Here is a 142,274-nt window from a genome sequence, read left to right as displayed (position 1 = left end):
AGTAAAACATGTGTTGTACTCTTTTTTCTTCACAAAGGTTTTATCCCACTAGGCGTTCCTGGTAAAGTTTCTAATAAGGTAGCTAGCAATACGTATTATTTAAAAATGTAATTTTTTTCTTCACTAAGACTTTTTCCCACGAGATTTTTTCTTAGTAAGGTTTTAATGAGGTACATTATCTATTGATAAACATCTAAGGAGAAATTTTGTAAATAATAATGATTGAGGTTATCCATCACTCCTAAAGAGATAATACCAAAAGATATAACTTCCAACTCAAGATCTCAAACACTTTAGCGTACAATCTTTGGGATGCACATTTCCCATATTAACTGAAGATGATAGCCCACCCTAACACACAATATTGACAATAAATATTATATTCTATGCACCTTCTATCATGGTTAGTAACCTATACTCCCATATCAAAAAAACATCTTATTGTGTGCAAGAATCAAATATTATATTTTCTTGTGGACTCTAATATTTTCATACCAAAGAAGATGCTACTTTTACTATAAATATATAATGTGCATAATTTAATAGAAGAATTCGATTCATCTTGTTCTAATTTTCTTCATTGTCTTTAATATATCTTCTCTATTTTATAACACTTCCCCAATTTATTTTAGTAAACGAACATTTAAATTGTATAAACGATAAGTCGATAATATCAGATTACAAGAAACCTTCACTCATTCCTCCAACATTGGTTGCCCCATTTATTCTTTAATCATAAAAGTACTTTTTAAATGAAATCAAAGGGCAACATAAACAAGAAAGCAAAGGATTAGCAAATAAACTGTGGAGATATGCATCATGGTGCTTAGAACATAGGTCTTAATCGACCACCATTGCCAGTACCTCTAACACGTTCAGTATCACTTGCAATATGGGCAAAACCACCTCTGGCAACTTTGCTTCGCAAGCAAGCACGGAGCTTATGCTTTCTAAGTTCATCCTTTCTAGAGGGTTGATGCAATGCGCCATAATCCATTTGTCTTGCAGCTCCAACATTGCTAAGTAGCACTAGACTCATTACCATTAAAAGCAAAATAATGGTTTTTCTTGCACTAATCTCCATCTCTCTGTCTTTGTCTCTCTCTTTCTCGCCTTGCTTCTTTGGGTTGCAAATTGAGGATTTTATAAGAGATAAGTAGGGTTAAAAATAGAATATTTTTGTTTTAAATTCTAATGGTGGGAATTAAATGGAAAAGAACAACAGTTTTCTTTTAAACTGGAATTCACTAGAATAATCACTTCTGGTGGTAAACTTCCAATTATAATTAGTGAGAATTGGAAATCAAATTAGCATTTCATTAACAATTATTGAAACAGAGAAAGAAGAAAGAAAAAAAAAGTCCAGTTGGCATTCACCTTCATTAGATCAAAGCAATAAGATTTGAGAAAAAAATACAAGAATGCTTTGATTATGTGGAATTAATCATGAGTCCAATTCTTTATTAAGTGATTCTTGAAAACCATGAATCACATAGAATTATACATTTTGCATAATCTCCACTCATCAAGGGTATTTTTAGAAGACCACATGTATCTACAATAGCCTTGGCCAAACCCTTTACCTCAATAGCATATTCTATTTGATTTTATACCTTATCTAAAATATAGAAGAATACATTATCTCAATCATAATTGGAGTTTAAGAAGTCAATATTATTCAAACACTTTTAAGGCTTTCAAAAGTCTACATTAACTCAACAACTAAAGCACACTCAAAGTTGTACCTCATCTCATACACACGAGAGACAACCATTGTAGAACCCTACTTTATTCAAACACTTTGGAGTAGGCATATGATTATCTTAAATGGAGTTTTATTGTTGATTCTCTTTGGGACATTGGAATTCCAAGTGAGCTTTTTGGGATTATTATGAATTGTGCAATATCTTCTAGGCTAAGTATCTTATAGCTTTGGAGAGTTTCGGAGCTACTGGAAAATAGCAATGCGATCCTCCAACCCAATGCATGGGGAGAGAAGGAAAATCAATTTCATCTCTACATTATTATTTTTCTTCTTTTTATTGAATTTTGATAAAATTTAACAAAATGTTATGGAGTAAGACTAACATGTACCCAATGATCTTTCATACTATATCCATGATAAATATTAGACTTACTTCTTGAAGAATTACATTGAAAATCTTTATTGTTCTCTTGTTTATTTATATCATAATGATGACAACTATTTTGTATTTTGCTTTGTCCACGCCATTGGTCATAGCCACAATGATAATTCTATTTTTTTTAAGCTTATTATGAATTGTTGTATGTACTTAAGGGCTGTTGGACATGAATCCGTGATTTCAAATCTAAGAATATACCCGATGGTGTAAAAATCCTGATTCATGAAATTTCTTTTTACATTAAAAACGTGAATCAGAGATTTAGGGTAAGGGTGAAATCCAAGATTAAAATTCATTTGTACATTCACAAAAATCACGTTGATCAAATAGTTTTTTAGGATGAATCCACATATTTCATTCCACAACCAAACATCTAATTTTAAATTATAACTCCATAATTGAATCTATTGATTGAACTTGGGAATGGAGTAAAATCAGGAAGACAAATTTCATGATTTTTCATTAATAGTTCATTATTTTACTCAGCTACAAAGAGATGTTTTTTATTGTAACAATACATCTAAAACGTGACAAGTAAAGAAAACAAAATTCCCATAAGCCTTCATCAATAATATTTCCTCCACATAATTTTAATTGAAAATTAATTTTTAATAGTTTTAAAACCTTGTAACTTCAGGTGCACCCGTTTAGACAAGTTTTAAATAGAATTACTATCTTTTAATGATCATACTTAAATATCCATCTCTTAACATTTTATAGAGATGATTGCAAAAAAAAAAATCATGACCTTCACCTTATTTTGGTTGAATTCTTTTTTTTTTTTTTTTTATAATTGTATTTGCAAGACCATTAGCCTTAATGTAGATTTCAGTATTAAGAATCCATGTTAAGAAATTCTTTGTTGATCAAGGGCCGCAAATTCAAACTTTGTAAAATTTGACATGGTACAAGTTAATATAAATAAGTGTAAAAATTAAAATAAATTTCATGTAACGCTAAGTAACATATACATGTCTATGAATAATATATATAATTATAATAATGTTCTAATATTAAAAATGTAAAGTGTATAACTTCTCTATAATTAATAAAACAATGCTCTATTCTACTATCCAACAACATTTGTGGTGTAAAACTAACAACCACTGTATACAATAAAGAAAATCATCATGTTATGGTTGGTTAATAATAAACCACAATTGTCAATTCAATCTGAAGTGTTGCACAACTACTACTATAAATACTATAATATCATAATTTTATATGATTGTATTTATAAGTAATATAGATTTCATACTAATAAAATATTGAAATGAAATTATTATGCTAGTACAAATCTAATAGTAGAAAATTAATATATGATAAAACAAAGCATGATATATAAATATTATATCAAAATATACACATATATAACTAATCTTTATCATGACACTTAACGTAATTATCAAAACACGTGTTTAGAAACAGAAGAAATAAAAAAAATTAAGAAAGAATAATAGCAAACCTTACTTGCTATAGAAAAAACTAAGAATTGAAATCTTGTATCATAAGTTTTAATTTAATTTATTGAAAAAACTATATCTAATGAATTATCTAGTATCACATCGAAAATTCTTATATTTTCATCCAACCACAAAAATGAAATTTCTAAACACATTATCAATAAAATTTTAAATAAAAAAATAATAATTACCAATAAACTAACTAATTTGAAAAAACAGGCTCAAATATTATATTAATAAAACTTAATGACCTAATATTTCATCATTTATTTGACTCTAAGATTCAATAGATCACATCATAATTACGATGCACTTACATTGTAAGATGGACAAGACAAACTCTATTATTTATATAAAGCAAGCATAAGAAAGTCGATCTTCTTTTCCACCTTGGAATAGAAAGCAAAATGGTGTATAGTTTGTCGTCTTTCTTCCCAAAATGCAATTACTTTGATTAATGTCGTGCTGATAACATGTAAAAGACAAAGAAGAAAATTAACACAAGATGAATCGAACTCTTCTATTGAATTGTGTACATTACATATTTATAATAGAAGTAACATCTTTTCTGATATTAAAATATTAAAGTATAAAAGAAAATACTCTTATAAAATATTTCCATTGAAGAGGAAGAAAAAAACTTCTAGATGGAAACCACTAGAATATTTGTTTTTCATTTGCCCCTTGTGTCTAGGTGAGGATGGTGTACTACCCCTTAAATGGGCAAATGTGGACAAATCAAATCCAGTATCTATTACGAATCAGTCCATTTGGTTAAAATGAACAACCGAACAAATTGAGAATATACAAGGAAACAAAGCCCACCCACGTACACAGAAGAAAAGCCCAATTACTCATCTCCATTGAAAGCTATACTCTCTAATGGAACTTTAACCCATTAGAAACACTTGTCTTGTTAGGAAACTTCCTCTTCAAATTTTTTCTTAGAAACAGTTCTCTTGTAATAATTTTATTTTTTTCAGCATTCCTCTTATCACTTCTTTATTGCTTTTATGGAGGAGGGTACAACCTTATTTGGTGGAGCAACCAGATCAATTTAAGTGTGTCATGGTTTTATATCATTCTAAGAAACCTAAACGTCTTTTAGGTGAGCAGTCAAAGTTCTTGATAGAGTTTCATCAAATAAAAACAATCCTATAGAGATTATAGAATCACCTTGTGTATGGAAAACTGCTGTTTTACTTGCAATGTTACATACATTAATAGATCGGTTTTCTTCTAATTTGAGGGAAGAAAGCAAGAATTTCCCGAGCAAGTTATCTTGTTATTGAAATCCATCTGATCAAAATTTCTTTTCTTGGTTGGAAAAATTTGTCGAGGTTGATATCAAATATCATTTGGATCAGTTATTTAAGAGGGTATGTATGTGTCTAGAGTTCTTCAGTCCTCTCAATTGGTCTGTAAACAAGATGGGTTGTTTTAGGGATCTTCTTATGGTCTCTTTGATCTTATTATTATCATGCAGATATGAAGTCTCTAAAGCTGAACTCTCTAAAGAAATCCTCAAGAAGTTGAAGAAGATTAACAGGGATGGGCCATTCGTCGGAGTGTTGGTCCCGAGCACTCCTTTGTTGCAGCCCCTTATTCAGTCATCAAGCTATGAATCTGTGGATGAACCTTATGACCATGTTGATTATGCAGGTGAAAATTAAACTTCTTTTTGTTCAGTTCAGAAATCCTACAAATTCTTTGATTTTCAATGGATTCTAAGCAATATCGAAGACAAATCCATTAGGAGCACAGTCTAACATTTTGTTAATTTGTGTGATTTCTCAAGGGAGGAGATTCCATGTAGGTGAAATTAATGATTACAGTTCAATACTGGCTGTAACTGGGAAGGGCATGGTTAGTAGTTTATATGTTAATATGAACTATTACCTAATCTGGGTTCTTAGTATTTCTTAAATTTACTCAGTACTGCTTGTATGCAATTTCCTCACAACAGATGAATGCAGCAACTACTACCCAGGTGATGTGCACCTTATTTCCAATGAAAGGTATTGTTCACTTTGGATTTGCTGGGAATACAGATAAGGCTCAGAATGTGGGGAACATAGTAATTCCTCAGCATTGGGCACACACAGGAATATGGAATTGGCAGGTAGGAAAGCTCATTAAGTTACAAAATCCAATTAGTCTCAGTGGTCATTTGTTTAATTTCCTTCCAATACTCTTCTTCTTGTTACTAATTTCTGTACAGAGATATGGAGATGGTCCAGAAGATCCACTCTCTCTGGAAGAAGATGGAGACTTTACCAGGGACTATGGATACTTGAATTTTGGAGATTTTACAAACAAAACCAACGATGATGATTCAGCAGATAATTTCCTGAATAATATTTGGTATCAAGCAGAAGAGATTTTCCATTCTGCTGAGGGCTCTTATTCAAGGAGTAAAATTTTCTGGGTTCCTGTTTCTCAAGCTATATTTGAATTTGCCACAAAACTGGAGGCAAGTAAAACCATCAACCTAATCAAATACCTTTGATGCTAATCCAGTAGTCTATCGTATCTTGAACTCATCAGAGATGTTCTTGGTGTTCATCAGGAAATGGAACTGGAGGGATGCATAGATGAGTCAACATGTTTAAAAGAAACTCCAAGAGTAGTGAGAGTGAAGAGAGGGAGTAGTGCAAATATGCATCTTGACAATGCTGCTTACAAGGACTTCCTGAATTCAAAATTTCAAGTAAGCATTGTGGATATGGAAAGTGCAGCCATTGCTTTAATCAGTCATCAGCAGCAGATCCCTTTCTTAATTATGAGAGCTCTATACGATCAAGAAAAAACTTTTACTCCTCTTCATGTCCAGAATCTCATTGAGGTTCTGTTACGTCTTGTCAAGTATGTGCACAAGGATCTTCCTGATGCTACTGTTAGCTCTATGTGAAGCTCAACGCTTTATTGAATGGTTTCAGTATTAATATTGTCTGTTAGCTTATAATTATATGAATAAGTATTATGAAAATGGAATTTTAGCTCATTGGGCTATAAAAAAAACAACCGGAATTTCATGCCATGGTCAAGTTTGGATGTGATTCGTTTTCAATATTGTTGTTAATTATATATTGATGAAGTCATGGTAGTCACAGTGACACCTCCCTCTTTCCATAAGTGTGATCTTCATATAAAAATCCACCGGTTATGAAGAAAAAAAAGTCCTAATCTAAAGAAAAGTTAACTAAAAAATAAATATACTAGAGTGTTTTACATGTTGCACACTAGAATGGGGTGAAACTCTAGGTACTTTACGAGAGTGTTCTAAATTATATGGCACTTATTTGCTAAATTATAAGTTGCACACTGCAAGATTTTGTGTGTGTGAGAGAGAGAGAGAAGGTAGGGGTGGTGGTCACCGGTAGGGGGAGGGGTGGGACAGTTTTTAGCAGCGGTGATAGGTAGCTTCCGGCGAAGTGTAGGTAGAAGATGATCTCCCTTCACCACCTAAGAGTTGGGTATGGAAGGGTACTAATTGGGAAGTAGTTATGTCATTTTACTCTACTAAGGGCACTATGGCCATTTTTCCATGTGACTTAACAAAATCTAGGGTGTAAGTCTAACAATGTACAATTTGTAATTTAGCAAGTGAATGCCACGTAATTTAAGTCACTATAATGAGGTACTCCCAGAGTTCTAGCCCATTATAGTGTGCAATATGTAAAAGACTCAAAATATTCTTACCAAAAGTAAAATAATGTGTTATATACGTGACCCAAATTTTTGTATAGTCAACATTGAGGTGGCCTACACCAACATATTTTGATGGATAACCTAAATGACCTCTTTGTATGAAATATTTGAAGAGAGTATAGGGCTAAAATATGTGAAGGGAGTAAAGGGCTTGGGCTAAAGGTGAAAATTTTGAGATTGAACCATTAAAACCAAAACGAATTGGCCCATTATAGCCCATGTAACAAGATCCTAGACTCATAATTTTTAATTTCAAACAACGTATAGTGATTTGATTATGAGTTGACAATTAATGGTGTCAAAACCAATCCAACCAAAATCCAAACTGCACTAAACCGAAACCGAACCAAAGTCCCTATTTTGCAAATGATCCATGTTAGGGCTTGGTGGTTTCAACCTAAAGCCATTAAGACCAAACCGAACCATTGACACTGCTAGCTTGGGCCTAGCCAACTGTTCAACCCATTTACCCAATTAAATTCTATGAGTCAGTAATTAGTATTCTTTTATGAAGTCATTGTAAGGTTTGGGATTTTTGAGATTCGGGTGAGAGTTTTTAGAGTGCTGTTTTGACAGTTGGTTGAGACTTGAGAAATTTACTTCTCTTTCTTCTTCTTCTTCTTGGTTTTTCTCTTGGAGGAGAGGAGATCAAATAATTTTTATATATTAGGGATGAGATTATTCTATAATGTACTATGAGACATAATCAAACCTACGACCTCTTCACTTAAAGGTGTTGATATTACCAACCGAACAACCCTGTAATGGTAGATTGTACTGTTCTTCCTCTGTCTGTGTTCCTTCCATTATTCTTTTCTTTCAATGTTGATCTAATTGTATTTAACACAATGGCATTTCTCAGCTTATAAACATCTTTTGAAACTGGACTGCTCACCAACCCTTGACCATCCCAATTCCGAAATGATAACTATAGCCCTGCCCATGGTAGAGTCCACCCCAGCCGGGTCCCATGTTTTGATGGGGCTGGTGGAAGCAAGCTAAACAGATCTAAGGAGTTAAAAGTGGAGAATGGAATGCAGGTGCAGGGCTTCTGAAGTTGTGAAGAAGTGGGGAGAGAGAGCCGTAAAGGGTGCTTAGATTATGGCCTTTTTTCTTTTTCTTTTGGTTAATTGATTATTGGCCTATTACCACACACAGAGACCTAAAACTCCACTCTCTCCCACGCTGTCTGTCTTGTTAATGTCAATACAAAGAAGAACAAGGCGAAGGTGTTGTCATCATTGGCCTTTCTTTCCTTCTTTCTATCTACACAGAGATAAAGAGGGAGAGAGAAGGACATATAGTCTTTGAATCATGAATGAGGATATGTTTCTGGGTTGGGGCCCTTCTGTGAGCCTGGAGACTCTGGAATCTGGATTACCATCTCCTTTCCTAGATTCTCTTTCTGCAGTAAAGTCCCCTTTGCTGCAATCAATCAAAGAAGGAAAAAGAAAAAGTCCCTTTTGTTCTTGTCGTCTCTTCTACATTGAACACTGGGTTTTTTTTTTTTTTTTTTTTTTTACTGTGTTCTCACCTACCCAACTTCTTGTTTCTGGGTATTTTAACTGCCTCTTTGAGATCTAAAACCCAAAAACCCTTAAATGATTGCTCTCCACTTAATAGCTTTCATTGAGAACTATAGTTGTCGTTCTCAAATTCTTGCTTAAAATAAAAACCCCAAATTTCTTCACAAACCCTGGAATCCCGGAAGGAATGTTAAGCTTCCACTTTCAAGCTTGCTTACTGGGTCTCTTTCCTTTCATTTTTTTCTTTTCTTTCTTGTAATTTGAATTAAACAAAGAAGAAGACTTAGATAAATTATTCTGGGCTAGGTGTCAAAGAGTGCTGCACTACTCAGTTTTCAATCTTCAACATTTGCTTCAAAAGCAGTCATATTATTAAAGATTGCATTAACAGCAGTTCCACTTCGATTTCCCCGAAAAGGGTTTTCACTGGGATTTGATATCAAATTCCAGACCATGTGGAAACACTCTTGTGCTTGAATCAAAGATTATAGGAACTAATGCTGAATTATTGTACAATTAACTCCTGTACAGAGTGTTTAGACCAATAAAAACCGAATCAAGTTAGTTTCCACTCTCAGATTCAGATTCAATACAGAGCATCCACCCAAGTAATAAGAAATGAAATCAGAGAAAGGCTTTTCCTGACACAGAGAACTGATACAAAAAGGAAGAATTGAGAAAGCTGAAAAAAAACCTCTCTCTTTTTCCATCCATATCTTGTGTACAGTGTAGTGGTTTTTTGTAACCTTTAGACAGTAAACTTTGGTTGTCTTCAGGTAGGACCAATTTCCATTTCCAAGTAAAGTGTCTATCTCTCTTTAATTCAACCCCATGTGAAGTTTGTGAATCAAACCCAAATGGGTCTGTTTGTTTTCTTCTTTTTCTCTGTAAAATGCTAATCTAATAATGGCTATAGTCCTTCAACTTTATAGTTTAATCCATTGTTTATGAGTAATTCAACATAAAATTTATAGGGCTGGTTGCAGTTGCACTCTTTTCCTAGGTGACCCACATCCACATGCATCTATAGTGTATTATTTATTTCCTACTTCCTCTGTTTTTGAATTTTTAATTCTTCTGCTGACTTGGAGAAGTAGGGTTTAATGATTAATATCTTTAAAATAAAAAAGTAAATTATAATTAGATCCCTTGGGCAACTACACATATCTACTTTCAAATTTCTGACAATGTTGTTGACCTATCTTGTGGTTCTTATATAAGTGAATGTCAGTTAAAAAAAAAATAGAAGAATCATTTTATCATTTAGGATGATTAAAATTCTATAACAAGTCTCATCTAATTACTATTTGAGCAATTAATGATAATGAATTAGTAAATTAAGATATAAATCTTTATAATTTGAGGTGAAGGTAAATATTTTTTCAATAAACAGTAACTAGGATAAGAATGCATAAGAGAAACTACCTCAAGACTTTATTTGTATAAAACTTCTAGGATGGAATTTGTCTTGTCGACACATAAATAGACTAATAAAATTCTAATTGGTCAATCTCGAATTCAATCCAAGTCAACTTTTGACAATTTATTCTTTGTTTGGCCACATTTCATGAAAATTTGAACTTCACATTGGATTTTAACCAGAGAAAGGAAGGGTTCTCTTCCCACCCCAAAACTGAAAAAGAGAACACACAAGGTAACTTCAAATTGGGATTTCGAAGTAGCTTGAAATACAAGTTGTAATAATTGACTTATGGGCCAAGATGACCCCATTGAGATCAGAGGAATTGCTTGGGATCTTCACTAGAACAGAGAAAAGATTGGTTTGTTGGTATTGCTGAAGTTGCCATTGCCTTAGATTATGTCAAACAATTTGTCGTTTTTCTTTGATTTCTTCCCTTATTCAGATTATACCCACTCTTATAGATTGTTCTGTGCAGAGTTGTGTCTTCCATCGTTGTCCCTGTTTCAATGGTTATCTGCAATTTCAGAACCTGATTGCTCCTGTCTTGTTACAAAATGCGAGGACCATTTCAAACAATGAAATAAACAGTTCCACACTGAACACTTCTTATCCAGTCTTTTCATCCAATTTCCATTTTTAACCCTCTTCTTATTCACTGTTTGAACCAGGATCTTGGCTTCACCAAGTTGAAAACTGGCCAAAACTGTGACACAGTAAATTTACTCTCAACTCAAGGCAAATAGAAACCCAGTTGGGGTTTTCAGTATTTTTTTTCTTTCTACCGTGGCAACTGTCATTGCGTTACTGTGTGGTTTCTGAATACCCCACTACCATTTGCGTGGGCCGTGGGCAACTGGGTATATGAGTACACAGCTCAGGGGGTTTCTAAAGCTCTCTTCTCTGGAGTTCTCTCCGTCCATGAATTTGAGAGCAAATTAGTTGCAGGTTGAGGGAGGAAATAGAGGAGATGGACGAGGAGTTGGCACAGAACTCTCCCAAGACAAACCAGCTATGTTCAGTTTCAACAATGAGACAGGGTGGTTTGAGAACGATGCCCTTTATCATTTGTGAGTTCGTCAACTCTGCTATAATTTTTCCAATTTCGGAGAAGGATACTTGTTTTTCCCCTTTTATTCTGAGAATAATGTAACTACTACTAAGGGGTTTCTTAATTCCTTCACATTTCTCTCTTGTTATTTTAATTCTACAGTGAATGAATCGTTTGAGAAGGTTGCAAGCTATGGGCTTATGCCCAATATGATCTTCTACTTGATGAAAGATTATCACTTGGATGCCGCCACTGGAACTACCATTCTCTTGCTCTGGTCTGCTACCTCCAATGGCCTTGCTGTGGTGGGAGCTTTCCTCTCAGATTCTTGCTTTGGTCGCTTTCGTGTCATCGCTTTGGGTTCCTTATCTGCCCTACTTGTAAGTTGAATCAAGGTTTCACTTGGTCCCCTCTTCCCAAAACCCTTGGACTGCTTAGTTTGTTTCTTTTCAGAAAAAAGATGATTTTAACACTAGTTTGGTCCTGGCAGGGGATGATTATGCTATGGTTAACAGCCATGGTTCCAGAAACGAAGCCCTCTTCCTTCTGCAACCCAGCGGCCGGAAAATGCAAATCAGCCACGGCAGCCCAACTGGGTTTCCTATTTTCCTCTTTCGGTCTCATGTCAATCGGTGCTGGTTGCATTAGGCCATGCTCCATTGCATTTGGAGCAGATCAGTTAATCAAGAAAGGCGATCCAAACAATGAAGGCCTCTTACAGAGCTTCTTCAACTGGTTTTATGCTTCCACTGGTGTTTCTACCATTCTTGCACTCACGGTGGTTGTATACATTCAGGACAACATGGGTTGGAGAGTGGGTTTTGCAGTTCCTACAGTTCTCATGTTCATAGCGTCTCTTCTCTTCTTAGTGGGTTCTCCTCTGTACATCAAAGTGAAGGCCAGTAAGAGCTTGTTCACTGGATTCTTTCAAGTACCCGTAGTTGCCTTCAAGAACAGAAATGTTTCTTACCCTGCTAACAACTCTCATGAATGCTACCATAAGGCCCCAGGTTCAGAGCTCGTCGAACCGACCAAGAACCTAAGGTATGGTGGTACCAGTGTCCCTACTCTCTTACCCATTTTCACATCTCTTACCCATTTTCACAAGCAACTGGCAAGCATAAACGTGTAGTCATTCTCATATGTTAAAATCAAATAGGATTTGCTTTGATCTTTTCCAGTTCCATGATTTACTGCACCTGTTTAATCACCGTCACTATCAGTCAATCACTACTGTCAAAGTTTTATGATTCATAGGGATCGGTAAAAAGCAAAACTCAGTTCAGGTATGCTGACTTCAGCGTGTCTTATGATGATGGCTTCAAGCATAGGCTAGGCCCCGTATGAGCCCCTAGCTCTTGTAGCTAATTTCAATCATGCATTTAATTTCTTTTGACCCCAAGAAAAAGTCGATTCTTTCCCCTTTTTCCTCAATTCATGTTAGAAGTGGAACCCATCTAGCAATGGGTTTTTACCCTTCAACCAAAAATCTTTTGTATGGTAAAAGTTTTTTGTTGCAACAATCTAACCCAAAGAACTCCTTGATGTTACTTCATCTGCAGGGGATAAAAAAATTGATCTTTTCTCACAATTTGCTATTCTGTCTCACCTTCTGATCGTCTTATTATTGATGAAATTTTCTCTATAGGTTCTTAAACAAAGCTTGCATCATTGAGAATCAAGGAACAGATGTAAAACCAGAGACTTCAATGTCAAATCCAAAGAAGCTCTGCACAGTGGATCAAGTAGAAGCCCTGAAATCACTATTGAGGGTTATGCCTATATGGTCTAGTTGTATAATGGTTCAGGTCATCATAAACCAAGCTTCTTTCACAGCAATTCAAGCAAGCACCATGAACAGACACATCACATCTCACTTCCAAATTCCTGCTGGTTCATTTTCAGTGTTCATGGTACTCTCCTTGACTATATGGGTAGTCATGTATGATCGTTTAATCGTTCCTCTAATGGCAAAACACATGGGAAAACCTTATGGACTTAGCCAAAAACAACGTATGGGGATTGGAATAGTGGTCTCTATTGCATCCATGGCAGTCTCAGCAGGAGTTGAAAGGGCTAGAAGGAGAACTGCTATCAGAGAAGGGTTAGCAGATAATCCATACAGTATGGTTTCCATGTCAGCTATGTGGTTGGTGCCACAAATGTGTTTGAATGGCTTTGCTGAGGCAATAACTGCTGTGGCACAAATAGAATTCTATTACTCCCATTTCTCTAAGAACTTAGCTAGCATGGCAATGGCTCTTTTCACACTGGGTATGGCTGCAGGTAACTTGATAGGGAGTTTTATAGTGAAGATTGTGGATGGAGCTACAAAGGGAGAAGGCAATGAGAGTTGGGTTTCAAGTAACCCTAACAAGGGTCACTATGACTATTATTACTGGCTTCTTGCAATTGTTAGTGCAGTTGATATGGTTTATTTTCTTGTATGTTGTTGGGCTTATGAGTCTAAGAAAGAGGAGGAAACCAAGCTTGAAGGTGGAGCTTCAGCATCTATGGCAGCCTAAGCCAGAGTACTACACATCCATCATCAGTTTGATTTATTTGGCAAAAGGCTCTATGGATGCTTCACTTTAAACCTTTGGATCTTACCAGTCTACAAATTTTCAACACCCATTAAACTTGATGTATGGTACAGATTGGTGGGTATTTCATAGAAACTCCCTCATTAAAGCCAGCTTCTATATATTTTTCTTTGTTTATATGAAACCATGTTGCTGTATACCTGTGTTAGATTGTATCTTTTGCTTCTTTTGTTGGGAAAATCTTGCTGTAACCCAAGTCAGTGAAAAAAAAATGTGTGGAAGTGGTTAATTTCAACCAGAAACCAGCACCTACCTCTCTGTCTCTCTGTCTGATTGTATGGGCATACTGCTACCAGCAAGGGCAAAGCCATATCTTTTTTTTGGGAGAAACAGAAGAAACTCATAAAACCAGCAGAAATAGTGGAAATGGTATAACCTCCAATTTGTAATATTCTGATAGGCTTTCTAAGCATATATTTTATGAACAAGGCAGCTTTGCAGTTGGAGAGCCTCAGTAATGGGCTTTAAAAAAATTGTCTTGGTTGTGTAGGAGCCGTAGGTGAAAGGTGTTACTGCAGGTTGTTGAGAAATTTGAGTTGGACATGGAAGTTAAAACTAGAAAACAAACAGTTCCCCTGCAGGGTAGGGAACATTAAGTTTCCATGATTTAAAAGGATATAAAGAACATTAAATTTCCATCATCCATCCATGGCAGACAGATATAAGCTTCAAACCAAGATACAGGGGCTAGTAATGGCTGCTGTTTTGAAAAATTGAAGAGAATTAAAGAACATTTAAGTTTCTATATATAACTAGTTTTCCTTAACATAATGAAACTTGAATAAATATTCGAATCTAGAATTGTTATAAATAATATTAATTATGGATGTCATCACCATAAAGAGATCATACTAAAAGATGCAATTTCTAAAAGAAGATCTCAGCCATCTTAATGTGCAATCTTGGTGATCTGCATTCCCATATTAACCGAAGATTTTAGCAATCTAACATTCCATATCAAGATCATCTCATTATATACAAGCATTCCAAAAGCACATCCACTTCCTTGGTCTTGAGCTTTGTGTGCTGTACTCCATTTTCATATAGTCCAATCTTTATTTAATTTTCTCTTCACTTCACTTGCTTTATCAAGTGTTTGAAGAGCTTACCATTGTTACTAGTGAACTCTCTAGATACTCATGGCATGAATTAGACTTACTCTGATTATGTTTTGCTTGTTTTGTGTTCCACGCATTTAGTAGCTTTCATGTATATGAATCAACTTTAAGGCCCTTTTTGATACCAATTATCATTCTCAATTATGATAATTTTTTTTATAAATTTTAAATTGTTTGGCATCTATTATCAGTTTTGTTTTTATTTAAAATAATAGAAAAGCCTCCAAAATCCATAATAGACTTTTTGCCTATTATGGATTATGGTGAGAATTTCATTCTTTTCATTTATGCAAAAGTATACTTAAAATTTCATAGTTAAGATGAGAATAAAATAGTCAATACATATTCTTATATATATACATATATTATCTTTTCTCTTTTTTCAGTTGCTCACTATCATTTTTTAACAATTTTTTATTTTGACATACTAAACTTATTTTTCATTCCATAATTTATTTTTGACAAAATTCACCAAACTATTTTTCATTCTTGACCAATAATGATTACTGTATTTATTTCTTTTAAATAGGCATAATAGAGAATGAAAATTGATACCCAAAGAGCCTTAGACTGAAGCAAGGACAGATCTGTGTGTCTTTCACATTAATAGAACATAATAAATTCCGCCCACTTTCTCTTGATGACGATCAAGGGAAGTTAATTTATCAATTGAAGCAATGTTATCTTGGTCACGGGAGCTAGGTAGTATCATTTTTAACATTTTACCGTTACACCATATCTTCTCTTTTCTCTCAAGTTCAAAGGTCACTTAATAGGATATCAGCTTTCTTAGGCTCTTTTTTGGGTAATTTTCTTATGGACCCCCTAAGGTTTGGTCTATGTCATTTTTAGTTCAAAAAAATTGAGACTTTGCATATGTCTCCCATGTGCTATAGAAAAAGTCAATTTGAGGACAAATTATCGTTTCTATGACCAATTTGCCATTATTCTTTTTTTGGGGGCAAATTTCATTTGGACCCCCTGAGGTTTGGTTTAGGTCATTTTTAGTCCAAAAGAATTGAGACTCTGCATTTGCTTTCGCTATACTATAGAAAATGTCAATTTAAGGACAAATTATCACTTTTATGACCAATTTGCCCTTATTCTTTTTTTAATTTAAATTTGTTACATATACGTCCTATCTGCAATGAAACTTGTGACTTCACTTTTAGTCCAAAAATAAAGTTTAAATTATAGAAAATTCTTAAAATTCAAATTAATTTTAAAATATGACCAAAATACCTTTATATGTTGAAATCATTCAAGTACCCCTTAGCTTAAACCCTATTTTTGAACTAAAAGGGGAGTCACAAGTTTAATGGCAAGTAGGATGTATATGTAAAAAAATTAAATTAAAAAAAGGGCAAATTGGTGATAAAGTGATAATTTATCCTTAAATTGACATTTTCTATAGTACAGGGAAGTCAAATGCAAAGTTTCAATTTTTTTTGACTAAAAATGACACAAACCAAACATTAGGGGTCCAAATGAAATTTGCCCCCAAAAAATAGAATAAGGGCAAATTGGTCATAGAAACGATAAATTTGTCCTTAAATTGACTTTTTCTATAGCACTGGGGAGGCATATGCAAAATCTCAATTTTTTTTTTCTAAAAATGATATAGACCAAACCTCAGGGGTTCCATATGAAAATTACCCGCTCTTTTTTTTTTAGTTTTTATTATCAATTCTCATTCTCTATTATGCCTATTTAAAAGAAATAAGTATAAGAAGTCATTATTGGTCAAGAATGAAAAATGGTTTGGTAAATTTTATCAAAAATAAATTATGAGAATAAAAAATAAGTTTGGTATCAAAATAAAAGTTCATTAGAAAAATAATAGTAAGCAAGTAAGACAAAAAGTGAAAAAGTGAAAAATTAAGATTTTTATAAAAAAATATGTATTGAATATTTATTCCCTCATTTTAACTATAAAATTTTAAGTAAATATGCGCATAAATGAAGATAATGAAATTCTCACCATAATCATAATAGGCAAAAAGTCTATTATGGATTTTGGAGATTTTCCTATTATTTTAAATAAAAATAAATCTAAACAATTTACATAATTGAAAATATTAATTAATAAAATAAAATATTAAATAAAAAGCCTTAGCCTGGTCGATTTGGGTGGACAAGGCACCAACCCTATGGCTACAATTTGTGATGTTCGATGTCATTGCTTGTATTGATTCTGTTTGTGAATAAATTTTCTTTGTACCATAAAGGTAAATGTGTAAATTCCACCGACTAATAATGAGTGAGGTAGGTACAAGTGGTTACATTTATTTCATCATGTAATCAATGTAACATGTACATGTCACTACTCGTGACCCAAACTTTAATGTTTATTAAAATCATCAAATTTATTTTTAAATTCTCTAGAATACATAATTTAATGTTTTCTTACCATTGCAATAATGCTTTCTCCCCTGGAGAACCGGTTGAGATTTTGGAAGATTCTACCATCTCCCTCCCAAATAATCAGATGCTTTTACCAGTGCCTTCCATGGCTGAACAGAATCCAATTGTTAATCAATTGCATATGATCTCCCAGATGAAGAGGGTCCTTCAAATGTGATCACTAGAGGACAACCCATCATTATTGAGTGACTATTATGGGACCAAAACTGTTTATTGAGGAAATCACTGAAAATGATAGTCCCCAACTTGTTTTACAGCCTCAAAATAATAGAAAAATAGATGCTTCCCCTAATCAAGTAATTGTTATGCTAAAGAGACTTCGACTTGAAGATGACAATGATTTTTACCATTTCGGGGTTTTAAGGGACTAGGCCTTAATGCCATGGCATGTCAAGCTAGTGGGAGATCAGCTAAGTTTCTTTTGGACGGCTAGGGTGAGGGGGCCGCGGCCGGCTGGGCCGGGTGGGGACGTGGGTCCCCGTCTGCTCGCCCCGCCCTTCCTGGTCTGGGGGGGCTTTGGTGCCCTTGGCTTGCCGTGCCTCTTCTTCTTCTTCTAAGCTCCCGGCTGTGTTGTCCGGGTGGGCCCCCGTTCTGCTCTTCTTCCGTGGTGCCTTGCTGTTCGCCGTTTGGGTGGGTTGACGAGCACATAGGGGTTATCCATCTTATGTTGTTGCAAGGGTGAGGCAAGCTACCCTAAATCAGCCTCCTCAAGTACCATGAAGCTACTAGCTTAAAACTGTCATGGGCTTGGTCCACCCCTGATTCAACAAAACCTGCAAAAAGTTTGTAGGAAAGGGAGACCCAACATCATTTTCTCATGGAAACTAAATAAAAATTTGTTGAAATAAGTAGATTGTCAAGACAGCTTCATTTCAATGATTTTGTTTCTTTGTAAATCTAATTGGACTTTCTGGAGGTATTGGTATATTCTAGAATGTTAATATCTCATTCACTATATTCTCTTCTTCTTCTCATATTGTTGATTTACTTATCAAAGTAAACTCTTCTAATGCAGAGTTTAGAACAAATTTAGTGTATGGACATTCTCAAGTTGAGCATAGGGATCGAATTTGGTATGAATTGTCTCATTTGAGATTATTGGTGAGTTCCCCTTGGCTTATCTTTGGTGATTTTGATGAAATTTTGTGTAATGAGGATAAGCTTGGTGGACACCCCCCCCCCCCCCAAACCTCAACCCTAAATAGATGCTTTTAGGGGGGCCATAGAATCTTGCAATCTTTTTTAGGTGAAACACACTAGTCCCAAATTTTCCTGGTCCAATAAGAGACAAGGTCAAGCCCTAGTTAAGGAGTGTTTAAATAGAGCTTTTGTAAATGTCGAGTTCCTTGATTTATTTGGGAGTATCCAGAGTCATAGATGGGTTATGGTGGGCTCTAATCACACCCCACTTGAGATTACTTTGTATCCTGCCAATAAAAGACAAATGAGGTTTCATTATGAGATTAAATGGAAAGATCATCTGGACCTCTCCATCAAATCACCTGAGGTTGGAATGCCCCAAGTCTTGGCTCTTTTTCTTACTAGCTTCAATAGAAAATCAAAAAACTATACCAAATCCATTAGGACCTGGAGTAAGGCAATTTTCCAAAATGCTTTTATTGAAATTGCAAATCTAATCCATTTACTGGAAGTTTGTCAAAATAAGCCCCCTTTTGACTCCTCTACCAAGGAAAATTTGGAACTTAAGTAGGAAATTGAAAAACAACTTCTAGCAAAAAAAAAGTTTTGGTCTCAACGATCTAGGGTTCTTTGACTTTCAGAAGGGGATAGAAACACCAAGTTCTTTAATGCTTCCACCACCCAAAAGAGATAATAAAATTCCATTCCCAAAATTAAGGATAGTTTTGGGAGATGGTTAACTGAGGAGTCCCAAATTCACTCTGAAATCTTCTCTCATTTCACTTCCATCTTCTCTTCCTCATCTCCCACCCCTTCTTAGGAGTTTCTCTCTAGCACCTCACCATGCATTACAACGTTAGATTATTCTACTCTCTACTCTTCCTTTTCTTTTGAGGAAATCAAGAATCCAAATTAAAGGCACCAAGGCCCCTGGTTTTGATGGTCTCCCTACTCGATTCTAACCAAAAATATTGGGAGATTATTGGCCCTGATCTAGTACATGGTGTGCAACACTTTTTCAATGGGAGGAGACATACTTAAGTGTTTTAATAAAACCATTATTTCTCTCATTCCCAAAAGAGGTCATCCCCAGGATGTTTCCCATTTTTGTTGTATCAATCTATGCATCACTCCCTATAAAGTCATTGCAAAATGTTTAGCTAATCGTCTCAAACTCATTTTGGGATCCCTCATTAGCTAGATGCAAAGTGCTTTTGTACCAGGTAGAGCTATTTATGATAATATTTATCTAGCCCATGAATACCTTTACTTTATGAAAAAACTAAATCAAATTTAGGGTTTGGCTCTCACACTTGACCTGTGCAAGGCTTATGTCAAATTAGAGTGGTCATTCGTTGAACATATTTTGAAGCACTTGGGGTTTGCTGACCAGTGGGTCATGCAGTGTATTACCGCTGTGACTTACTAGACCAAGATCAATAGAGTCCTTTCTAGGAAGTTAGTTCCTAATAGAGGAATTCAACAAGGTTGTCCCTTGAGTCCTTACATCTTTATCCTTTGTATAGAGATTTTCTCCCAACGTATCACATCCAATAGAGGTATTCCTAGATTGTCTAACTTTAAGATTTTCCAAAGGGGCCCTGTGATTAACCATCTTCTCTTTACTAATGATTGCATGTTATTTTTCCCCAGCCTATATTCCTAATACGGTGCAAATTAACACCCTCCTTCAGAACTTTGACTTGGTTTCAGGATTGCATATTAATCCGGATAAGTCAGTTGTTTTATTTAGTATCAGAACCCCTAATCAGGTTAGAAGTGACATTATCCACTTTAGATTTAAAAGAGATCCAATCACGTGGGGTTAACCTTGGCCTCCCATCTTCCATTGGAAGGTCCAAGGTTCAAACTTCCTCTTTTATCCTTGAGAGGCTAGGCCTCTAAGTTATCTGATTGGAAAGGAAAAATGTTAACTCCAATCGGTAAGGAAGTATTGATTAAAGTTGTGGCATTTGCACTCACAGTCTATGCTATGTCATGTTTCCTTATTCCTAATGAACCAGGCCATGAATCAGAAAATTCGCCAATTTTGGTGGAAGGATGATCGAGGGAAAGGTATATGTTGGGTTAAATGGGAGACTTTGTGTAGGGGCAAGAGAAGGCGGTTTAGGATTCCAAGATGTTCATTGTTTTAATTAAGCTTTGTTGGCCAAGCAAAGTTGAAGGCTATTGACAAATCCTAATTCATTATGGGCTTATGTTATGTATGCCAAATATAACAAGGACACACCTTTCCTTGATTGTTGAGCTCCATCTTGCAGCTCTTGGGGATGGAGGAGTGTACTTAATTATTAGCAAGGATATACTATGCCAGGGTTTGATTATACAAGTGAGAATAGGTCTTCAATTAATATTTATCAAGACCCTTGGCTACCATCACTACCTTTCAAAGGTATCTATAGCCCCCCTCTTAACCATAGTCCTATTTGGGTAAAGGATTTTATTAATTGGCAGGATTTACAATTGGATGTCCCTCTTCTCTCCTATTGAAGTGGATGTCATATGTATCATTCCCATGCTTAGTGCTATTTCCTTGGATAGTTGAACTATAATGATTTACTGTTAAACCTACATATTATCAATGTTTGGCTTTGCAGATGCTCGAGGTAATATTGTTTCATCATCATCCTCATCTGTATTTTGGAAACAAATTTGGGATATCCCTACTATTCCAAAAATTATATATTTTCTTTGAAGACCATCTCATGAGGCAATTGCTACTTCTAATTCTCTCTTTAATAGACACATTGCTTTAGCACCTCTATACTTAATTTGTGGTTTTGTGGTAAGAAAACCATTAGCCATGCTTTATTCTTTTGCCCTCGTGCAAAAATGTGTTGAGAACTTTCTCCCCTACGTATTAATATGTCTATATTTCGAGGGATTGACATTCATGACTGAATGGAGTTTATTTAGACGAAATTCAATGGCTATGGCGATATGAATAGGTTGAATCAAATTTGGAGTTTTATGGCTTTGTGCATCTAGAATTCTCAAAACTCCTCCATGTTTTGTGGTCTTGATGTCTCAGTTAGATCTACTATGTCTTGCTTTTCTTACATTTGTGTTAATATTCAAAATTCCTTGACTGAGTCATACTTTATAGGGGATTTGGCTATGTATTCTATTGCTAGACAAACTGAGGAGGTTGATTGCTTTTAAGTGTTTGTGGACGGTGCCTGGGAGATCCACTCCAACAAGGGAGGTAGGAGCTATATTTTATGGGATTCTTGGGGCTTCTTTTTGGTTGCTCAATGCAAGGATTGTTTAGGTCGGTTGGCTTCAGCAATGGAATTGCTTGGATGGCTTACTTCTTAGAAAATCGTTGAGGGTGGAGATGATCCAAGTCAATTCAGATTGTACACCCGCAATTTTTTCTTTGCGGGGACTTCTCTTCATCATTAGATTGAATTTGCCTTAGTTTAGTATCAGATATTTTGATGATTTCTTCATATTTCGGTTGGGTGTTTATTAATTATATACCTAGGTTTTCAAACGTTTTTGTAGATTTTCTTGCTAATGGAGCACGTTGTCTCTCTTTGTCTAGGTCTTGGAGGAATGTTCCACCATTGTTCATGATTGATACTTCCTTGTTGTCTAGGTCTCCTGCCTTTAACTCTTTTATATAATCAAGCTTTTTAGATTTTGACCAAAAAAAAAAATATAAGTTTAGGCGTGATAATAAGAATCAAAACCTTCTATCATAGGGTTAGAAGACTATGCTCAACTTATACTTTTATATTACACATTTAAGAGGGAAAATCCACCTTTTGATTATTGACAATGTGCCTCTTTTAGTGAAGGATGTAAGGAGAACATAGTCCCAAGGATTGTACGGTATTATATCTTTTTTCTTGTGGCTTTTTGCATTTTTGGAACATAAACAATTCAAAACATGAATGTATAATCTAATTTGTTCTTTGTTCCCCCCCCCCCCCCCCCCACAATTTTTCAAAGGAACTTGCACTTTGGCACAGATTTGAATCCACTTTGAGAAACATGATGCAAAAGAAACTGTATCGCAGGGTGGCTCAATTGGAAAGACCAAGACCCCTTGTGAAAAAGTCGTGGGTTTGATAGTTATTGATGGTATACATACTATCCCCACCCCCAATATATAAAAAGCGCCTAGTATGAAAAGAAAAAAAATTTATCTTGAAAAAGTAAAGGAGCATTCCTGTCCTTTTTATATCAAAGTTAGGGGTGTTAATTTGTAGTTCAAACTATTTAAACCGCATTACATCGGCCCGTTATAGCCCGAACCGGTCCGAACCGAACCTTAATGGGCTGTGTTTGGGGTGAGGATAGCGCGGCTTGCACAAACCCGAAACCGAATCGCAACCCGTTATAGCCCGTTTTACAACTCCATTTTGTAATTTTACATTAAATAATATTTAAATCACTATATTACTACTTGGTAGTTAGTCTAGACAATTAAAAAAAACCTAAGCATGAATTTAAAGATCAAATAATCATTCTACTACTTAAATATCTAGTTTTCTTAATTTCTATAGGATGAGTGAATTTTTTTAACGGAAATTGACCAATAGCAACTTGGCTTTCCATAAACTTTTGACTTTTGTTGTAGGATGTTCAATTATTTTTTCTTATTCTTTTTCTTGTACACCATTAACCATTAGGTCCATTAGTCAACCTGAATCTAAACCGTTAGCTCAAACCGTTAATTAGTCCGAACTCAAACCGCATCAAACCGAAACCGGTCCAAAACCGTTATTTTGCTAATGGGCCATATTTGGGCTAAATGTTTTTCAGTCCGAAACCAACCCAAACCGCACCGTTGACACCCCTAATCAAAGTATAACCTCTTATTTTAAAACCTTAAAAACTCAAAGCATCTTCGCTATTTCGTTCGTTCATCTTTGTGTTATAAAAACATTTTTCTCGCATAACCGTACATGATTTCAACATTCAAAACAAAAATGCCCATAAACCACTTCTTATCTAAAAAGTAAAAACAAAGAATCAAAACAAAAACGTTAATTTACCAAAAAAAAAAAAAAAAACAAAAACGTTAATTTACAAGCCCTAACCACCACTAACATTACCAAACAACCCTTAACTACCAAAACAATACCATACAACATACAACCCCTAGCTACCAGCTTCCTTCTAGGGCTTTCAAGCCGGACGCAAGACGAATATTAAATCCAGCTAAGGAAATGGGTTTATAAAACAGTTTATAGAATTTAGGAAGAAATATCTCACGGACCGATTTTATTAATTCCCTTCTTTGTAGGGATTGTCTCTCGGTGGTGAGAAAGCTTTTCAGGCCATCGCTGCTCTGCAACTGTTGAAGTAGAGCTGTTACTGTAGAGGTGATTTGCTTCTCCGGCGAGTTCCGATCTTAATCAAATCCACTGCTTAGAGAGAATGGCACCGATCGCTGTTGGTGATGTTATCCCCGACGGAACCCTGGCCTTCTTCGATGAAAATGATCAGCTGCAGAAGGTCTCGGTTCACTCTCTCGCTGCTGGTAAAAAAATCATCCTCTTCGGAGTTCCCGGCGCCTTCACCCCTACTTGCAGGTAATTTCTCTCTTTCTCTGTGCTCATTAACAATCTTTGTTTGTTTCGACAACCTAACTACCCTGATATAGTGGGTAGTTTTAGTATTTTACCATTCATTAAATTAGATGGCTGGAATATCGTCTCGATCATCTGATAATCTTCCTCTCCCTGAGTTTGAAACTCAGAACGCGAGGAGGTTCTTGCCTATTGAGTTTAGCGTAGAGATTTCGGAGGGAGTGTTAGTTGATTAACCAAACTGGTTTACTTATCAGTATTCATTTCCGGACCTATATGGTGAAGCTAATTTCCAACCGATTAGAATTTTTTTTCTTTTCTTTTGTTTGATTTCTTTCCTCTACATATATGTAGGAAGTGGGTTTGGTCTATTTAAAAATTAAAACTAATGAATATAAGAATTCATTTTTGGTCAACAATGAAAAATGGTTGGGTGGTCCTGAATAAGTTATGGAATGAAAAATAAGTTTAGTATATCAAAATAAAGAATTGATAAAAAAAAAATTGTATTAAAAATTGGGAGCAAGATCATTAGGGTTTGGGCGTAAAAAAATGGACATAAAAATAAGGTTTTCATAAAAAAGAATGCATGTTTACTATTATACTCTCGATTTGTATTTGGATTTTAATTGGCTCGACAGAAATGAATTTTTGACCTAGAATCTATGATAAACAAAAAGTATATTATATATTTTGGTGGGGGGTTTACTATTCTTTTAAACAAAAATAGGATTTAAAATGGATACAAATGCATCAAACAAAAGAAAAATGTAGAAAATGAAAATGAGAATTAATAACAAAAAAGCCCTTAGATCCATTGTTTTATACTGGTCTAACTTTAATGTGTGAACTGTATACTCTGTGTTACAGCATGAAGCATGTGCCAGGCTTCATTGAGAAAGCTGAAGAGCTCAAGGCAAAGGGCGTCGCTGAAATTCTGCTTATTAGTGGTAATTCTTCTCTTTCCTCTTACACTTATGCTCATTTTCGGTATTTTAGAGCTTAATACATCTGTTTTTAACTTGGTTACTATTCCCACACTGCTTATGCTTTCGTACAGAAACTCAATTCAACCTAATCAGTAGATATACCTCTTTCATTTTGATAGTTCATGCACAAGTTAGTTAAGTTAGTTAGTTAGTTTTTTTTTTTTTGGGGGGGGGGGGGGGGGTGTTGTGGAATTTGTATCTCCGCAGGGATCCCTTGTCGTAATTGACAGATTCTAATTTGAACTTCTTTGATCGAGCCTTTTAAGTAGTCTTATAGTATGCTGAGCCAGTCTGACGTTTATGTCTTTTCTGGTGAAGGCCAACTTTCTCCATATGAAATGTCTTAGGGCCTAAATGCATCGGGATTGCTCTCTTTTGACATTGGCCATCCTCATATAGGTGATGGGTATTGTTTAGAATTTCGAGTTTCTCAAAATGACTGGTTGCGAGTCCCAAATAGTTTGAAGGTCCTAAATTGTTGTTTTTTGGTAGAAGGGACAGTTTGGTCATTTTTCTTTGAAATAGTGTTTTTTTCCCTATAATTATTTATAGCATCTTAAAAGGTTTGAGAGGGGGTAGAGAAACAGTTAGGTTGTAAGTTGTAACTATATTCATCTAGTTTCTCATGGTGAAGCACCATTTCTGCTTGGCCGTGGACATATCTTTCTGGTGAACAACGTAAAATCTCGTCTTGTTGGTGTGTTTTTGCTCTGTTTTTCTAACAAGGTCAAGCCTTCTACGTAACAGCATATCATATATTATTAGCACCCCCAAGATGAACATGATGGAGCCCTGATATATCATGTACTACTCTTCACGCTTTGCAGTTTCTCCCAATTGTAACCCTATTGCACTAGACGATAACAGTTGGTCCATCATGTTCATCTTCGGTGATACACATCATTTGTTCCACATTGATGCTTGAAAGCCATGCAAATTAATTACAAAACCGGAAGCAACATCTTATCGTTCCCTTGAATCCCATTGTAGGATGGGAGCTGCATAATGAACGTTATGAGTATTGATTGGCTGATCTTTATTTGATTTATAATTGCAGTGAATGACTCTTTTGTGATGAAGGAATGGGCAAAGACATACCCAGAGAACAAACATGTGAAGTTCCTTGCTGATGGTTCTGCAGACTACACTAAAGCCTTGGGGCTTGAGCTTGATCTTTCAGACAAAGGACTTGGACTTCGATCTCGCAGGTTCGCACTCTTGGTTGACGACCTCAAGGTGAAAGTAGCTAATGTTGAATCTGGTGGGGAGTTCACAGTCTCCAGTGCAGAAGAAATTCTCAAGGCTCTGTGACTATCTCCTGCCCGTTCTCGCCTTTAAATACCCTCTTGCCGCTACTAGTCTTCCTACCCTGGTTACATCTTAGGAAAATAATTGAACCGTAACTTGCTTGTTTTACCATTTTGAGTTGAATGTGGAGAACTGTATGGCTAGAGCAATAATAGTGTCTTAGAGATGCTATGGTTGTTTTCATATGTGTAAGTACCCAGGTGTATCTCTGGACAGAATCTTATGGCTTGAGCCCTTGCAATGAAATCGTTTGAGGATGCTGTGGTTAATTTCATGTATGAAGTTATCTTTGGTTGCTGTTTAATTTTGAGGTCCAGGAGGGTTACATGGAGCAACTGAATAGGCATTTCTTCTTCATATTTCATTAATGTGTGGTCCAGGGTTTCAAGGATTGGGGACTTGGGGTGGTCCCTTGTGGTCACATTTCCCCATCGTTTTGACAGGTTGATACAGAGCTAATTTTCCTGGGAATATTCTTCATATAGTCTTGTTTTAGCCTTTTAGGGTTTGTTCGGCCCGATCGATATCTATTACTGACTTTTCTGAACAGCATCTGTTACTGAAACTGGAGCCACTAGTCGCGGATGTTCTCTAAAATAAATTTAAAGTTGTTAACCCATTTTGTCACTGGAATCGGACAGAAAATTTCTCATATCAATTCTGAGTTTATAGTGATAGAAAGCCTTATAATTAAGAGTATTTTTACATGAGTCCTCTCCATTTCAATTATAATTTCAGCGCACCCCCTTCAAAATTAAAATCTTACAAAGCCTTTTTCCACATTTAAAGTTTTCTTTTGTTTTAAATTTACTTTTATAATTCTACTCACTTAATAAATTTATTTGAAATCTTAAATAATAATTGTAAGAATTTTTTTATGTGAGTCTCCTTGATTTCCATTATAAACGTGGCGCACCCCTTCCAAAATCAAAATTTTACTAGGCACTTTCACACTTCAAACTATTAGTGAAGGTATGCAATAAACTGATTAAAGTCAAATTAATTTGTTTATATGCTTACATTGGTTATAGAGTGATACAATGGTCATACAAGAGTTTTTTTTAATTTGAAAGAAAATTTCGGTCATATAATTTGGGGTAATATGGTGATATCAAAATATTGTTTAACATTTTAAAATGAATATTAAAAATAATATTATGATTTTATATAAATTTGTTATGTGTGGGTGAACAAGTAAAATCATATCACGATTAAAAGAAAACAGATGGTGTGAAGAAGGTGTTAACCCCGCCTCGTCTGCCGATACGTATCCATATTTGACCCAACCGAAACCGTTTAATCATACACAAACAAACGTGCGCGCTTAAAACCACCTACCATGATATCGTACTTTAACCTGGTGTTTCAAATTCGGATGCGGTTTGTATCAAATTATCCCCGTTTCAAATTCGAAGTTTGTATCAAAATCGTGAATGGTATGGTATGGTTTCGGTTTCAAACGGTGTACCGTCGGTATATACCATATGCTGTACAAATTACCGAATACCGTTTTGAAGGTTAGTCTTTTGTAATTTTATTTTAAAGTTTAAAGCCTACTAAGTTATTACAGTAAGCATATGACAAGACACCGGGTTACTTCTCTTTATCCAGCCCTTTGCCCCTTTGTATGCCTTCTACATCAAGCACAACAGGAAGGAGCTAGCTCCAAGGAATTCGAATTCCAGAAGTGAATCTGGGTTGGTTGAACAACTTCACGGATTTGATTGAAGCTTACTATGGTCATTCTATCTTGACCCATCTAAACTCTAAAGGTTGCTCATCAAGTTACTGATTAAGATCAAGCATGAAAGCACAAAAAACAACACGATAATACAGACGCATCCATCGACCAAATCAAGTTCCCAACAAGCTGCCTAAGCAACACAATTTACTCCGTTGCAAGTTGTTTGCAACCATGCTCTTCCAAAGATTGTTTATATGATATATAAGTTTCTTTCCAAATTTATATTTATTCTTTAATTACAAAACAGAAAGCACAAGCCTTGAATCCCTTGATGTCAAACATGGAACGTAAGCAACTGATCATTATCTCCCGTCGAATGGATCAAATGATTAATTTGTTGAATCACAAAAAGAAAAAATGAGACTTGATGTCATGGAACATCAGCACATGACCACTTCTCGTAGGATGGATCTTTGTTTAATGACAAAAAGAATGAGTTTCCTACGGTAACAAAACGTAACCGTATACCGAACCATGCCGTTTTTAATACCGATTTCATAGCGTTTTTATATCGTATCGTTTTCTAAAATACGGTTTCATACCGTACCATATAAATTCGGTACGATGTGGTTTCGGAATGAGGTTTTCAAATTCAATACCGTATCATTATCGAATTACCGGTACCGTACCGAATCGACACCCTTAAAACTGTGAAGTCTGGATTGGGAGCTTTGTAACAGAACTGAAGTATAAATTGAACAGTTTTGAGTTTCGTGCTTATAATGAAAGACATTACTAAAAACATGAAAATTAGTGTGGACAGGCGTAACATTTCAGAGAAGATGCTACAGTGATTTGTGATTTTGAGGTCAACCCCCAAAATCAGAGCCTCGTTCTGAAACCTGGAATGGCGTTAACTTGAGAGAACCAAAGCTTACCCAAAGCAATCACCTCTGCATTCTTCTTTCTCCTAAATTCTACTGTGGTCGACGAGAGCTTTCCTCTGTGTGCGACTACCTTAGCTTCAATCTCCACTTCTTCCTGCAATTATAAATTACTGGGTATCCAAATTTAAACAAGCCAACTGGGAATTGGGAAAGAAAGCTTAATGGGCAATTGAAATGGAAGAGGAGAAACCTCGATCTTTACAGTTGCGAAGTACGAAACGTCGAGATTGACAGACACTTGAAAATCGCCTGTGTAAATTGTTATAGCCGTCGCCCCAACTACATCAATCAAGGAAGCTATCGCCCCCACATGACAATTTCCTGTTCTATCCTGTAGATTGTGAAATTCCCACCATCAAATCAGCAAGAAATCACACAACGGTTCTGACTCTGACCCAGAAGCCTAAAAAACGAAAGGGAAAAATTAAGAGATTAGGTCACTGGGAGAGAAACGAAGACAATTACAGCGAATTCTCTGGGAAGGATACATCTGCAGAGCATCGAACCCTTTTGAGCTGTAACGATCTGGAGAGAACTAAGCATCAGGTACGGGATACGAAAGGCTTCTGTTTTGATGTTTTCTATCAATTTCTTCGCTTGTTCCAAGTAGATCGGTTCGTTCCCCATCGTCCCACTCCTCCTTATGCTTTCTGGTCTCTACACACCCATGTGTTAGGGTTTAGAAAACAACCAATTTTATTAGATCTAAGAAGAATTTATACTCAAGATTACAATCCACGCATAAGAGTCAACTAATCAATAACTGTCCTAACTGGCATGCTTACCTGGCAATTCCATAACACCCTGGCTTCCGTCGTCTTCTACGGATTAATGATTCATAAAACCCAACCCATCTGATGATTCCATAACCTCTATCTATTTTATCTTTTGCCACCTGTTTCTGCTGCACACATTTCGGTTAAGGTGCAACTGTGCAACGAAGGTACATTAGGAAGCATGAATGGCCATCTCGCTCCATGGTATATATGATCCTTCAGGCAGAAACGGGATGTGATGAGTGGTCATGACTCGCAATTCCATTGCGTGAGGGGTGCTCGCCCCAAGCCTGGTTACGACACAGGGGCACCCTAAAGTCACCAATCTGATCCCTATAAAAGAAAAAAAAGAAAAAAAAAATGGTATATTTTAGACTAAATTGCAATGGCATCTCAAAATGGAGGACTTAAAACACTGATATTTTACCTTATGTTTAAAAAACATGGAGACCTCAAAATTAAATTTTTATTAAATATATTTGTCCAATTTGTCCTTGAAAACTTTTCAGATACTATTTATTATAGGAATATTTTTTGAAAATAAATAGTAACTTAATTGTTTTCAGTGATAAATTTAACAAATATATCCAAACGAAAATTTAATTTTAGGGTTTTTGAACTTTTTAAACATAAAGTGAGGTGTCCGTGCTTTAAGGCCTCCATTTTGGAGCACCATTAAAATTTGCTCTATATCTTATACGCATATTTTTGAGGTAGGCAGGCAACGAGTTATCTTTTTTTTTTTTTTTTTTTTGGTTGCCCACCCCAGGTTCCAAGGCTTTGCCTTGACTAATCCGGTGTTCGACCCTGGGTCGCACACCTGGCTGGCTGTGGTGGGTGAGTTACCCAGCGGGGATTTTTTACATCCACAAGGTTTCAATACCGGAACCTTGCTTAAGCGGACCAAGTTGCTTACCACTTGGACCAACCCCCGTTGATGAACGTGCTATCTTTAAAACACGAGAGGAAGCAATTTCAATTGATAAAAAAAAATTATCCGTATATAGCATGTACTCTATTTTGAAGCTTAAAAGAACATGTATATCTCCACCCCACGAAAGCATGTCTAACTGCTCCATTTCCATGCTTCTCATGCTAACTTTAAGTTGGAACCAAATTAAAACCAAGCCAATCTTAACCGAGACAAAACTTAAATCAAACAACCCTTTCTTTAATGATTTTTTTACACCACATTCACTATTATTGGTTGAAACTAGTAATTACCTACTATTAAGTTGTAAATTACATGTCACCCACTTGAAAAATTATAAATTATTACATTTAAGTTTTACTATTAAATGACAAGTAAAATTACCTAAATACTTTTACCTTTATTTAAGTCATTTAAAATTTAAAATGTCCAAATGCCCTTTGGGTAGTAAAATTATTCAAATGCCCTTAGACGGTGATGGTGACGGTGAAGGTATTCTCGATTCATCCATCTTCTTCCCATCCCTCGCTGAAACTGCCCACCATCTCAAAAACCACAAAACCCCTCCCCTTGCCCGAGACAACTGCCCCCACCTCCAGCTTCTCCTTGCATTATTCACCCACTGGAAATCTGATGAAAATGGTGACTCCATAAAAATAAAACTAAAATACAAGAAGAATCAAGTTGCGCCACTTGAAATTTTGAGAGATTTTGATGAATATATTCTTACTCGGCAAATTTGTCACCCTTGATCAGATCAGGTATGGGTTGATCCCTATGATCCGATTCCTGAACATGAGCCACCTTCTTGAAAAACAACTTGACATGAAATTTTTCAGTCTTGCATCACATTATTCGGGTTTTCCAGCTCTGGCAAACTTGATCTCTTCTTCTTGCTGGCCAGCACATTTGGGGAATGATTCAACTAATGCGTCACAATGTATAATCCCATAGACATTGACATTTCTATAAACCCTAACACCACATAAAGTAGCACATAATCTCCCTTCAGAGCCTTCGGTTTCACTTGGCGAGCTTCATTTGATTCCACTGCCATTGCAAATGATTTCACATTTGGGGTCTTCCATGTCATGAGTGATCAGTACAGAAAACCCCAATTGTTCTACCATATGCCCCACCCTTACTCAAATTTTAAATTTGGAAATGCTTTAAGGTGGTGGTCAGAGAAGAAGGATTGCAGTGGAGAGAGAGAAAGAAATCGCTAACAATGGTTGTCTCCAGTAGGGGGAGGGGGTCTAGTGGTTTCCGGTGAGGGATAGGAAGAAGATGGGTGAAGGGATAATACATTCACCCATTTAAGGGTATTTGGATAATTTGAATTTTGAATTTAAAAGTATTTAAATAATATGGATAATGGCATTTAGGTAATTTACTTACCACTTAACTGCAAAACTTAACCTTGGGTAGCATATAATTTTTTAAGTAGGTGTCACCATGGTATCGCCGACACGAGGCGAAATATCGAGGTGTCACTTGGGGGCGACACGACACCCCTAGGGACACCGACTCAACATTTTATCGGCGATATATTGCCGATTCGACGGTCGACTTTTTCGAAGCATCGGGCGAAGATGACCTGTTGCACGTCGGAATCTGCCGGTGCTTGGCATCAGTGTCGGTGCTGGTGGAGGAGCAGGACTACGCAGGAGCAAGAGGAGGTCACGTCGTCGGTGATCGGGTCTTCCACCAACTGATATGTTTTCGTCAAGAATGGCGCCAGAACCGATCGCTGCAACATCTTCTACAATTCCGGATCGAAGAAAAAAATGAAAAAAAACCAAGATAAAAACCCTAACCTGCAGATTATTTTTTAAAACATAAATGAATTGGATCCATCGGCTTGAACGAAGCACTATCTCAAAACCCATTTCAAGATTTTTGGTCTTCTTCGCCTCCGAGCAACGACGATCAGATTACATGACGGTCACCTCTAGCTCTTAATTTCAATGACTTCCCCTGTCTACAACCATTCTGGATATTCACAACTGTTCCGTTCACAAAATTCGCAAAGAAAACAAACTCCAACAATAACCCCCTCTCTCTCTCTCTCTCTCTCTCTCTCTCTCTCTCTCCAAGAAGCCACCCATATTCTTGCCCTTCTTGTTAAATCCTCTCAAATCACTGACACCTACTCTGCCATAAGGTTTGTTGGTTCTACCCAAGGTACAATACATATCGATCACCAATTTGTTTGCTTACCTGCAGCAAATGCGAAGACGCAGAGGAGTAAGAAGAAGACATTAATGGCGAGAAGTCCCATGCTCTAATTCTAGAAGAAGCAGGAACAGAGGATGAGAAAGAAAGAGAAGAAGCAAATCCGGTGTTTGTTTCCCATAATCAACAGCCAAATGTCGACCAACTTCTGGCGACATGTTGCCCGAGTCGTCAGGGTCCGACACGGCGACACAGTTGACATGTCGAACCTTGGGTGTCACATAATTCTTAGCATAATAGTGGACGGTCACTAGTTTCACTCCAATAATAGTAAGTACCGTGTAAAAAACTCTTTTAATGTATTAGTTTTGGTTTCCTTAAACACAAATTGAACCAAAAAAACCAAATCGAACCAGCCATCGATGCCTTTATCTGAAAGCTTCAAGATCAAAAGTCATTTGGTTGACTGGTACCAGAAGTCTTTGTTTTACTGGAGTTTTAATTGGGAGGCATTATAAGGGAAATTTTCAATGTCACCCCATGAATTACCCCTAATATAAATGTCTATGCCACTCCGTGAGTAATTCAATTTGTCAATCAAATTCCCTATTACTAACATAATTTCTCTCAATTATTTTTATTTATCTATTTTTAATATTTTATCAATATTCTAAGAGAAGAATATGGCAAAGAAGAGTAAAAAAAATATATATTGTACAAGAATAGAAAATCATGAGGATGTAAGAATGAAAGAATAGAAGTGTTAAATTTATCATAAATGAAACAAATTCAACTATGCTTTACTTCCATGTTAAATTTATCATAAATATTTATATAATAACAAGTTTAATAATTAACGTGGTTTGATATTCATTGTTAAGCCTACATTCACATCAAGAAAAATCAAGAAAAACCCAAATAGAGATATATTACTAAAACCAAGAAAATTAGTGGGCAAAGAATTTAAAAAAATTTTTTTGTTTTTTTTTTTTTTGGGCCCACCCCCAAATAAAAGTTTGTTTTGGAAACCTGGAATGGGGTTAGCTTGACAGACCCATAGCTTACCCAAAGCAATCACCTCTGCATCCTTCTTTCTCCTAAATTCGACTGTGGTCGACGAGAGCTTTCCTCTGTATGCCACCACCTTAGCTTCAATCTCCACTTCTTCCTGCAATTATTAATAACTGCCTATCCAAATTTTATACAACCCAACTGGGAATTGGGAAAGAAAGCTAAATGGGCAATTGAAATGGAAGAAGAGAAACCTCGATCTTTACAGTTGCGAAGTACGAAACGTCGAGATTGACAGACACTTGAAAACCGCCTGTGTAAATTTTTACAGCTAGAGCTCCAATTGAATCAATCACGGAAGCTATTGCTCCCACATGACAATTCCCTGTTCTATCCTGTAGATTGTGAAATTCCCACCATCAATGGAATACACAGGGACACAGGGACAGAAAGGAAGACAAATTACCGCTAATACTCTGGGAAGGACGCATCTGCAGAGCACCGAACCCTTTTGGGCTGTAACGATCTGGAGAGCACAAAGCATCAGGTACCGGATACCAATGGCTTCTGTTTTGTTGTTTTCTATCAATTTCTTCATTTGTTCCAAGTAGATCGCTTCGTTCCCCATCGTCCCCCACTCCTCCTTATGATTTCTGGTCTCTACACACCCACGGCTTCCGTCGTCTTCTACGGATCAATGAGAAGTAAAAATTTTGTTTTATAAAGCAGAGCGAGGGTGAAACCTTGGGACCTCTCTCTCTATTTTAACTGTCGCCACTTGTTTCGGCTGAATACATTTCAGTTATTAAGGTGCAACGAAGGTGCAGGAGCAAGCATCAATGGCCATCTCGATCGCTACATGTTCTATGTCTTTTTTTTGTTTCATTTTTTTTTTTTGGGTTACATTCACTGTTATTGAGTTAAAACTAGTGATCATCTACTTGAAAAATTCTATATTTAAGTTTTACTATTAAATGACAAGTAAATTACTTAAATACCCTTATTTTTATTTAAGCTATTTAAATTATCCAAATGCTATTTGAACAGAAAAATTACCTAAATACTCTTAGGTGGTGAACGTATTCTCTCTTCTTCCATCTTCTTCCCATCTCTCACCGAAAACCGCCACCATCGGCAAAAACCACCAAACCCTTCTCCCTGCATGAGACAACCATCCCCACCTCCAGCTTCACCCACCAGAAATATGGTGAAAATAACAACCCCATAAAAGCTAAAACTAAAATACAGGAAGAATCAAATTGGGCCACTTTAAATTTTGAGAGATTTTGATGAATATATTCTTCCGTGGCAAATTTGTCGCCCTTGATCGAATCAAGTGTGGGCTGATCCCTATGATCCAATTCCTGAACATGAGTAAATCGTGGTGCGCGCAAGCTGGCCTGGATGAACCTCAGTTCAAAAAAAAAAAAAAAAATTCCTCAACATGAGCCACTTTCCAAAAAAAGACTTGACTTGAAAATTTTCAGTCTTGCATCACATTATTTGGGTTTTCTAGCTCCTACAAACTTGATGTCTTCATCTTGTTGGGCAGCACATTTGGGGAATGCTTCAACTAATGTGTCACAATGTATAAGCCCATAGAAACTGACATTTCTATAAACCCTAACACCACATAAACTAGCACATAATCTCCTTTCAGAGCCTTCGGTTCGGTTTCACTTGGCGAGCTTCATTCGATTCCACCGCCAATGCAAATGATTTCACCTTTGGGGTCTCCCATGTCATGAGTGATCAGTACAGAAAACCCTAATTGTTCTACCATATCGTCCCACCCTTACTCAAACTTTAAATCTGGAAACGCTTTAAGGTGGTGGTCAAAGAAGAAGGGCTGCAGTGGAGAGAGAGAGAGAGAGAGATTGCCAACGGTGGTTATCTCCAACAGGGGTAGGGGGTCTAGTGGTTTCTGGTGAGAGATAAGAAGAAGATGGGTGAAGAGAGAACACATTCACCCACTAAGGGTATTTGGATAACTTTCTTGCCCAGAAGACATTTGAATAATTTGAATTTCAAATTTAAAATCACTCAAATAAGGATAAGGTCTCCATCTGAAAGCTTCAAGACCAGAAGTTTTAAATCCCTTACATAGTCAGCAATTCGTTTTCTACCCTTTCTCTCAAACATATGAGAGATTATTTGTGATAATACTGGTAAATCCCTACTCAAAAGCACTTCTCTGAGATAACCCTCCTTCTGCTTGAATTTTCACTGGGTAGTAAATTGGTTTTAGTCCATGCAGAGGAGCTTGATCAATGTTAATGGGGCCAAGTGGTCTGTGACACTAAATAGCTTCTTCATCATTGCAAGATTGAATAATTGCAGAATGCGGAGCAATTCTCTTGTATGACCTTAAAAGTTTCTCATTTTCTGTCGTGAGATAGGTTCATGAAATGCAAGGATTAAAGCTTTCAATAACTGAAACCTTCTAAAAAATTCCTCCCACAGCATTCCGGCTGTGGCCTATTCTGTTCTGAACTACATTTTGTCATTTTCGACTGGGGATGGATGGGAGGCATTATAACAAAAATTTTTAATGCCACCCCTGAGTTATTCAATTTGTCAATTAAATTCTTTATTACCGATACCATTACTCTCAATTAGTCTTATTTATTTATTTATTTTGTAACATTTTCTTAATATTCTAAGAGAAGAGATGGTAAAGGAGAGTGAAAAATAATAATATTGTGTAAGAATGGAAATCATGATGATGTAAGAATGGAAGAACAGAAGTGTTGTAGATGGTAGAGGAAGACGAAGACGAGTCGAACGTAGAGTTCTGAACTGCATTTGCTCATTTTCTATTGGGGGTGAGAGGCATTGGAACAACATTCCACAAAACAAGAGAAGAAAATGAAGGTCTAAAAAAACCTTAAAGTTTCTTAAAAAAAAAAATGAAGCTTAAAGTCTTTAGAATCTAAAGAATAAAGAAACTGACTGCTCTGTTTGAAGTTAAAATTTTCTGTTGAAATCAAAGCGCCTTCTTCCCCTTTTGAAGTTAATTTCTGGTTTGAAATCAAAGCTTTGTTCGGTGAACTTGAACACCTGGAATGGCAGGAATTTGAGACATCCATTGCTTACCCAAAGCAACTACCATCCCATCCTTCTTCCTCCTAAACTCCACTGTTGTCAATGAAAGCTTTCCTCTGTGTGCTGCGACCTTAGCTTCAATCTCCACCTCCTCCTGCAGTGTTTTCATAGAGATTTATTCAACTAATTCACTGTAAAATGGGTCTCAATCAAAATTCTAACACAGCCAACCCAGAAAATCACAACTGGGAACCGCTATTCTGAGCAATTCAAATTGAAAACCATATAAGACTGAGAATGGTGATTATAAGAACAAACTTTTGGGAATTGAATCAAAAGAAGAAACCTCGATCTTAATCGTTGAGAAGTAAGAAATACTGAAATCAACAGAAACTTTGAGGTAGCCTGTGTAAACCGCTATAGCCGTAGCACCAACTGCATCGATTATGGCTGCTATGGCTCCCACATGACAATTCCCTGCTTTATCCTGCAGATTTTGAAAAACCCACCCAAAAGAAAGAATCCAATTTCAGGTAAGCCACAGAGAGAGAGAAGAAGACGACGATAAGAGAACACCCAGAAAAGATTAAGGGTTAGATGAGTTGAGAATTACAGCTAATTGTTTGTGAAGAGAGTGATTGAAAAGTATCGAACCCTTCTCAGCCTGTACGATTTGGATACCCTGGAGAGAAATATACTGGATATCTTGGTTGAAGCGTCTCCGCCCAAGCTGTTCTAACCATTTCTTCGCTTCTTCCATGTAGATCGATTCGTTTTCCATCGTCTCTGTGTCGCTCACTGATTCTTCCTTCGATGATTCGATCTCTTCGTAAAGAATCACTTTCCAGACGACGACATCTCTATATGTTATATAATGCGAGATCCATGCCCTTTTGGGGACAAAGAACGATCAAATCAACATCTGCTAAGAAGGTCTCTTTTGAAAATCCGTCAAATTTTCAACCAGGTGGACTTTCCGCCAAAGCCAAAGACTTATATTTTCTGGGGTCGTGAAGACTATATTTTTGAACCAAAAACACAAGAAGAGAAGACTACGTTCATAACTGCGTGTGAAACTCGTGGGTGAGTTGCAATTGATAATATGCAGCTTCAGCAAAGCAATCTCCACCGTTTCGATGCCAAATTTTTGGTCGAGATTTGAGCTTTGTTATTACGTAAGTTCAGCAAAGCAATCTTGACCGTTCAATGCTGAAATTTTGGTCCAGATCAAATCTCGACCGTTGTTGCTTCTAAAAAAACTCGATCGAAACAAACAGTCAATATTTGATCTCGACTGAAATTTTGACATCGAACTATCGAGATACCTCATGTCCTGCTCATTCACAGAGCAAGGTCCTAGGTTAGCTAAGTACATCGTGCTCGTAATCTTGTCAAATTCTATTCCTCAGTTTCATGATCTCATTGTGACTAGAGCCACAACAAAATAGAGTTGGATTGAGCTTTTTAATAAGGGTGTCACCGTGTCAATTAAATCATGCTAGCCCAGATCAGCCCAAACCTACCCTGAGCCCGATAGGATCCTAGTCTATTTTTTTAATCCGTAGGACAGGTTTGGATTACAAAATTACTAGCCTTGACAAGGTTGGGTAGAATTGGATTTAGCCCTCAGGCCAACCCAGCCCAACCCTACATTTTTTTTTGGTAACAGTAAACTTTATTAAAAGGAAAAGCCACGCTTACAACCTAAAGAAAGCATATCAAAACACATAAAAGACAATATATGAGTGGGTGGAGTTTGAACGTATAACACAACCTCTTGAGTGATCGCGCCCTCTTTTGCCAAAGCATCCGCCACGAAATTTGCTTCCCGAGGAATATGAGTGAAAGTAGCACACGCAAAAGAATTTGCCAGCTGTCTGATGTCTGAAATGATGGGGTATAGTTTCCAAGGTACTTCACATGGGCTTTTATGAATAATAGTGATTAAGGCCTGATTGTCACATTCCAGCGATATGCGAGACAACTTAAATTCAAGGGCTCATATTAATGCCTGACACAATGCTAGTGCTTCAAGTGTGAGGATATCGTGAGTAGTTGTTCCATAGCCAAAAGCATAGATCATTTTGCCCTGTTGATTTCTAGCAATGCCTCCATAACCTGCAAGTCCCTTCTCTTGTAAGAAAGATCCTTCAGTGTTAATCTTTGTGAATTTGTTGTCAGGGGGATCCATTTGATGAGACCATAGGTTTCAGCTGACGCCTGCTTGCTGGAGTGAGCCTGTAAATAGAATTGCAAACCCTTCCAGACTTGGAATTTGAGTTGTGTAGGAAGAACAGCTGTAGTAGAACCTATAAGGTTTGTATATGATTTCCATATGAGCCATAGGGAAGTGAGAATGTTGAATAATTTTTCCGTGTCATCCCTTTTTTGGGCGAGAGAGATACACTGCTGGACCCCCTCTACGATGGAATCTACACTTAGTAAAGCTCCCACTTGCAGACCATTCCAGATTTCTATCACATGCCGACATTTTAGGAAGATATGATCAGCAGAAAACGATTGTTCCCCACAGAATAAGCATGAAGACGGGACTGAACAGCCACGAGCTATTAGAAGATCAGCCGTTGGGAGTTTGTTATGTAACAACTTCCATAGAAAATGTATCGCTCGAGGCGACAGTGGTAATTGCCATAGGGATCTCCATTGAACATTTGACCGTTGTCTATGATCAGATGACGAATCACAAGCCAACCTATAGGCCGATTTCACAGTGAACTGTCCTGAGGCTGTGCTGGGCCAAATAATGCGATCTACCAGTTCCAAGTGAGGAATTGGAATGGCAAGAATTTTTCCACCATATGACTAGGCCACCATTTATATAAAAGGTCTCGATTCCAAGAGTGATTTTGTGGGTTGATCAACTGAGCAACTTTGTGAGGACCTGTCCAAGCAAAAGGGAAACATCCCTTGTCCGGGAGAGCATTCGGGATCCATTTGTCTGTCCAAAGATGAATGAGTTTACCATTGCCTACTTGCATAAATATACCCTTATGAAGAAGATCGTGGCCTAGTAGAATCGATTTCCAGCCCCAAGAATCAAAAGCTTTAGGTTCCACTTCCATAAAAGATTTGTTTTTGCAGTACTTTTGTAACATCAGTCTTCCCCACCAAGATGATGGAGACTGAAGAAGTTCCCATGCCTTCGGAGACAGAAGAGCGAGGTTGAATGCATGAAGATTGCGGATATTTAATCCACCTTCAGATTTAAGAGAACATATGGTTTTCCAGTCCAAAGTATGAAAATGCTTCCGGTTACCAGAAGACCAAAAAAATGATCTCATAGCACGTTCAGTATCCATAAGAGTTGAAGCCGACAATTTAAAGCAAGACATCAAGTGAGATGGCATGGCAGTCAAAGCAGACTGAAGAAGAACTGTTTTACCTGGGGATGAGAGAAGTTTGGCTTTCCATCCTTTGAGGCGGTTAGTGACTCTTTCAATAAGTGTTTGGCAATGATTCTTCTTCATCTTTCCAGCAAAGAGAGGGATTCCCAAATATATATCCATTTTCGATGTGGGAATAATATGAAAATGAGAAGTTAGAGTTCTCTTGATGCTTGCAGGGGTACTCTTGCTGTAGTGAGCTCTTGTTTTGTGAATATTTAATTCTTGACCCGATAATGAGCAATAATGTTGAATAATGTGAGCAAACATCTGCGCTTCAGAATTTTGTGCTTGGCCAAATAGAATCAGATCATCAGCAAAAGTCAGGTGGGATATTTTCTCGCCACCTTGAGATAGAGCAATGCCTTTTAGTTTTTGCTGGTTTACAGCAATTTCAAGATGAGACGTTAATAGCTCAGCACATAAAATGAACATATATGGCAATAAAGGGTCCCCCTGGCAAAGACCTCGCGTTGGAGTGACACTTCCTGCAATAGTACCATTCACCAAGATGGAGTATTTCACAATACGCACACAGAACATAATCCATTCAATCCATTGTTTTGGGAAACCATATGCTTGGAGAGCTTTTTGTAAGAAACCCCATTCCAATTTGTCATATGCCTTGCTCATATCCAGTTTCACCGCCATAAGCCCAACCCTACATACCCAACGCTAATTTAACCAAATTGAAATGATATATAAATTAAGTTTGAATAATAATTTAATAAAGTTTTAACAATTTATCTCAATAGATTAGCTCAATTCACACAATCATACTTCATAATTAAGAGTTCAATAATTCAAATTTCCTTCATGCCACTCGTGCATTTTTTTTTTCCAAGTTAAAAAGTCAAGGCAGATTAATTTGGATAAAATAGGGCTCACCCAACCCTATTAGGGTAAATCAAGGGGGTTGGGCCTAGAAGAACCCTTGACAAAGGAGGGTTGGGGTTTGAGGTTCTTAAACCTTGGTAGGGTTGTGTAGAGTTTGGGTTAGGGAATTTAGGTCTCTAAGGTAGGTTTGGGTTTGGACTAACTTGACCCAACCTAGCCCGTTCACACCCCTACCTTTTAAACCTCTAACCTTAATCCTAATATCCTAGCTTGACCCCTGATCTTAACTTTTATGCTATAGTCTAACCTAAGATCAATCAAAAGCACAATGAAATTATTTAAATAATTTAGAAAATTTGAAACATACCAATACAACATTAAAATAATAGCGGGACTTTACATATTGACTAATTTCATATCATATTGTGGGTTTTTTTTTTAAGGTGTGTGGTTAAAAAGAATATTCATTAAAGGAAAATATTGTGAAATACTTTAAACCTTGTAACCTTTTTTTTCTTTTTTCTTTTTTTTGGTATGGTAATAAATGTATTTCAAGTAAAGCTCATTTTAGGTAAACAAATTTAGTTTTATGTGACATCAAAGCGAAGACTTGTGATCATCAGGTATGGCCGCATCAAATACGGTAATAAAGGTATTTCAAGTAAATATGGTAATAAAGGTATTTCAAATAGCAAAGACTTGTGATCATCAGGTACGGTCGCATCAAATATGGTAATAAATTTAGTTTTATGTCACATCAAATAGCGAAGACATGTGACCATTTTGGGTAAACAAACTTAGTTTTATGTCACATCAAATAGCGAAGAAGCACTACGCCTCACTACTTTCTAGGATCAATAACAGACTTCAACACTGGATGGCTAACTACCTCTCCTACGTGGGAAAAAAAGGTCATCATCCAATCCACTTTAGCAGCCATGCCCACTCATTTTATGTCATGCTTCTAGCTCCTTGCCTCAATTTCAATCACCCTTAACAAGCTCTCTCGGGATTTCTTCTGGTCAAAAGGTACTCAAGGGCGTGTACACACCATTTCTTGGGATTCCATTTGTTGCCGACTAGAGAAGGTGGCCTCAACCTCAAAAAAAGTGTTGCATTTAATCTCGCTCTTCTGACTCGGAAGGCATGGGAACAAGTTAACCCCTCTACATCGATTGGCGAAGATTGATGAAACACAAGTATTTCAAGAATGGCTCCTTCCTAGACGCTCCCTCCCCCCACATCTGCTTCGTGGGGCTAGAAATCGCTGAGTACATCTGCCAAGTACCTTCCACCTAGTCATGAAGGTGCTGGAAAGTACTTCCATATTCTTCTCTAAGGAAGAGAGACAAGAAAACTCTGGATTGTTACCTCTGTTGAAACCAGATGATGATTGATTTTGTGCAATGTGAGGCATACGAGGCACAATAGGTGGATTGGCAGGACTAGCTAAATTGGCATTTTGAAAATTAGAGGCTTGAGGGAACTGGACATTTTGATTATGAGAAAATTGGGCACTTTGTTTTTGAGGGGCACCAAAGTGATTTTGTGTGGAATAATTGCTTAATCCATTTTGGTTTTGTCCTTGAGACCATGAAAAGTTAGGATGATTCTTCCACCCAGGATTGTACGTGTTATTGTACGGGTTTGAAAACATCGCACTGACATTTTCATATTGGCCTCCAGAATAGCTAGGACATTCCTCAATTACATGTGTAGGAGACTGACACCATGCACACATAGCAATAGATTTGTCAATAAAATGTGCTTGACTAGGTGGTGGTGCAGCTTTTACTACCAAATTCTCTAACTTTTTCAAAAGATTATCTATTTGTGCTTCCTTATGAACTTAGCTATCAACAAAATATCCCCTACTAGTCCTTTCAGATTCTTAAGTTGACTCCCATTCTCTAGTTCTATCTGCTAGATCTAAAAGAAATTCCCAAGCTTTGGAATCATTAGTGAACGATGTAAATCCTGTGGGGCATATAGATTTCAAAAGTTGCTTTGTTTGGTAATCGATACCCTCATATATTATTTGGCATAAATGCCATAATTCTATACCATGGTGAGGGCATTCTTGGAGAAGGCTTTGGAACCTCTCCATTACCTTAGCAAAGGACTCATTCGGTTTTTGACGTAATTGAAGAATATCATTTCTTATTTTATTCATCTTGGAAAAAGAAAAGAATTTCTTCAAGAATAGGACAGTGAATTGTTCCCATGTGATAATGTTATCCCTAGGTAAGCTATAAAGCCACTTTATGGCTTGGTCCTTTAATGCAAATGTAATGAACCGTAGTCTTACGGCATCATCAGTAAGTTGTTGTACCTTCATAAGGACACTAACCTCCTCAAACTCCCTAAGGAACAAATATGCATCTTGATCATATAACCCATAAAATTGGGGTAACATAGATAGATAATGAGATTTGAGCTCAAAATTATTACCCCTCACTTCAGGTAAACGTATACAGGAAGGTTGTGCAGATCGAGTTGGATAAAATCTATCCCTAAGACTCTTAGGTGGAGGTGGTGGAGGTAGACCTTCCATGGTCAAGTTAGACACTCGGACAATTCTATTTGTAGAATCACAAGTCCAGACACACATGCACTAACCACGTAATGCAATTAATTACTCTTATGAAAGAATGAGATTTTTTTTTAAATAAAAATAAAAATAAATTAACTAAAGAATAAAAGAAAAGAAAATAACAAAAACGAAAGGAAAGTAGTGAATTTCCCACCACAAAGATTGAAACAATGATTCCAAAGCTGTAAGCTTGTCGTATAGCTGAGTGTTGTATATGTTTGACAGCAAGGGAATCCGTATAGTCTTCGGATCCACCTACAATCGAATCCTGGGGATTCTGCAGTAGACTGGAGACTACTATACGTTTTTGTTTCTACTCAAATTAAGAGTAATATCTTTGATTTTTTTTTAAATTTTTTTAAAAACACTTCGATTTACCTAAGAATGAAAAAAACAAAATGGACCAATACCTCCCCGGTAACAGCGCCAAAAACTTGTTTGTGAAATTTAAAAGTAACCGCAAGCGCACGGTATTGTGTAGCTAACGGGTCGATCTCAGGGAGATATGACACTTAGAATTGAACTTTTTAATAGTAATGCGAGAGTGAAATGATTCAATTTTTGTTAACTAATTAACTAAACTAATGATCCTAATCTATACTTCTAATGCTATCGAATTGAAACGAAAATAAATTAAACACAATCAATGCATAAATAAAAGACAGGAAAAAATGCAAACAATAAAAATAAAAGGAAAAAGGAAGTGATCCGAGTATCAGCTTTGGATCGAGGGAAGGGGAGTATAATAATAATGACTTTGACCGTGGACCCTTTGCCGTAGTTTACAGTCCACCGATCGAGGGAATGGATATTAAAGAAAAAAAACAGTGCAGAAAGTAAATAACAAAGCAATAAAAGGAAAATGAAGCCTTAACTAAAGAGAGGCACAACTGTAGGCATCTCTGATCAAGGATTCAGGGGATTGGAGAACAATAAGTAAATGCTGAAAGTAAATTGCAAAAAGTAAATAACAGAAAGTAAAAAGGAAGCCTTAACCAAAGAGAGGCACGACTGTAGGCATCTCTAATCAAGGATCCAGGGGATGGGAGAACAATAAGTAAATGCTGAAAGTAAATCCTAAATTAAGAATATAGAGAGGTAGATAGAAGCGGGAATGGAGGGAGGAGAGAAGATTAATAAATAATGTTACTTACTTGGGAATTGAACAAACGATTCGAATCTCAACCAACCCTAACAACCAGATCTAGATCAAGAATGATCTAAATCTGCAATTGCTAGACCCAGAGAAAAACGAATCTAAAAAATTGAAACTTGAAACTTGAACTTGAATTGCATTACATAAAAAAATTAAACCTAAACATTTAATCTAGAAATTTAAATCTCACAAATGCAAGCAAAGAAAACTAAAGAAAGCCTAAATAAACTGAAAAGAGAAGAAAGAATGCTTCTACTAAGCTTTAGAACATCCTCTCCTTTGATGGATTATGCTCTCCATTTATAGAGTTTACATGAGATATGAAGCACGGCTAAATTTGAATAAAACTCAGGGTTTCTATCTGACTCAGCCAATTAGGGTTTTGACGTACTAATCGCGCCAACTTAGAGAGATCAGATGCATAATTCCACCGTTGGATTTGAGGTTTAAGTAATCGTGAAGCTCTCCTCCAAAAATCAGCACGATCGGACATCTGATGACCGTTCGATGAAGGGTTTGATCGAAACTATAGAGGCAATAAAAAACGGGATTTTTCCTCTTTTTCTTTCTGAATATAATTCTTTTTCCTCTTTTTCTTTCTTTAATTAAATCCAAGATAGGAAATAAGATATTGAGGTATGCAAGGACTCTTTTCCATTTGGACTCTCTCAATAATATCTCTATAGATTTGATTTAAAATCTCAGCCGTAGATCAAATTTGTCTTATTTATCTCTTCAATATTTTGGAGTTGGCCAATAATCACACATCTCTAGCCCATCATGCTCTAGATCATGTCCATTTTCGCATTTGAGAATTTGAATGGATTTCTAGACGTGTAAAATAGCTTGTTTCAAGCCCAAAAGTCCAAATATTTGCTTAAATCTTGAAAAGTCTTAAAATCTGCAAAAACAACATAAAACCCAAGGTAACTCCACTCTAAGTATATAAAATGCATGCTTTATGCCCTAAGATTTCACACATAAATGTGTTCATCGGCGAGCTTCATTCGATTCCACCGCCATTGCAAATGATTTCACCTTTGGGGTCTTCCATGTCATGAGTGATCAGTATAGAAAACTTTAATTGTTCTATCATATCGTCCCACCCTTACTCAAACTTTAAATCTGGAAACATTTAAAGTGGTGGTCAAAGAAGAAGGGTTGCAGTGGAGAGAGAGATATTGGCAACGGTGGTTGTCTCCAACAGGGGGAGGGAGTCTAGTGGTTTTCAGTGAGGGATAGGAAGAAGATGGGTGAAGAGAGAACACATTCACCCACCTAAGGGCATTTGAGTAATTTTCCTGTCCAAAAGACATTTGAATAATTTGAATTTCAAATTTAAAATCACTCAAATAAGGATAAGGTCTCCATCTGAAAGCTTCAAGACCAGAAGTTTTAAATCCCTTACATAGTCAGCAATTCGTTTTCTACCCTTTCTCTCAAACATATGAGAGATTATTTGTGATAATACTGGTAAATCCCTAATCGAAAGCACTTCTCTGAGATAACCCTCCTTCTGCTTGAATTTTCACTGGGTAGTAAATTGGTTTTAGTCCATGCAGAGGAGCTTGATCAATGTTAATGGGGCCAAGTGGTCTGTGACACTAAATAGCTTCTTCATCATTGCAAGATTGAATAATTGCAGAATGCGGAGCAATTCTCTTGTATGACCTTAAAAGTTTCTCATTTTCTATCGTGAGATAGGTTCATGAAATGCAAGGATTAAAGCTTTCAATAACTGAAACCTTCTACAAAATTCCTCCCACAGCATTCCGGCTGTGGCCTATTCTGTTCTGAACTACATTTTGTCATTTTCGACTGGGGATGGATGGGAGGCATTATAACAAAAATTTTCAATGCCACCCCATGAGTTTTTCTTAATGTAAATGCCACCCCGTGAGTTATTCAATTTGTCAATCAAATTCTTTATTACCAATACCATTACTCTCAATTAGTCTTATTTATTTATTTATTTTGTAACATTTTCTCAATATTCTAAGTGAAGAAGATGGTAAAGGAGAGTGAAAAATAATAATATTTTGTAAGAATGGAAATCATGAAGATGTAAGAATGGAAGAACAGAAGTGTTGTAGATGGTAGAGGAAGACGAAGATGAGTCGAACGTAGAGTTCTGAACTGCATTTTCTCATTTTCTATTGGGGTGATAGGCATTAGAACAACATTCCACAAAACAAGAGAAGAAAATGAAGGTCTAAAAAAACCTTAAAGTTTCTTAAAAAAAAAAAAAATGAAGCTTAAAGTCTTTAGAATCTAAAGAATAAAGAAACTGACTGCTCTGTTTGAAGTTAAAATTTTCTGTTGAAATCAAAGCGCCTTCTTCCCCTTTTGAAGTTAATTTCTGGTTTGAAATCAAAGCTTTGTTCGGTGAACTTGAACACCTGGAATGGCAGGAATTTGAGACATCCATTGCTTACCCAAAGCAACTACCATCCCATCCTTCTTCCTCCTAAACTCCACTGTTGTCAATGAAAGCTTTCCTCTGTGTGCTGCGACCTTAGCTTCAATCTCCACCTCCTCCTGCAGTGTTTGCATAGAGATTTATTCAAATAATTCACTGTGAAATGGGTCTCAATCAAAATTCTAACACAGCCAACCCAGAAAATCACAACTGGGAATCGCTATTCTGAGCAATTCAAATTGAAGACCATATAAGACACCATATAAGACAGTAAGAATGGTGATTATAAGAACAAACTTTTGGGAATTGAATCAAAAGAAGAAACCTCGATCTTAATCGTTGAGAAGTAAGAAATACTGAAATCAACAGAAACTTTGAGGTAGCCTGTGTAAACCGCTATGGCCGTGGCACCAACTGCATCGATTATGGCTGCTATGGCTCCCACATGGCAATTCCCTGCTTTATCCTGCAGATTTTGAAAAACCCACCCAAAAGAAAGAATCCAATTTCAGGTAAGACACAGAGAGAGAAGAAGACGACGATAAGAGAAAACCCAGAAAAGATTAAGGGTTAGATGAGTTGAGAATTACAGCTAATTGTTTGTGAAGAGAGTGATTGAAAAGTATCGAACCCTTCTCAGCCTGTACGATTTGGATACCCTGGAGAGAAATATACTGGATATCTTGGTTGAAGCGTCTCCGCCCAAGCTGTTCTAACCATTTCTTCGCTTCTTCCATGTAGATCGATTCGTTTTCCATCGTCTCTGTGTCGCTCACTGATTCTTCCTTCGATGATTCGATCTCTTCGTAAAGAATCACTTTCCAGACGACGACATCTCTATATGTTATATAATGCGAGATCCATGCCCTTTTGGGGACAAAGAAAGATCAAATCAACATCTGCTAAGAATGTCTCTTTTGAAAATCCGTCAAATTTTCAAGCAGGTGAACTTTCCGCCAAAGCCAAAGACTTAGACTTATTTTCTGGGGTCAGTGAAGACTATATTTTTTAACCAAAAACACAAGAAGAGAAGACTACGTTCATAACTGCGTGTGAAACTCGTGGGTGAGTTGCAATTTGATAATATGCAGCTTCAGCAAAGCAATCTCCACCGTTTCGATGCCAAGTTTTTGGTCGAGGTTTGAGCCTTTTTTTTTTAATTTAAGCAAAGCAATCTTGACCGTTCAATGCTGAAATTTCAGTCCAGATCAAATCTCGACCGTTGTTGCTTCTAAAAAAACTCGATCGAAACGAACAGTCAAAATTTGATCTTGACTGAAATTTTGACATTGAACTATCGAGACCTAGCATACTTAACCAAATCAGTTTAAGACAAGATAACAAGTTGCTAAGAAGAGAATCATAGGAATGTAAATACAAGGATCAAAATGAGAGCATAGCGTAGGTAGAAATGGAAGGGGCTTATGCATTAGCAAGGAATGAGCACATGAAGTGGTGGTTGCAAAATTGTAGCACCAACTTCATGCTTTCAATAGTAATTAAGAGAAGGGATTAGAGTAGAATAGAGAGTAAGAGAGAGAAATCATACCTTAGAGATGATCTTGGGGGTAGGAGGCAATGATTGGCAATGATGGATGCAATATTCCTTCACTACTACCAAGAGAACGTCTTGGGAAGCGCTCCCATCATTCTCAGGAGTCCAAATGAGTAGAATAAAAGGTTTAAGTCACGAGGTTAACTTAAGTAGAGAAGAGAATATCCAAAAAGCATCAAATTCTCAAATTTGGGAATCCTTTGGTCAACTAGCCAAGTCTACCAAGCTAATACAGCAAGCTTGATCTAGGGAATTGAAAGGCTAGAACAACTCAAACTCAAGTGGGTTTTCTCCTACAAGTCAATCAACAAGCCTAGATTAGAGTATTACCTTTGAATTGAGTCCGAAAGCGCATTAGGTACTTCAACTAGACTTCCCCTCTTGTAGGTGCAGCTTCTCACCGAACACTGACAGTGCATCCAAGTAAGGGGCACCATCGTCAATGTCCATGGGCTCGAAACCAAACACCAAGTCTTCAACTAAGAGGGCCCAATTCTCTCCTTCCTCCACTCCGGGTCTTCGGACCTACAACATCAAGGATTTCGAGTCAGGGTCAAGGTTAGGATAGGCCTGGATTTTACACCGGCGGTAAGTTAACCAAGTCCCAGACATAATTGACTTTCATCGACTCCAACTCTTCCTCTATCGCTTTCAACCATTCCTTTGAGCTTGTCCCCGCAAGAGCTTCTTGTGCGCTCTTCGGTTCATGCTCATCAACTGGAGTCATCTCACAGTCGGTCTCTTCAAGAGCTACCATGTAGGCTTCATCCTCTATTTTGAAACATCGACGAGGAACTAGCTCGTGCCCACTACGACGCAAGTGCATGTTAGATTGCTCACCTTCTGAGGTGGCTATCACATTTGAATTCCCACTCCCACTAGGATCTTCTGGATGAACCCTAGGTTCATTATCTAGAGTCTGAATCCTAGGAGTGACAAGATCACTATCTTGTATCTCAAAGAATTCCCATGATTCATTGTTAACTCCTGAAAGAGGTGGAAAATCATTCTCCAAGAATGTTGAATCCCTAGACTCAAGTTTCGTTCTCCTCTCACTCTCATCTAGCCCAATGAAGTCATGGCCCTTCGAGAGTTTAGAATATCTTACAAAGGTACACTTTCTTCCTCTGGGTCCAAGCTTCCCATATTGGTGAGACGTAGAGTGAATATACAGTTTATGGTTATGGTTTTCTTCAGAATTGTTCTCAAATACAACTCTAAAACCATGTCTTATAAGAAAAATAACAGAAACAAGATTTCTCCTAATATCTGGAGCATACAACATGTCATGGAGTAACAACGTCCGGCCACCTTGCAAAACTAATTTGCACGTGCCAATGCCATGAACCTCCACACTTGAGTTATTCCCCATCGTTATTCTTTTGCTTCCTCTTGGAACACGACTATATTCCAAGAAACTCGAGTGTTCCCTTGTTATGTGTTCTATCGCACCTATGTCAACAATCCACGATGGATTTAGTTCAGCAAACATAGTAGAACTTATTACATAACAAGATGAGGTATCACACACAATACATACCTTCTGCTTAGTGCAATCATGAGCAAAATGACCAGGCTTTCGGCAGTCAAAGCAAATCAAAAGTGATTTCTTCTCGCTAGCATTGGTCCCCCTTGAACGCTTGGGGCCACTCTTGTTTTTATTCCCACCTTTGTTACTTTGCCTGAACCGTTGAGGTTGAGCTTTTTCTTTCTTGCACTTAAAACCTGCACCTCTACTAATGCTAGCTTCAACGGCAAGTACTTCAGTGTGAGGGGCATCAACCAACATCCGATCCTCCTCCAACTCAAGATGCTTGGTAGCTTGATCAAAAGTCTTGACATCATCAGCATGCATCAAGAAGATCTTCATATGCTCCCAAGTCTTAGGCAATGACTTGATGACTATAGAGACTTGCTCCTCATCAGTCTTTTGGGGCCCACATGCGCTCAACTCACTTATCATGTTGAACATGATGGTTATATGCTGCCTCATGGTGTGACCCTGGTGCATCTTGTAACCATCAAAAGTGAGTCCGAGCTAGCGGCCTCTTGTGGTGGAAGTTCCTCCATATTTGAACTTCAAAGCCTCCCACAAAGACTTTGCAGTCCTATGCTTCTCAAACCGAAGCATCAGATCATCCCTCATGGAGCTTAGGATAGTAACCCTAGTTACCCGGTCTTTCCTCTTCTAAGCATTGTAAAGCTCAAGGTAGCTGTGATGCTGTGCAGAGGTACCTTCCTCAAGTGGGGACATGATCTGATTTATAGTTTTCAGCATGTCCTGCTCTTCCTGGAGATACTGCACCTTTTGGTGCTAGAGGTCATAATTCCTCTAATTCAATTTATCTCCTTTCGTGAGGTCAACAACTATGCTCTTGGTAGTAGCCATTAAACTAGAGACAATATATACAAGGATGAGTTCAACTATTCTAGCATAAAACACAACACAATTACAATAATTCACACTAGCATAGTCAACCTATGGGATAAGCATTTAAACCAAAAGAAATGCTAACAAACATTCAATCAAATTCTCATGCAAACCCACATAGACTTATATACTAGTTTCATTATGTGCTAGAAACATGATAAATGACCCATAATCAAAACCGTTTTACTAAAATAAAACACACCAATCATGTTTATGCTATGAGGTGGTTCACACAGAACGCTTCTACCTCAGTAGCTCCCACTAGGCCCCATTAGGCCCTAATGCCTAAACATCACTTAGAGTGTAGAGCTTCTAGTGTCCAGTAAGTTAGAAACACATTCTGAACTGGACAAACTCTCAGACGGATTTTGAGACGGATCTCCGTCTAACAATCCATCTAAGATAGATTCTGAGATGGCTCGTTGTCTGGGAGTTTGTCTAAGACGGCTCGTCGTCTGGGAGTCCGTCTGCCTAGACGGACTTCTTTTCCCTTTGAACGAATTTCAGTTCCACAAAACAAAAGAACAAAAGAACAAAAAAAAAATTCTCCAAAAAATTCATCCAAAAATATGCAAGAAAAAAAAATTCAATAAACATTGAACAAAAACATTCATCATGGATCATCAATTCATGCAATTTATGCAATTTTTACATAAGGGAAAAATACAAGATCCTCCCACTTGGATCTGAACAAAATATTAGGGTTTCTTAAAACCCTCTCAATTCTCCCATGGGTTTCCATCAAACCTTGGATTCTCCACGGGTTTCTATAAACCCTTGATCCCTCCCTTGGATCCATTCAAGAAAGCACAAACAATTGGGAGGAACCAAGAATCGTGGGAACCGTGGCTCTGATACCAATGTTGGTAAAACTCTACATTTCTATCCGATAATAGAAGGGGAAAGATCCTTACCTGGATTCGCTTTCCAAAAATAGAATTATCACAACGGAAGTTAATTTGGATCCACGTCCTCGTTCCTCCACGAACTCTTCACCGGTTTGATTTCACAATCACGAGGAAAGGGAACAAATTTCACACCCAAATGCCATGTGGATAGATGGTATAAGATTGAGATCCAAAGCAAGGAGAAGAAGATCCTCGAACAATTTCTCCTTCCTGCGTTTCTTAGAGAGAGGGAACCGCCTTTCAGGAAATCTCATGTACGAATAATGTGATCACTCAAGTGATACGGTGGTTACTAAAATATATAACCCTATATTTTGTAACCGCCCTAAAGCTGAGTTTCCAATTTTTCCCTTGGGCATATAAGTATATTAATAATTAATAAATTCCAACACATTATTTTAAGTTTTACCAAACTAACAAACCCTTTCTTTTCATTTAATGATATAATTTTAAGTTTTACGGTTTCATCGTTTCAGTTTCACTTTCAATCTTTCACTATTCATTTTAACAAATTAGAGTCAAGGGTTTTCACTTTCACTTTCACTTTCCCTGTTTCGCTGCTTTCGCATTTTACCTTCTCTCCTATTCCCTCTCGGCAATGGCGACAGCATCAAGCTAATGCCATCATTGGATCTACTTGGAGTCTTCTTCCTCTCTCTTTTGTAGTTTTGTGTGTGAGAAACTAGGACTTGGAATTGAGGAAAAATAAAAATAAATTTTAATATTGATTTTTAATTTAGTCAAAACCATTAACCCCAACCTAATCCAATCCGTTAGTCCAAACCTCTAGTCAACCCGAACCCAAACGCACAAAACCGAAACCGCACCGAAATCATTATCTTTTAAATGGGTTGTGTTTGGGCTGGGGGATTTTCAGCCCGAAACCACTCCAAACCGCACCGTTGACACCCCTAGTCAGATGTCGCAGCGACGCCAAGATTTTCTAGTACGAATTATCAAATAAATCGGTGGGAGAAAAATACAGTGGGACTTAGTGGGCAAGGGGAAAAAAGTAGGCGAATCAAAGATTTCTTTTGAAGAAATTGCAATAATTAATCAATTTTTGGTAGAGAAATAAAATAGTAAGATGAACAATCAAACTTAGGTTACTAACTCCTCTAATAGGAAAGCGGTTTTTCTATTTTATAATTTTTTATGAATATAGATGATACTATTGTTAGGTTTGACCCACTGGATCTAGCCACATGAGGTGGCATTTATTGGGTGAAGAGTCTACTTTTCTCTAAAGGTAAAGTGAAAAAGAGAAGAAAATTGTCATGTGAATAAGCACTGTCAAAAATTGAAAGAGATTTGTTGAGTACTTTTCTAGGAGAGAGAAAAGTGTTTTAAAAGTGATTTTTCAACTTTTACTTGTTTTGAGAGAGAATATTGATTCTACCAAAAAAAAAAAAAAAAAAAAGAGAGAAAATATTGATTGGAAACTGTTAGGGGTAATCTGGTATTTGTACTGCTTTAGTCATGAACCGAACCGGTTGGGTTCATTTGGTTCACAGCCTATTGTTTATTAAGAAGGCTGGGTTGGTTCAAGGGGTATTGTGCAAATCGATTTTCATTTTGAGATTTTTCTCTTTGTTCTACGGGTTCTTCTTGGAGCTCTCTTGAAGCTTCGTTCATGGCCGTCGTGTTCGATTGCTTGTAGCTCTGATTATCCTTGGTGCTTGAAGGAGGTGACATAGGGCTTTTGATCGCTGGAGTGTGGCGAGCACTCGATGGTACTTTGGAGACCTATGGTTGCTTGTATCAGGTGTATTCGTATTCTCTTCTTTCTTCTTCTAAATCTGTAAACTCCCAAAGACTTAGTGAATTGGATTCATACCTGAATCCCGGAGAGTAGGCATATGCCGAACTCCGTAATCATGTCTTCTTCTTCTCTGATGTGTGAATACCCTTGTATGTTCGGTCCACAAGATTTTAGGGCATGAGATTTGATAATACAATCACAGATTGGTATTAGAGCCATCTCATTCATGTTCGCTGCTTCATTTAGGTATTGTTGAATCATTTAAATCCTAAATTTGAAGGTTGCTTATACGGTTTAAGGTTGTCTCAGGTTACAATCTTAATTTCTTTAAAATTCTTTCGCTGCTTATACCTCTGATATATGAATAACAATTCGGTTCTTATAGTCTCTATTCAATTCGGTCATAATTGTTAATCTTATGAAATTGTTTTCATTTCATATGTTATCAATGTGTTATGATTATGATTCGGTTCTATAAAACCTCTGTTAAAAGTGTTTCATATAATTGTGGTATACTCTGTTAATGTTTTTGTAACCTGTTGGGTGACAATCTGAGTATAGGTAGGTAATTCTGATATGATTAGGGTTTAATTAATCTCATTTATTTTTGCCTCTCTGATTATACTATCTGCTGTCTAAATTTTCTTGTTAATATTGATCTAATACTTGGTATGTATTGATCTGTGGTGTTAACATCTGATTATTAGGCTGCTGTAACTTGTATAAATTGAGCTTATGTTTTTTGTGATTAATTAATATTGATTATTTAACTCTTTGTTAGAATAATCTTTTATTTTTCAGAATTGGTTAATCAGTATTGTGAATAGTATTCTTGTAAAATGATTAGTGTCTTGTACCGGGTTCAAAGTGGAGCCAAGTAAGGGTTTCTGTCTACCAGGGGAGGATACTCCTCCCAGTGTGGTTAGTGTTATTACCACAGGCTCTAGTAAAGCTGTAGGACTAGGGGGGAACCCTAGCTACCTAAGTTTGGATACTCCTATGGGGGGTTCCAGGGTAGATATTGAGAAGTTTAATGGCACAGGGGACTTTGGGATTTGGAAGAGGAAGGTTCGAGCTTTAATGGCTCAGCAAAAGCTCCTAAGATCAATAGATGACCCAGATGCTTTCTTTGAAAGTATTGATCCAGTCTTGAGGACTGAAGTGATGGAGAATGCAATTGGTTGCATGCTCTGGAAAATCACTGATGGGGTTATCAGGTGTCTTGATGATGATAACAATACTCCTATTGAAGTTTGGAATAAGCTTGAACAGATCTATCAGAAAAAGAATCTAGGTAACAAAATTTATTTGAAGGAGAGGTTGTATGGGTTTAAGATGGACCCTACAATCACCCTTGACAAGAACCTAGATATATTTAAGAAGCTGATTCAAGACTTAGCTAACACAGGGGAGAAGACTAAATTGGAAAATCAGGACTTGTCTATTATCTTATTGAATTCACTTCATAATGATTATCTTGTTGTTAAGAACTCAATCAAGTATGCATGTCAAAACATTTCCCTAGAACAACTGATTGATGCCTTAAAGAATAGGGAGTCTGAATTATTGGCTTCTGGTAAGACTAAGGGCAGTGGGGAAAACCTGTTTGTTAAGGGCAAGGGCTCTTACAAACAAGGGAGACCCAAAAGGAAGGAAAAAGTAATTGAAAATCATGAGACTAACAATAAGAATAATAATGGGAACAACAAGTCTGATACAAACCTCAAGAGATGCTTCTTTTGCAAGAAAGTAGGACACTTTAAGAAAAATTGCTTTGCATATAAAAGAAAAATGAAGGAATTGGAGACTTCCCATTCGATATGCCTGGACCAAGAATGGTCAAGCCAATGTCTATGAAGACATCAGTGAGGTGCTTACCATTTCTGAGGTTAGTAGGCAAGAAGGATGGATTTTAGATTCAGGTTGTACTTATCACATGTGTCCACACATACACTGGTTTACACACTTGTCTGAGTTGAATAATGCCAAAGTTATGATGGGAAATGATGATTTATGTGACGTAGTTGGTATTGGTTCTATTGAATTGATGATGCTGATTTGTGGGGACCTGCTTCAGTCTTGTCTTATGGTAGAAACTCTTATTTCTTATCCCTTGTTGATGACTACTCTAGGAAAGTGTGGATCTTCTTATTGAAGACCAAGGATGAAACTTTTGAAAAGTTCAAGTATTGGGTGCTTTGGTAGAAAACTTGAGTGAAAAGAAAGTTAAAACATTAAGGACTGACAATGGATTAGAATTGGTTAATGAAATGTTTAATGGATTTTGTAATGACAAAGGGATTCAAAGGCATAGGACTGTTAAATACACCCCTCAGCAAAATGGCATTGTTGAAAGAATGAATAGGACAATTTTAAACAAGACTAGATGTATGCTCATTAGTTCGGGGGGTACCTAAGGGTTTGGGGGTGAAGTGCTTTACAGTCTTGTTCACCTAATCAATAGGAGTCCCTCTTTACCTTAGGGTTTAAAACCCACGAGGAAATGTGGTGGGGTAAACCTCCCGTCTTGGTTACCTTAAGGTATTTGGGTGTGAATCCTTTGCTCACCGGAGCATTGGTAAGTTAGAACCCGGGGAGTAAAAAGAGCATCTTTCTAGGGTATCTGACGGGGTGAAAGGATATAAGCTATGGGATAGGACTGTGCAGGTGTGAAGACCTTTGTTAGTAGGGATGTTCTCTTTAGGGAGAGTGTGTTCCCTTGTCTTTCCATTGACAATACCAATTTGAATCCACTTGATCAAAGAATGACGGACTTCACTCAATTTGATTTAGGGCGGTGATGTTTTCTTAAGTCTGCTCGGACTCTTGATTCTAGTATACCTAAGGGACCCTTGACTTCCCCTCAACCTAGTTCGGTAATAAAGAATCGAGGTTGTAGTTTCGAGATTGAGAGTGGGCCATTGCCTTCTCCCGAGACTTCCAGGAGGGGTGGAAGAAGTTCTGATCGAGTAGTTACCAATTGGCTAGGGATAGAGTTAGGAGAGTGGTTAGGCCACCTAGAAGGTATGTAGCCAACTTTGCACATAAGACTGATATTTCTGTCTCTAATATTGGGTTAGATGAACCTAGTTCCTATGAAGAAGCTTTGGGTTCCAAAGATAAAGATTTATGGGTTCAAGCCATTAATGATGAATTAGATTCATTAAATAAGAACCAGGTTTTGGGAACTAGTTCGAAGCCCAAGGATCAAAGGTTATTACCTTGTAAGTGGATATTTAAAATCAAGGATGATGGAATTGATAATTCCAAAGGATATAAGGCCAGACTTGTTGCAAAAGGTTTTGTTCAAAGAGAAGGGGTGGATTATGATGAAATTTTCTCTCCGGTTGCCAAGTATAAGACTATAAGGTTGTTGTTGTCCCTTGTTGCTGAGAACAAAATGACTATAGAGCAATTGGACGTGAAAACTGCCTTTCTTCATGGCAATTTAGAAGAAAGGATATATATGCAACTACCTTTAGGCATCTCGGCGGCTGGAGAGGAATCACAAGCTTGTTTGTTGAAGAAATCTCTCTATGGACTTAAACAGGCTCCTAGGCAATGGAACAAACGTTTTGACTCATTTGTGTTAAGTGTAGGGTTTAAAAAAAGTGTTTATGACAGTTGCCTATATTTTCTCATTTCAGATTCTATTGTGTTGTATCTTATACTTTACGTTGATGATATATTGATTGCTTGTGTTGATTCTAGTCTTATTCGAGATGTTAAGAACAAGCTGAAATCTGAATTTGAGATGAACGATCTTGGGACAGCCAAGAAAATTTTAGGGATTGAGATTTATAGGGATAAGGGGGAGGATACTATGTTCATTGGTCAGAGGTTATATTTATTGAAAGTGCTTGAGAAGTTTAACATGCTTAATTGTAAACATGTAAATGTTCCTTTAGCTGCACATTTTAAACTTTCGAATGATCATTGTCCTAAGAATAACTTTGAAAAAAGTGAAATGTCAAAGATCCCTTATTCTAGTCTTTTAGGTTCTCTTATGTATCTCATGATATGTACTAGACCTGATATTGCTCATGCTGTTATTGTACTGAGTAGGTTTATGTCTAATCCTGGTAAAGAACATTGGCTTGCTCTCAAGTGGCTCTTAAGGTATTTGAGAGGTACTGTTTATAAAGGTTTAGTGTTCAAGTCCACACCTGGTGATCTTATTCTTGAAGGATATACTGACTCAGATTATGCCAGTAATGTAGATAACAGGAAATCATTATCTTCCTATTTATTTCTGTTATCTGGTAATTGCATCAATTGGAAGGTGCAACAACAGCCTATAGTTGCTTTGTCCACTACAGAGGCTGAGCTTGTTGCTGCATCTGAATGTGTTAAAGAGAGTATATGGTTGAATGGTTTGTTATGTGAACTTGGTATTTTGAAGATTAAACCTGTTGTCTTTATTGATAACCAGAGTGCTATCTTTTTATATAAGAATCATGTTTATCATGACAGAACCAAACATATAGACATTAAATACTTCTTTCTCAGGGAAAAAATAACTGATGGTTCACTTTTAGTTGAAAAGGTAAGTACTGAGCATAATCCTGCAGACTATGGTACTAAGTCATTGCCTCTTTCTAAATTTCTACATTGTCTTGATTTGTTGGGAATTGGTGATGTTGTCTTTTAGTACATATTTTATGTAGTTTTGAGTTGTATATTACTTGTTTTTGGATTGTGGTGTGTGTCTTGTTGTTATTTGATTGATTATCAGGTTTTGCATTCGTTGCAGTTTTAGGGGAGATGCTGCCCTAATTTTTATAACTCTTTCTCTGTTTATCTCAGTTATAAGATATTTGCCTGGTGTGTGCATGTGTGCTCTTCATAGTTATATGAGTGAGTTATGAGTTATGAGTTATGTTTAGGGTTTTCTCTACCTGGTGCAGTCTGTTGCATGGTGTATCTGCATTGAGTCATTAGTGTTGCATGGTTAGTGTGTGTCTAGGTATTTTGCATATTTTATTTGCTTTGTACTGTGGTTTTCTTTTGTCTTGTGTGTGCAGGTATACTTGGATGATGACGGTCGCATCCAGCTCACTATAGTCATTTTGGGTGTCTGATTAAGGGGAGATTGTTAGGGGTAATCTGGTATTTGTACTGCTTTAGTCATGAACCGAACCAGTTGGGTTCATTTGGTTCACAGCCTATTGTTTATTAAGAAGGCTGGGTTGGTTCAGGGGGTATTGTGCAAATCGATTTTCATTTTGAGATTTTTCTCTCTGTTCTACGGGATCTTCTTGGAGCTCCCTTGAAGCTTCGTTCATGGCCGTCATGTTCGATTGCTTGTAGCTCTGATTATCCTTGGTGCTTGAAGGAGGTGACATAGGGCTTTTGATCGCTGGAGTGTGGCGAGCACTCGATGGTACTTTGGAGACCTATGGTTGCTTGTATCAGGTGTATTCGTATTCTCTTCTTTCTTCTTCTAAATCTGTAAACTCCCAAAGACTTAGTGAATTGGATTCATACCTGAATCCCGGAGAGTAGGTATATGCCGAACTCCGTAATCATGTCTTCTTCTTCTCTGACGTGTGAATACCCTTGTATGTTTGGTCCACAAGATTTTAGGGCATGAGACTTGATAATACGATCACAGAAACCATTTGAATAAATGTTTTGAACTTTTTGAAAAAGAAATGAGTAGAAAAATATTTCAGCAACCACTCTTCTTTGTTGTTTATTTTGGAGGTTCTCTTTTTTGCAATCTCTCATGCTCATGTTGTCTTTAGCGTAAAGATAAAATCTAAGTTTTTTAGTATTTTATTTTGAACTTTCAAGAAGTGAGAAATAATCACTTTGGTTATAATCTTGTTGGTTTCTTCAAGTGTTTTGTTATCTTTTTTATGGTTAATGGGTTTCGAATCCATCAAAGTTAATCATTCTCTCAACTGAATCTGTAATAACAATAAGTAGGGTCGAATCCACAATAATTGGTGAAAATTAATTTCTTGATAAAAATTGGTGGTTTTGAATTGAGTAATTAAATAATAAAACAAACAACAGATGCAGTAATTAACAAGAAAATTAGAATAACAAAAAGTTTCGATCAAGATTTAATTTCAGTATTGAATCTCTCAATTGATCATTGATTTAAAGACAAAAACTTTAATTTTTGGTAAATTGATTATGGTTATTGAGGATCATTTTTTTAAAAACTAATATTTCCCTACTTCCTTGATAACCTTTGAATCTGTCCTTTAAGTTATTACCCTAATCAATAAATATAACTTTCCGATTTGTCTTTTGAATTATGCCTATTAATTGCTTCAAATATTAAATACTGAATCTCTGACCAATAAATCCGAAAAAAAACCTTGTTTATTTAAACTAGGACATACATCATCATAACAAACTCTCTAGGACATTGATTACCCATTCAAGGATGTTATTTGTCACTTAAATTAAAACAGTTAATAATAACTATTCAAATTCATTAACTATTGAGTTAATCATCAAACAATAGGCCTCTTATCTAAGTATTAATCCAATAACATAATGAACATAAAAAAAAAATGTATAAATACTTGAGAATCAAATATAACTAATTACCCAGAGTTTCACAATTGTCCAAAGTCAAACTTCTATTAATCTTGATCGAAAGGTAGAATTAGTTAAACATAGGAAAGAAGAATATTGAAATGAAAGAAAACATTGTGTCATCTTCCTTAGAACTATGGCTTCCTTTTTTTGTGGTGTGTGATGTCTAATCTCCCAAAATGTCTTATTTTTTATAGAGGTTTCCTGTCAATTATGCATCCTTTCCAATTTTGTCATTTCCATTGCTCTCTTTAGCAATGCAATTCTTTCTAATTCAATTATTTCCTTTCTTCTTCCTTGTCTATTTGATTGTTTCTATAATCCTTCTTGCCAATGCAATGGTTTCTAATTTAGTCACTTTTTAATTCAGCTTTTTCATTAGATATCCAATCTCAAAACAGAACAAAATCTTTGTTTGTTAAATTAAGACATTTTATGAAAATCCTCCAGATTTGGACAAAATCAAATCTCCACTCTTGAACATGATCAAATCCCCCATCTTAATTAGGGTTTTGTTCTTTGATTTAATTTAAAAATGTAGCGCTACGGTTTTAAACTACTCTTATTCTGGACTTGATATCCAAACGCTCTAATCTATCCATATAATAAAAATCCAAATAAACAACAAATTAGTCTCATTAAAATACAAAGGATTTGATATAATATTAATGCAATTAAGTGACCTATCAATTGTTGTGTTATCCTCAAGATTTGGTAGAAAACTTGAGAAGAAATGTTATTTGTAAACTCATTATTTACCATATAGTGAAAAATTCGTCTGAGCTAGGTCCCTTGGTTTTTACTTTCATTTTGAAGGGTTGTTTCATGTAAAAAAATTCCAGTATTCATGAGGTTGTATGCTTGAGCTTTATATTATCTATTTCCATATTACAATTTATTCATCTATTGTCTTTGATTTACACAGATAGAAAAGATTTGTTTTCCAACAAATATTGCAACAAGACTATAAGTCTAACAATAGAACTCTAATTACATCCAGCGGGGTGGTCCAGGTGGAAGCCTTGGTCCGAAAGGTGCGAACCCTTGTGGATGTAAAATTCTTGTTGGGGCTCCCCCGGTGGTGTCCCGGGTTGCCCGGATTGGGGCGCCTGCCGGGTGGCAATCCCAAAAACCTAATTATATGGAGACTAATGTAATAAATTTTTTCAAAAATTATAGGATTACAAATAATTGATAACATTTTATAAGATAGAGAACTAGAGAGGTCGTTGACTCATATTTTTGAGAAGATCTCAAAAATTGGAAGACAGAAATGCTTTTTGCTAATCTGCTTTCCATTGATTTGGATTTATAAACACTTTTTAAGAATACCTCTGCATTTGTTTGGAGGGTCTCTTTGCTTTGATGAAGGTCACTGTATTAGGAGTAGCTTCTTTTAAAAGAGATTGAATCCTGCCATAATCATGTTCAAATGGTTTGAGCTCGAAATTTTGTTGAATTGGATCAAAGCAAAATATTTGAAAAACCTAACCTCTTTCACATCCTTAGATACGATGACATCGATGCTTTCAAGTTCTTGGACATCATCCTAGATAAGTGAAAACTTCTTGGTTGGCTTCTTCGGCAATGATTTTTGGTATCTAAGGTCGGGCCTGTTTGCGCGTACCTTGATTACATCCTCAGGGGAGGGGGGAGGCGGGGAACTTTATCGTCCGCAAGGGGCAAACCCATGACTTCTCCACTGAAAAATATGGATCTTACCACTCTATTAACCTTGCATTGACTTCTTCAGCATTGTTGCTTGTATGACAAAGGTATTCTCCATCGTTCCAAATGTAAACCCCATTTCTTATTATTTTATTAATACAAATTCTCATATTTCAACCAAAAAATTATATGTATATCAATAACTCTACTACTCTAATGCTAATACAAGCTCTACATGATATGAGGTCAATTCAAAGAAAAAAATTTAAAAAAAAATAAACTCTTTCGAAATGATTACATTTTATTTATTTTGAGCTTGGGAGCCACAGAATAAAAAAAAAATAGAAAGAGTAAATGGTAATAATTTTGTGGGAAGAGATAGAAAACCAAAAGCTCAAGTTAGATTAAAATTTTCAAAAGTCAGATAATTGTAAGAGATAATTTTAGGTTCAAATCAAAGCTTTGTTCTTGGGGCTTGAAATTCTTGGATATTGATTTGAGACATCCATTGCTTACCCAAAGCAACCAAAACTCCATCCTTCTTCCTCCTAAACTCCACTGTATTCAATGCCAGCCTTCCTTGGTGTGCTACTGTGTTAGCTTCAATCTCCACTTCTTCCTGCAATTTTATACAGAGATTGATTAATTCAAACTTTTATTTCACAGATGGAAGAAAGATTGGATTTTGGAGTTGAAATGGAAGAAGAGACCTCGATCTTAACGGTTGAGAAGTAGGAAATAGTGAAATCAACAGAGACTTTGAGATCCCCTGTACAGATCGCAATGGCTGCTGCTCCAACTGCATCAATTATGGTTGCTATTGCTCCCACATGGCAATTTCCTGCACTATCCTGCAGATTTTGAATCAGATTATAATGGGTATTGAATTGAAAGAAGAAACCCATATCAACAATTTAGAAAATAATGGTTGATGAGAGTTCTGGGTGAGTTACAGATAATTCTTTGCGAAGGAAATGATTGAAGAGAATCCAACCCTTTCGGGCTTTTACGATCTTGAGACCATTCAGAGGCAGAGACTGGATGTTATCTTCATCATTGAATCGTCTCTGCTCAAGAAATTCCATCCATTTCTTCGCTTTCTCAATGAAGATTGCTTCATTCTCCATCGTTTCAACTCCAGAACCAGAGCCATGCTTCATTTCTTCCCACCTCTCTTTTTATTTTTCATATAAAACCCATTCTGGTCATCGCCCATCCAGGAAGAAATGGAAGAACAGCAAGTTTTCGAAGTTTCCATGTATATACATACAGGGTGATTCTTGCCCTCTTCAAACATTTATCTTCTGTCAAGCCAAGGATTGGGTGGTTGGTTCGGTTCCATATTTAATAATTCACAGATGCAATCAACAATATTAATAGTTTAAGTTTCTTGAATTGCTTTGCCGCAGTCCTGGAATTTAGGGGTGGAAAAAAAGAGTGGTCGTTGAATCAGACTTTTTGTTTTTTTTCCAGAGAAAGGGAAAAAAATAACAGATCTCTGTATTGGGCTATTTTTAATCTTCTAACTAACATCAACAACTATAATAATTTTGACCCAAATAAATGGCATCCCTTACATGAATCCTTACTTTAAATTAGTTGCATTTAGAAAAAGAAATCAAGGGTTAAACATGGCCCAAAATTATGATCTTTGAATTGACTAATTCTGGACGAACTGAGAACAATTTGCGGATTTTATGCCTTATCTTTGGAGACCATGGCCGCTGGCCTTAGTACCTGACCTCTTGCGATTGACACCCAAATTGTTAGGGATAATAATTGAACGATCTCTTCATGAAGAGCTACTTAAGCTTGTCTCTGATCTGGCCCAACAGGCAATGGGGTGCAAAGAGACTATGGTTTGGGACAAGTAATTAACCCAAAAACACGTTTCAATTCCAATTACAGTCAAACTCTAATTATATAAATCAGTAGTATGGAAGACATACCCAAACACAACAGATCCAAAGTAACCAATCCTTTTTTGGTTGTCAATCCCGGTTTCCAAGGCTTTGCCCTTACTAATTCGGTGTTCGACGGGGTTGCACACCTGGCTGTGGTGGGTGAGTCTCCCAACGGGGATTTTTTGCATCCATAAGGTTTCGATACTGGAACCTTGCTTAAGCAGATCAAGCTGAAAAACAACTTTGAATGCTGTGTTGTCATATGCAGATTGTATAAGTTATATGACCCCAGGGAATTGGCATAGATGGCAAACAAGAATACCTGATAAGTAGAAGTGATCAAGAGTTTAAATCCACTTACACACAGTCAACAGAACCTTTTCCCTGTAAATATAAAAAGTCTACTTTTTATACACTTCTCTTCCTCTTTCAATCCCATCTCCGTTTTCTCATCCCATTGAATAGAACACTGACTTTCCTCTGTTCATTTATTATCAAAGTCATATTCTTCATTGCTTACTGAATTGAACTTACTGGACATGTGACTTCTTCATTTTGGGTTTCATTCTTAATCTCTAGAGGGAATGAAGGATTGTCTGAAAGAATAATAAGGGGCAAGGAATGCAAAGGAAAATCACAAGGAGACTAATTTATTCACTTACCATCAAAAATTGAAGTTCCTGCAAATGCAGTTTTGGGGAGGAACATTAATGTCAACAGCTTTGACACAACCTGGTCTCATGGAGAGGCTATTTCCTGAATCAGACCTGCAACCACTAGAAGCAACCTCACAATTGCTCCAGAAAGATTCACAAATGAAGAATCATTTAAAGATTAATCCATCTGTCTAGTTCTTTGCCATTTTATTCCTTATCTAGTCAAAAGGTCTAGAACATAATTATCCATCCTCTTATTTGTTAATTGTAAAAAGATGATGAACTAGTTACAAAGATTAATTCAAAGAATTGTTCTTCGAAAGGAAATTCCATTACTGCAAGATCACAAATCCATAGAACCAGTATTTACCCAATTCATAGTCTAGAAATAACATTCAAAATATCCAGTTCATCAAATGATAAAAAATCAAAACTGTAAAGCTACAGGGAGTTCAAAAAAAAAAAAAAAGGGGGTCCTCTGAGAGCTTTACAATTCAAAGCTTACTGTTTCTGCTGACATTACTAGCAATAGGTAGTCTTCGCTCTGCCTTCACTTGAGAAAACCACTGCTTACCCATGGCAATCATTTCTGCAGTCTCTTTCCTCCTGACTTCCACTATTGTTGATGAAAGCTTTCCTCTCTGATATAAAACCTTGCCCTCAATCTCTACTTTTTCCTGAAATTTTATGATGTCAAACACCTAATTGAATAACTATATAAAACTTGGAAACTTTACCAATCCAAAAACATCTTCCATGAGCAGCAGATGTGAGATCTGAGTGAAACCCAAATCCCAAACAAATTTGAAGTTAAGAAGAAAAACTAACCCCAATCTTTGCAGTTGAAAAGAAAGGATATGTTGAAATCAACAGTGACCCTGTATCCAGCATTCCCAATTGATGATACCACAGCCATAGCCCCAACATGGTCAATTAGGGTTGTAATTGCTCCAACATGCCAATTTCCGTTTCTCTGATCCTACAAATCCCCAAAAACAAATTCATAATAAGAGATAAAGAAAGATGGCAGGCGTTTAAGAGTACTGATTAGAATCACTCACAGCTAAGTGTTGTGGAACAACTAGGTTGCAGATGATCGAACCTCTCTGAACGCTTAAAACCTGAAGACCTTCAAGGGATAGGCATCCGATGTCATTACTGTAACGCCGACCCTGTGACTGTTCTTCAAGACGCATCTTTGCAATCCCAGTTGGGGAATCATTAATGTCATCGTCACCCATTTCTTTCCCCAACCAAGCGTCTCGGATTTTGGCTTCTAAACTCTGTGATCTAACTCATCTGGTTCTTTCTCATCGATTGATTGCAGAAGCTTTCCGTTTCCCTTTCTCGGTTCTCTGAACAGGGTTTTCTTCTTCTCCTCTCTCCAATCCAGAAACTGGGTTTCCTTCCTCTCTTACTTCAACTCTTTCGAGCACTTTTGTTTGCTCAAATTTGCAGTTACAAGTTGCAGAAGAGACTGTTAAAAGAACATCAAACCTACCACCAGTGGTAGAGTCATGAATTTATTATGAATATATTTATTACTGGAGATGCTTTGATTTGACGGAACCAACAAGCTCACATAACACGATTACATTTTTTTTATTATTAAAAAGATACAAGACTTATCTGATTTCTTATGACCACAAAAATTGATATCGTATCAAATCCATAAGACCGGTACATACTAGTTCATCTGCTACAAATAAATTTAATATTACCCAGTTCATCATTGATGAAAAATCACACAACATGAGTACTTCTGTAAAGCTTCAGGGAGTAAAAGAAGAAAACAAGCTTCCCAGAGAGCTTCAAGAGTTCAAAGCTTACTATTCCTGCTAGGATTACTAGCACTAGGAAGTCTTCGTTCTGCCTTCACTTGAGAAAACCACTGCTTACCCATAGCAATCATTTCTGCATTCTCCTTCCTCCTGATCTCCACTATTGTTGATGATAGCTTTCCTCTTTGATTTAAAACTTTGCCCTCGATCTCTACCTTTTCCTGAAATTTTAAAATTTAAACACCAAATAGAGTAGTAACTAAAATACAATCCAGATAATCTGAAATCCAAATTGAATTGAGTGTAACAAGGAAGGGACGGACTGACCCCAATCTTAACAGTCGAAAGGAAGGATACGTTGAGATCAACAGTAGCCATGTATCTATCGAACCCAATTGATGATAGAATCGTGGCGGCTCCAACATAATCGATTAGTGTTGCCATTGCTCCAACGTGCCAATATCCATTTTGTTTATCCTATTTAATCCCAAAAATGAGAGAGAGAGAGAGAGAGAGAGACGATTAAAGAAAGCATGATTTGAAGGACTCACAGCTAAATGTTGAGGAACAACCAAGTTGCAGAGGATTGAACCTCTCTGAACACGCAAAACCTGGAGGCTTTCAAGGGACAGGCATCCGATGTCATTGCTGTAAGGTCGACCCTTTGACAGATCTTCAAGATATTTCTTTGCAAAACCAATTCGACCATCATCAGTTTCATCTTCAGTCATTTCACCTATGTGGCCCGGACTACAGCTTCCTGGCGTCTTCAAGAACTACAGTTTTTTTTTTCTTCGTCTGGTGAATAATCTTCAGCTTCTTATCTTATCTGTTTGATTTGATCTCTTTAGTGTTCTTGTTGTCTTGTTGATCAGACCATCGAATTTGTTGATTGATTGATTGCATAGCAGGGTTATTGATCAAAATACTTCAAATATCTTCTTATTCTGATTTCTTCTTTCAGACGGTATCAGTGTAGCAGGTTGCAGGGTTGCAACTAGCAACAAGCAGAAATTTGAGCCTTTTGTCGAGTCCGTCCATCTGTTTCCCCAAAGTTGCTGTTGCAAGGTACAATAATATCTGATTTTGAATTGATTGGACGGAAAGCTTCCATCGCACATTTACTCTTTGAACTGTTAAACACATTTTTCTTCATGGGACATGTTTAATCGGCCATTGTTTGTTCTTCGAATTTCTAATTAGATCAATTACTTATTGCATGTTGCACCAAACATTAGTAATGTTGAGGTGTATTTTCGGGCTTTATCTATTTCGATGCGAAGTCCAACAATGGAAGTTCCAATAATATCTTCGTTTTCTAAGCGTCTTTTGCTAATGTAATTGATCTGACCTTCCCAAAACAAGTCCACGTTCCATCCTACAGAGTTTAGTTGTGAGTTTTGTACCCCTTGTGCACAATAAAATTGGGGATTGCAACAAGTTAGTTTTCATGCATATATTGGCAAAAATAGGCCAGTCTTTGCATATGGTAGGTCCATTGTATTGTTTTGGGTTCTTTCAGAATCAATAATCCCTTTGGAAATGGGATTTAAGTTATTACCCTATAGTGAGATATTGTGCAATACTCTTGTTGGGTTGGGCGCCTATTTATTAAAGACTTTTTGATTTCGTTCTTGCCATACATAGTAACATGGGATTATAAACCACAAACATCAAGGATTATAAACCACAAACATCAACCACCGCTTAGAATTTTTATCAAGAGTGTTGATTGATAAGAAATATGTGCATAGGTGCAGGATGGATTGGTGTGTACATCCCTCCGTTCTCAAGCCTAGAGGTCATGCCACCCAAATTATTTTGGTTCAATCACATGAAATGAAAGTATGCCAATATAACTCTTCAATATTCCCGACAATTCACAATCGCCTGATGATGTTGTCCATTGAGCAAGTATTGTTTTTGCTAGAAGTCCTGCGTTCAAAAGACGCCAAAAGAAGGTTTAAATTTGGGGTGTGAGGGTAGTTTCAAAAAAACCTTCCACATGGTTTTGAGGTGTTGTTTGTTGGGGTAAGTTTTTATTCGGCCAATGCTTTCCTATCAGTTTGACTGTGAATATTTTGTTTCTTGAAATAAGAGATTGCCAAGAGTCAAATTCAGAGGAAAGATTCAAAGATGTAAAGAAAGCAAGGAGAGAGGGATTTTAATTAGAAATGTACTCCCTGTTAACATGATTGAGCAAAGATACTACTTGTGCCATTGTAGCAGTTCTTCCTCACATTTTATAATTTGTGGTTCCCAAATTTGAGTGTATTCCTAATGGATTTGATTCTGTTGTACCCAAGGATCGAACTAGAACAATGTTTCCCTTCCATTGCCCACTTTCTTTTTCACCATTTTTTCCAATACGGGGAGGATGCTTCCAATACTATTCCATGTACAGGATCCCTTCCTTGATTGGACCTTTGGATCATTGTTGTATTGGGAAAATATTTTGCCTTGAGCGTTTGTACCCAAAGTGCATAAGGATATGTGATAATTCACCATCTTTGCTTCAAAAGTATTGCTAATAAAGAAGTTGTTATTCCCAGATTGACACTGAGAGGGGGGGTGAATCAGTGTTTTCTAAAATTCTTTTTTAATATGATGCTTCCTTGATCTCAAGACAAGGTTGATTAAATTAATCATGTAGTTATCAATTATACAAAAACATGTCCACCACACACTACAATGTGGTTGAGTCTACTAGACAATATATCACCACTTTACAATCAAAGCACTCTAATATATGCAGAGCAAAAATAAACTAGAGACATATGACAACAAATATACGTGGTTCGGACAAATTGCCTACATCCACAGAGTAATGCCTTAAATAGAGTTTTGCATTTACTCAAGACTTTCCAACTAAAATCTTGATCAATACAATGATCAGAGAACACCCATTCTCAATACATTCAAAACATGGAGGATCCTCTCTAATATGAACTCTTGCACCCATAAAAGTATAAAGCTACAACCTCAAAAAACTCAATCTTAACAAACAACCACTTGAAAGGTGAAATAGTGTTCTTGCCGATTAGATCAGACCATCGAATTGGTTGATTGATTGATTACATGGCAAGGTTATTGACCAAAATACTTAAAATATCTTCTTATTATGATTTCTTCCTTCAGACAGTGCCAGTGTAGCAGGTTGGAGGTAGCAACTAGTAGAAATTTGAGTATTCTATCTGTTTTCCCAAAGTTGAAGTTACAAGTTACAACTTACAAAGTTGCTACTTGCATAACATCTGATTTTGAATTGATTGGACCAAAAGCTTCCATCGCACATTTACTTTTTGAACTCATAAACACATTTTTCTTCCAATAAAAGAAAACCTAATAAAGAATTTCTTATATTTTTTTATGTTTTTGATAAAAGAAAATTTGATTTGCAAATCTAATGAAGACACTTACATACTTTGTTGTTTACCAAGGTCTATTACATTCCAACTATTCAGAAGTCCTAGTGATGATCTATATGCTAAGTAGATGAACCATTGCTGGAGCTTGGGGATCTTAAAAGTATCGTAGGAGTACAAGAGGCTAGATTTGTCAAAAAGGGGACATGTTCAAGCAGCCATTGAATTGGAGATTCTTTGATTTGGATCTTCCATGGAACACGTTTGTCCCAAGATACATGGTATCTTTCTTCATTTCACTTATTACCATTAATGATAGCAGAGCTAGTACTTGCTTTTGTTTGTTGGGACATTTCTACTTGAATGTTGCTCCGCTTTTTTGCAAGTTTGTTTCTTACCCTATTAAATCAGAGAAAAGTTCCATTGCCACCTTGAGAGCTATATCATTTGTTTCAACTCAACAAAAAAAAGGTATCATCTGCAAAAAACTAGTGTGAGATTTTTGGAGCTCTTCTAGCCACTTTAATCCCATGAAAAAGATTGAGTCACCTACATTCAAATAATAATTTGGAAAACACCTCCATGATTATCAAAAAAGGTAAAGGCTTAACGGGCACCCTTGCCTGATTCCCTTGTGTTCCAAAAAACCAATGGTAAGGAATTCCATTGGGTTTGATTAAAAACGAGGCTGAGCTTATGAGGGAGTGAATCATTTGAGTCTAGTGATAGTCAAATCCCCAAAATTGCATAAGCTTGGTTAGCCCCCCCCCCCCCCATTCCACTATATCATAAGCTTTTGACATATCCGCTTTAGAGCCACATAGCCAATTTTCCCCCTTGTCTTTCTCATGAAATGGAAAATTTCTTGTGCAACCATGATGTTATCAGTGATCTGGCAATTAGGCACAAACATTGCTTGGCATGGTGAAGTAACTGAAGATAGAATTGGTCTTAGTCTTCTAGCTAGGAGTTTTGCCAGAATTTTATATGAGACATTGCATAGACTAATAGGTCGAAAATCTAACACAGTAAATGGTAGATCTTTCTTTGGGATGTAGCAAAGTAGAGTATGGTTTGTTCATTGGAATAACACTAGGTTAATAAATAAACAAGTTTATTGATCACCTCATTCTTTATTAAATCCCAATGCTTCTGGTAGAAGAAAACTTTATAATCATCAAAGCTTGGTGCTTTGTGGGCCAAGAGAGAAGACAATTTGTTTGATTTCCTCAAGAGGAGGTACTAAAGAGATTCCTTCAAGAATTGAGGGTTCAAGAAAAGGTGGAAAGAGACTTTCAACAAATTCAGGTTCAAGAGGGTTAGATGAGGAATAGAGATTTTGCATAAAGTCCACAAAGCCTTTAGCAATTTCTTGGGGTTGGGTGATTGGGATTCCATCAAGAGATAAAGACTCTATTTTGTTCATGTGAAAATTGATTTTGGATGAGAGATGATAATACATGGTATTTCTGTCCCCATCAAGAATATGCATACTTTTAGACTTCTGAAACCAAAATTGTTTTTCGAATAACAAAGCCCACTTGAGATTGTTTCTTTTTTCCTTAATCTTTTCCTCATCAGGAACCAGGTGTGACTGAAGGATATCAATTGCCGCTGAAATATTGTGGAATAAATTATCAATATTCCTAAATACTGACCGATTTCCAATTCCAAAGAGATCTTGAGAGGATTGCAAGTTTGGTTTCCAAATTATTCAACCCAACAATATTAGCCTAGACTTGGTTAACAATTTTCGAGAACTTCGGATGAGAGTTTTGTACATTTTGAAAATGAAATAATTTATGGTCGCCATGTTTCACTCTTTGAATAGTGAGCAAAAGAGGGTTATGATCTGAAGCTAGGGCAGGTAATTTATGGATCTGGGCAGTCTGGAAGTGAGCAATCTAGTTGGAGCAAGCAAAGTAGAGATCCAGTTTTTCTTTGACCAAATTGAGAGGTTTTTGCATGTTTGACCACATAAAGTAGGACCCGTGTCCCGAAAGTTCATCAAGGGAGAATAAATCGAGGATGACACTAAGAAGGGGTAAAGCTAGGGATGCTTTAAAAGGATTCCCAATTTTATATTCTGGCCAAATGACTTTATTGAAGTCCCCAAGGATTAAGAATGGTTGTCCAAAAGACATAATTTGGTGTTTGATCATTTGCCAAAGTTCTTACCGGTCAGCATAAGAGGGGGGGGGGATAGATACACAGAGCAATCCAAATAGTAGAGGAAGAAGAGCATTGAAGAATTAAAAAAACCTTTGTCTTCTGTGATTAAAGAGACAGTTTTTGGATTTGAGGTGAGGACACCTATGCCGCCTTTATGTAAAATCCGGCCTTATCCTAACCGTGACCGGGCCCGGATTTTATATTGTTGCAAGTCCGAAGACCCGAAGTGGTGGTAGAAGAGACTTGTGGGCCCTCGTAGTTGAAATTCGATGCTTGATCCGACCTGGACTTGAAATGATGCCCCTTCTTGGCCTTGTCGTTGTTGTGAATCTCGCTCGTGATTGTTGTTGGCTTTTGGCCCCGTTTCCGGTTTTCTTGAACTAGACTTGTTGATTGACTTTGGAGAACCCACTCTTTGGATCTGCCTTCCAATCCCTCCGTTGCTGTCTGTTGGTCTGTTCTTATTCATGATTCTAACTTGTTATTACCATTCCTTATCGATTCCCATCATTCTTTACTTCCAATCTTCCTTCGTTTGTGTTTTATCTTGACATGGCTTCGTTTGGGTATTCTTTTGGACCGTTGGTTGTCTGTTTCTGTGGTTCCTTTTTTTTCTGCCTCTTTCGTTTGTTGGCCGTTCTGATCGTCTTCTTTGCCTTCAGTCTTGGTCCCGCTGTCCCGGTGGTTCCTCCGGCTGCTTCTTTGACCTCCGTTCGATTGTTTTCTTCTTTGTTCTTGTATGTTGTCTGGGTACCCCTGATTTTGGGCTATCCTTGGTGTTTGATTTTATTTTTCGATTGGTGTTTACTCGTCATTGATTTAGTATCATGCTTATGCTTTAAGAACTCGTATTTTCCTATGTGTACATCTTTACATGATGCTTTTATATACATTCTTATCGTTAGTTTTTTGTCATTCGGATTCTGCTTAATTATACTTCATGATTATGTATATGATTAATCATGTTATGACATGTCTTTAATTATATGATGAATTGTTGAATTGATATGATATGATATGATGAGATTGAACTTGTGGATGACTACGTATGACTTGGGATTGAGGAGTGTCCTTCCGACCTTGTCCTTGGACATCGGAGGGAATAGTATGGGATACTCTCCGAAGGTGTCCATCGACGCTTTCCGGGTTATTGGATGACATACATAGGATTGTCTAGGTGTATGGTTAGGATATTTCCTTGGATTCGCCGGATCGGAGGGGTATTGAGACCGAATGACCCGTGGTAAAGTATGGTTGAAGGGCGTTCAAGACCGGTAACCCCCCGTGAGAGGACTTAAACCATACTGCGGATACCCGAAAGGGGCCATTTATTGGTAGGGTTGCAAATGGATAGACCTGGGCTCACGGGCGCTCAAGACCGGTAACCAACCTATGAGAGGACGTGAGAGCTTCCCGTTTACCATTTGTGGATGACCAATAGGGTTGATGAGTCCGTAGTCCGAGTTGGTCGGTGCCATAGGATACGCTGACTCTAGTGTGAAGGATACGGAACCGAGTTGGTCGGTGCCATAGGGAAAGTATCCCGATCTAACATGATACAACTGAGTAGATGACTTGCATTGGGCTAGGCTATACCGTGACATGCGCCAATACTTATACCAATGATGATGTGAGAGAGTGGTGACTTAACCCCCAGCCATGGTTTGATGAGGACTTTACCCAATTACCCCGGCTCCAAGATATCTTGTATGATTGAGGGGGAGTGACGCACCCAAAGAAGTATGGTGCTATGACTTAAAGCATGTCTACCTTAGAGACTAGCATACTTAGGGTTAGAATCATATATCATCATTGTTTCATATCATATTGCATCATATCATGATTTGTATCGGATGAACTGTGTATTATGAAACGACTTGCCTTGCTAAGTTCTTTTGAACTCATTCCTTTCGTACAATTTGTTAGATTATCCTGCAGGTGTGGACGACTCTAATGGCGCACTCTACGACCCGGGCTATGATCCCGCATACTACCCTTTGGGTGATGGCTACGATGAGAGTCAGGATTGTTGTGCCGAAGAGGATTATGGTTCGTACCAAGGTTAGCCCCACCTTGGTGAGGGAGCGGCCCCGCGGGTTCACTTCATCCACACTTATGAAGAAACAATCATTAGGATAGAAGAGACCTTTGCGTAGTGCCCCATTTCCCTGAATGACTGTAAACATTTGGTTATATTGTCTTTAACTCTTATGGATTTACTCTTAATACTGATTGTAATTAAGTTTAATTAACCACTTTTCCGCTATTATTGAAGGAGTGACTCCTGATCACTCTTTCTCCTTGAGATTATTTTTATGTGAAGTTGATACTTGATAATTCCGCACTCTGATTGATTATCTTTTCTTATTCATTTGATATGTTTATTGCTTACTTTAAACATTGATTATATTGTTCATGATTATGTTATCGTGTATGTGGGAGGCATGGCCGCTCGATCTGGATCTTCGGGCTGTGGATCACATCTCGGGTATGCCAGATAGGATACCGGCTGGGTGGATGTGACACTTTAGCCCTTTTTTTGATTCACTATTAGAAAAACAGAGGAGATTATAGTTTTTGAGCAAATGTTTATTGGATGCCATGAGTCAGAGCATTTTGTTTCACAAAGTAAGGCTACATCCGGTTGGTGCTTCTTTAAATGTTTTGAGAGGCATTGTAAAGTGAATTTTCCATTAAGCCCTCTAACATTCCAAGATAAAAACATCATTTTCTTGAAACAAAAAAGCTTGCAAATCACTAGATAGAAAAGAGAAGATAACCAAACAAGCCTCCAACACCGAGTTAAGGTAGACGAGACCCAAAAGCACACCACACTCTTTAATTGTTTAGAAAAAAAAACCACATGGTCAAAAACAAAAGAAAATCAAAACTACTAACATAATCAAAGAGATTTACAAAACTTAGGCATAAAATCTATTTCTAGGCATGAAGGGGATTTTCCTATTCCAACAATGAAGAATAGCAAGAATTGAGATAAAATAAACCAAACAGAAACCAAAGAAAAAATTATATTTGTGGTAGGGAAAGACTTGAGGGACATGTGGAGCTGGTTCTATCATCTCGAAGTGAGTAGGCTGGCCATTGACCAAAGTGTGTGCATTGTCTTGGACAATAACACTACCATATCTTAACTAGATCCCATTGTAGAACTGGTTTAGGATAGTAATAGGTTCAGAGCAATTCATCAAGGTGGTTTCTAGATTGCACAAAAGGATATCCACCGGGTCCAATATTGGTAAAGCTTTTGGTTGTGAAGGGGTAGGCTTAGAAACTCTTCGGCATTTTTGATGGAAAGTTCGGATGCCCTTTGTTTCTCCCACCTTTTTCACAAGCCAAGCTGTTTTCAGAACCCTTCACAGCCGCAACATACTTTTTTCCCTTGTGTTTGCAGTAGGCAATTGATTTGAAGACGATAGATTGATTGATTCACAACTTTCCGCTCCAGATCAAACTTTTTCACCATTTCCTTAATTTTCGATTGATTCAAAATCTCAACTTGTAATGATTCATTCACTTTTTCCTTCAAGATTCCAGCCAGGTCTTCATTTTCTGGTTTAGGTCCAAGGTTCACATCTTCTTCCCTGACCAGCGGATTAAGCCCAGTAGTTGGGTCATTAGGAAGATTTGCATCTGCTTGATTATTTGCCAAAGAGGTCACCTACATCTTCAAATTCACATCTTTACCTTTATTTTTGTCTTCTTCTTCTTTTTTTTTTTTTTGGAAGCTGAGGTTCATCCGGGCTAGCTTGCGCGCACCTTGATTACATCCTCAGGGGGGGAAGATGCTGTCTGCAAGGATCGAACGCATGAGCTCTCCACTGAGAAGTATGGATCTATACCACTCAACCATCTTTACCTTTATTTTTGTCTTTCTTTCCTTTGATTTCAATACACCGGGCACCATCAATGTTGTTGTTGGTTTCCGCTTCTTTGAGATTGGCAGAGGGAGATCTTGAATTAATTAATTGAGCCTGGCTTTCACCAAGACGGGGTATCCTCTGTTCATCATTCATTGTTGGGATTGTGTACAGTTCACAAAAAGTCTAGCTATGCCAGCAAGAAGAGGTTCTGTCATGAGACCCATTCAATCGAGCTTTGGGCATTTTCTTCCATCCCAACTATATTTCCTACAAGAGTAGCACCCTCGATAGACTTGTAGTATCTAGCTTGATGGGTGATTTTCCCACATCTGGAGCCAAGGACTCTCACTTCGTAAAGGACTTGCAGAGCTAACAGTTCATCTTGAAGATTTCTAATGGATGTTACTGGGAGAATTTTTTTCATTTATATTGAACGTATTTTTGACCCGTGTTGCATCAATTGTAAGACCTGAAACATAAGGCTTCATCTGTATATCAATGAATCGACTTACACCAGTAGTTGCCTTCCTGATTTGTTCATAGTTGTAGCAGTTGAAACCGATGCCTCTTAGTTGAATCCATAAATTTGGAGTTTGAATGTGAAATATTTTACCAGGAAAAGCAACCTCTGAAGCAAAACTCCAATATCTATTGCAGAGAGCTCGAACCCACAAACCTATATAATCTCAGACTCTTAATTTATCTGTTTCTATGTTTGTCATGACAATAAACTCTTTCTGGAAGTAGCAGAGTAAATTTTTTTTTTTTGGGTAAGTAGAGTAGATAAGAAAAGGTGCCATGGTTACTGGTTCTTCTCAATGAATTTTGATTACCCAAAAAAAAAAAAAAAACTCATTTTTCTTAATAAAAATTGAGCATCAAATCATGTGATTGTTTACAAACTTGGAATGGAATGATCTCCATCAGTTCTGATTCAATATCAATTTTAAAATTGGCTTAACTTCAAGTTGATCTCCATGCTGAGATACCTAATTCAAATATTTATCATTTGTACATATCCATGAGTGACCTGGGATGAATCTTGAGCTTGGTGATCAGGTTCCCCATCACCAGCTTTTCTCTCATAAAAATGGTTTTTCAACCACCAAAACAAAAGAGCCTCTGTACCATGATGGGTTGGTGCATTTCCAATCAACATTTCTTTTTTTTTTTTTCATCAACATATAAAGTTTATTGCTTATCTTCTAATCACTAGATGATTTTAACGGAAGAAAATATTAAAAAATATCAAGTCTCTATTAACAAAATATTCTTTAATAGTATTGATTTTTTTTTTCCTTTTCTTCTCACCTGCCCCACAGAGAAGAAAAAAAAGTTAGTGGTTAAAGAATGTGAGTTGGGGTAAAGCCAAAGAAGGGACGCCGGTAGATAGAGGAGAGACTAGTAGCCAAGTTTATGAATGAAATATTAGAATTAAGAGTTTGTGGAAACAATGCTACCATCATATACCCACCATCAGTTTTTATGGAAAACTGTAATATATGATTCAATTTTTGCAAAAAACATTGATATGTTAACCAATAGTATCAATTCAAGTGGGATCCTTTCCTCTTTTGGAATTTTTTTTCTTATGATTATTAGGGAGTGCATGCCTAAGAATAGATGCATACTTGTGAAGTATGCAAATGATATTCTGTTAGATGCCACCAATAATACTCTCTTCCCCCGTGAGCATGCAGGAGCTATTATGCTTAAAAACAAAAGACACTTCTCGATGAAATAATTGAAAATAAAAAACAAGAAAATGAGACGTAAGTGCACGACAAAAAAACATTTATGCCTTACCAAAAACAAAAGAGAAGATACAGACAAGTACGTTTTTTAAAGTAAAAATTGAAACGTGTCGAATGATGAATATACATATAGCGAGCTGCTACCCATTGCTTTTCGATCCCTTTGCATTTGCTTTAACCTTGTTTTTTGTCAAAAGTTCAAATATTTCATTCATAATTGAAATAAAATACAGACATAAACACTAAATAAAACGAAAAAAACAAGAATTAAGGGATAGGCTGAGCCTAATAAACCCTCAGAAACCTGGTTGTGACAATCACAGAGCCAGAAAAACATAATGGATATAATAAACATAACCACCACCACCGCCTGCGGAGACACACCACAAAGGCGTACACTAAAGCAGACATAATCATGCCCTAAGGGCTTACATACCACACGCCTCAAGGGCGAAAACCGAGCACGCCACAAGGGCTGATAGACCACACACCCCAAGGGCTTACATTCCACACACCTCATAGGCAAAGACCGAACACGCCACAAGGGCAGACAAAACACCCCCCCAAGGGCTTACATACCACACGCCTCAAGGGCGAAATCGAACACCACGCCACAAGGGGGCTCGATTATACCACACACCCCAAGGGCTTACATTCCACACACCTCATAGGCAAAGACCGAACACGCCACAAGGGCAGACAAAACACCCCCCCAAGGGCTTATATACCAGACGCCACAAGGGCCACAATAGCGCACGCCACAAAGACGAAGACAGAACACGCCACAAAGGCGCCAACTCAATTGTTGAGGCAAAAAGCACCCGATCTTGTCTCCGAACTCCCAGCTTGAAACCGCAACCCAGAATACCACCGCAGTAGAAGAAAACGAACCGAAAAAAAACTCCAAAACCGCAGAAAGCTAGCCCAAGACTTGCATAAACCATCCTGTCTGCTTTCTTTTCTTTTCTTTTTTATTTTTATACTCTGAAGCTTTGAATCAGAGGAGTGAAAACCGAGAATCGATCACGGGAGATGGAGAAGACAAAAACAGGGAAAACAGAGAAAGAGAGAGTCGAAGAGAGCAAAAACAGAGAAAAGAGAGATTCGGAGAGAACAGAAAAAGAGAGCGTCGGAGAGAGGGAGGGGAACAACAATGAAAAAAAAAAAAAAAAAAGCTAAACCCTAAAAATCAAGGGTAAAACTAGAGAAAGAGAGAGTCGTGGAGAGAGAACGGAGCAGCAATGAACAAAAAAACCTAGAAAAAACAGAGAAGCGGAGAGAGGGAGAGGAGGCCATGAGGGGAATAGAGATGAGATGCAAGAAAGAGGTGGAGAGACAGAAGCTTCAGGGCGCTAGGGTTCTTCAGAGTCTCGCTTTATCTCCTAGCTTACTTCTTAAGATATGTCGATTAGAATTGCTTTAATGAGCTGTTTTCAAAAGGTTTTTAATTTCTCTAGTTAATTGTTCCTTAATCAAATGAAAGCATACAAACATACTTGTTCAATTTCTTTGTAAGTTTTTTTTTTTTTGTAAAGATGAGGAATCGGTGTATCTTGTATCTTCACTTTCTACCATCCCCATTTAATCTTTTGGTCACTTTATTTTGATTTTGTAGATCGTAAATTCTTCGATGATTTTTTATTTAAATAAATGCACTTTTCTACAAGAAAAGAATTTAATAAATTTCACCTTTTTGGGTTGTTGGTTTCTTTTGAGGAAGAAATTCTTAAAATCAGGGGATTGTTGTCCTACAGCTGATGTATGCCCTCTCAAGGCCCAATGACTTCTCTTAGGGCCAACAGAAAACGCCTTTTAAGCCAACAAAAACACCTTTTTTTTTTTTGGGGAAATCAAACCATCGCTCCAGTCTCCTTGACTATTTTATTTTTTTAGATACATGCGTATTTGGTTTTGCATCAAAACTAGTGAATTCCCAGTCTTCCATTCAGATTTTCTATGGTAACGGATAAAGATTTGTGTTTCTTTCTTACTTTTCTAACAATGAAAATTAGAGGTGAATTTATTCTCTTAATATATGGTGAAAAAGTATAAAGAGAACACAGATTTGGATTCTCCATCCTCGACCAGCCTCATGAAAATTGAAAAGGTCTTCCATGGTTGACATCGTCACTTGACTCATAACAATTGAGATTAAGGGTTCGAATCATTTGCTAGGGATAAAGCCCTGCCTTTTGTTAGATTCTATATTAACAAATTACCGGATAGTAAAACCTTAAAACCTGTTGTCCCATCCTGCCCCCATTGGCCTTATATCAAATTCAATGCTTTATTTAAGATGAGATTAAAATTTGGGATTTCTGAATTCTACTTTTAGAGCTTTTATTGGGATTACTAATGCCCCTCTACCATTAAGCTCTTTTACGATTATATATATTTTAAAACAAAATTATCCTATGAGAATATAGTTCAAGTTATAATACTACCCTTAAAGAAACTTTTATTTTCTTTAAAAGAAAACCAATAAGGAAGATAAACCTAAGTTCTCCCGTCACATTTTTGACCTCCCTCTTAAAAACAAATAGGCTTTATAGTTCTACCAAATGTACAATCCGTTTATTTAAGAATGGAATAAAAATGTTATTATTTGAAAAATATGAGATTTTAAAGATATAATTGACATGCAATATAGTTTCTATAAATAAGGGTAATGCCATTTTTTACTCCCAATTTTAGGGGCAAAATAGACATTTCATATTTGCATGTCAACAGCCACTTAACACCTTTAGAAGTGAGGGGGCAATAGTAATTTCACAAAGAAGAGGGTTTGATTAGTAATAAAACCAAAGTATAAGGGGGCAATAGTAATTATCCCAAAATGTTATTATTTGAAAAATGGGGGGGGGGGCCCCCCCCGGGGGGGGGGGGGGCCCACAATGGGGTTTTTGCATCTACAAGGTTTTGATACCTTGTTTAAGGTGACCAAGCTGCGTACCACTTGGACCAACCCCTGTTAGTAACACGTAACATTTCTATTAAAAAAATACAATCTTGTTTTCTTAAGTACTAAAATTTATTAAATAAAAAAGAAAAGAATTTATATACACTCGTGAGCTTATAAACGGCTCCATTTTTTTTGTAGAAAGAACAAGGTCACACAAAACTCAACACAAAAGGGGGAAAAAAAACACTAATATGGCCCAACCAACATATCAACTTGAAAAAATTCTTCTAATTCCGGAGGTGACTTTTGTAAGATTTTCAGGATTTTCATTTCATCACAGAACATCTTTGAACATCAACATCTTATATAAAATGTCACGTTTTTATCTCTTATATTTTATATATCAATTGCAATTTTAGTAGTATTTTATTATTAAAATAATAAAATCAAGTAACATTCAACATCAATTATATTTTCAAAATTTTCACATATTTATATATATATATATATATATATATATATATATATATATATATATTTTAAATTTAGCCTAATAATTTGCTTAAAAACAAAATGTAATCCACTCAATGAAATAAAATTCTCACCCATGTGCATGTGTATGTCTAACCGCCAAACGGCTCCGGAGTGATTTGTGTAAGGAGATGGCTATTCTAGTCTTTTCACGGGTTCGAACATGGCCATTCTAGTCATTTGACATTTTAACGGTCTACTGAGTTTTCAAACCATACTCTCATGCCAAATATATAAATATATAGAACCCAAAAAATAAATACTACTAGAAATTGGTGTACGAAGTGAAAAGCCACGTGGCTTCGCTGTTTCACGTGCCATGGGCGAAAGAGAGAGACCCACTCCGCGCGTGGCACGACCGCACGACCCACATTTTGAGAGAGTGGTGGCTACTGTCTTACTGTCTACGCTTTGCATCCAAACACTAAACATTTTTTTTTTTTCTTCTTTTTCCTCGGGATGAGAAAGAATCCAAACACTTCCTTAACAACAGAATTTGGGATTCTTTGTAAAACTACAAAATAACAAGTTGAAAAAAAAAATACTGAAGCTGGATCCCAACACGGCAACACCAACCACAGGGAAATGGCAGCAGAGAAATAAGGCCGTTTGAAGAGTGGGGCCCATTCTTAGATTTGAAATTTATTGAGAGGGACGAAAGAAGTTACAGTGAGCTCTGAGCCCGTTTGACCATTTCTTTCTGCCACTCTCCTCTCTTTCTCTCTCTCTTTTCACACTCACAGTTTTTTCAGTATTTTATTTCTTCTTAAATATTTTCTTGTTTTCTCCTGTGATGGGACTCAGCTCGAGAACCCTTCTCTAGTTTCTCATTCTCGAGTACTGTTGCTCCTTCTCTTCAACCTCCTAGCTTTTATATCAAACTGGAAAGCTAAGCATATTTCTTTTCTACTGTAGAAGATCTCTTGAACTGGTAGTCCCAAGGATGAGTGCTTCTAAGTTCATCAAGTGTGTTACTGTTGGAGATGGAGCAGTTGGGAAGACATGTATGCTCATCTGTTATACCAGCAACAAGTTCCCTACTGTAAGTTCTTTAAATAGTACTCTTAGAAGCACAAGGATGTCCTTTCTTTTTTTTTCTGGAAATCTTTCTGAGTTAATCTTCTTATTTCCTGTCTGGGTTGGGATTTTAGTTTTGTTGATGGGGTTTTCCTTTTCGTATGTGGGTTTCATTTCTTGAGTAAAATTTATTTTTTCTTTTTCCCCTCTCCATTTTTCTTTGCTGAAAAATTAAAATTTCATCATCATTCGTGCAAATAACGACATATTTTCTCAAATAGATAATGCAGTTAGTAAGGTTTATCCTGGTAAGTGGAAAAATCTGCTTAATTAGTCAAGAGAAGGAATTCATTATTTCCACCAAGTTCTTCAGGAAGAAGCTTGAGTTTTTATCTTTCCAAACCTATTATAGTGGTTCTGTGGTTGTTTCATTTTACATCATCAATTCTCTTTGTTCTCTACCTGTAACATTTGTTGTTTGTGGGCAGGATTATGTACCTACTGTTTTTGACAACTTCAGTGCTAATGTGGCTGTGGATGGAAATATTGTCAACTTGGGACTATGGGATACTGCTGGTATTAACTTGTCCTAAAACCATATGTTTCTTTCTAGTTTTGCAGAAAGCTTCCGTTACTGTGCTCTTAAGTGTCTGGTTTTTGGGCTTCTGTTCCTCTTTATAGGTCAGGAAGATTATAGCAGGTTAAGGCCTCTAAGTTACAGAGGAGCAGACATTTTTGTTCTGGCTTTCTCCTTGCTTAGCAGGGCAAGTTATGAGAATGTTCTCAAGAAGGTACTCACTTCCCTGCTGTCTCCTTTCCCCCTTTTCACCTTGCTTGTTCTTTTTCTGGGTTTGGTTCTCTGAATATGGATTTTGATTGAAAAAAGTGTGCAACCTAGCAAAATACATCAGATTAAATACAGATTATTTATAGGAGGGTTAGAACCCCCCAACCTTCCTCCTCCTACACAACCAAAAATAGGTGAGTATTAATTTTGTGTCTGAAAAGGTGGGTCCTCCATCCTTGTCCAGGTGCTTAGAATATCAAGGTAACCCTGGAAAGACCCTATTTAGCACAAGAATTGCAGCGTCAAGATGGCCTATGATAAGGGCTGTGTTCTAGCAGTTCTCTCAAAGCTGAGCATTAATGGAAGAAATTTCAATGTATAAACCTCTAGTGGAATGTTTGTAATTCCATATACCATTTAGTGACTGGAACTTTTTGTGTAAATTTTCATCAGTGGATGCCTGAGCTTCGCCGATTTGCACCAAATGTTCCTATTATTCTTGTGGGGACAAAGTTAGGTATGCCTTGATATGGTAGTTTTGCAATTACATTATAATACTTGTTTGTAATAAAAAAAATTACATATAATTATCACTATCTATAAAATTCTTTTTTCTTAAGATCTTCGTGATGCGAGAGGATATCAAGCTGATCATATGGGCTCTGCTTCGATAACATTTGCTCAGGTATACTAATTTACCTTTACTCCTTTTACGATAGGAGATTTCCTGTCTTAAGTGAACTGAAAGAAGAATTTTCTTATTGTATAATGTTTAGGGAGAGGAGCTAAGGAAACAAATTGGAGCAGCAGCTTATATTGAGTGCAGCTCTAAAACTCAACAGGTAGATGACCTGGGGTATTGAAAATGTTTCTATTCTCAACCCATTCTTTTTTAACTTCCCTTTGTTTATTCCATCTGTTATTCTTCTAGTCAATTGGACTGTCCTATAATGATCTTTTGCTTTGATTTGGATAGAATATCAAAGCTGTCTTTGATACTGCAATCAAAGTTGTGCTTCAACCGCCAAGGAGGAAGGAAATAGCAAAGAAAAGGAGGCGTAGAAGTTATGGTTGCTCAATTGTGTAAGTTACTTTTGTTGATTCATGACCCAAGTGAAAAAGAAAAGCATCTAATGTTATTAGCTATGTCAGTTTACTTTTATCTCATCAAACGGTTCATTGTTATGAATTCTAAGTAATTACAATGAACTTGTAGTTCATGAAGTTTATCCTTCCCACCCACCCTGCAGCTTTCTACTTGAGATGGAAAAGTATAGTGTAATGTACGGGGTGATAGGAGTTCCTTTGGTTGTGCAGCAAAATTATCTGTGAAGCAGTAGATATATAGATAAAGCAGAACAAATTTGATGTTTGTGATCTGAGAGTTAGTGTACATTAACTGATTGGGCTAGAGAATGAAGGCCGGTGCAAGCTTAGTTGTCATGGAATGTGCACCAAAACTATCTGTGAAGCAGTGGATGTATAAATAAAGCGGAACATTTTCGTTTTGTGATATGAGAGTAAGCTTGCATGAACTGAATGGGGGCTAGAGAATGAAGGCTAGTTGTCATGGAATCTAGGCAACCCAAGGAGTTTTGGGGTAGGGATGTTAAGGTGACACCAGCATAGCCCAGCTGACATACTTGCATTTTCAAGGTCTCCCTTCCGAAGGGAGAGATTTCTGCAGGTATAGAGGAAAGGATGGTGAATTAAAGGGTCATAGAGGATCGGACACCATTACCTTGGATGTTAAGGTGACAACAGCAAGGCCCCATGTTACAAACATACATCTTCAAGGTGGTCTCCCTTCAAGAGAAGGAGAGACTTACTGTGGGTATAGAGGGAAGGAAGTTTAATCAAGGGTCATAGGAGGATCTGGCTCTGTTGTTAAATACACAACTGTGAAGTCCCTCTATTGGCTTATAATTCTCTCTTTTATTTTCAATTTTCTGCAGGAGGTGCATCACTTGTGGAGGGTGTGCTGCTTATTAGGATATGCAACTAGGTTGTTCTGGGTAGAGCCAACCACATTTTGAAATGCTTTTTGTGCAGTTGTCTCTGTGTATTGAAGGGAGAAGAGGGAATTTTTTTGTTCTCTCAGGTCTTGTATTTGGGGTGGTTACTCTTTTTATTTGAAATAGGTGGGAATTATGAAATGTGTGTTCTTCTATCAACATAAGATGTTATGTGCAGAGATGGTTTGTGAAAGTATGCAAATTGAGTTTCTTATACCAAATCACTAAATCCCATGACTAAATAATGGATAATCCTTATTCATTAAGGCTACAGAAAAGACCCCAAACATGGATTTGGTGCCTCAAGTGTTATTCTGTCACATCCACCTTGACCTACTCAAATGCATTAAATGCATCCACTTCTTGGTAGGCTGTGCTATAAATATCCCCCTTAAATGTAGAACAACATTAGACACTCTTGGTTACTGTTTCCTTCACTCTTATGTCTGGTGCTTGGCCTTTAAAGTTACAGCCTTAGGGTGGTGTTGCTTTGCTTAAGTTTTGGAGGCAGCCACCAACCCTAGTGTTCAGCCACTCCGACAGGGAGTGAACTTGAATGCTGTGCAATTAATTTGTGGCACATGCTTTCAACGGTCAAGATCAAATCTCAATTGAGATTTCGATCTCGGTCTTCCATTTCGTAGATGGTGAAAATCAAAATGGGCAGTCAGGATTGAAATCTCGACCCGTAGGCAGCACAGTGCTGTGCATTTAATACGCAACACTAAAGTTGATCCCCTATGATAGCGTGCTCTTTTGAATATGTTCGGGCTCAGCTCATTGCAATATTTGACCTTGGTCCAACCATAGAGTCAAAAGAACATCGAATGTCACTTTTTGGGAATGTTCGAACATATAGACCCCCTTGTGTTTGTAATTAATTACATTTATTATTCCTAAAAGAAAAAAATCAATTACAGATGTCATTTTACTGTTTCAACAAAACAATCCATTTTTTGCTTTCAATTCTTAACACTAAGGAGCATTTGTCTTTGGATTTTTTTTTTCTTCTTCCAGAGATAGTAGATATAATTGATTACAAACAATGATGTATAAATGATGTATTGCCCATATCTATAAATGATGTATTCTTCCATATAAGTTTATCACAATTTTGGAGGAAGAAGAAGATATGGAGTTTGTTCTGATTGTATTTGTTTGAGCATCTAAATTGTGTTTGTTTGAGTTTGTTTAATTGAAACTGCAGAATGCTATCTATGCGTGACCTAAATTAGAAGGCATACAGTGTGACTTTAGCAGACGTTGAAATGGTTGAATGTAAAGTGCGTATGTTTGATTGCTTAATTTTTGGATCGCTACTCCAGTTCTGCAATTGTACCATATGAACTTGTTTAAATTTATGACCAATATAACATTGTTTTTTTTTTTTAATTAACAAATATAAAATTGTATAACTCCATCCACCAAGCTCAATTAGTAGAGCAAGAACTTCTCTCTGATGTAAATCTATGCCATTCCACCGCTTGTTGCTGTCTGGATTATCTGAAATAAAGCTGATAAAAGAGAGAAAAATTTTATAACCAAAGCAATAAAACAAGCTACGAAGAGTAGTGTAAAAAAGAAGCCCGTTTATATGTGGCTTTTGTCCTTCAGAAGAGAGGGATCTCATGAACCAATGTGCATTGGAACTGGTTTCTTGACGGTATCAAAAAGATATTAACACGTTCTAGTTTCTTATGAGAAAATAGAAATAAAAAATAGAATCATATAAATAATATTAAATATGTGACACTGTGCTGCCAACGGTCGAGATTCGATCTCTACCATCCGTCTTGCTTTCAACCACTTACGAGACTGATGGACGAGATAGAAATCTCGGTCGACTGTTGACAACAGGTGAAGACTGATGGATTATTTGGTGTTTCGGCATTTAATGCACAACATTCAAGTCTCACTCTGTAATTCAACATTCAAACATGTGACTCTAATGTTGTTTCCCTTAAGCTGATGCATATAATGTCTTTCCTTTTTGCTTATAAACTCACACCAATATGATGTGTTCTTTGCTCAAAAACTAAAAGAAAATGACAACAGATACAATCAACATGTAGAAATCTAGCTAGGTGACTAAAACAACAAGTATTTAGGAAAATATTTAAAATCTTTAAATGCTAAAACATCAACTAATTAAAGGGGAGCATAGGTTCAACAATGGAGATATAAAAACCGTCCAGAAAATAAAACAACTAATAAATGATGTACCACCATTGCATATACCTCTTACTTAAGGGTGTTAATTGCGTATCGAAATCGTTTAACCGTACCGAACCGCGCCGTCTAAAACCACACTGTACCGTACCGTTCAAAATTCGGTACGCTACATACCGAAACCGAATTTCTTCAGTAAGGATCCGGTTTTAGGTACTCATACCGTCGATACATACCAAAACCGTACCGAATTGGTACTGTACCAAATTACGGGGTATAAATTGTAATTTTACAATTAAAACATGTTACCTTTAGCCTATCCCTAATTCCCTATTTCAGTTTTTCGTTTCATCATTCACTCCTCTTCTTATATTTACTTGTTTTGTCTCTATTAATTAGATTTACTTGCTTTATCTATGTTAATTTCAAATTATATCGACTGGCTGATCACAATTTCATTAGGATCTTAATGAACTAATAACAAAAGCAGTATAAGTTCATTCGTACCAAAATTGTATTGTACTAGATATCGTGCTTTAAACTGTTTTTCCATACTAATTTAATACCGAAACCGTACCGAATCGTTTTTTTAAATACCGAAACTATACCGTACTGTTTAAATTCCGTAGGTACTGTATGGTTCTGGTTTTCGGCATTCAAAGTTGGTACCGTACCAAATTACAGAAACCGTACCAATTGACACCCTTACTCTTACTAAAGACTACAAAGATGTAAAAACAGACGGATGTGAGCTAAGATGGGGAGCAGGGGCGGACCCAGGATGAAATATTGGGGGGGGGCGAAGAATGAAAGTCAGATAATCTTCCTGTTAGGGAAGCACTAATGTTTTTTTTGTCATACATATTATGTGGGCCCTTATAAGATTCATTTGAGGTCCCACCTCTAAATTATTTTATTATATTAAAGAATAGACCTACATATATTTTGTGGGGCCCACACATATTTGAAAAAAAAAGGTAAATTATTGATAATGATATTTTTTTTCCAACAAAATATAAGTAAAATTAAAATAACAATATAGAAAAAAATATATACACATGACTTCAACCATAAAAAGTTAGATGCAAGTCAATATTTTCTTTGGTAGGAGATGTAAACTAAATTTTATTTTAAGTAAGAGATGCAAACCAATGACAATTAGTTACCTACTAACTATAGATATTTTATTCACAATTCAAAATCAAATAATAAAAATTGCAGAAGAAATAAAGAAACATAGAATATAAAATCAAATAAAAAGAATAAAAAAAGGAGAAAAAGGGAAACGATAAATAAATTGAGAAAGAAAAAACTTATAGAAAGCAAGAGAATAAATGGAAAGAAAGAGAATAAATAAGAAGAAAAGAAGAGAAAGGAGAGAGTATATAGAAGAGAATAAATAGGGATTGAAGAGTTACTTTCTAATTATGAATGAAATTTTTATTTTTACATACTTAATAAGATGTTTTTTCAAAAAATAATTTTAACCACGTTTATAGAAACAGAAAAGAATAAATAGGAAGAAAAGATAAGAAAAAATAGTGGGGAGAATAAATAGGAATTGAGGAATTAGTTTTTAATTAGGAATGACATATGTGCCCGTTATTTTAGCGCCAAATAGCGACATTTCACATGTAGGAAAAAAAAAAAAAAAAAAAAGGAATTAAGAGAATTCATATAAAACTTTAAAAAATGCGGGGGCCATGGCCCCCCTCGGCCCCTTCATAGGTCCGCCCCTGATGGGGAGTAATCCTCAAATTAAGACCACACAAAGAATCTCCAAAATATGAAGAAAAGGTAAACAAGTATGCTTTGAAATTCCTAAAAAAAAATCCTAGTTTCAAATAAAGTTCTAAAGACGATATAAAAGTTTTAGGGCCTCTTTGGTTACATGAATCCAGAGATTTGAAATCTCTGGATTCATGAATCTGAGAATTATACTCGTTTGGTAGTAAAAATCTCTAGATTCATGAAATCTAGAGATTCACCTTTTTACACTAAAAATGTGAATTTGTAGATTTATAGGTAAGGGGTGAAATCCAGAGATTTCAAAAAAGCTATACATTTGCACATTCACACAAATCATGTTGATCAAATAGTTTTTTAGAATGAATCTACAGATTTCATTCCACAACCAAACATCTAATTTTATAAATTATAATTCCATAGATTTGAAATCTATAAATTTGAAAATCTCAAGATTTTGAAATCTCCCGACTCATGTAACCAAACAGGCCCTTAGAAAGTCTTAAGAGATTCTTGAATAACAGAGATAATTCTTGAATAACATTCTAAAGAATCCTTATTTTACAATTGGTGCAAGAATGAAATACCTTTCGAAAAAGGTAATATTATATAAAAAAAAATCACTATAACCTTTATAAAAGCCAACAGATTTTCAAAGTTCACGTTGAAGACCGATTCCACCGTTTTAGACTCGGATTAACTAGCAGATATCCGGAATCGTGGAATCCTATCCGTTGAATTAGTTTCTCCCTTCAGGTAACAACGTTCCACTCCGCTTCACGTTTCCAGAGTGGATTTTTTCTTGTGTACGAGAATTAGTATCAGTAAGAAAGCTCGTCTCCCTCTCCTCTCTCTCTCTCTGCAACTTCTACTCAAACCCTAAAACACGATTCTTCAAACATTGCTGAACTGATCTTCCGCCATGGATCCTCCTTCTAAAAGTTGGAGCATATATAGCCGCACTGAAATCACTCAACGCTATGAAATCCAGGAACAAATCGGTTCTGGAACTTACTCTGATGTTTACAAAGCTCGTCGACGCTCCGACGACTTCATCGTTGCCCTGAAAGAGGTTCATGACTACCAGAGCGCTTTCAGAGAGATCGAAGCCCTTCAAACCCTCGAGAATTCGCCGAATGTTATTGTTCTCCACGAGTATTTTTGGAGGGAAGATGAAGATGCGGTTCTTGTCCTTGAATACCTAAGAACTGATCTTGCGTCGGTGATCAGAGAAGCTAAGAGGAGTTGGGGAAATAAAATCTCCGTTGGTGAGACCAAACGCTGGATGATTCAGATATTGCATGGCATCGATGCTTGTCATAGAAATGGGATCGTTCATCGGGATCTCAAGCCCTTGAATTTGTTGATTTCAGCCGAGGGTGTTCTCAAATTAGCAGATTTTGGACAGGTAATGTTCGAAAATTCACTCTCTGCGTTCCACTCCTTCGTTTGGTTCGGTAAATGGGGATTAGTGACTAATAGATAGGACTGTTGAAGGAGTAAATTTGCCATTTTCTTTCTATGGCTAAGGAAACTTTAGTTTATTCTGTTGAGTTCAATTGTGAATTTGGAATCGTCAATACGCCATGGTTCTTTTAGTATAGCAAAATGAAGAAAATGCTATTTTTGTTTCATTCACTCTATGTACTGTTTGCATTTATAGCCTAAAAGATTCTTTCTTTAATATTTGTGATTCAAGCTCTCTCTGATTTTATCGTAGAAGATTGAAGCAGGTCAACTTTAGTTTTTGGGAGGGGGTGGGTGGAAGCAATATCATTCATGATGGTTTGTCATGGCTTCACTGCTTACTCTGGTCGGAGCATTATATGGAAAGGTTGTGTTGTATACTTGACACTCTTTAATGAGATTGATTCTAGGTCACTGAGGTTCATAATTTCAATTAAGTTTTCCGACCAAATTTGGGAGTTTCTAACCATCAGAGTATCAGTGAGACAGATTTGGCCATTTTGCTTGTGAACTATGCTATTTAACAGACGGTATGATATAAAAATTTCAGATCAATCAATGGGTAAATCTAAGTCAATGAGGAATCCTTTTGAAAGCTGGAAAGCACCAGAACCAGAAATTAGAAGTAGGACCAACAACAATGGAAACTCAGCTGAAGCAACTGAAATTGAGACTCAAAAAGCAATTGCTTGAACTTCTTAGAGAACATACCTGCAGCAGGAAACCTGAAAATCAACAGAAAATTAATGACGTTGAAATAGAATTTTTATTTTTTTTATTTTTTGGGAGCTTGTTAGGGGGGGGGGGGGAGGGTTGGAATGGGGGGGGGGGAGAATACGTATTAAAACAGAAAATTAGCTAAATTCTAAGGCTATAAGGCTATAAGCCTATAACTAGTGAAGAAGTCAGATGCTAATTGTGATATAATAGACTATCTACTTAGGCAACATGCAAATAGAAAAGCTGGAGTCTCATAAGAAGGAACTTACCTGATAGCCATATGAGGTAACAGGATAAGAAAAAGAAAAGAAGAAGAAAGAGGAATATGAACCAAGATTCTGATTCTCAGACTGAAATTACCACCACCTAATATGGTTCAGCTAATATATATTTTTCTTGTTGCTTCTTTGAGATCTTGTTTGTAGGAACTCATTCAGTTCCTTTTATCTCCCTTTTCTGAGGAATTTTTCAACACCATCCATTGGAAGCCTTTCCCAATTAAATTCATCCCATACAATCTTAATAAATCACCATTATACAAAGCCTAGACATGAAAAATGCTCTCTACTGTTGGTTAAGATCCAGTAGTTAGGCTTTGTATGCTAGGTGATGTATTAACCATGAATTTGTGAAACTTGAATGTGGGCAGATTCAGGGGTCAAAAGCATTGTATCATCTCGCTGGCACTAAGGTCCTTCTATCCATGAAAGAGGGGTTTCCAGTCTAGACTAAACATTGATTCTTGTGTGGTTTCAGTTGCAGGCTGAGGATTATAACACAAAATAAGAGATAACTCAGAGACCCAGAATTTTGAGCTTTGTAATTTGACTAATTTTTTTTTTTTCAATTATTATTTAAAAACTTGTTTTTGTTTGTGCTCATAGTTGAACTCCATTCTTTCGTAATATATAACTTTACATTTTCCCTAGGAACAGAAATATGTATTTTGATTGGTGTGTTTGTTTCACAGTCAAGGATACTTCTCGAGCCTGGGTTTGCTGCCGTAGAAGATCATCATCCAGATGGGCAGACTAACCTAGATCAGACATTCCCACCTCAACAGTCAGAATTTTTTCCGGAAGCAGACAATTCTCGTAAGGAAGCTTCTCAAAACCAAGAACAGATATCAATGACTAAAGCTGAAACTTCAGTAGAGATGGATGACATTGCTGGTAAGGATGAAGCTGATAAAGAGAGTAACTTCTATGATGGAGACACGTCTTGTTTAGCTACATGCACCACAAGCGATAGGGAGGATGATCCTTTTAAGGGTTCTTATACGTATGATGATGAAGGTGAACATGAATCAGGTGCCCTCACATCGTGTGTTGGAACCCGGTGGTTCAGGGCCCCTGAACTACTGTATGGGTCTACATCCTATGGGCAAGAGATCGATCTTTGGTCATTGGGTTGTATTTTTGCGGAGCTTTTCAATTTGGAGCCTCTTTTCCCTGGAATATCAGACATTGATCAGCTTGGCAGGATCATGAATGTATTGGGCAACTTAACTGAGGAAACCTGGACAGGTTGTTGTAAACTTCCTGATTATGGGAAGATATCCTTTGTTAAGGTAGAGAATCCACTTGGTTTGGAATCGTGCCTTCCAAACTGTTCCCTAGAGGAAATTAACATTGTGAAGAGACTCGTTTGTTATGACCCAGGGAGCAGAGCTACAGCGATGGAATTGCTTAATGACAGGTACTTCAGTGAACAGCCCTTAGCAGTTCCAGTAAACGAGCTGAGGATTCCAACTACAAATAATGGGCCGGATGAGAGCTCCCCTGGGGGATGGTGTGACTACAAGGACATGGATTCGGATTCAGATTTTGATGAATTTGGCAGAGCGGAGTTTACAACCACTGGTACTGGATTCTCCATTCGATTCCCTTGAGTACAATTTAATGATATATCAAAGCATAGATCATAGTCATCTGAAGTGTCAGGTATCCTCCAACTCCTTGAGCTGCCTGGGTGCTGTAATCTATTATGCTTCCTGTATTAATGGTTGTCCTTATAGTGAAGATACAAACCTCTATTGAGATGTGTCTCTATGATTACTTGACTAAAGCCATTAATTTTTTTCTCCTGTGAGTATTCATTCTGTGCACCCGGTATTTTAACTGTTGCTGTTTGTGGATTCCTCTTACGTCTGGCTGGGATTTCCGGGTGAGCAATAATCAAAGTTCCATCACTTTGATGTTGATCATTGATAGTTAGTCTCCAGTCGTGGCTTTCTGCCATTCTTGTTTCTTGTAGGAGTTTGAAATTTCTAGATGCTCAAATGGATGATTTGATATCTCTAGTGAGCCCTCCAGTCGTGGCTTTCTGCCATTCTTGTTTCTTGTAAGAGTTTGAAAATTTCTTATGATGTCTCAAAATGGATGATTTGATATCCTTGTAGAAGCCCACCGAGTAGATGCTGCAGATCTTACCATCAGCTACTGTATTACTTGGTAATAATCTAATCTTTACTTCAGCTTCGGTATAAATATATCTTTGGTAATTGTCATAATTCATCAATGCTTATTTATGATCCCTTGTTTTTCCAATTATGGGTTTGGAGTTGAAGAAATAAAGCAGTGAATCAGAAGAGTATAGAACAAGATAGAGGACCATTAAATGAAAACTTTAAATTTAGACGCTTAGTGGGGATGTTAAAAGCTGTAATAATGTTTCATCTAGTAAATTTGAAATCTATAAAAACCCTTTTTTACTTGTATTCTTCTTCTTCAGTGGAACCCATTCGAAGCTGTAGATCAAATCTCCAAAACCCTTACGCACCACAACATGACAAAGCAAGGTGAAGAAGACGACGAAGAAGCAAACTAAGTTTCTTCTTCCTTCCAACATTACTTCATCAACTAAAAAGAGTCAGGATTTTGGTTCATCAAGAAACAAATACATATATGTATAAGGAACTTTTAGGTTTCCTCATTATGAAAAATTTTCATTAGATGTTTTGATTGATACAAGAGCAGCAAATGCAATTTGCAGGTGAAATGTTATTCCATGGCACTACTATATTGCATTCGATCTCTTTTGGAAGTTGGATACAAGGCAATTAAAAAAATAATTACAATTATTATCATCATTACTGTTTCTTTTCAAGTACTAAATGAGCTTTTTTGTCAAATGCATTTCAAAGCAAGGAACACGAATTACAGAAATCTGAAATCCAAAAATGGAGGGTGGTTAATTTTTTCCTCCTTTGGGAATTGAGGTTTGCCCCAGTTAGTTTTAGGGCACCCTTAATTGCATCATCAGGAGATTTTTTTTAACCTTAATTACATAGATTCTCTTCTCTTTTCTTTTTTTAATGAAAATAAAACTAGAATTAAAAGCAATAACCTGAAAGAGAAATCTCAATCAAGGTATCTTAAGTAAATAGAGAGTTTTACCCCACAAAAGAAAAGTGTGGATAGAGTTTGGTCAAATTAGTACATAAGTTTTGCGGTTGAGCTTCAGTGATATGCTGCCGACAATCGAGATACCATCCATTTCGGTTTACTAACACTTCCGAAATGAACTGTCGAGTTCGAAATCTCGGTTGAGATTTGATCTCGACTTATGCAACCCATGCTGCGCATTGAAGTTCAGGCGTAAGAAAGGATTGTTCCTGATCGTTGGAGCTATCTGATGAGTTTCCCATGTGGGGAGGGAAAATCTTGAGCTCTCTTAACCAGTAAATTTTGTTTTGCAAAGGTCATACTTGGATTCCCTCTTTTACCTGCCAATAACGCTTCATTTCTGGTCTCCAAATACAAGAAAATGAGACAGATTAGCACAAAAAAAAAAGGTCAGTTTTTACTTTTTCCCATTGGAGTTGAACACAAAGCTGCTCAATGAGCAGATTCAAAATAGAACTCTGCTCTTAGATTTTCGGTCCTAAGTACCAGTGGTCGAGTGGAGGAACGTATTTAGCAAACCAACAAGACAAGAAAGCGTGCCAGTGAGTTTCATTAGGCTGCGTTCGTTTGCAAAGATGGGGTAGAAAAAAAAAACATGTGGGTCCTATGTGTAATAGGGTGAGGGAGAAGAAAAGGAAATGAAAGGGTTTTGTGGAAAAATGATAGTGGTAGATCCCACTTTTTACTTTTCCCAACTTTCCCACAATTCCCACCAAATATGTGAGGTTTTGAAATGATTTAGGGTGGGAAAGTTGGACTGCCACATTACCAAACAATGTCTCACTTTCCCAGCCCAAGCAACCAAACATTCTACCATTTTTGGGATTCAAGGGAAAAGTAAAAAATTTACACATTTTTCAAGAATTTTCTCACCCCACCTTTATTCCAGCAAACAAACGCAGCCTTAGGATTTTCACTGAAAGCGCTTATTTCATATTCCACTAAATAAGATTTTTATATACAGCCACCATTACGAATGACTCTCCAAAAAATGTTTTTTAATATCTTTGATGCAATTTAAGAGCTTTGAAGAGTTTCCATATCCTAATTTCATTAGGGTCAACATTAAGATAATCACAAGAAAGTAAGGCTGTTATTAGTTTGGTGGAGAAATTCCCACTTTTTGACTAGAAGATTAGTACAACTATCTTCCAAGTTGTTAGGGGAATTTTAAGAATTTCTGAAATGAAGTTTGAGGAAGCAGAGAGAAAAGACTATTTGAATCCCAAGATCCATTACTAATGAAATCTCCAACTTTATTGTAAGTAAGAGTCTCTTGGACATAAGGAACGAGTCATGCCAGGAAAAAGTAGACTCACCTTTTCCAATAATTTCATAAGCACGACAAAGCATCGTCTTGAAAAAGAGGTGAGAAACCTCAAGGGCACGCCTAACAACTTTTAAACCTTTGAAATTACCTAGATCACGATAAGCCCGTAAATTCTAGAAAGAACCTTCATGATGCAAAGGAAGGGATAGGATCGAGGGAGCAACCTTGCTTTATTCCTCTAAAGGGAGAGAAGAGATCAAAGGGATTGCCATTCATTTTGATTGAAAATGAAAAAAGAGACGAGAGAATAAACTATTGAGATCCAATCCTCCCCAAACCTCAAAATTTAAGAACCCCAATAAGAAGGCCTTACTTTGACTTTGTCAAAAGCCTTGGAAAGGTCCAATTTAATAGCTACCTAGCCACCTTTACCTTTAATTTTACTTATGAGGAAAGGAAAGATTTCATGAGCAATCACGATGTTATTGTTGACTTATATGCTCGAAACAAAAGCTCCTTGAAAAGGGGAGATTATATTTTTCAAAATCAGTTTGAAGCTATTGGCCATGAGCTTGGCTAGCTAGGATTTATAACTAGCATTGCAAAGGCTAATGGAATGGAAATCCCCAACAGTGAAAGCATGGGAGTGTTTAGGGATAAGACTGATGAGACTATGGTTGGTCCTCAAAGGCAGGGATTTTGAATTAAAGAAATTTTGGATAGTCAAAAAAACCACAGAAATAAGATCCCAAATTGGTCATAAAAAATAGCTTTGATAAGTTGATAACCATCGGGACTCGGGGCTTTGTAGGGCTTACAGCTTTAGGAGATAATTGTTACATATAATTTAAATATAAGACAAGACTTCACCTCTAGCCCCGAGGGAATTCACTCTTAACCTCATAATATGACGCATTGATCTCCTCCTTTTATAGGGTATAAAATCTACCTTTAAGGCATGAGATCGATGCCTTCAGGAGAGTGGACTAATATCCCATAAAAGGTAGAGATCTATTCTACCTATGTCCATTTGAACAGAGAATCTGAACTCAAATCATAAGCATTCAGAGAGACAATAGAGTAGACCATCTCTAATTGCCAAGGCTTCACCTTGATGCAATGAATCATATTGACTTTGTGACTGCTGCAATTAATCTTCTGTTGATAAGTTAACAAAGCCAACGTCTGTCTTACCATCTCGTGCTGCAACATCAGTATTTTAGCTTGAAACAAGAACTGAAGGGATTCCAAGCAAAATGAACAATAGAGTCTAAGACTCAAATTTGATTAAAATAGGGCACCACTGGCACACTTGATCAGATCCAACTTGTTAAATCACCAAATCCAGAGATGAAAAGTGGCGTGGAAGGCAAAGACAGGAGAAAAATATTTCAAAAGAACAGGGGTAAATCCATCAGCTTCCACCATATTGAGGGCAACGCAGATGGGCACCACAACATTTTCTTATTGATCTCAATCCTGATTATTGAAACCATAATCCCATCACGTCCAAGGTTCCTGGGATAGCTTGCTGAGCAGCAACTTTGGTGGAAACAGGTCCAGTATTGCTGTCATTGCAGCTCGGCGTGCAGCGCCTGTGGAAGAAAGGTGGCCAAATTTGCAGACCAATCTGAAACATCAATGTGGCATATGCAATTTTTTTCTTTGACAACATTGGAATGTCTAACCAGCTAAGAAAACCCAAATCAACATCAACAGTTTCACCATTCAAATATCAAGAGTTTGATTTTACCAAAAGGAAATGGGAAAATGTCATGAAGGAACACTGAAACAGAAAACTCACAAGAGTATTCATATTTCCAACTCTTTCAGGATGATATCAAATTCATCTCATAAAGCTGTTGCAAGACTTCCTTGGAAAATAACTTTCATAAACTCTGACATGTTGGGGGTACAATTGAAATGTTTTTCTGGAACTGTATATGGAGAAGCTACACAAAGATATGCAAGTCATTATTACACATAGGAGATTCCGCTACACAGTACATGATTCTTATTGAGTGTCTCCTTTACAAGTGATTCGTGCTAGGAACACACAAAAGTATAATACTGTAAAGATCTATGGCTGAGTGGAAACTTGAAATCTTTCATAGGCAATGGAAACCAATAAGGATTCACTAGACCTGTAAATAAAAGAAAGTCACTGTAAGACTCAGTCTGAAAATCATGGGGCATCTTTGTGCAAGTCAATGACAGTTTTCATGTCCCGTAATTACCTTCACTGCACAGCTGGAAAATCTCTACTTTGAGCTAATGGTAGACCATAAACACGATTAGTAGACTTGGTACACGAGAGTCTAAAATTTACACTGGAATTATGCATGGTTGCAGAGCTTCTGATAAAGCATGGAGAACATTCACACGGCTCCTGCCAATCAAGGACCAAATCCAAAAAATGGTTTTGGTACAGGTGTTACATGCACTCACCGCACCCAGAGTGGGTTAATTAGATGCAATTCTTCCCACTGAATTCTTGCCAAGTGTTCTAACAAGATCTAAAGCTGTATGAGTCATTTATTGTTGTAAGCTTCATTTTCTTCTGTCTTTTATGTCCATCCCTATCAATCAGTCCACCACTTTGCTTTGATGGTCTCTTCTTCCTAAGCTTCAGGTCTGCAGCTCCAATCATGTAAATATTCCCAGCTTGTGGTACAGTAAAGTCAGCTGGGTTTGTGTTAAGTGTGCAGTTCTCAGTCCCACCTATTCTTTCCACAGGCAAAATTCTTTCTTGGTTTCTACTGAACTTCAGTTGAACATGTTTGGTTGAAATTCCATTTGTCTGAGGTTGTTCAGCTAACTTTGTAGATTCTGAAGCCTGCAGACACAGAAATCTTTTCTTTGGATCATGGATCAAGTATTCATGCTTTTCACTTGTAGAACCATCTATGGAGGCAGGCATGTGAACTTTGGGGCCTCGAGTTTGTGCTGTTGAATATGATCTTTTCTTGCCTTCTCTTGCTTGATGTTTCAGGGAACGAGGAAATTGTTTGGTCAACAAACCATCTGTGAAACCAGAGGACTTTTGAACACTAATATCCTTCAGTACTGGAGAATCAACAGCTCTGGCAATAGATACTGGAGAAAAATGTTCATGGGATTTTCCTAGCTGGTGAGTTTCACCATGGTATTCACATGAAGGTCGGTCGATCAAGGACCTCCTGGACTTCAACACACTAGTCTCTGGCCCAGTCAATTCATTCATAACCTGCTCATGGGGAAATGGATTATCTTTAGGCAACCTTTCTGGGTTATCATTCATATTCTGGGGACTAGTTGAGTGCACTCCTGCATGCATGAGTTTGAGCAAATACATTGCTGACAATGTCTCATTAGCATATAAATCTAATGGTCCTTTTGCTTTTGGATAACAAATATTTCCCTTGTCACAAGCAAACAGATAATCCGGATGCACCCCCTCGTTCATCTCCCAGTTCATATATCCCTTGGGCAATTGATCAGGAGTTTGAGAAATCTTGTTTAAATTACTCACTCCATTAACCAATTTCTGAGAGCTATTAGATGCAAAAGGCATTTGACTTGGACCAGTGGACCAAACAGACTGTGATCCCATAAGTGCACCTTGCTGCATAGGTACCTGAGAAGGAGAATATGCACCTAATGACTGAGCAGAGGTACTGAAGCATCTTTTTCCAACCATATCACTATCCCAAGTGCAATTTTCAGTCCCCCAGCCTCTTCTTGAACCAACAACAGGAAACTGGACAAGACTTGGTTGGGCTACTTGACTCTCTGAAAATGTCTTGAATCCACTAGAGGCCTGGCCTAGTTCTACTCTGCTAGCACTGAAATGGGTCCTACCATGTTCTCCATCAAAACTAAAAGGGAAGCCATCTGATTTGTGTTTGGCGAGTCCCTCATTAGGACCTGAATGAATGCTATCCTTTTCTTTGCTGGACTGAGACTTCGGCAAGTTAGACTTCTTATGGAATAACCTCAACCTCTCATTCTCAAGGGCTTCAGTGGAACTGGTTTGCCCAGAATCTGTAACTTTCTCAGTTGTTTCTGAAAAGCCGTATCTGTTCTCTGCAGCAGTTTTGGCATAGTGAAGACGCCTTTCATACTGATTTCTTGCCAGGAGTTCCACAATTTCCATTGGTATATCATCTGAAGCTGCCTGTTCGGATACTGTATTTGCCACTTGATTACATTGATCCATTGAAAGTTTAGAAGGTCCTTCAACATTAATTGAAATCTCATCATTACATGCATTAGAGGTATCCTGAAATATGTCAATAAACAGTCCTGTAAGTACATAGATACCGGTTTAGTAGTAGTATCTAGAGAAGCCATTCTACACAGAGCAACAGAGGAGGAAAGAGCAGGAAGAAAAAGCAAATAACAAACAAGCTTATATAAGCATGGATGTGGAATAAACCATATCATGTCTTTGCATTGCCAGACGAAATTTTTATAAACTATAAATTATCCACATGAAGAAAACTAGACAAAAATTTGATTAGTGATTGCTTCACAAAGTTCAGAACTTGTTAAAGTATAGCACAGATTCTGATCCACAGTATTATGCAGGTAATTGGGTAGCAATCAACTATTCTGGTTGAGCTAGAGCAATACCTCATGTAGCCTGTAAACAATTTTTCCTATAGGTGCATTTTCTCATTAAACAATAGAGAAGCTATGGGACTTATGGAGAATAAGACCTTAAAATATATTACACTTATCAACTTTTGACTTCAACAAGTTATTCATAGATGAAGGGAAATTAATCAACAATAACCAGCTGATTTCATGGAATCTATAAGATATGTAGGGAGGAGAAATATTTCCAAATGTTAGCAATCCTCTTCTGAGCCTGTATACAGGTAAAAACCGGTGTGATCATTATTAAAACAACAATTTTAACACAAGGATACTAATACTTCCCTTTCTTTCCCCAGTCCTCCCCGAAAAAAATCTGGCCACACAGTTTAGTTGGAAAAATGAACACAAACATGGACACCTCAAAGGCCATTGTGAGTTAAACTCTAACCAATCTATTAACTGAGATTTAATGATACTATTTAAGAATAATTTTGGAGTGTATGTCCAACATTCTGTGGACTGTTGTACTCAGTAATTTTTGGGATAGATGAATGTTTCACAAGCATTGATGCTTAACCACATGATATCTTGGTGAAATGTCACAGAATTTATTTTGTTAAATTATCTAATAGAACAGTTATGAGGGTTGACATTTGCATGCTCTATCAAGTGGAGCCATGATAATTGCAATTCTATCCCAAGAACAACTGAGCCATGAAACTTGCAAGTATATGCCAAGAACAACTAAGTCAATGTACCTGAATGAGTTTTGGGGGCAGGTCTTGGTATTCACATAGTGGTAGAGGCAGAGGGTGTATTACACTAAATTAAACAGATCAAACATATCCCTCTATCATAAATTCACAAGAAAACCCACCACATATACACAAGGAGAAAGCTGATGTTAGCCCAAAATGAGAGTGAGATTTTACATGAAAAAAGACACTAATGTTTAGAAAAAGACGAACTGTACATTAAGGTACATGTTTTGATAGTGAAATCAGGAAAAGGAAGCAATAATCTTCATGATCTGGTAACTATGGTATCAAAAACCACATCCATAATGCACTACAAAATGGCCATATATAATGGAGAAGTTTAAGTATTTAATCAGAATGAGAATGTTTCATTACGGAGTGACAAGAAAATACTATTTTAGAGCATATTTATGCATAAAGACACTACCTTTGGCCGGCAAAAAACAGAAGAACTAGCACTTTCACCAAGGACTTTAGTCTCACATTCAACTTGAGGCAATTTCTTTTTCTTCTTATTCAGAGTACTCTTTCTATGGGTCTTCATATGATGTACAAGACCATGATGTGTACCTACTCCAGTATATGGAACTACAACAGATTTCAGACCAACAGATGGAACAATGGTGTGCTTCCTGTCAAGGTATTTCTTTATGATCAGATTTTTGCTCCCTGGCCAAGGCATCATGGAAGACTTCTCATCTTCAACTTGAGACACCTTATTCCTCTTTTTGTCCACAACAGGATTTTGTGCTCTTTGTTCTGCAGCAACACAACTTTGGGCACCAAGATTTAAATCTTTTCCTGCAACTCCATTTAGAAATGATTTAATGGAAACATGTTCAGTCCCCATACACATATTTTTTGCATCTTTCCTGACTTCAGCTTCTTTAAAAATAACCTCGTTATGAGGTGCCAAGGAGAACAAACTATCTTCAATATGAGGCGTCTGCTTTTCCTCTGTACCCTGGGTAAGTTTTTTACCATTTCTGGGCTTTCCCAGAAAACTTTTGTTACCAGGATGTAGATTTATCAAGACAGATTCATCTCCTGCTGGTTTTCCATTAGAAATTTTATTATCCATGTCCTTTTCAGAATCATCCTTATGAATTTTAAAAGCTTCATTAACTCCACTTTGCCTCGCCATATCCTCATCTTTATCCTGTGGAAGTTTATGTTTCCTTTTCTTACTCAGCATAACCTTGTTATTTTTTCCTTGGAAAGCCACCTGATTGCTGGTAACAGGATCTACACCCAAGCCAGCGGGTGCATCTGGTGTTGCTTTAGACTGAGCACCTTCTGTCTTCATGCAACAAGTTGTTGCCTCTCTTTCAGTGTACTGAAGATTATCCGGTGCGGCAAGTGCTCCTCTTCTTATTATATCAGTCAACGAGCGCAATTTTCTTGGTTTGCTCCCATGTGAAGCATCGCCTGAATTACCACACTGACTTGCATGATATAGATCTTGAACATGTTCTTCAGCTAAACTCTCATCACTTTCACAAGAATTATCAATTGATACAAGGGAATCAGGTTTTCTACTTTGACAGATTACAACATTTGAAGCCTCTTTATTTATCTCAGATATCACAGGAGAACGCAGTACATCCTTGTCTTCCCCAGAGCTTTTTGCTAAATTGATTCTGCTAAATTCTGGCTTTTCTCTTTGAAAATTTTCCATGGAACTGTTAACCAATTTGCAACATTCTGGTTCGACACTTTCAGACTCCAGAACTCTCTTTTGATGGGGATTGGATAGTGAATCAGTGGCAGTTTCATTTGAAATTAAGTTATATCCAATCTTGCCAATGTGAAAATCAGATCTCAAAGTTTCTCCATTTGTAAATTTTAATCCTTCTTGACTGGAACCATATTTTTTGGGACTGAAGATAGATTTATCTACTGCCAGGTTCATATTCTCTTCTGGAATAGCATCAGTCGGACTATGGATATCTGCAGCATACAGAAGAATGGCTCATCAAGATAAAGTTCCTTCAACATGACGGGGATATCTGATATAAGCATACCTTTTGTGACTGGGTGCTCCAATTCAGCTCCCTTTTCGTTTCTGTTCTCAGATAATGCTGGGCAATGTTCAGCATTACTCGCTGGAAGAGAAACATCTGTACTGCATTTCCTTCCACTTCCAATGTTGACTTCAGGAGATTGCTGAATGCTAGAATGCGGCATTTGAGCATCATCAGAAGAAACTGTGAAACGCACTCCAGTTGAAGTAGCAGTTTTGGTTCTGCATGCTGTATTTGAACAATTTGTAAGCAATCCAGTTTCTACTGGAGCATCCTTGGCTTCAATCTTCCTCAGGCAGTTTTTGCAGCTCCACCATCTAAACTCAGGAACACGAAGAGGAGGAAGTTTTTGTTCCTCCAATTTGTGACAGTTACCAACTGTAGGAAATGGCCAACAAATCTTCTGGTCTTTTTTGCGAACCTCAGCAACATAACCACTGTACATACCATAGAAATTTTTAGGGAAACAGCATTATAGAACAGCTCACACAGAATCCTACATGGAACAAATGTCAAAAGGCTCAACAGCAGTATGTTCACTTGGACAAGATCGAACTATTATAGATACTGTTAGCCCTAACTCATTAATGGAGAGGATTGCTAGGTCAAGTCCTCCGATAGAAATAGATATTCAAAGAGGAGAAAACTTTGATAGAGATCTAACCTTCAAGATAACCTAGTTATAACAGTAGAAGTCACACTCATCTTACCAAAGAATGAAAGCAGTAAGGAAGAAGGATTCTTAGGATTAAAAGCAAGGGATTTAAGTTCAGTGTTTGATGATTTCTCAATTAAAGGACAAGAAATAGAGTGACAACAAAGATAAGACATCGAGGAACCCCAAAAAAAAATGACAGTAACAAATGTTCTCTCCTCAACCTAGCTGCATTTTATGGAGATTTTCCAGCAAGCTTATCAGTTTGAGTCCTTTATTCATGAAGGTCCTACCCATAATTGGTCAAAACTGGATCAATATGCCCTACCTAGAAAATGTATACTACCTCGAAAATGAAACAGCAGTGAGTATAGACCAAAAGATAGTACAAATTATCTCAGCGGTATCATACAATTTCCTTACCACTGGTTTCTTCCTCACATTAAAAATGACATTGACCAAGCAATCAGAAAAATTAAGAACAAAGTACTAATTACTAATAGTAAAATGAAACAGTTGAAGAACAAAATAAGAGCTAACTTGGTGAATATAAAAATATTCACATCATGCTTAATGAACTAGTAGAAACAATAAATACAAGCAGCAATTATATCATTATGAAAATACCATTCTAATAATGAACAATTAGTACTTGCAAGCAAAAACTAGAGGTTGATTTTATGAGGAAAAGGAATTATACGAACAAAAAGTACTAAGAAAAAAAATAGAACAGTAAGCTTACCGGATTGAAAAATGCTCACATCTGTCTGTCTTATTCTTTTTATCAGCACTGTTTAGCCCACTAGATCGTGATTCAGTTAGCCCATTACAAGAATTGTCAAGAGGAGTTAAATCACTTGTTGCATGGTTCTCAGTCCCCACGACAATCACCCCATCCATCTTGAGAAACCAATGGAAAGCACTGCAGCCCAAATAATATGAAATCTAAGATTCACCAATGATTGTAAAAAAAAGAATGAAAGCCTAGGGTTTATAATAATAAACCTTGAAAAATTCAAGGTAGAATAAAAATGATGGCTGTTGAATTCTAAAATAAAGACCTATGGTCTGATAATATAAGATAGAACATGCCATGTAAATAAGGAATGCTACAGAACCCATGATGTAGCCAAGTTACTTCTAGGAGTTGTAAAATGAACCATAAACTAGACTAGTTAAGGTTCTAATATCAGAAGATGACAGGTTATGTTTCATTATCGAAGAGGAGAAGAAATATACTTACTTTAATATTTTGATTGTTCACACACAATATATTCCACTGTGTAGCTGAACCCACTTGAAGAATTACAAAAATAGATCATAAAATAACGTTCTTTTAAGACAAGAACGAAAGCAGCTTAGAATTTACCAGCAAATGATGTGGCCTTCAACAATGAAGACGATAGTATGATAGATCAGATGCTTCGTGATGCAATATATATACTGATAACAACAATTCTGATTGTAACATAAAATTATGAAGTGAAATCCTATAGATTAAGGTGGTCGACCCACAAAGAAAGTTGAAACTGAAAACAGTTAAACCCATTAACAGTGAAGCGCGCTGTACACGTAGTAGAAATCACAGATGGAAATTACCCAAAAGGATAAGATCTAAAGCTAGAAAAAAACCTGAAGTGAACGAAGCGCGGTACACGGAGATGATATCGAAGGCGAGTATGAAATGAAGCTGAGCTCAATTAGCCAGTTGTGAGACCGATCATCATATCATCCATCGTAGCTGCCGAACGAGGTAAAATCAAAGAAGAATTGGAAAGAAGAATCGCAACGGAGAGTCGAAATTATAAAGCGAAAAACGAATACTCACATGGGCTCAACCACTTTGGAACGGCGAACATGCGAAGATGCCTCAGAAGAGAGTGTGTCAGGCGGCGAAGCTGATGAGAATCATCCGGTGAGAAAATTCGAAGCTCGTTGAACAGAATTCGAGTGCGAAAAGGGGCGAAACCCTAGCTCTTTTAGGGTTTTGTTGGGTTGGAAGTGAATGGGTTCTCGATGCACGAAAGCTAGAGAGAGAAAGAGAGAGAAGAAGTGTTGTCTTTTTATTTTTTCCTAACTTTTCTTTATCCCTGAAGAGAAGGTTTTAAAATCCTGCCTAATCCATGTCATCGTCATCGCATGTAAGAGAGAGAGAGGAGAGAGAGAGATTTTTGTCTTTAAAATAATAAAAAATAAAAAAATAAAGCAAAGGGTGGACTGGTGGAGTGGGAAGGGAAACAAATGGGAGAGCTCCAACATGTACCATGTTGACGGTGATACCTCATCACCTTCCATTACATGTTAAAACCCTAAAATTTGTGGTCACCAAAGCACCAAGAAGCTATAACGAAACCCTAAACCTAACCCTAATCCTTGTGTGCCATGTCATCTCATGCCTCTCTCTCCTCCTGACCTGTGTGACTGTCAACCATTAAAATTGGGATCTTTAATTTAGTTTCCAAGGGTAGAAAGGACTATTCTTCCCTTGCACTTTTGTGTCACTTGTTTAAGAGGGAATTCACATATGGTCTATCTTCTTAGTACTCAGAAGACTCTCCTCTCTCACTGCCCCCCCCCCTACCCTACCTATTTAGGGTTTACATCTAATTTATGTTGTCAATGTGCAGAGGACAAATTTCTCCTAGAAAAAAAAAAGTGAGAGGAACACAATTTCAAACCCTAATCCTATCCTAGAAAGTAAATAAAAGTTCATTTATTCCCAATTTTGACCTTCCTCAGTTTTACTGCCATCAATATTCCCTGTAACGGTAGATAAGCACACAGAAAGAGATGATGAGATGTCATATGCCACTTATCACAGTTATGGAATATATAAATATAGAAGCAAGCATCACAGCTGACACTCTTTAATAGAATAATTAGTGTTTAATGGGGCTTTTCAATTCTCATTATAATCACAATCAATGGTAACTCATGAAGATTTCTCCTCCCCCCTCTTACCCCTTTGTAATATTAGCGGTTTCACTTATCTTAATAAGGATTAGTAATAAATTAGAATATTTAGAGTAAAATTAGCATTTGCTCAATTTTAATTCTCACAATAGATAATATTGGACCCTACCACTGCAATTTTTCAGGGAGAGACTGTCAAATTGTGAACAAAGAGACATAGAGCTAGTGGTCCCATGAAGCTTTCAGAGAAGAACTCCTTGTGGACTAGCTGCCATGGTTACCAAAATTTCAGATAGAGTGAGGGTTTTTTTTTATCTCACCCAACTGTTGCCTTACTACTGCTATCAGCTTGTTTTGGGTTTGTGTGAATTGGGTTCTTCAGAAGAAAACCCAACAACGTATATCATTTTAATGGTGGACCTATATATAGGGTCTGGCCAGGGCCCCATTGACGATGATGATGCATGGAACAGAAGCTTTTTTGGTCCAGTAGTAGTAGTGGTACTTAATGTCAGCTGCTAGCTGCTAGCACAATGATAGTGAGCCTTACTCATTCACTCCCAACACTAATCCGAATTAAAATGTTGATTATGGAAGGAGATATCATTATTCTCTAAAACAGTTTTAGAGTTAGGTTTATATGTTTGAATAGTTTAGCTCTTCTTGTTCCAATCCTCCTAAACTGACCTACTACTTTTCTCTAAAGAAAGCAATTGAAATAAAGCAGTGGCTTTTGAGTTTTGACCCCATTTAACTGCCACATGAAGGAAGAAAGAGAGGGAGGAATTTTACTATTTAGAGCTCAAGATGTTAAATTTGCAAAGGGTGGTGTAGGGCATGCAACTGTGGATATTGAAGAGTACAAAAGGAGGAAGAAAGAGAGGGAGGAATCTTCCTATTTAGAGTTTAAGATGCTAGATTAGCAAAGAGTGGTGTAAGGCATGCAACTGTGAATCTTGAAGGGTACACATCCTGGTGATTTCCTTTGATTCTTTGTTTTTTGATTTGTTACTGGCTTCAATGGTTTTGAGCGTCTGCTACCTGCTCTTCTCAATAAAACGGGATCTTTTGTATGAATTAGGTTGTATTATGATCATACAGAATCGATGTTCTTCTTTTCAGAATATTTAAAGGGAAAAAAATTCCTTAAAATCATCATTAATTATAACCCTGGTCACCTAATTAGAGACCCCACGAGAAAGTAAAGGTTGTTCTTTTAAAGCTTTTTTGATAAAGTGTAACAAATAGATCAAATTAGCTAGATCTGCATTACATTTACATGATTGTACTGAGAAAGAGAGATGGGTTTCCTGGGAATCTGTCTCTGCTGGTTCTACCTTCTGCTGTTCAACCTGCGAAAGTAGTATATACACATCACTACATATATGGATGTTGCAGAACGAGAAACACCCAGAAGCACAGATATTTATAGAGTAGATGGAAATTAATTAGTTACGGAGATCCTGAAACAGCCAGCAGAGAGAATTCATGCATGGATCATGAAATAAAAGACATTAATGGCTAGTTAAGGGGAAACATTCACATAAGCCAGTAGTTCTAAATGGAAAACCACAGTTTCTGGTCTATTAATGATGAGCTTAATTTCTCCATTAACCAGTTTTGAAAAGATAATTAAGATCATTAAAGCTGAAGGTCGTGATAAGGTAATCAGATCCCATTTCGTATTTTTCAATTATCAACTTAGCGTAACCAGTCTTTGAAGATGATGAAGGGTTCTCTTTATTCTTTGTTGACCCAGAGATCTGATGAGAAATGCAATGCTAAGTAGCTTCTGTAGCTGATCATGCTTAGGTTTTAATAATATCATAACCTGTGGCTTAATTTGTTGTTATTGTTTGATTGCAGAAGCAAAAGAACAAAATTTTGTGTTAATTTAGGGCTGTTATTATTTATTTACTTGATCCAATTTTCATTATGTTAAAAAATAATAAATAAAAAAAAAGAAAAAAGAAAAAGAAAAGGTGACCGTTTCTCTTCTGGGAGTGTTCTGGGTTTCACGATCCAACTCCCAGAAGACTTCTGGTCAATAGGTCATTTCCAGTTGAAGGTGAAACTTGTAAACAAAATGCCCTTTTTTCATTTTAAGCATTTCAATAATTCCTTTGAGGAGATGCAGTCCCTAATCTCGACATGGTGGAGGAATAAGAGTTGTTTTCTTTTTTTCAAGGAAGCCCGGGTTCAGGTGTTTTAGTTATTCCTTTGTGTTAGTGGCCTGGGGTGGGGATTATAGAACAGCTTCTCAAGTTTTCCTCTCGCATCTTATCCAAACAAGCACAACCCAGGATTGCTTGGATATATGGGTCAAATCATTCTTGGGGAGCTGGGCACAAGTTATGGATAGAATGTGATGCTGAGGCTGTCCAAAGAAATTACTTATCTTCGTTGTTTGTATTATAAGAATGGTTTATATATTTTCAAAATTTCTTTTTCTCTTTTGTTTCTTGGAAGATTTCTTAATGATTGTAATGTCTCTTTACTTCTGTGGAAGCATCAAAGAAGGCTCGGTCGAGGTATGATCCTTCCATATCACCTCAGCATTAAAGATGTGAAATCTCATAGTTCTTGGTCTGTGAAAATGTATTATTAGGTGCTCCTTCTTCCATATCTATACATGAAAGAATAAGCTATATATTCATATATATGTTGACAAGAGATGTGTGGACTTTTGAGAAGAGAGGAGCCAGATGGTCCCCTTTGGCCTGCTCAGATCCCACGAATAAATGAAGTTTGATTATGGAATGCAAATTAAAACAGCTGGTTAATTTTTAATTCTCTTTGGTTTGCTGTTGTTTGCCATATATTAAGAAGATTACCAAATATCCCAGACTTCCATATAGTTTTTTCAGATAGTTGTGTGTTTGTAACCTTCATACCCAAAAGTGGATTGCACCTAGGCTTGTTATGGCTTTACGTTTCTATATAAATATGCCTTTTGAGGTCATAGCTGATGGGTTACAAAGGTCCACCAGCCATGGAAAGAAAAGAGGCCATTCCATCATATACTGTGATGACAAGGCCTTCCGGGCATATCTGGATCTGCCTAAACGTTTATCCTTTATCATTTTTTTTTTTTCCTCTCTTTAATTTGATTGTTTTCTTTATGACCTAGTCACAAAAAGATCATTAGTAATCAAAACTATAGTATATATATGTACTGGAAAAAAAATTATAGTATAACAATTTTCGTATATAAATGAAATGTATGAGATACAGCTTGGGTAAGTTTCCTAATCTAAGAATTGCAGGCTAGATAAGCTGATCAAAATCGAGAGAGAGAGAGAGGGAGAGAATGAATGTTAAGATGCCCCAGATCACTTAAATACTGTCACACTTGCTTTTTTATTTACTTCCATTTATAGTGTCTGAGCCCATAGAAAATTTCACCAACCATTATATAATAAGTAAGAGCTACGAGACAAAACAGACCAGTAATCTAGTTAAACGAGGACAAGATGGGAAAGAGAACCATAAAATATGTGAAAAACTATTATTCAATAAATTCAATAAAGGCTCTCAACCTTTCTCCCTCGCTGGCTACCTGTGTGCTGCCTCCTTATCCTCTTTTTGTGGCCTTCTTCCACCTGGAGTGAAGGGCTGGCAATTCAGGCTTGGCAAGTACATATTTTTGTTTCACCCGGAACAGACCCTGTTGACCCAATTCACCAGGGATACAAGGAAGAAGACAAAGAGGGTGTTTGAGTGTTTCCCACAGGTAGATATATACAAATGAACCAAGCATTGAATGTGAAGACCCCACCTGCAGGCATGCTAATGCTGGTCCAGTGTTTAGTCCGAGCAGTAAGACAAGGCTGAAAGCTAGAAAGCTGCCTCAGAATGTAGCTAGTCCAGGCTTCTTGTTGCACAATTTCATCTGGGGTTGATCAGATGAAGCCCCCACACCTGCAGGCTCTTTGTTTCATGAAAATCCAGAAGAAGGTGATGATGCCATGGACAGTAGAAGAGTATATATGAACAACAACATATCATATCATATTATATGATCTCTTTCTTAGTAAATCAAACAAAAAATAATATTGTTGCTCAAGATATTTCTTGTTATGTGGTGAGTGGCTCATGCATGGTAAAGTTGTTTATTGAACGGAGGAAAACTCAACTCCTCCCCACTTAATTTGATGGCCTTAATTAATGGTTTGTCTGGAGCTAGTTTCTACGGACTCATGATACTTCCAAGGGAATATTCAAGTTGGGTTTCAAGATGCTTCGTTCAATGTTTGTTTGGAGGTCAAGAATCTACTATTCTTTTACAGATGAATCGGAGAAAGTAATGGAAAGCAGAGAAGAAGGTATATATGGGGACACATTACTCTAGTAACCTTACTATAATGCAGTATAGGTATATTTTTCCTTATTATTCCTTCACATGAGCCATGTCCATAAAGTTCTACTCACGCTATTAGAGGAAAAACGGAAGGAACGTTAGGGATAACTCTATTAATTAATCTCCAACAATCTCCTTGCTTGTTTACTTATTGTGACCTTCAGAGAATCTGGAATAAGCCATGAGAAACCCAACTCAGACATGTAGATCCACCACACTTCAAGTAACATCAATTTGAAGGCATTGTTGGATAATATGAGACACAAGTAAGGATTAATGTTAAATTAGAATCATGGAGAGAAAATTTAAAATCAAAAGCCTTTAGACTAAGTAAAACGAAGATGGAATATCTAACATACTTTGGTCATGATCGGGTGGAGATGAGGTGGTAAAATTTGATGAGAAGGAGATTTGACGAACAATTATTTTAGATACATTGGCTTAATTATAAATAAGAAAAAGGGTGATACAACGGAATGATGTTTCGCGAAAAATTAAAATAGGTGGATAAATTAAAGAGGTACATCCGGGATCTTGTGGGATCAACGTATTCCTTTAAAAGTCAATGGAAAATTTTGTCGGACTGTTATTCGACCAGCTATGATGCATGATGTAAAGTGTTGGACTACTAAAAAATACCTTACAAATAAAGTAAAAGAAATGAAGATACTAAGATGGATGAATGCAAAACTAGTAAGAATAAGAAAATGAATGATCATATTTATAGAACTAGTTTGGAAGTAGCTCCATCATAGGATAAGCTACCAAAAAATTGTTTGAGGTGGTATGGTCAACGGAGGCCTGCAAATACCCCTTACGGAGAAGATATTTGATCTTAATTGAAGGAATTAGAAGAACTAGGGGTAGAGCTAAGATAACTTTAAAAGAAATGGTGACAAAGGACATGCATAGCTTAGGTTTTGTATCTAATATGATTTTAAATAGAATTGATTAGAAGGCAATGATCCATGCAGTGGAACCCATTTAATTTGAACTAGGGTTATTGTTGCTGTTAGATATTATAAGACATCTGGTGATCTAAATAAGATGATAAATGAGATGTTATTAGAGTTGTTTCAAACTGATTCTCTTACAATAAGGAATAATATCAATACCTAATTTTCACAGCCTTGAAAGTTTATATTAGCTCTGAAAATAAAAGCCTTTCTAGGATAAGAGCACAAGAGAGATTAGACAAGAATTTAGTTTCTTAATTGAAGAAATTCACCTCAGAACTGTTATCAAACACTTACGATAACTCATCAGTTTCTTGAAAATACATCCACTTGAGAGATAATAGGAAGGTCTCAATTTGGCTTTCTTATAAAGTTTAAACAAACACAAATAAAAACATAATGGAAGTGAAATGGTGCTGGAGAAAATTTTAATTAAAAAGTCGACTGAGCTTAAGCATATATTCTTAAGAATGTGAATGATATTATGGGCGTTGCTCATTTAGAGTTGTGATTCCTACCTTTAGCCATTAACTGTTACATGATCATAGCCAGCCAGTCTTGAGGTTATTCATACTAATTGGCATGCACGTGGATCAAGAAATTAAAAGGAATCCAGTGTCAAAGGCTCTTGCACTAGCAGAGTCCCAGAAACAATCTTACTAAGAGATTGAGATATCTTGAAACAACATCACTAATTAAACCAACTAAGGGCAACTTGAGTACAAAGCATTGATACTTATAGTTAAATCATTATTTCCAAAAGGACCAATAGCTATATCCGCATACCAATAATTTGACACCCAGCATGTAGGCGTAGTGGCAAAGCTTCCTAGGGCCAACCGCCCCCCCCCCCCTTCCTTCTCTTTCTTCCCCACATTTTGATCCTGACTCAGCCCCCTATATAGGTGTCTGCCTTGTATAAAACAATGCAACACTAATTGATGTTGCAACTTGCAACGTTAATTTCCTAAAAAGAAAAAAGAAGAATTTGAATAGACATCCTTCCAGATTCTAGTATTCTACTAGCCTAGCTCATCATGAGCCTTACATCCCTATTTTTCATGTCTGTATATGTGAGGCAGGGAGTATTTCGTTACCCTTGAAATTAGGGAAATTCTTCTAAAAAATAGATTTGTAATTCAAAATCTGTGAATTCATCAGAAACTGTATTTGTTGAAGAATTGTTAGATGGAAGTTTGTTGTCAATTAAGAATGACATTAAACCAATATAACAAGTTTACAAGCATTAATTTGATCTCTTTCTGATTCTGATTCCCTTGTTACATCATGACTAGAATGTGTTCCATATGCTAAAGCTCTTTAGTATCTCTTTTAGATGAACATTAACTAGAAGAGAGAAACTGCTAAAGCCAAACAGATAAAAGTGTACAGACTCCATTACTAATATCAGAAACACAGTTGATAAGTATCATGCAAAATTATTTTTAACAGTATGTAAGTATATCCCAGTAGGTTATTGATCTGTCATGCTACAGGTAAGCTGAAGCTGCGGCAGGTCCAAAGAAAGTATGAGTTAGATTAATTTTCATCATCTAGTTTTGTGGTTTCAATTAATCAACTCAGATCGACAAGCTTAACCATCAAACTGCAGATTATGTTTTATATGGGTGAATCACATTAAATAAGGGATTAATTATCTCTTAATCCCTTATGAAAGAGATCTAGAATAGTAGCTAGCTGACAATAAATATGAAGAACCCAAATTTGAAAACATAACACCTTAGTAATTAGTCTATGCCAATGCCAAGAACCTGAACTGTTAGGCCTTCCCAGGTAGCTCAACTCATCAAGAAGTACTTCATGGGTTCCACAAACACTGGAGAGCATGCAGGAAGAAAGTTAAAAACCTGCAGGTGTAAAGGTGGTGGTGGTGTGGTGTACGCACTACGCAAATGCCAAAAGGTCCAAAACCAATATTGAACATCTAAAATTAAAGCCGGGACAACCGGCGTAGGAAATGGATCTATCACACAATATTCCCTTCGAGAGACTTCCTCCAGGAGTGCTTTTCGTTTTTTTTCTTTTTGAAATAGAAAAAAGAGAGAGAAATGAAGTGGAAGAGATATAGAAGAAGAAAAGATGCAAAGTGAAGAACCCATCCCTATTATAAAAAGCTATCAATTCCAAAGAGAAAAGATGCAAAGTGAAGAACCTGCTCGTTAGATATACTTACATTCGGCCCAGCACCTCCTTAAACACTCACAAACAAAGGCTTGGGAGACGTTTATAAGGGTTTCTCTATATCTGAGTTATACTCAAGCACTTCCTGCAGCTCTTGCCTTTGTTTTTCCTGTTTTCTTTCCCTTTGGTTTTTCTGCTGCTGTAGTAGTCCGGAAAAATCAGGTTTTGACTCTTCTTGGGTCGGGATTGAAATTATGGAATAGAGCGTCGCTTAGACTAGATTAGGGGAGACAGTGAGACACCATTTGAGTCAATTCTTTGACAAACTCAAGATCCTATATGGATTATGGGTAAATACATTTTTTTGGTCATATTAAGCATCCCTTTAGCCCTTTCCAAGGGAAAAAAAAATTCCTTTTAGGAATTGTATGGTAATGTTTCTATTTAGTTTTCTGTTTTTTAAATGAGAAACAATTGTTCTTATTTCTATGCATTTTTACTATCTTTGGATGTTGAAATCCAGGCAGAATCGTCTCCCATGATGGATGTTGACCACAAATTACAAAAGGCCATAAAAGATTAGGGTGATGGGTTTTTTTTTTTATATGTTTTATTATTTTTTACTTGTGGGCTTTGCATAATTGTGGTGTTGTAACATCGTCAAGAGAGTACTATGTGCCCTTCTTCAGGGGAGATGATCCACATTCGTATGTGTAGTTACATAGAAAAAGAAAGTGTTTATGTAACTAAAAAAAAAAGAAAAAATGAAACAAAGAAGAAACTTTGAATTTTACAACTTCAAAATACAAGGTTATGCCATTGTCCGGAAACATCCTTTTCAAGAGAAACATTTTTTTCCTTTATTTTGCCTCATAGTGGGCTCAAAACCATGTCAAAACAATAGTTCATTTCAAAAATAATAAATAAATAAAAACCCTGAATTATACATACAAGAAAAAAGAAAGAAAAAAAAAACAAATGTCATAATAAAACCCCAAAGTAACAGATATTCTAATGTTGTATCTTTAAGGATTGAAATGAAAATTTATTATATGACAAAATTATTGTCTTTACCAATTTGAAACAACAGGGTTGGAGAAACCTTTCACGTATAAATATCTTAATTTCTTACTCATAGAGGGAGGCTTTGGCATTGCCATATCATCCTTATACATATATCTTTTTTTATTGTAGTTCGATATTTCTTGTCCTTGGAGAGATGTACCTACAAGGCTACAATCTTGTAGTGGAATTCTTTTTATCCCACTTGGTAGGGAAGAAAAGAACAGAAAAGAACATAGCAAATACACAAAACTTGAGAATAAATTGCCAAACTTTTATTTCGTTCTACAATAAGCTGTGTTTAGCATATCAATCAATTTCCATTCTTTCTATGTATAGTTTTCAGGAAATTGAAAAGAGAAGCCCAAAAGCAATATCATTATATCGAAAAAGACTTAGACATTGAATTTAGAGAAATGATAAAATTCATATTTAATTTTTTTTCATTTTGGAAATAGAATCGATGGTATACATTCAAACTACGTTGACATCTGATTCTTTGATTATTAAAAGCTAGGAGACCCCTTAACCATTTGTAATATACTGATTGAAAGTAGAAAAATAGAGGCTTTGGTTGCTTAAAGTAATCAGATTTACTTGCAGCCTTTAACCAATCAACAAAAGCTTTTGCTTTAAGATATTTCATGTGATGCTGATTGCGGGGATGTATATCTTGTTATTTCAGACATCAGAGAGAGGATGAACCGATTGGTAACAGGTTTGTTTGTTTGCTCACATAAAATCACTTACGAGTTGTACGATAATGTATTTCTTCTTCTTTCTGTTTTCAGGTAAGAAACAATTTTATTTCACAAGAAAGAGAGAGGAGAAAAAGAAAAAGAAAAAACATTTCTGTAAAAAAAAATGAATGAATGAAACAGGGACATTTTTTGAGCTTTTAGTATGTCAAATTAGAAAGTCATGTTTTGATGTCAAAAGATAAGAAAACCTCTCTTTCTTTTAAATTTCTTTCCAAGATAAGCATTTTTTTCTGTGAGAAATATCAAACTGGTTTTTCTCAAAGTGGGTTCAAAGGTGTGTCCAAGTGCTGGTTCATTTCATAAATGGGGAAAAAAACATAAGAAGACTCACTCGATTACACACATGTTTTGGGTTGTTTCTATTCCAAAAATGGAGAAAAAACACACAAGAAACAAGAACGTCACCATACGAACCCTGAAAATAATTCATCCAAAAACAGTTTTTTGGGTTTCTTGCTTCAACAAAGAAACTTTGGCCGAAAACCATTTGTTAAAACTATTTTGTTTCTAGTGATTTTTGTAACATAAATTTAAATTTTTTTAAATTTTTGCTGCAAGAAATACTTTTAGTGCAACAACAAATTTGTTGTTGTGTGAGTTTTGGAAGCAAAAGTTAGGGGCAGGTTGAGTTTAAGTGACTATTTTATACAAGGTATTCTAAACAGAACAACTTGCTACAACCTTCTCATACTATGATAGAACTCTTCCATTCATTACTTCTTCAATCCTAGCAAGGGATCATTTGGTTCTTCATCTTCTTTATCTTCGACCAAAGTTTTTCTTCATCTTTTTTTATTTCCAGTTAAATCCTAGCCCTTGTCTCTAGGAAAGGGATTCCTATTTTTTTCATTTTCTCTATTTCTGATTATTGTAATAAAAAGCCTAGCCACTAATACACTTTCTGCTTTCAAAAGCAAGTTTATCAAGCAAAAACACTTAAAATTGTTTTTGGTGTTTCTCAAAACAAAAACGTTTGATGGGTTGTCAAACAAGTCTTAATTATTTGTTCAATTATAATTTAAGATTATTACATTTCAGACCAATCTGAATCACCTGAAGTGGTTAAATGTTGAATTTGATAAGAGATGAGATCCATATCTGAACTCAGATTCAGTTCCATATAGAAGGATCTAGATTCGATAATGTATAAATTAAGGAAGTGTGGATTTTATTCAGTTGTCTCTATAAATATATCTAATCATAAAACCCTAATTAATTATTGAGATAATGTATAAAGGAAGTGTGGATTTTGTGTATAAGAAGATAAGCTTAATGTGGCAGTAACCATTAATTGCTCTCGCAGATCCTTGCTTGGTTGGGTTAAGTTGTCTGAGCAGCTCCAATAAACCAAACACAACATGGTCAGCCATTTGGTGAAACTTTGATTAAGTAGGAGTGTTGGGTTTCAATAGAAAGTGTTGGATATCTAAGTCCATCATATTTAATTTATTTAATAAAGTGTTTAACTTTTTATTTTACTATTATATTTTTTTTTATGGGTTTTCAAAAGAAAAAAAAAAAAAGGTTTCTTGCTAAGGGGTAGGGTTGGATACACTTGATCATATATGAAAAAGTATTCTACATAAGAATCTTCTGTCCTTTCATTCAATTAAACAAAACAATCCAAACCAGCCAACCTGAAAGTAGTATTTTTAAATAGTTTACAAAAATTGTCTTTTTCCATTAAATATGTTGAATTTCTTTTAACATCCATTCATGGTCACCAAATCTTAAAAATTGACTTGTAGTGTAAGTTGGGATTGAAATGTTTACTTAATACTTTGTTGCTTTTTACGTAAATTCTATGTTTTTTTTGGCCAGAAAGCTCTTCATGTATTATCGGATAAATGGAAGTCACCCATGCAAAGTAAAATATTTATTTTGTATGTCTATTTTTGACAATATTAAATGGATATTAAATTATATATTTTGATCATAAATCTCTTTAATGTACTTTCTCTTCTCCCACTTTTGAAGCAAGGTGGTAAATGATTTGTAAACAAATCAAAATATAGTCACAGTATCAAGTCTCATTTGGATTTGTGCACGATAATTTAACAAGTCCTTAAGAGCTTGTTTGGCTACTTGAGTCTAGAAATTTCAAATCTATGGAATCATGAATCATAAAATTAATTGTTTGGTTAACCTAAATCTGTGTTTTGGAGAGTTCTGTCAACGGAATTTTGTGAATGTACAAATATTTAGTGCTTTAATGGTAGGGGATTTAAGTCTCTGAATTTCATTTCATACCCATAAATTTATAGATTTACATTCTTAGTGTAAAAAGGTGAATCCCTAGAATCTCATGAATCTAGGGAATCACACAACCAAACTGTAAATTTTCCATTTATGAATCCAAAGATTTGAAATTTCTAGATTCATATAACCAAACAGGCCACAAATAAATGTAGACGAAATTTTCAATTATTTGATTGAAGTTTTTCTATTTTGATAAAGGCAAATAGTGTTTTGATTTGCAAAATTATTCTATTATCCTAGCCTACTAAACAAGGTATTTTTATTCAAACAATTACACTATTCATCATGCAACCAATTTTTGAATTTCAATGTTTGAAGTAAAAGAAGCTCTAAGGATAATGAAAGTAAATAAAGTACAAAGTCTTGATTAAATTCCAATAGAAGTATGGAATAGTTTATAAAACTACAGATTAGATTGGCTAATCAAGTTGTTTAATAAGATTATGAACACAAAAAGAAGCAGAAGCATTATTATCCCAATTTATAAAAATAAAGAAGATATCCAAAACTGTAATAACTATAGAGGCATTAAACTAATGAGTCATACTATGAAGTTATGGAAGAGACTAATTGAAGCACGATTGAGACAGGTAACCACAGTCATGGATAACCATTTGGCTTTATGCTGAGAAGATCTACAACCGAAGCTATTTATCTTATTAAGAGACTAATAGAAAGGTAAAGAAAATGTAAGAAAGATCATCATATGGTCTTTATTGACCTAAAAAAAGATTTTGATAGCGCTAATTTGGGAAATACAAGAGAAAAGAAATGTTGCAAGTAAATATATGAACATAACTAAAGATATGTATAATGGTTTAATGACAAATGTAAGAACGGTGGGAAGCAATGTAGTGAATTCTCAATTACAATTAAGGTTGCATCAATTTTTGAAGCACATAATTAATTGCACTCATAATGGATAGATTAACCAAAGACATTCAAAATGATGATCATTAGGTTATATATTTTTCTGTTGATGATATTGTGTTGATAAATGAGACACAAGTAGTGATCGAAAGCAACTCCAAATCAAAAGGCTATAAACTAAGTAGAACAAAGACAAAAAATCTAGTTTATAATTTTGATCATGGTAGGTGGGTGATAAGATGGTGAAACTTAATGATAAGGAGATTCTTTAAAGCGATTATTTTAAATACTTTAAGTTCAATCACAAATAAAAATAGACTATATATTATTACCTCCTCTTTTAGTTGACCAAATGGCACTTAGACCCTCTCTTAGTTGGATAATATCACTCACCTCCCCTCTTACCTAGCAAATGTATCAACAAACACCTCCCTTCTTTTAACATTTTTAGTTAAATTCTACTTTTACCGTTAAATATTTTTTAAAAAATCACAAATTACCTTTGATCAAAAGGTTGTTTTAGTTTAAATCCCAAATTTCAATTATCATAGACTTAAACCCAAATCAATTATCAATTATATAAAAAAAAATAATATTCTTTTTTTTTTTTTTCTTGTAAAAAAATAAATATATATTTATATAAAAAATTTTTTTTGTTTTATTTTATAATTTTTAAATTCAAAAATAACATTTTCACCCACAAAACCGAAAAGGGGGGTTTTTTGTATGGGGGGGGGGCCGCAGGATTTTAAAAAAACCTATATTTTTCCCTTCACAAAAAAACCCCCCCAAAAAATTTTGGATGAACCATAGACACTTCCACAACCAACATAATTTTATCAAATATCCAAATTTAATATTATAAATGTTCAAACCTCTAGATTTTAAAATACCCTCAATTACCTTAGTAGTTGAAGTCCTAAATGACCCATAATTAATTTTATTTCTATAATCCCAAAATAAAAGTTAATTTCAATAATACAATTAATTGAAGGTAATTTAGGGTTTTAACTACTAATTAAGAGTATTTTTTTTGTTTTAAAATATGAATTGATAGTAATTTAAGGGTTTAACTACTAAAATAATTGAGAGTAATTTGGAGTTTAAGTTAAAGCAACATTTTAGTTAAGGTTAGTTTGGGGTTTTAGAATTATTTAATGATAAAAGTATAATTTAATTGAAAAAAGTTACAATAAATGAGGTGTTTGATACCTTTGTCAAGTAAGAGGGGAAGTGATATTTAATTTAGAATGGTGATAAAGGGGACGATGTTTTCCAAAGAATTAAAATAGGGTAGATGAAGTGGAGAAGTGCGTTTGGGGGGGCTTTTATGATCGACATAAATCCTTAAAGTACAAAGGAAAATTCTATAGAACCTTTGTTCAACTAAATATGATTTATGTTGTAGGGTGTTGGTGTCACACCCCACCCGACAAGACTTGATTCAGTTTCTTTCCTTATTTGCTCATTTTGATTCATAGACCTAAGGTAGTTTGACTTTTATTACACTTTTCAATTTCCTGATGATTTTTGTAAAGCATGAGTTTAGCACGTTGTAACTCATGTAAAGAAACTTATTATATTAATGAAAATTTAGTTATTTTTATTCCACTTAATGTTACTGTTTATTATGCACTTTCTTAATGTTCATTAATGTGATATGTGTTACACTTCATTTATGGTGACTTATGCAAATTCAGAATTCATTTTACCTTTTTGTTTCATATACTAATTCAATGTCATATCTATTATTTACTTCTAGTGTTGTGGGTCACTTCTGGATCTATGCCCCAGGTTGCTCAGGCATTATATGTATTATTCTATTATTGAATAATGTAATCTTGGACTCTAATACCACATTTGTCACACTCCACTTAATAGTATCGGATCCACCCCGACAACTTGTGGGTGTGATCTACAGCCACAAGATCAAATTATACTATCAGTAATAAATAAGGCACATACTCTCATAATCAAGACCAAATAATAATCACTTTTATCAATTAATAAAGGAATAAAGGTTACAAAATTCTAAAATAAATGCTAAGAATATCTAGAAATAAGAATATACACGCGAAAACAAAATAAAAATGTTTCATTATTGTTTACAATTCTCCTTAAGCATTTTATCAAATTTCTCTTCCAATTGTTCTAAGAATGGGGTCATGAGTCCCTCTTTCATCCTTTTATCCCAACGACAAACAATTAAGGATCTACTCTTGTCGATGGGTGTCGTAAGAGCACTCCAAGCATCCATAGGAAGCTTTGCATTTATCTTAACCAGTTCTCATTAGCGCCTCCAGTATCTCTTTAGTGATATTCTCCCATAGATACAGAACTTTTTATGTTCCTTCATAACCATTTGAATAAAACAAGAAATCTTCAAGGAACGAGTTCTAAAAAACTTAAGCAACAATCAAATACATATATAAGATCACATGAGAATAAAGAGATGAGTAATAGAATGATATGCTATGTATGCATCTAATAAATCTAACAATACAAGTCTCTATCTAGGCAGACATGTATTAAGGTATATATCAATCCTCCTTTAGGTAGGTCTCGTCACTCGTGATCCTTCATGAACTGGCTACATCTATTGGGATCCCATGGCAAGAGTTTACATTCCACATCATCCACCATAGTTTGGGTATCAATCCACACTTTCTCACCATGGCCATTTGAATACTGGAACATGTCGGAGATTCTAAACCCAATGCAAGGTCATACGGTATTACATTACATGTGGTCCAGATACATTTCTTCATGCCTAGTGCCCTCTCGATCCAATATCATTCTCCACCTAGGAATGTTATTCCTCATAGACTAGTTACCTCTATTGGACAACATTCTTAACCTTATGGTCATCTACATATGCTAAGGTGGATTCCTCTCATGTCTCCTTACAACACCCATGCCCTCTTTTAGACACCTATGAGCCCAACCCTACTACTATATGATAAACAGTAAGGCCTCAAGGCTAATTACCTATGTTGAACACCCACAAGACCATGTTACTACCATCATGGGTCACTCGATTTCAATACCACTGCCGAAAAAAAAAAAGCATTTAATGAGTAGCCTAATCATGCCTCTAAACAACTTTTTTTTATGAAGGATAGCAACTAAGGAAAGTGTAGGAAGCATCAAAGACAATGATCCAGACCACAGTCTTTGATGTTCAAAGATAAGGGTATCAATATAGGTATTCCCCAAGTCTAAGCCACACCATTCAACATCTTTCATCATACACTAAAGTAAGCACAATGTGTATCATTCATGTTTCACAATGAATAAATAATCATGCATAGAGTGTAATTACAACATAATAAGAAAAATATAGACATAGTTAGAATAATCAATAGATGTGTACGTCAAACATTCTAACATATTATGTAATTGCATCTTTACTTGACTTTGAAGGAAAAATACTAATAAATGACCAAGATCCTTACAACCAAACATTCCAGTAGATCCCAATAAACCCTATAGTTAAGGTCATAAAGTTATATTTTAGGTTTCAGATCAAATTGGACATAAACAACCTCAAAATAGGCTCTGTGAACCGATTGGTCACATGGGCCGGTTGCTTGAGCCAATTGCTTAGGGTGGTTAGTCCAAGTGAACTCATCAAACAACCGTAAGGTTTTCTAGTAGTTTTTCAAGTCCAAAATTCAGACTTTTGGATCACCCATCTTTGATAGATTTTTTGGGTGATCTGAAGCCTAAATCACATTCTTAGACCACCACACAAGCTTCTCTAATCACAAGAAACAAAAGAACTAAACATACAACATGAATCTGAAATTTAATAACTCTCTTTGAAAGTAACCACCATTAAAATAGATATAAGATTTATTCTCTTGGCGATTAGATCGAAAACGAAAGAAAATAATTATTCTCCATCTCTAATCATCTTTCAACAAATATTTGTAAGAAAACACGCTCTAGTGAGAAGAGAATTAATAACATAAGAGAGTAGTTAGTTAACCTTATGTTAGGGTCCAAAAGTCAACAAAAGTTTTCATTTGATTCTACGTGAAACGGGGTCTTCCTTCTCCAACACGTGTTTTATGCCGTTGCAAACGTCCCCAATAGTCTACATCATTAAAATAATGTGAAATAAAGTTTAGAAGGCTTAAATAGGGAATCTTGAGCATTTTTAGCCATACTTAGCAATCAAACGCCTCAAGCAACCGCCCCTAGTACTTTTCACTACTTGGGAGCTTTGCACTCCCAATTGATCTCTAATATTGTTGCAAGCTTAAACATCATGTAGGAGGAGGCTCTTACCTTGCTCATTGATGACCTCCAACCTTGACTCTCTTGCACTAGATATCCACATGCTCAACCCATCTGAGATCCAACTGGACCTTTTTTCGGTTCCCAATAAAACATGTTCTTCATCGACTTCATGTGGATCTATAAGCTCTGGGGCCGAAACATGGGCTTCAATTTTGATAGCCCACAACTTCTTCTGACTAGAGGCTCGGGTACTTAGACCTGTAATTCGGGTTTCGGATTAGGATTATGGGGGTTATTACAGTTGGGCTGTCAAAAAGCATCACATGGATAAAATTAGTGTAGTAGAAATGCAGACGCTAAGATGAATAAATGATAAAACACTAGAAATGATAAAATAAGGAATGATCATATTAGAGCTGGTATAGAAGTAGCTCGGATAAGTGATAATCTATGAGAAAGTCGTTTGAAGAAACATAACCATGTTTAATGAAGGCCAATAAAGGTCTATATATGAAGAAGTAATATAATCTAGATTGAATTGGAAGAACTAGAGGCAAACCTAAATAACCTTAAGAGAAGTAGTGAGAAATAATATGTAGCTTAAACCTTGTATCTACCATGGCCTCAAAACAAAACTAACTAGACGGTACAGATCCATGTATCCGACCCCATTTAGTTGGGATAAGAATTGTAATATCATTCTTTGCTAAAAGTTTTCTCAACGGTTAAAACGTTATTTTCATTTTAGTTTCAGTTCATGCTTTCAAACTACAAAGGATGCAATTTCTCCAACTTGCTGATGTTGATTTTCCATAATAACAAAATAAAAATTAAAAAATTAATAATTAATAATTAATAAAAAAAAAAAAAAAACCTGGGTTGAATTTGATGGAATGGTAATAACGTTTCTCTTAACCAATGTAGAACCAACGCTACCTGGGTACTTGGACCAATCTCCAACCAGGATTTGTCTTTGATTTTTCTTTATTGATGGAAATGTGAATGGAAGTAGTGTGTCTAGTGTTATTATGTAAGTTGTATTCTTCAGGAATGGGAAGGGGCTGTTATGCCCAGGTACTTAAATCCTTCATCAGATGATCTCTTAGTTATCTTATCTATGTACAACTTTCTCTTCTCTTCTCCTTTCATTTGCTTCTTCCTCTCAGTATCAGAAACATTCCACAATTCTTCCTCCAGGAATTGGAAAGGCCAAGTTTGGGATTATCATTGGGACATGAACCAATAGATCCTCAATTGTCACCTAGGGTTTACATCTAGGTGGGAGAATGCATTATGAGTAAACCAGATAATTTATAATACTTTCAAGTAAACCTTGTGCTTAAATTTCAAAACGCCAACAATAATCACCCTCTTTCTCCATGAACCCATCTCTATTCTCGCTATTTCTGTAACATCTCTGCATTATTATTCAATTTCTCGTTCCAAAATGTCTTGAGTTTTGATGTGTTGTTCAAATGATGTGTTCTGATTTTCCAATCCAACTCCCAATTGTTGTTCCAAGGTAAAAAAATCAGTCCCAACGCTCTGTTTGATTAAAGACTCCGGCCATGAGAGGGTTTTTGATGAAAAGTTCTTTTCTCAAGGAAAAATATTGAACGACATCAATGCATCCTCAGTTCTTTTCTTTTCTTTTCTTTTTTTTTTTTTTTTTTTTTCGATAGAAAAAAAAATAGCATTAAACTAAAGTTCAAAACAGCTACAAGTACTAGATATTGTTGTGTTCCAGTTATCTTGTAAAGTGGCTGCCATAATGGGCATACCCCTCAAAAAAGTTCTGGACCACTGGGTTTTAGAATGTTTTATATTCCATAAGTTTTGTTGAATTTTCTAACAAAATCCTTCAGCATGGATAATCCCTGAAGAGTCCATTTTTGTCTTGACGCCCTTGGTAGAATTTCTGCAATCTGTTGATTATTTGTCCATATTTCATATTATCTTTAGCCCTTCTCCCTCAACTTTTGCAATCCCCTATTGCAAACTCATTAGCATAGCCTCTAGGATCTCAGATTTATTTTCTCTTCCAAAATTGATAGACCGCAGATGTCCATCAGTGTATGCTCTAGTGCTCCATCCGGCATGCTTAGTTCCTTACCCAAAAGCATATCCACCAGGAAGCATCTTTTCCTTACCCAAAAGCATATCCACCAGGAAGCATCTTAAATTTGAAGATCCCAAATCCGACCCTACCAGGACTGTTACATCCCTGGGCCTAAACTCACCCTGAGCGGTTTGGGTCGGTTGTGGGTGAATAGAGTATTTTTAACGAGTCTCGTTTATCTCCCTGACGGCTTTACAACCACACACTACGGTAAAGCTCACAAGTGATGGTGGTGAGATTTTTTTTTTTTAATATTTTATTATTTTTTACCTATAGGTCCCACCATAGTGTGTGGTTGTAAAGCCATCGAGAAGCACAGAGTGCATCCCCAATGGTTGACAACCCAAAATACTAGAGAAACCTAACATTACCAAAGCTTATCCACATGGGCTAAGAGTGTTCATTTGGTATCCAAACAACTAAGACTGGTCACTAAAAAACTGTACAATTCTGAACTATTTCAGGACACTAGGGCACCTTTCAATATCATCATCCTTGTCATGGGCATGGGTCGCCCAGAAAAGGTTACCAGATCTTTGAACTCAGTGCCAGAAGCTTCTGCACAGGCAAAGTTGACTACAACTTTAATCCATCGATTACTGCACTGAGATTTCCCCTGAATCTTCACCATTTAACGTACATACAAATGATAATTAGATGGTCATTAATGAAAGGGAAACTGGTTCCATCATTCAATAGTATGTTAAAATGAAGGTTGTAATGACAACAACCTGTTGCTCTCATAATGTATTCATACAAAGAGCAGAGAACAGAGACACAGATAGTAGAAGAAGAAGAAGAAGAAGAAGAAGAAGAAGAAGAACCCACTCAAGAATTTACACCAGCCCAATCTACCCACTTATCCCTGAACTAACTAATAGCAGCACCAAACTTGCTTCCTCTGTGTGATCTGTGAATATATTATCATCTGAAAGAACTTGGATAACTATGCCAATTCAGGTAGACCAGGCTAAGACGTACAAGAGAATCCATTCAAAAATCTCCATCTACTCCTGCAGATAACAAAATCCATTAATACTAATAACAAAAAATATAAAAATGAAAAAAGAAAAGAGAAGCGAGAGGTAAAGTTCATCCATTTATCATACAAAATCTCCAACATAAAGGGCCAAAAAGTCACGATTTTAAACTGAACAATATACTTTTGCGGCAAACTTTTTGTGTTTCCACAAGAGGCAATTCAGCTGAAACTATACCCCACGATTCTGTTTTAACTGAAATATTTTCTCACGCAGACTGGAAAGACGTGCGAAAGTATTGTCATTTGCAAGCGGAATAAAATACCTTAATCTTGTGGAAGAAGTGTTATCTCAATTTCTTGGAGTGATTTTCCTTTGGTTTCCACAACATTCCTCTTCACAAAAACCCCACCCATCAAACAAAAAGTAGCAAAGATAGAGTACAGAAGTTGTGGCCCAAGTACGTCGAGCAAGCGCAAGAACAGTAATCCCACAAAGAAATTTATAACCTGAAAATGGAGGCACAAAAAGTCAATTAGACATAAGGCTTCTCAATGTTAATGACTAGAGCAAACAGTATCACAGAACATAAACCAGCAACAAGTCAATTATACGATTTGTGTGGAAGAAGAGAAGATGGGAAGAATCCCTGAATTACGTCAGACTCAGCTTGGAAAATATCATGCCGAGTCTCTCCTTTATTTATAACCAGAAATATCAACTAAAGGATAAGGTAGACTCGCAGGAATCCTACTTACACAGCACCAATTCATGATAAACAGGAAAACAGAGACGAGAAAAAGCTCTATTGCATTAGGCACAACCACCATCAAACCAGACAGCTCCTGGAGCATATCAATCATCTCATGACTAGCTCAGGAAAATATTTCCAGATACTAAGGAAAAAATGCATCAACAGTAAAGTAGAGCTTGCCAACAAAGGTACATTCAAAGGGGAGAAAATCGGGGGGTTGTTGATTTCTACTTCAACCACCTGCACCATAACAGTTTTCACCACAAGTCCTGGCCTACTCCCAGGCAAGATGGAACAACGACCATTGCCAACCGCAAATGCATACCCTTCCTTGGAGAGGCTGCGATGGAAATTCTGGAAGAAATGACCATCCGATGAGGACAGATTGTAAGGTTTCATCTACGGTAAGTATCCATCATGATGTAGTTGGTTCTTAAGACTGGTAATCAGGGTGTTAACCAACCATAAATTTGGCAGCCTGGAATTCGGTCCCAAGTCCTCCAACTACTTCAGATTGGAAGTAAGAGGTCGACGCAGATTTAAGATTTTTTGGATGAATGGATGCACATTAAGTTCTACAATGATATGCTTGAAAGTGCTGAAATACTCATTTAAGGACTTTTCCGTGTCTTGAAGTTGAACATTTTACCATAAATAGATCATACATCCAGGACAAATTCCTGTCTTGACACAAGCTTCCTTTCAAACTATCTCAGACTCCTTTAGCACTAGTGTGATTAGCAGAAATGCAGAATCAGCAGTTCTATAACATTCTGAAAACAGACAAAAAATTGTGGATTTCTCATGCTGTTGTTCTTCCTATTTCCACTACCTAACTCAATGGAGTTCGTAAGTATGTGATGTGGGCTCAGGCTGTTGGGACTTTTATTTATGCTAAGGATAACATGCATAAATACAAGGGGAACAAATGCCCTTAAGCACACAGTTGACAGATCCTCAATAACAGGGAACAAAGTCCCAAAAATCTCAAGAGTGATCCAAAGAACACATCAATAGATACTGTAGTATCAAACATGTATAGTTTGAGATCTAAAAAACCAAGATCTTGGCCAAGAATTTCGCCAGTCAACTCGACCCAACTCAAGGCTCCATCTCAGAGGGCTCAGTTTGGGTTGCAATTCAGTATTTAGCCTACTCTAGGCCTTAAACACACTAGTTGCTTTAGATTTGTGGGAAAACAAATGCATATATGGGTTTCAACTCGACCTTAACTTTGAACTAACATGCTGAAGGAATGAACATGCAAACTCGTAATACATGAAATACATGACCAGTACTAGATAGAAATGAAAACATAAAAGCTTAAAGTCAAATAATACATCAAACATGTTCAATTATTCACCAATTCACTGATATTTATTAATTTGGAATAGCATAAGACTAAATACTGAAGCAAAACTCCGATATAAGAAGGTTTATCAATGTCCCTCGGTTTACTGTGATTTTGGACAAATTCCTACAACTGATCAGTAAGAAAAACCATCTTATAAGCAAAAACTAAGAAACTTACCCAATGTACAGATAGACAGACTGCCATTGCCTTTGCTCGAATCCTGCCAGGGAAAATTTCAGGTAGGAGGAGACCTGGGACTGGACCAGCACCCAACGCAAAAGCCAAGACAAACCTACAAAAAAAGCTCTTATCAGGTTACCTTATTAAGCACTACCACTCAGAAACAGTTGATCAGTAATATACTACTGGAGGAAGATAGCCAAATCACTCTAGTGCAAACTTCTTTCAATCTATTTTCTACATTATCCAGAGTTTGTTGATTCAGATACACTAATGCTGACACACAAGGACTCTGTTCAGTAATATACTACTGGAGGAAGATAGCCAAATCACTCTAGTGCAAACTTCTTTCAATCTATTTTCTACATTATCCAGAGTTTGTTGATTCAGATACACTAATGCTGACACACAAGGACTCTGTTCATCTATGCCTCGTTCTCTAAAATTTTCACACTTGAAGCAGTGATCATATTGATGGCTTTGGTGGGTTTAGGATGAATCTCATAGCTTGTGAGTATGGTATAACACAATATACTCCTCTTTCATTCTAGTTATCTTAAAACCTTTTGACTCCAAGGTTGATCTACATAATTAGAATTTGGTCCAATCCTAGCGTTTGTTTCGTACATGAAAACAATATCATCAGCAATGCTGGCTTTTGTTTTATTTTATTATCCTTTTTTATTTTTACTCATTCCAAAAAAGTATATCGTCAGTGAAAAGCTACACCATTGGAGCTGGTTTTGGTTAATACTACAGTGATAAGCTCACAAAAAAATTAAGGCCCCAAATAAGATTCTTGATGTGAACTCACTATCTTATCCCCCCAAATTTTTTAGATTAGTCAGCATATCATGATACAACAACCCAGCCTAATCCCAACTAATTAGGGTCAATCCAAAAAATTCCCTCAAAACATTTCTTCTCTCTAACACTTCCTAAATGGACTCTGGAAGCTCTCTCATTACAAATTTAAAATGAGTATCAGTGATACAGAGAAAGTACCCAGTATTTTTTAGGTTAGTCATAACAACCAAGTAATCTCTGAAGCCTGAACTCAGCATAGGTATTGAGTACACATAATAAGCCATGCAAAACAAACCACAGCACAATCTGATTTACTGGTTGCAACAATTTATTTTTGTTAGAGTGAAAGAATGTTCAGTGGGAAAACGTTGGACCAGATCTCAGGAATTCTTATGTTATGATAGAGAAGTTAAAAAAAAAAACAAACAAAGATGTTTCATGAGTCTAAAATTACTCAGCCTTGTGATCTTATAAGAAGAATATTTAACAGTGTAAAATCAGATTCATATCGGAGCTTTTTACAGAATAATCATGAATCCTACTTACAGTAACATCCCGCCAACAGACAGATACAAAGCTCCAGAACCTGGCAAAAAAGAACTTGCTGCAGTAACCTGGAGACCCATTGCTGCTGCCTGAATCAATCAAATGAAAACTTTTGTTAGATTTTCCCTAATCCAAAGAGGCAAGTCTGGTTGTAGCTAATATCATCAGCCGGAAAATGTAAATGGATATGGATCCACCTTACAGTGGTTGACATCATAGGGAAGGTATTTAATCAAAACTATGAAATAGGTACGGAACTAAGGATAAACTTGGAGACTCTTGAAATTCATATGGAGTAACCTAGAAATGGGTCACCATATACACTAAGAGTATTTAAGGGGAGATGCCAGTAAAAGAAAAAACCTAGTCATATAATACACTCAATCCTGAAGATTTCCTTGGATAAACTATTATACAGTTCCCAACCTGAGCCCAGAGAAATGTCAGCAATTGCACAACAGAATTTGTTTGTGAAATGATTTCTGATGAGAGATTTTACCATGCCCATGAAGCTCCCTAGAAGAAGCACCTTCCTTCCGACTTTGTCCATCAGAAGCATTGCAACAATTGACCCTGCAGACAAGTTAACAGGTGAAGATAAGTTAACTCCACTTCAACACATGAAAGTCAGACATTTGACCATTTTCCTCCTTAGTCCTTACCAGACAAATTTGCAACTCCCACACAGATGTTTGCAAGGTCCGATGGTACTCCCGCTCTTTTAAAGACGGTAGAAGAGAAATAGAATACAGCATTAATACCAGACAGCTGTTGGAAAGCAAATAGGGTTGACCCAATAAAAACAACTGCATGAAACGAAAAGGTAAATGACAATGCACATAAACAAAAGAAGCATGTATACAATTGACACCAAAGAAATAGATAAATGCAACAACATGCAGATACCTTTGAAGTGGCGACCATGAAATAACTCTGAGTATTTTACAGCATCCAAATCATCGCTTTTGTCCAACTTTGACAGTTCAGCAATCGCTGATTTCACATGTGATTCACCTAGCAGCTTCTCAAATGCAACTTCAGCTTCTGCACATCTTCCTCGCTGTATATTGCAGACAAGCAACTGTAAGAAGTTTTTTCTACCCAAGAACATAGAAAGGCACTCCTTAATAGCTTTTCTAACGGATGACATTACATAAAGAGGCCTGTTTTGTAGGAGAACACAACAAAATGCTACCCACTTTATACAATGGCGATTGGTTAATAACAAAATAGGAAAAATTGGAATCCGATAATGATGCAACATCTGAAAACAATAGTCAGATTGCCACTGTGAGTCTTTAGAATAATTTAATCAAATACAGGTAATCCAATTTGTCCTATCTATCACCAATCACATCCTTCACCTTTAGCACCTCATCCTGCATCAAACTACTACTTACTAGTAATAACAACTTCATTTATCCTTAATGGCACCTATCTCACTCAATGGCCATATAGATTCATGATTGCCTAGCATCCAAAATAATTGCCGGAGAAATACACGTTTTTTTCCAGTTTTAAGGTGTTAATGTGCACTAGCCACAAACTTGAAAAGCAGAACTTCTATTTCGCTTAGGTTGCTTTAGAGCATCTCTAAGGATATCCTTCTGATTATTTGCCCATCCTAACTCACATCTCTACTGGAACTATACCACATATCTACTACAAACCAAAATATTTTAAAAAACTTGTATTCAAATCGTTACAATCTTCAGACTTATCAATGGAAACTGTCACCTAGAAGAAGAAAAACTACCAAGCTCACATAGAAGGAAAAAGTGTCAAATTGTTACAAACTCTCTTTTTTGGTCCCCCTCATCTTGTTAAGAAATTAGGCAACCATGATATATCTTTCTCCTGTTCTATTATGCTACTATTGCACATATAATCATTGATATTTCCTCCTTTTTTTCCTTCAAAGAATTCTTGACTGTCATCCCTCCAACTTCCTGTGTGTTTCGTTTAATTGTAAACCAATTTTCCCTTCATCCTTTGTCCTTCACAAGACCTGTGGACATGACCTAGCAACTTCAAAGTGGATGACTGGAAGCATCAGGTCATAGAATGCCCAAATGATATTTTTAATAAGAATGCCTATGAGTATTACATTGTTTTGGTTTTTGTGCCACAACATATTACTTGCCATCAATCATCAAGGCACCGAAAGCGCATCTCAACAGAGATTGCTAGGACAAGGCTGCATATGAAAAATCCCACCCCCAACACATACCAAAAAAAAAAAGAGAGGTACGAGAAAGAAAAGGAAAAACTCTGCTTATGCGGAAGCCTCCGGCACCCATTCGCCCTTCTAATCATGAAGGATTCACCCTAAAGATTTCTAAGGGTATAACCGAATAGCCTAAATTAAAACTGCTGCTGACAACATTATTCTTAATGGGATATGGGAAGTATCAAAAGTTACAGAATATTCAATTTCAGCATTTATGACATAAGCACACAAGTAACAACACTAATTAAATAAGCATGCCATAATACCAATTGATTCATTTTTCTTTCCCTTTGAGGCGTTTATAGTATATTTTTATTTATCCCCCGCCCCCAAAAAAAAAAGGAGTAAGAAGTTTAACCAGGCACATTAAAATCTATCATATACAATAAAAAGTTATGTTCATAACATTAGGGGAGTTGATGTTATCATTCTTTCATGGATTATTTTATGTCTTCGTTTACTTTCATTAACATCTCTTGTGGTTAACCATTCACCTATACAATGCCCAGTAATTTCTCAGTTTCACTTGACATGCTTTGTAGCCTATATATTACAACATATAAGAAAACTACATCAGGAAGAGAAACAAAAAGATAAAGCAGTATATTGCCCCATCATATGATGTAAGAAATTTTATTCATTTCAAGAGAGTTAATTATCAACATTTCTGTTGTCCAGGATCGGTGAATCCATACTGAAGAAAGTTCAAACACAACAAAGAAAACCAATAATCTCATAAGGCATGGAGTAAATAAGCTGAAAATATTACCTTATATAGCCAATGTGGACTCTCTGCACAGAACTCCATAGCTAGAGCAAGTATTACAGCAGGAATGACAGATACCCAGAAACATACTCGCCACCTGAGAAATTTGGGGATCAGAATCAAATGCCATCTCATATTTTCCAAGCTGTTCCACAACAACCATCTAAATCTCGAACTTAGTAGTTTAGTGCATGCTCTTACCAACCAACAGATTCTTTAGCAGGGATTCCAATAAAGAGGGCACCCATAAGCCCAAGACATGTTGCAATCTGGATGAGGCTTCCATAAGTACCCCTCACAAAAGATGGTGAAATCTGCTCACCAATGAGGAAACATCAGATTAGATTGCAGGAAAAGGACAAATATACCCACTAATGATGGAGGGAATAATAAAAACCAATTCTTATACCTCCGTCACATAGAGAGATACAACGGCTGGGCCCAGACCCATTCCAGTTCCAACTAAGAACCTCCCAAGAAGCATACCCTCCAAATTTGTTGTCATTGCACTACAACCAATTAGCAAACATCACAAACTGAAGCACTGATTTACTTGTCAAAGATCTGAAAGATAATTTATATTTCATTCTTTCAACTGAGTAATTTCCTCTCTAAGCAATATTTTAGCTGCCAAATGTTCCCTGGATGAAAAGTTGCACAGGAATCTGCTTCTTAAGCATTAATAACTCTTTCAATCAGATAAAAAAAAGTGAACCCGGTGTTGAAGGCTTCCGCATATGCAGAGTCCGGGTGGCAGTTTTTCCCTGGAGCCTCACACCAAACCCCCCCCCCCCAAACACACACAAAAAAATTGCTAAGAGGCTTTTTCGACACCTTGACCTCAGGCTACAACTGTGGTCCATCGACCATTGTTCCTAGGCCCACCCCTTTCAATCAGATAACAGAAATAAAAATTACAAAATATGCAGTTAAAAATATAGTTAAACAGACATATGTACTGTCATGCATCATTAAAAATCAGTTCTGCTGGCACCAAGGCACATTCATGGTGTAACCTTCTGTAAAGGATTCCTCAGTCTTGCTTCTCTTAGAGAAAAATGTTCTAAGCCATTACATGCTCAAGTAAAAATGGTAATTAACAGGTGGAGCGCCCCACCCCACCCCCCCACCCCGGGCAGGCTGCACAGGGGGGAGGGGGGGAGGTGCCTTTGTTGAGAGTATTGAATACCAGACATGTTTTACTCAGGAAGAATGGTACTAAATCAACTGAGGATTACACCACTACCCACTGATTCAGATTCCATCCCAGATCATGAATTTTAACCCTTTCATGACATAGCAATGGAGCGCCATTTTGTTGGGAACAGGCTTCTTCTTCTTCTTCTTCTTGTTGCAATGAGATAGCAATTGAAACCCAACGGTATTGGAAATAATTAAGTCCATGCATTTCATGCTGAGGAATTTCCACTAGAGACACCAACAACTATTTACAAAGCAAAGATTGGAACAAAGAAGAGCGCAAAACATGAACAATCAATGCCCAGTGTTTGCACAACAAACAGAAAATTCTGGACCAAAAAAATTCTCCTGAGACCAATGGTTGCACTGAACTGCCATTAGTTAATTTGAATCAGAATTTCAAGAGCTAGATCAGGATATACATGTACTAAGAAATCTGGGTTACTTATGAACATACAAGGAGAGGAAAAGCTGCATTTTGATCCATACCTCACGGCCGCACCAATAATCATCGGTAAAGCACATAATTGGAAAGCCCTGCGCCGACCAACCCCATCTGCAATCAAACCACTGAATAAAGATCCAATAAGAGCACCCGCCAAGCACGTACTCACCACTAGACCTTCACTTGACAAAGAGGCACAACTGTTAAAATGGTAACAAGATTCAAAGTGGAACAAGAAGCACAACTGTTAAAGGTAACCAAGATTCAAAGAAAAAAGAAAATAACTAGCACAACAAGAAAGGGTACCTTCAGCCAAGGTATTCCCAGCAAAACCAAGGTCTAACGAAATGCTTTCAAGTGGTTCATTGACCACTCTGTGTATAACAAAATAAAAAATAAAAAATACATAAATTAGAAGCTTTTAAAAGCACCAAATAATTGAGAATGATAACATCAAGAACGATCTTGGCAAAGATGTTGAGCGCACCCAAGGTGATAACCAAACAAGAATGACGTAATGATTCCTATGAGTACATGGGGAAAAGAACGTTTCCAGGAAGGGTTTGTTGTTTCCAGCCCCATGACATCCTGCAAAAAAGCTAAAAGAACTGAAGAATTTAGACCAAATATTAAATGAAAAAAATGAAAACATTGTTTTGAACAACTGCACATTTTGTAGGATAAAGTTGTTAGAGGCACTAGAAGCTAAAATTTACTTCAAGGTTCTTCAAACTTTAAACTAGAATTTTTTAAGAGTGCAATCCAGAGACCAATATCAAAAGGTATGAACACCACCGAGCAATTATTTATTTGCAACACAGCAATACGGAAAACAGAGTATCACATTTTTAACAGCCTATGATTTTAGTTCTTCAATTTTGACCCAATATCTGATTCCCAATTCCAGTTAAGGCAGGCAGAGCATCACATAACTTAATGGACGTGTGTGCCAATATTTGGGAGGATAAAGATAGGGAACAATTAATGAGAAAATTCTACAGCAATAAGTACCTGAATCATCCTCCCTATCGGGGAGAATTACATAATCTTTCGACGACATACGCTTGTATGTCGAAGACGGATCGATAAATGTTGGACGACCTAGCATGCCAGGAATAAACGTTCCCCAAAAGAACTTGCTTGAAGAAATTAAGGATCAAACTGCAACACCAAAGCAGCTTGCGTTAAACACGCTGTTAACCAACCAAAATACCAATTTTAAATGCCAAGTTTCTATTTCTACCTACAAGTTCAACAAATCTTAATGCCCCACAGAAGAAACAGCATCGATAAATTTAGATGCAGTCCTAACGTGACAAGTTTAGTGTCGATGAATTCGATCACCGCCTAATAAAAGCGAACGCAACTTTGAGAAATCAAATTTGGAGCTAATTTCTGGGTTCAATACCAAACTTGGAAAAATCTGAAACTAGAAAAGGAATTGAACAACACGATACGATTCAAAGAGAAGAAGAGATACAAGAATAAATCTTTGTTTCAAGATCTTCTGACAGAAGATCCAAAAAGGGAAAGTTCAGGGTCTTCTACTTTTTTTCCCATCTTCCTTTGAAAGTAAGGATTAAAGTGGACCAGAATGAAGAAAATTAAAAAAAGAAAAGCGTGAGTTCTCACCTAAATCAAGTATTAGAAGGCTCAAACCCAGAAGAAAGGAAAGGATTTCAGAGGATCTGAGACTGCAATAGAATCAAGAAAAAGAGTAGAAGAGCTACGGCGTGTGAATCGTGAAAGGGGATCCAATGAGTAGTGATCTGTTTACAGAAACTCGCAAATTAATTTACCAAAAACAAAGACGTATGAAGTGGAAATCCACCCGAGATTTTCGAAACCGTTCGCGTGAAGAAGCAATTCAGAGTTTTGTGTTTGACTCTTTTAGCTTTGAAAGCATGAAAAAAGGCATTCATTCACCCAAACAAATTGCTACTGGAAAAGCAACTCAAGAAGCATCTGGACTCTTCCCAGTCCACACGGTGCCCTCTCTCTCATCAAAACCAGAAAATTGGAGCAGAAGGAAAGTGAAGAAAATTAATAAATAATGGAAGTCATTATACAACTAATTATTCGTACCATTAACCATTAAAACTTAAATACAAACAAGAGTAATTTTGACACCGACACCATACCAAACTTGGTTTTCTTCTTCTCTGTGATTTGTTTTCACGGATTGGTAAAGTGACAGCAGGCGATTACAGTGGAATCTGTCTGGCGTCTCTGGATTTTTTGTGAATTCTGCTTGGATCACGCACCTTTCTTGCTTATTTTTTAATCAGACTGAGATATAATTAGTTGTAAAATTAATAAAATAAAAGCAAAGAAGAGGAAAAATGAAACCGAGAGAAAGTTGTAGAGTATAGGAGGACTAGGAAGTCTTTTTACAATTATATAAATTAAAAAAGGAAAATTTGTAATTAAAAAGGACCCTTAAGGCAAGGTTCACCCTTTTTCCTAGACACTTCAGATTCAGGAAATAAACAGTGCCTTGTAAAAGAGACTATGGATTTGACTCTCTTATGGTATATGTATAAAGCTAATCAATTGAAGAAAAAATAAACATAGCTCAAGGTATTGTATTAAATCATTGTACGAAACGATATGTTTCAATTTTGAATTTCTTCATGTCACTATTGCATTGGTTATCCAGCAACCACACTAAAGATGTCCAATATTGAAGTTTTTTTTTTTTTTTTTTGTAAACAGTACTTCATTCAGATAGCTAAAAAAAATACAAACATAACTGCATGAGTACAAAAGGTTCGAAACGAACCAAGGAGCGGAATAAGACCAAACTGTCATGCAATAGACAAGGTCAGCCAGAATAAGGGTTGGGTCAAGCTTAAATGGATCACGTCCACAAAACCCTTAGAACAAACACACCACACCCACATAGGGAGACAGATATACAACACCCATAGAGGGGGACATACAGACAACACCCACATAGGGGGACAGACAGCACGCCTCAAGGGCAGACACAAAACTCCTACAGTTGTAGCGATGGTAGTAGCGAAAGTGCGGAGCAAGGTCGCACCTGCCATCTGGCTCTGCCGTATAGGCGTACCTGTCAAGCTCGACGCAGAAGAACTTGTACCCGAAATGGAGTTGTTCTGGCGATGTGCACCAAAGAACCGCTATAACCAAAGGAGCAGTTATGTGAAGAGAAAAAAACACAAGAACTATGCGCCAAAACAGATCTAAGGGGAAACCCTAGATCTGGTTATTGAAGCGGAGATGGGGGAGAGAGAAACGGAGAGAAGACCGAGCGATTTAAGAAAAGAAGCAGAGGAGCAAAGGAGAAGAAAAGAAGAAGAATCAGAGGAGGCGGAAGGTAGAGAAGGTGGGAGCAGGGAGCTGGGGAGCAGAAACGGAGAGGAAGAGATGGGAAAGAAGCATAAACGGAGCATGGGAGAGGGGGCGGGGAGCAGGGGAGCAGGGAGAGAGAGTTGGGAAAGAAGCAAAAACGGAGCAGGGGAGCGGGGGCCGGAACGTAAATGGGGAGAGGAGGCGGGGAGCAGGGGAGCAGGGAAACGAGCAGGGGAGGCGAAGAGACTACAGGCAAATGTTGGGAATCAAATACTTCCTATGCATGTGTGGATCAAGGAAAACATACCAATAAATTACACTATGAAAGCAAAGAAAATAGAAGCAAGCAAGTGAAACACAACTACAAGGACATCGGAAATTTTAATGTCAAAAATCCTTCAAAATTGAAGGTAGAAACCGTAGGGCCAGCCCAACAAAATTTCCATTATATGATGAATAATGAGCTTACAAGATAGTACTACTTTAAATAACCAACAAAGGAAGAAAATACTTAATTTTATCTTTTGTACTTCTTTCCAAGATGGTTCCAAAATATTGTTACGCTATTTTTAATAGTCTCTCCAAAAGTCATGGTGATTCAGTCTTCTTCAAGGTGGAATTTTCACATTCACTTTACTACCAAAAGAGAAAGAAAAAAAGAAAAGAAAAATAAAAGTAAATTCCACTAACATGGCACCTCAAGATTTTTTTTTTTTTTTTTGGTAGAAAATAAGACGATATTGAAGGAGACATAGGCTCTGGCTAAGGAACAGGCTCCTTCAACCAGATAGTAGAATTTGTCAAATCAGTGCAGTCTCAAGCACTAGGGCTTCCTAGGCCAAGGAATGAGCCACAGAGTTGGCTTCTCTTGGAGTAAAACAAAAAACACATGAAAGGGGGGCCGTAGCCAGATATCTAATATCAGCTATCACATTTTGAAGCTGAAATGTGACAGGGCTATTTGGCTGTAAGAGTAGCCTCACCACCAAGAGACAATCAGTCTCTATCATGACATGAAGCCATCCTTCTTCAACAGCTAACCACAGCCCTTGTCTAATTCTCATCGCTTCACCAACCTCAACTTCGCCAAACACTGCTGGAATCGACTTGGCCACAACCGGATCTCACATGGCACCTCAAGACACATGAGGAAGACTCCCCCGTACCATATGCTACCATAGCTGTCAAAGATCTACAAAACTTGTATTTTTTTCTTTGGTACTATCTTTGCCATCATGTCTAATGAATTCTTGTCCGTATGAATTTTGTTGACCTTCATCAACCTTTTCTCATGAACATCCCTAATCCAAAAGCATATTACCTCTGTATACTTAGTCTTAGTGTTGAACGTAGCATTATAGCTCAATAGTATCACATCATTTTTTTTTTTCCTTTTTTATTTTTTTTTTTTTTTTCTTTCTTTTTTTTTTTTTTTTTTTTTATTTTTTTTCTCTTTTCTCTTTTTTTGTTTTTTTTTGTTTTGATGTTTTTTTTTTTTTTTGTTTTTTTTTTTTTTTTTTAGGGGGGGGTAGGGAGGGGAGGGGAAGAAAAGAAGAAACCCAAAAAAAGAGGGGGGGGGGGAGAGGGGGGAGGAGGAAAAAAAAATTTTTTTGTAGTTTTTTATTTATTTTTTTTTTTATTTTTTTTTTTTTTTTTTTTTTTTTTTTTTTTTTTTTTTTTTTTTTTTTTTTTTTTTCTCTCTTTTTTTTTTTTTTTTTTGGGATCTTACCCCCCCCCCCCCCTCTCCAAAGAACTCGCAAGATACGAGCTCGACCTTGGAGGGTCGAGGTACGTCTCCGACGAACAAGTCGGCACCAATAATCTGATCTCAACTACTCAATAGAGAATTCAAGTAATTGATCACAAGAAGTATGATTACCGCCTTCTAGTGTTTACCGAGAGGTCTTTATATAATGTATGGTGATAGAGTTATATTCGAAATAACCTGCTATGAGTTGTTGTAGGAGAGTAACTCTTTTAGAAGAGTCCTTTTACCTAACTAACTCTCTTTTCCAGTTGTTTGGTGGTAGGAGTCTACCTACATCAGGCCCTCTCATATTGCTATAAAGATGGACTTTTTAATGTGGTCGGTCCTACCATGAACCGTCTGGCCGGATCCTGTTGGGTTGTAATCCTGGTCGGACCGTTCAACCGTCAGTTCAGATCGGGGATATAGAATGACCATTTTAATCATTAACATAAGCCCCCCAATCCATTGTGGTCGAGGACGGTGTGTTCGGCTCAAGGGAGTTTATTTTCTCATTTAGGGGATGCATGGTCGGAACGACCATCACCCCCTTTATCGAAATCTGTAACGTCCCACTCATGGATAGCCGTCATTTTTGCGCACGTAAATCAATGCACGTTCTTCAGGGTTTGTCCTTGTTTGACACGTGTCATTGCTGTCGCTTCGCAATAAATGCTCGTTATTATGATGAAGAGACGCTTCATCTCCCACCGTCCATCTAGGCGCTACAGTAGCCGTTGGATGTAGATATTTGGAAATGACGAATTTTTACCGTTGATGATGTATGCATGCCAGCCTTTAGATTAGCATCTGAATCTGTATATATACATCTTCCTCAGGCTTCGTCTTCTTCTCCTCTCTGTTCTGTTGCATTTCGTATTTGCGTCTGTTTCTCTTCTCTTCTTCATCTTCTTCTCTGCAACTGTTGAGATACGATAGCTGGGTTTTAGCTTTTTGAAGCTCTTTTCCCTGATCTTCTTCCCTCTCCTCAGTCGTTTCCAAACAAGTAAGTTTCCTTAACTTCTCTTTGTTCTTTTGCCTCTCTGTATTTTGTTTGTAAGCACGGTTTGGCTTTTTGTAGAGTCTTATTTTTTTTTTTTTTTCTCTGTGGTGTTTTGTCTTTGTTCTCTGTCTATGTCTTTTTCTCCTTTTTTCTTCATATTCCCTTTATTTTAAAGAATCATGGTAATACTGAAGAGGAGTTCTGCTATTTCGAAACATAGGAGAGACTTAGAAGAAGGACCCTCTTGTTCTGAAACTCCCGATCACCCCGTAGATCCCGACCTTAGCCATGATGGTAGGTCCGAAGATGTACCCGAGGTCTCTGTTGGTCGAGAGACTTGTAACAGGGATGGTGAGGAGGTAGTGGAGTCCCGTCCTGTTATAGTCGGTCAAAGTGCTCGAGCTCGTTTCAAGGCTGAGCGACAACGGTGGAAAAATAGTTTGACCCTTGAGGAGTATAAGCTCGAACAGATCAAGGAGTTGACTCCCGATCATATTGACTATGACCCCTATTCGTCTGGTCCCGACTTCATACCTTCCCAAATGACAGAGGAACGTCTAGAGTACCTTAGAGTTAAGTATGAAATTCCTTCAGATCATAGAATACGCGTGCCGACCATACATGAGCGTGCCAACTCTCCTTCCCCGGGGGAATTTGCCCTTTACGAGGATGCTCTGAAGAGTGGTTTTCGCCTTCCCGTACACCCATTGTTTGTAGGCATAATGGTACATTTTAAAATGTGTCCGGAAATGTTTGTGCCGAACAGTTGGCGCAATTTTATTTGCTTTTGGGGTTTTTGCCAAAGGGTAGGAGTTCGACCATCCCTGGCTTTGTTCCTCCATTTCTTTATGGCGAAGAGGCAGGAGCAGGACGGTTGGTTTTACCTGTCTAAACGTACCTTCTCCCAATGTGGTTGGGAGGGTAACTTTGTCGGGACGGGGACTCTGCCTTCCAATACCAAGGGTTGGCGTCCCAAATACTTCTTTGTTCGGCCACCGTCCAAACCTTCATTTCCCATTTTCTGGGTTCGTGGACCGACTACAGGTTCCAATGACATCCCTACTTTATCTGGAGCCGAGCAACGTGCTAGGGAGAAGATTCTTCGGCTTCCTTCCGAAGATAAGAACATGTATGCCGTTCACGGCCATTGTCCGGAATATCCCAATATACTACGTTATTGGGGGTTCCTTCCTGGTGAGTATCTTTGGTTGTTGGTAGATGTTCATTTTGTAGCTATCTTGTATTGATCGGGGTTAACTTTTTATCTGTTCCCAGTGATGCTTAGTCGGGAAGCCTGTTCCCGGGCAGCTGATGAGGATATGGAAGATGCTGAAGCCCGTATCCCTACCAAGTCTGATCGTGTTCGGTCGGATAAAA

General features: G+C 36.7%; 11 protein-coding genes, 1 non-coding gene and 1 pseudogene across 21 annotated transcripts; 6 read left to right on the top strand and 7 right to left on the bottom strand.

Annotated features, from left to right (window-relative positions):
• The first annotated feature begins 5,158 nt into the window (after positions 1-5,158).
• LOC149006470 (bark storage protein A-like) lies at positions 5,159-6,518 on the top strand. The gene is made up of 5 exons (XM_089165957.1): positions 5,159-5,263; positions 5,591-5,597; positions 5,659-5,729; positions 5,829-6,080; positions 6,177-6,518. Exons 1-5 carry the CDS (start codon positions 5,159-5,161, stop codon positions 6,516-6,518), a joined length of 777 nt encoding a protein of 258 aa, XP_089022083.1.
• A 4,533-nt stretch (positions 6,519-11,051) lies between these two features.
• LOC149006469 (protein NRT1/ PTR FAMILY 1.2-like) lies at positions 11,052-14,413 on the top strand. Its single transcript, XM_089167324.1, has 4 exons — positions 11,052-11,334; positions 11,478-11,695; positions 11,806-12,359; positions 12,964-14,413. The coding sequence occupies exons 1-4, from the start codon at positions 11,235-11,237 to the stop codon at positions 13,838-13,840; spliced, it is 1,749 nt and encodes a 582-aa protein (XP_089023450.1). The 5' UTR covers positions 11,052-11,234; the 3' UTR covers positions 13,841-14,413.
• A 9,417-nt stretch (positions 14,414-23,830) lies between these two features.
• On the top strand, positions 23,831-26,765 carry LOC149006468 (peroxiredoxin-2B). The gene is made up of 3 exons (XM_089166620.1): positions 23,831-24,167; positions 25,035-25,114; positions 26,211-26,765. The coding sequence occupies exons 1-3, from the start codon at positions 24,013-24,015 to the stop codon at positions 26,462-26,464; spliced, it is 489 nt and encodes a 162-aa protein (XP_089022746.1). The 5' UTR covers positions 23,831-24,012; the 3' UTR covers positions 26,465-26,765.
• A 2,088-nt stretch (positions 26,766-28,853) lies between these two features.
• Positions 28,854-29,781, bottom strand: LOC149006467 (uncharacterized). Its single transcript, XM_089166270.1, has 3 exons — positions 29,558-29,781; positions 29,283-29,423; positions 28,854-29,186 (listed from the first exon to the last, which is right to left on the bottom strand). Exons 1-3 carry the CDS (start codon positions 29,717-29,719, stop codon positions 29,028-29,030), a joined length of 462 nt encoding a protein of 153 aa, XP_089022396.1. The 5' UTR covers positions 29,720-29,781; the 3' UTR covers positions 28,854-29,027.
• A 317-nt stretch (positions 29,782-30,098) lies between these two features.
• Positions 30,099-30,202, top strand: LOC149006466 (small nucleolar RNA Z279/snoR105/snoR108). The gene has a single exon (XR_016175389.1). It is a non-coding gene; the product is annotated as a small nucleolar RNA Z279/snoR105/snoR108 (small nucleolar RNA).
• A 6,741-nt stretch (positions 30,203-36,943) lies between these two features.
• LOC149006465 (uncharacterized) lies at positions 36,944-38,004 on the bottom strand. Its single transcript, XM_089166977.1, has 3 exons — positions 37,644-38,004; positions 37,377-37,517; positions 36,944-37,184 (listed from the first exon to the last, which is right to left on the bottom strand). The coding sequence occupies exons 1-3, from the start codon at positions 37,809-37,811 to the stop codon at positions 37,017-37,019; spliced, it is 477 nt and encodes a 158-aa protein (XP_089023103.1). The 5' UTR covers positions 37,812-38,004; the 3' UTR covers positions 36,944-37,016.
• Positions 38,005-47,318: 9,314 nt separating this feature from the next.
• On the bottom strand, positions 47,319-48,330 carry LOC149006464 (uncharacterized). The gene is made up of 3 exons (XM_089166976.1): positions 48,030-48,330; positions 47,765-47,905; positions 47,319-47,558 (listed from the first exon to the last, which is right to left on the bottom strand). The coding sequence occupies exons 1-3, from the start codon at positions 48,195-48,197 to the stop codon at positions 47,391-47,393; spliced, it is 477 nt and encodes a 158-aa protein (XP_089023102.1). The 5' UTR covers positions 48,198-48,330; the 3' UTR covers positions 47,319-47,390.
• Positions 48,331-62,657: 14,327 nt separating this feature from the next.
• On the bottom strand, positions 62,658-65,364 carry LOC149006463 (uncharacterized). 2 transcript variants are annotated; one of them, XM_089166269.1, is made up of 4 exons: positions 64,885-65,364; positions 63,272-64,702; positions 63,029-63,169; positions 62,658-62,937 (listed from the first exon to the last, which is right to left on the bottom strand). In XM_089166269.1, the coding sequence occupies exons 2-4, from the start codon at positions 63,476-63,478 to the stop codon at positions 62,773-62,775; spliced, it is 513 nt and encodes a 170-aa protein (XP_089022395.1). In that variant the 5' UTR covers positions 63,479-64,702; positions 64,885-65,364; the 3' UTR covers positions 62,658-62,772. The 2 variants fall into 2 exon arrangements, with proteins under 2 accessions (XP_089022395.1, XP_089022394.1); XM_089166268.1 differs by having other exon boundaries at positions 63,272-65,364.
• On the bottom strand, positions 64,887-67,775 carry LOC149006462 (uncharacterized; annotated as a pseudogene). Its single transcript, XR_016175035.1, has 9 exons — positions 67,211-67,775; positions 66,987-67,136; positions 66,704-66,880; positions 66,297-66,355; positions 65,940-66,168; positions 65,707-65,857; positions 65,384-65,555; positions 65,215-65,260; positions 64,887-65,019 (listed from the first exon to the last, which is right to left on the bottom strand). The product of XR_016175035.1 is annotated as an uncharacterized LOC149006462 (transcript).
• A 14,108-nt stretch (positions 67,776-81,883) lies between these two features.
• ROP9 (RHO-related protein from plants 9) lies at positions 81,884-85,874 on the top strand. Its single transcript, XM_089166396.1, has 8 exons — positions 81,884-82,306; positions 82,770-82,857; positions 82,963-83,072; positions 83,522-83,585; positions 83,689-83,753; positions 83,845-83,910; positions 84,045-84,151; positions 85,024-85,874. Exons 1-8 carry the CDS (start codon positions 82,208-82,210, stop codon positions 85,058-85,060), a joined length of 636 nt encoding a protein of 211 aa, XP_089022522.1. The 5' UTR covers positions 81,884-82,207; the 3' UTR covers positions 85,061-85,874.
• Positions 85,875-89,787: 3,913 nt separating this feature from the next.
• Positions 89,788-94,321, top strand: CAK1AT (CDK-activating kinase 1AT). Its single transcript, XM_089166939.1, has 4 exons — positions 89,788-90,406; positions 92,156-93,443; positions 93,536-93,638; positions 93,919-94,321. The coding sequence occupies exons 1-2, from the start codon at positions 89,921-89,923 to the stop codon at positions 93,074-93,076; spliced, it is 1,407 nt and encodes a 468-aa protein (XP_089023065.1). The 5' UTR covers positions 89,788-89,920; the 3' UTR covers positions 93,077-93,443; positions 93,536-93,638; positions 93,919-94,321.
• A 3,123-nt stretch (positions 94,322-97,444) lies between these two features.
• On the bottom strand, positions 97,445-105,937 carry LOC149006459 (protein EMBRYONIC FLOWER 1-like). Of its 2 annotated transcripts, XR_016175121.1 has the most exons (7): positions 105,709-105,937; positions 105,513-105,621; positions 104,623-104,802; positions 103,226-103,662; positions 101,629-103,151; positions 98,100-100,123; positions 97,446-98,006 (listed from the first exon to the last, which is right to left on the bottom strand). XR_016175121.1 is itself a non-coding variant. In XM_089166229.1 (6 exons), the coding sequence occupies exons 3-6, from the start codon at positions 104,778-104,780 to the stop codon at positions 98,369-98,371; spliced, it is 3,873 nt and encodes a 1,290-aa protein (XP_089022355.1). In that variant the 5' UTR covers positions 104,781-104,802; positions 105,513-105,621; positions 105,709-105,937; the 3' UTR covers positions 97,445-98,368. The 2 variants fall into 2 exon arrangements, 1 of the variants encoding a protein (XP_089022355.1); XM_089166229.1 differs by having other exon boundaries at positions 97,445-100,123.
• A 19,963-nt stretch (positions 105,938-125,900) lies between these two features.
• Positions 125,901-137,059, bottom strand: LOC149006458 (putative plastidic glucose transporter 2). 7 transcript variants are annotated; one of them, XM_089165094.1, is made up of 15 exons: positions 136,971-137,059; positions 135,841-135,990; positions 135,317-135,428; positions 135,136-135,203; positions 134,874-135,006; positions 133,594-133,693; positions 133,386-133,498; positions 133,188-133,281; positions 131,095-131,248; positions 130,851-130,994; positions 130,688-130,761; positions 130,189-130,277; positions 128,833-128,947; positions 126,873-127,056; positions 125,902-126,580 (listed from the first exon to the last, which is right to left on the bottom strand). In XM_089165094.1, the coding sequence occupies exons 2-14, from the start codon at positions 135,935-135,937 to the stop codon at positions 126,874-126,876; spliced, it is 1,476 nt and encodes a 491-aa protein (XP_089021220.1). In that variant the 5' UTR covers positions 135,938-135,990; positions 136,971-137,059; the 3' UTR covers positions 125,902-126,580; position 126,873. The 7 variants fall into 7 exon arrangements, with proteins under 7 accessions (XP_089021221.1, XP_089021220.1, XP_089021215.1 ...); XM_089165089.1 differs by lacking the exon at positions 136,971-137,059 and adding an exon at positions 136,073-136,877; XM_089165090.1 differs by lacking the exon at positions 136,971-137,059 and adding an exon at positions 136,077-136,877.
• Between the last annotated feature and the right edge of the window lie 5,215 nt (positions 137,060-142,274).

Source organism: Hakea prostrata, chromosome 8, assembly GCF_041222555.1.
Source record: "Hakea prostrata isolate BN-2017 chromosome 8, UWA_Hpros_2, whole genome shotgun sequence".
In the NCBI taxonomy this organism is placed as follows: Eukaryota; Viridiplantae; Streptophyta; class Magnoliopsida; order Proteales; family Proteaceae; genus Hakea; species Hakea prostrata.
This window is presented reverse-complemented; position numbering and strand designations above follow the sequence as displayed.

Excerpts from the sequence above, each read along its gene's own strand:
- LOC149006470 (XM_089165957.1), top strand. The coding sequence starts at position 5,159 with ATGGGCCATTCGTCGGAGTGTTGGTCCCGAGCACTCCTTTGTTGCAGC. Across the intron at positions 5,730-5,828 it reads CAGGAATATGGAATTGGCAG|AGATATGGAGATGGTCCAGA; the intron begins GTAGGAAAGCTC and ends ATTTCTGTACAG. Across the intron at positions 6,081-6,176 it reads AATTTGCCACAAAACTGGAG|GAAATGGAACTGGAGGGATG; the intron begins GCAAGTAAAACC and ends GGTGTTCATCAG.
- LOC149006469 (XM_089167324.1), top strand. The coding sequence starts at position 11,235 with ATGGACGAGGAGTTGGCACAGAACTCTCCCAAGACAAACCAGCTATGT. Across the intron at positions 11,335-11,477 it reads AACGATGCCCTTTATCATTT|TGAATGAATCGTTTGAGAAG; the intron begins GTGAGTTCGTCA and ends TTAATTCTACAG. Across the intron at positions 12,360-12,963 it reads GAACCGACCAAGAACCTAAG|GTTCTTAAACAAAGCTTGCA; the intron begins GTATGGTGGTAC and ends TTTTCTCTATAG.
- LOC149006468 (XM_089166620.1), top strand. The coding sequence starts at position 24,013 with ATGGCACCGATCGCTGTTGGTGATGTTATCCCCGACGGAACCCTGGCC. Across the intron at positions 24,168-25,034 it reads GCCTTCACCCCTACTTGCAG|CATGAAGCATGTGCCAGGCT; the intron begins GTAATTTCTCTC and ends TCTGTGTTACAG. Across the intron at positions 25,115-26,210 it reads TGAAATTCTGCTTATTAGTG|TGAATGACTCTTTTGTGATG; the intron begins GTAATTCTTCTC and ends TTATAATTGCAG.
- LOC149006467 (XM_089166270.1), bottom strand. The coding sequence starts at position 29,719 with ATGGGGAACGAACCGATCTACTTGGAACAAGCGAAGAAATTGATAGAA. Across the intron at positions 29,424-29,557 it reads TCCTTCCCAGAGAATTCGCT|GATAGAACAGGAAATTGTCA; the intron begins GTAATTGTCTTC and ends CACAATCTACAG. Across the intron at positions 29,187-29,282 it reads TCGCAACTGTAAAGATCGAG|GAAGAAGTGGAGATTGAAGC; the intron begins GTTTCTCCTCTT and ends TTATAATTGCAG.
- LOC149006465 (XM_089166977.1), bottom strand. The coding sequence starts at position 37,811 with ATGGAAAACGAATCGATCTACATGGAAGAAGCGAAGAAATGGTTAGAA. Across the intron at positions 37,518-37,643 it reads CTCTTCACAAACAATTAGCT|GATAAAGCAGGGAATTGTCA; the intron begins GTAATTCTCAAC and ends CAAAATCTGCAG. Across the intron at positions 37,185-37,376 it reads TCTCAACGATTAAGATCGAG|GAGGAGGTGGAGATTGAAGC; the intron begins GTTTCTTCTTTT and ends AAAACACTGCAG.
- LOC149006464 (XM_089166976.1), bottom strand. The coding sequence starts at position 48,197 with ATGGAAAACGAATCGATCTACATGGAAGAAGCGAAGAAATGGTTAGAA. Across the intron at positions 47,906-48,029 it reads CTCTTCACAAACAATTAGCT|GATAAAGCAGGGAATTGCCA; the intron begins GTAATTCTCAAC and ends CAAAATCTGCAG. Across the intron at positions 47,559-47,764 it reads TCTCAACGATTAAGATCGAG|GAGGAGGTGGAGATTGAAGC; the intron begins GTTTCTTCTTTT and ends CAAACACTGCAG.
- LOC149006463 (XM_089166268.1), bottom strand. The coding sequence starts at position 63,478 with ATGAAGCATGGCTCTGGTTCTGGAGTTGAAACGATGGAGAATGAAGCA. Across the intron at positions 63,170-63,271 it reads TCCTTCGCAAAGAATTATCT|GATAGTGCAGGAAATTGCCA; the intron begins GTAACTCACCCA and ends CAAAATCTGCAG. Across the intron at positions 62,938-63,028 it reads TCTCAACCGTTAAGATCGAG|GAAGAAGTGGAGATTGAAGC; the intron begins GTCTCTTCTTCC and ends ATAAAATTGCAG.
- ROP9 (XM_089166396.1), top strand. The coding sequence starts at position 82,208 with ATGAGTGCTTCTAAGTTCATCAAGTGTGTTACTGTTGGAGATGGAGCA. Across the intron at positions 83,586-83,688 it reads TCTTGTGGGGACAAAGTTAG|ATCTTCGTGATGCGAGAGGA; the intron begins GTATGCCTTGAT and ends TTTTTTCTTAAG. Across the intron at positions 83,911-84,044 it reads GCAGCTCTAAAACTCAACAG|AATATCAAAGCTGTCTTTGA; the intron begins GTAGATGACCTG and ends TGATTTGGATAG.
- CAK1AT (XM_089166939.1), top strand. The coding sequence starts at position 89,921 with ATGGATCCTCCTTCTAAAAGTTGGAGCATATATAGCCGCACTGAAATC. Across the intron at positions 90,407-92,155 it reads AATTAGCAGATTTTGGACAG|TCAAGGATACTTCTCGAGCC; the intron begins GTAATGTTCGAA and ends TTTGTTTCACAG.
- LOC149006459 (XM_089166229.1), bottom strand. The coding sequence starts at position 104,780 with ATGGATGGGGTGATTGTCGTGGGGACTGAGAACCATGCAACAAGTGAT. Across the intron at positions 103,663-104,622 it reads TGTGAGCATTTTTCAATCCG|TGGTTATGTTGCTGAGGTTC; the intron begins GTAAGCTTACTG and ends TGGTATGTACAG. Across the intron at positions 100,124-101,628 it reads CTGTTTTTTGCCGGCCAAAG|GATACCTCTAATGCATGTAA; the intron begins GTAGTGTCTTTA and ends GACATATTTCAG.
- LOC149006458 (XM_089165094.1), bottom strand. The coding sequence starts at position 135,937 with ATGCTAGGTCGTCCAACATTTATCGATCCGTCTTCGACATACAAGCGT. Across the intron at positions 135,429-135,840 it reads CGATAGGGAGGATGATTCAG|CTTTTTTGCAGGATGTCATG; the intron begins GTACTTATTGCT and ends CAGTTCTTTTAG. Across the intron at positions 135,204-135,316 it reads TTGTTTGGTTATCACCTTGG|AGTGGTCAATGAACCACTTG; the intron begins GTGCGCTCAACA and ends TGTTATACACAG.